The sequence below is a fragment of the Cydia strobilella genome, chromosome 10 (assembly GCF_947568885.1).
Source record: "Cydia strobilella chromosome 10, ilCydStro3.1, whole genome shotgun sequence".
In the NCBI taxonomy this organism is placed as follows: Eukaryota; Metazoa; Arthropoda; class Insecta; order Lepidoptera; family Tortricidae; genus Cydia; species Cydia strobilella.
In genome coordinates, this window is record NC_086050.1 from 4,154,753 (window position 1) to 4,270,137 (window position 115,385).

The window sequence follows — 115,385 nt, forward strand, 5'->3', positions numbered from 1 at the left end:
AAAGATAAAACATTCACAAATAACTAGATGTAACGCCACAGAATAACTAATAGTACTACGTAACGCAACCACAAAGTCCACAAATTTACCGGTGCCATTATCGCAAAACCGAAATTAAAAGCGTGAAAACGGTCGACAAAAATCTTTAATTACCGTCTAATTGGGTGTCTAATTGCATTTCTTCTATGTTTGTCTGAAGTAGTTATTTCTATCGCTAGGCGAGATTTGTCTGAGAGCCAGAATAAAAACGCATTTAACTGATTTGCAAGACCAAAGTGATCCCATAAGTCTTCCGTTTATCAAAACAAAGTTTTGCATGGACACTAAAAATTATCTCGTAATCCTAATGTTATGGTTTATGATATTTAGCTGTAAGTTGCAAATGCAATTTAAATAGGGGCTGCGATCCTAGCTCATCCGGATCCAACAAATCTCCATGGCAATCCTACGGGGCATAGCTGCTAGTGGCATTGGAACTTTTGGGCCGGCTACGACGGTCCCGGGACGCTGGTTAATGCTAATCCGCAAAAGAAATTGTCAATCTTAACCTGTGAGGCTGTAGCTGATATATTCTTGTGTCCACTTGACGAAGTCTGCGTTGCTGATCACGAACTAGAATAGGTTAACGACTTGTTTCTACTTTTTTTTTCATCTGAATAAAATTATTAAAAATAAAAATAAAACCATATAATCGTTAGTAGGCAATTGGCAGCATTTAACCTCATTCAATTATGCGACAGAAATCACAATTTATATACCGAATTGCCTGAAGCGATTGCTCGACAATCGATTTGAACAACATTCGTTTGTCGCTTGCCGGGAGAAAGTCATCGATTATGTTATTTTTCGGTAACATTGCATCGATAGAAAGTGCACCGAGTGATTGACGATTAACGTTATGGTGAATTTTAGATAGCTTATTAAACCGCCCATTCTCATTCTTAATTCGTTACAGTAAGGTACAGATTTGCATAGATTAATTATTAAGTAATTGTGAATCCGTGGAAAGCCGTAGCGGTGTTGCGCTAAAATTATCTTTATATCGATTACATACAGTTTAAAATTGCCTAAATTTGTTGACTAGAATCGTGTATTCACTTGAGACCCATTGTGAACGATTAACGAATCATATCGTTGATCGTATGATCGAACGTGACAGGTGATGAAGTTTTGAATAAATGATTTCTATTCATGTTTTAATAAAAAAATATATTAATGTTTACAACCAAAGCTTTCAAATGTGTGAGACCGGAAGCAGACTACTTTTTACTTTTATTTTGTACGATAATAATGGTGGCAAATAAGTGGACGGGTGACGGGATCTTATGGTAAAAAGAACACGGTGATAATTATACGGACATGCGCGGTTCTGGATTTTTTTCTTAGCGCTTCGTTTTAACTAGGCCTACTTAACAAAACATTAAAGAATATAGGTAATCATCACTATCACTACATAGTATAAAACAAACTCGCTTTCTGCTGTCAGTATGTCTATCCCTATGTATGCTTAGATCTTTAAAACTACGCAACGGATTTTGTTTTTTTTTTTAAATAGAGTGATTCAAGAGGAAGGTTTATATTATATATGTATAATTTGTGAAGGTTTTGTGTAAATTAATTGAACTATAGACTTGGTGCTAATTTCAAAAATATTAAAGAATATTTATGTTACTCCCATAACTACAACGACACAATGACACATACATATATTCTTGAAATCATTAAGGAGATGATATAGCGTTACGCTGTAGCGTACAAATGAGACATTTATAACCAAAAAGTACCACATTGTCGCTTGTCAATAAGGTTGATTTCTAATTGAAGCTATATGGAAATAGCGTCTTATTGACAACCGACCGAATAAGTACCCTTTTGGTTGAGAAAGGCACAAATATACAGACCTACACTCTAAAATATTTACCCTCCGTTCTTCCTTAGCCAAATAAAAACATGACAACAGTAACGCCTCCAAAAGTAATTATTTTAAACCCCACATGATGCCATTAGCAAACTTGCTTAACATAATGCAAATGCATAAACGCCATAAGCCATAACGCCTACAAAAACACTCTTAGCGCCTGCAGAAGGAAAATGTTTGCAATTAATTTTCATCAGGCGCTCTTAAGTATGACCTCCAAGAATGAAGGAACGCTTCCACGGAAAGTGTTGGTTATTATTGCCGGTTTTATACACCTCAGAATTTGTTCATTATAATGAGTCGCCATTTACACGTAAGTACTTAGATTACGCTGAGTATTCATTTAGGTTACAAAGGCTAGACCATTAGGCCAAATTGAAGGCCTTTCGTGCAGAGTTGCGGACGTGAAATGAAACTTTTCTTTCGCGTGTGCTATTAACTTGGATATTGGATAACTTAGTTTAGGTACTATTTCCGTACGTAATTTGAATGGCCTTTGTGGTTAAAAGTCGATTATCGAAATTACCTACCTACTGTATTATACAATTATGTAGGAATCTCTTATGTAAGCAGCGAATAGGTGGTATCTGTAATCACTCCTTTAGAAAATTTCATAATACGATTTACTATACATATATATTTTTTTCGGTCCTTTCTTTAGAATGCAGGTAATCAAATAAATCGAGTTTTTTTTTTTCTTTTACACTACTCTTATAATGAAATTAAGAAGCCCAGGTATGGCCATAAAACAACTAAAATAATCCTTATAGGTAACGAGCGACCCGCCCCGGCTTCGCACGGGTGCTATGCTGATGTATTATACATATAAACCTTTCTCTTGAATGTGAAGCGCTGATTGCAAATGTGTAATGTTGCGTCAAGTTTCGAAAAGTTGGAAAAGTTGTCGGAAACAGGAACTTTTTACATACCTAGTCGTTCAAAAATTTGTTCTACATGCAAAAATGTGTGAACTTAGAAGTTTCCGAATTTTCTCCATGTTGCAAATTGAAAATTTTGGAACCTTTCCGTACAGTCGCCATCAGGTATATCGGAGCGGCCGAGGTGCTCAAAAATATCTGAACAAGCACTCTAACGCCTTGACAATAGAGGCGTGTTCAGGTATTTGTGAGCACCTCGGCCGCTCCGATATATCTGATGGCGACTACATTCAAAGTATGGCTTACTTTAATGAAACTATCATCTTATAGGATCACTATCTACTAAAAAAACCGCATCAAAATCCATTGCGTAGTTTTAAAGGTCTAAGCATAAATAGGGACAGACAGACAGCAGGAAGCGACTTTGTTTTATACTATGTAGTGATACTGGCCTTCTATTAACTGTGTTCTATATTAGATGCAAATAAATTCTTTGAATTTTTGAATCTGAAAACAACAGTGGCTGAGTCGCGGGCGCGGCTATTATTAGGTAGGTACTCTTAAAAGTCTAGGGTACGGCCTGACATGACCTCTAACAAATTGTAAATTACCTAGTTTGCCTCATTATTTTGTTTGTCATTCTGACATAGATTAATGGGTTCTTTAGTGCTCCATATTGTAGAAAGTTACAAATGAGCCTGAGAACAAGGTACAGACCAATACTTACTAGAAGGATCATTAAACATAAGCACATTTTGATATATGCATTGTAAAAATAATAGTAGAATACTTTAAACTCTCGCGTTTTGTACACATACCTAATTAATGTCATAAACGTCGGAAAAAAGGTAAAATAATGAAATTTTATCGCGTTAATTAATAGTAAATTGTTAACAAAGGGATTATAATTAAACCTCACATTTTTATAGAAATATAACGTTTCTAGTACACTTACTCACTTTATCTATTACGTAAAATTCTGCGTAGGGTGTGCCACTAGCGCAAACTGTAAACAAACCACCTTGATGCAACAAATCAATGTCATATTTATTTGTAAGTAACAAATAATCTGTGAAAGAAAACTTGTCAGAAAACTGTTTTAAGTATAAATAAGTTACTCTATGGTTAACGGTTTGTGCTAGTGCTGCCTCTGGCGGCAGAACATTGCAATGTTAGTCCCTGTTGTTTAATAATCAGTTACCCAGGTAACCGGTACCACGTGCTCGCAAACCCGGCACCAAAATGTAGGTGACTTGTCTCACATAACGCGACCTTTGATCAGCCCTCGACACATTTACACAAAACAATAACGTGAAATCACCCGATCTGAACCAAGGCTATATTATCTCTAATAATGCGCAGGAAATTAATTGTTTATTCTCGTTGCGAAATCTGCCAGAAATTTCGGCTTGGCTCGTTAAGAAAAAGACTGTGCGTAAATTAAAAGTTATGCTTTGGTGTTAAGAGTTACGTTACGGTTTGTTGTAAACAACATGCTAGAATGCCTTAAAATACTTGTAATATCTTTGGGACTTCATAGTTCTTCAGGGTTAAGTTCAGGGCTTTTAGACTAACACCGACATTCTACTTTGACTTAATATAGGCTATCTCATAAAACAGGAACTTTTTTGTCAAATAAAAATTATTATCTTAGCCCAATGCTGATTAATTTATTATCCACTTCATACACTTTTGGGATTCTTTGCAGACGTAAGCCGGTTTTTCCAAGATGTTTTTCTTCAACAAAAAGCAACTTGTAACTCGATATCTAATGATTATGATTCCTTAAAGTACGCCAAACTTTGAATGTACGGAAAGGTTCCAAAATTTTCAATTTGCAACATGGAGAAAATTCGGAAACTTTTAAGTTCACACATTTTTGGATGGAGAACAAATTTTTGAACGACTAGTTCCTGAAATTTCCGACAACTTTTCCAACATTTGCACGCATGTAACAAGAAACAAATGGGAAAGAAACAAGATCCGACATGCACATGCAGGTTCTGCCAGGAGTCAGAGGAGACTGCAATGCACATTCTCTGTTCCTGTGGACCACTAATGTCATAAAGAAGTACCTATGCGGTACAGAGCATTACGGCTAAAAGAATCTGGAATTTCCTGAATTCAACGGGCATTAATAATGAACTTTAACTTTAAAGGGCCATCACAATAGATCACTGCTTGAACACCCCCAATAATAATAAATAAGTTAGGTACCCTAGTTTATAAATCTCCTATTCCCTCGTTATTCCTGGAGCTAGACCATTAATCTAGCCACAGGCGTCCCTAGGGCTTCGCTGGAGACTTCTCGAGCATATTATATATACGGCATCTAATTCCCCTGAATCCGTTTTGTGCTAAAAATTCTAGGAAAATAAAGATTCTTTCTGGAAAATAACTAGCAACGACACAATTTTTCGCTGTTTGATAAAATTATCCAGTTAATTGTGTGATATGGACGCAAAAATGGAATTGAATTATACGATAGTTACACACAGACAAAGGTTGACACCGCCTTTTGTCTTTGTCAGCTTAAATAGCAGATAATAATATGTAAGTATAGATGTAGTACTTACAGTCAAATGTAAAAATATGGGTGCAAAACAAAACTGTACTCAAAAACATGTTCCATAGTTCTTAATTCACCGACATATTACGTAAATGATCAGGAATACCTGCCATGAAATACAGGCCAAAAATAGCATGAAAGTAATCAATGACATGGGTCAGCTCGTACCAAATATAACAAGTGAAATAATTATAGAAAGAAAACGGTAAAGGCATATTCTTGAACGCGGTAGACCGTAAACTGCCGGCTACCAATAAGGACCGTCAATTTTGTCGACCATTAGAAACAGTAAAGAGGGATGGCTAAAATCAACTCGAACGACGAAGACACAATGCCAGATTTACATAAGCAAATACCTTCTTCAGTAAATAAACAACGGAGATGGATACCGTTTGATTGGTACTAGGCTCTGACCACGCTAACTTTGAACAAATAAATATAAATATATCCTTAGAATCTCCATACTTGACGTAGCACTTGATATGAAAACTTAGCGTGGTCTGACTCTAATAGTTTGATTTGAGAGCCTTAATAACACAAACATACACTAGACTAGACCATATTAAAGGTCAATAGCACTGTTTAAGTAGACTAGCATAGCTACAGACAAAAATTATACATCTTTAACGAGGCAGACTTTCAAAATGTCTCCATACTTTGGTAATAAAAACAGGTAATATGCAATAATAGGAACTTTTAACTAATACACTAACAGCCAATAATTGATATATTAAGAACGAATACCCCTAAATAGGTTTACAAGGGTTCCATTAACCCAATTCCAGGTGTGGGATGACTGCCACCATGGCTCGGTGGCACTGTGATGGATCGATTTCCCATTAGATAACACGTGAGTAATAAAGGAAATCACCTTAAAATGATTTTAAGGAGGTCTCATAGTAAGTGACACTGGTGATTCGTCTTGCTAACCGTTAAACGATACAATTTTATTTATACATGAATAGTGGTAAATAATCAACTGTTCTAATAGCGAGAATTAAGTTAAAAGCCAAGCATTATATGCGTATGCATGATAGAAGCATTAGCGTCACATACAATCACAGTATGTGTATAAAGTAAAACAATCTTGACCTCATAATAGGCAGATACGATTTCCATCGGCTCAATTCGGAATAATTATTAGGTAACAATTATAGATAGATATAGCATACTCTTTAATTCTCACACCTCAGTAAGAGGTAGACAACAGGCGGTCTTATAGCTGAAGAGCGATCTCTTCCAGACAACCCAATGCTGAGAATTATATTATTGACTTTTAGAGCAACCAAAATATTTACGTCTGAAGCGCTAAATGTTTGAATTGACAGACAATATTTAAAGACGGTTGTTTTTGTTAACTAGGTATATATACAATAGCTTATTTCATTTGTAATGATGAAATTATAGACGACTATTGGACATGGTCATATGGTCATGCATTTAGATTTGTGTGGAATGGGATATTGTGTCACATAGTATTTTTTATTATTAGAATCTTTTGAAGGATGAAATAGAAAATATGAATAAGTATGATTAGTCATCTACTTATTGGCTTAGAAATTATCGAGAAAACGTGTCACCCATAGCGGCGTTTGCGTAAACGAGTCACTGGCTCAATGGACTGGAACGCAAGGTCTCCGCCACCTTATTGTTAAGTACTGTATCGTTCTCATTAACTCCAGTTAAAACAATACCGCAGGAAGGAAACGACCGGACGCGGGCCCAGCCTTCCAAACTATCATACCTTAAACTGAAAAACCATTTCGTTCCACCAAATTCAACCTTACTATAAATAAACCTTGCAATAGCGAAATGGCATCAGTCGGTCAGCGCAATCAACATGTTGACAGTGTTTATCCTTACCCTCGCGTCGGCTACGGCGCACTTCCACAAAGTTGAACTCGCCGATGAGAAGACACCGTACGATTATGTGAAGGAACGCTTGGACTCTCTCGCGACTGACGCGAAGTCAGGGTTGCCGTTATCTAACTCTTACGAAGTGGAAGAAAGTGCGGATTACCCTGAGCTTGAAGGAGCGGCGTCTACCGTTTTGAACACGGTTGGCGGTGTCGGCGGCGTTGGCGTTGGTGGAATCGGATTAGGACAAGGTTTAGGGTACGGCGGAATTGGACAGTTGGGAGTGGGAGGCGTCGGACTCGGACAAGGCTTAGGAATCGGGGTTGGAGGCCTCGGAGGCTTGGGCGGCGTTGGTGTTGGAAATGTTGGGGGCATCGGACTTGGGGGTGTCGGTGTTGGAGGCATCGGCGCTAACGGATTAGTTGGCCAAGGATTGGTTAATCCTGGAATTGGTATTGGGGTAGGCGGACTTGGTCTTGGCGGTGGACTCCTATATCATCACCCTTTGATACAACAACAGCAAGTAGGCGGAGGATACGTCGATAAGAACGCTTATGATGCCGCTCAGAAGAAGGGTGCGGGTGAGAACTTGGAGAAAATAGAGAAGAAAGCTGAAGAGGAAGTGAAACATGGTCAGGAAGGATACCAGCAGGGTGCTGCGGCCGCAAAGGCAGCGAAAGGAGAATCCAGCTTTTACAAAGACGAAGAGGCTAAGAAAAAGGCCGCTGGAGACGAGAAATTCTACGAGGGTGGTCAGAAATTCGACAAGCATGGTAAGAAGATAATAATCACATAAACACAGCACCTATCATTTAGTTCAGTGCATCATTATTATTGGTAACTTATCTTACATAAGCATAACACACGAAGTATAGGTAACCTAAAGTTAGATAAAGATTACCGAGGCACATAATTATAAGTTACTGCTGCTTTCTTCATACTAATTTTGATCAGTGGCTGAAGTTAATAATAAATGAGTAATTATTTTTTAATTAAACCTTATCTGCCAATCATCTCTCAGACTTTTAATTAAATCGGTATCTTCACAATATCTTCCTATCATTAATTAAGGCTAACATTAAGTTATCGCATTTTACTTCTTATCGATTAGTTTCAGATTATTTCGCACTTTTATATCTCATTTTAAATTTAAAAAAATTAAAGTACTATGTTATGTAGCCATGAAATAGCATATTAGTAGGTGCCAGCCTTAAGTCCCCGGCAAGCTCGGCCGAATTTCACCTTCCCATAGAAACGGAGTTTCGTTCTCATTTTAAAACTACGTATATACATGTGAGACATGAGGTATGATGGTGGAGGATGTCTGTAATTAGTTTATATATAGCTCCAGTTTATTAAACAAACGAAACAGAGTAAAAGCAAGTTTTGTATGAAAAACTCAAATTCGCTGTTTTTTTTTACTATTATCTGAAGCTACATAAACTAATTACAGACCTAGATATACCTTACCCTATTGTAAGTACAAAGTTTCAGTGCAATCTAGCGTAGCAATGTAATCTGTGGTAGCGAGTCGTTTTAAAATGAGAGCGTAACTACGTTTGTATGGAGAACCGAGCTTGCCGGGGACTCTTAAGGACACTCTACTTTTACTACTTAGTAGAACTTAGCAAAGGCCTAGTGCACTATTTAAAAGTTAATATTTTGTTACTTTTTAACCAATTATCGTTTTATAAATAAATTCGTTATAACTTTAAAGAAAAAGCATAACATATTTGAATTCACATTCGCGCCTTTCTTTAAGGTCAGGTGGATCAAACATAGTTTATTTTGCTTGGGGCAAGAGAAACTCCTACTTTGCACTAACATGGCAGTTAAGTTTAAAAAAGTAGACATATCCATACATATAAGCTCCATACTTGACGTATCACTTAGCATAAAAAAAATTCGTGGTTTGGCTCTGAGGATTCCTTACTAGTGTTTCACTTGCGCCGGTATATTTCTTTTCACACCTGACCTTATAGTTCAAAACCTCTTTAACCGACTTGTAAATTCAGGTGCCAACGAGGAGCAGCTAAAGAAAGCCAAAAGCCATAAAAAGGGTCACGTGAGCAAGGGCTTCAAGACCTCCAGCAGCAAAAACGAGGAAGAGAAGACCGAGACCTTCTACGACGAGGCTCATGATGAAGCTGATCATAAGGTACGTTTCATCATCATCATATCAGACTTTTATTGCCCACTGCTGAGCATAGGCCTCTCTTCGAGTACGCCACTTATTCCGATCCTGAACCAATCTCATCCAAAAGTGACCCGCATTCGTCCGAATATCGTCCACCCAACGAGTTAACGGACGCCAGGCACTCCTTTCGTCTGAAAGCAGCCACCATTCGGTTAACATTTTGAGGTACGATTACTCCACTATTACTTTACTTTGTGCGCCCTTACGTGGCTCGCGTACATACCCTATCTTCCACACCAGAGAGTGGAACATCCTAATAACGCGAATTATTAAATGCCTACTCCCGACTCCAGAGCACACAGTCGCTATGACCGAAATCGGTCAGGAGTATCATCATCACTTAATAAGCGGTTGATAGTAAAGTTATTAGAGCCACCCCACACTACCGTCTTTTGAGCGTCTACTCAACTCTATGGCTGCTGCTCGACGCAACGTTGGCGCAACTGCGCAGCGACGCCATTTTCCATAGCGCTGCCTAGATGCCGACGCTCAAAAGACGCTAGTGTGGGGTTTATAGGTAACTACGGACCGGTTGTAGGCTTGGCTGCGTGCGGCTTATTTTTATTATGTTGAAGAAAGTAAATTTAACTTAACCAACTGCTTAAACCAGATTTAGTCTTATGCCTAAGCTACCTCCCGTACTGCTAGAACTACCGCGTAACTACTACAATTAGTCTCAAACATCACGACTGATGTTGATCGAGTTCATCATGATTTAAATCATCGTATTTATTAGTTCTTCTTCTTCTTTTGGTACCATGCCCATTTAATGGGCGTCGGCGTGCAGCACGGCATTCAGCTTTCTGGTCTTTGCTAATCTCTTGAGGGTAGCTGCGTCTTTTGTAAGTGTCCAGTCCTTAATGTTATCTATCCATTTATATCTAGGTCTACCTCTCCCTCTTCTTCCCTCGTATTTATTAGTTAAGTCGTATTTATAATGATGACATAGATATATATGGATGTTGATTTCAAAAACTTTGTAGTTAGGCACCCAACGGAATATATTCCAAAATGAAAATCCATAGTTGAAGAATTACACTAGTGTTATTATGACATGTTGTGACATAAATTCTTTTGTTCAGGTCGCTGGCCAGAACGCCGGTTCCTTCGGCGAACAGTCACAGCAAGGCTTCAAGGGAGCTCATGAGGAGAAGATCTTGGACGCCAACGCGGCAGGCAAGGAGGGCCACCACATCTCCGAGCAGAAGATCGACGACTCAAAGGCTAACAAGGTAAGACTATTTCCCTATCAGGCTTACAGGAGAGCACACCACTTTACTCTGTCCAGAGCGGAATCACGCCAGCTTTAGCCGACGCCGAGCTCACGCAGATCTGCCTCCACTCTATCCGCTCAACGATATTTAGGATGACTACCAGGACGGCGTCCAGTTGGTCGACCCAAGTTTGGCTGCCCGATCTTCACCCATCCTTTCGAGGTGGCCAAGCCAGCGGAGACGATGCGCTTTGGTCTCACCTATTATATTCGGCTTGGCTATATTAGCCTTTAGCTGCTCTTCCTTTAATATTCAAAACGGAAGGGTAAATTACTTATAACCATAGTACATATTAAACATAAAACTGTGTACTTTTCCCGCAAAGACTTGCTAATGAGACACAATCTGCCCAAATTCATGAGTTAAATCCATCCTAAATATTGCTTCTAAAAACAGCCGGTATATACAGAGCTTTTATGAAATTGCCGTTCAACCTCGTTTGGAGTTTTAGAACAACAAACACGCCAAACCTTTAGGACCTATAACAATAACACATAGGAAGTCAGAAGTAGTCAGAACTGATACCATATAGCATTGGCCAATAAAATGATTTAAATAAATACATCAGGCCTAGAATGGTCATCGTGATCGCTGTACAAGATAAAACATGAATTAGCCTATAGGTACAATATCTGTCAATAGTGAGAGACAGATGCTTATCCTGTCGTTATTACATGACAAAGGCAACCTCAGTGCTTTTCAGCTTCCCACTCGATTCCCTCTCAGCAGGGGGTGCGCCCCACCAGGCTAGCAGGAGCTCTGTCCTTAATGCTTTCAGTGCCAAGTGCCCCATTTCTAATTTTTGGCAGTGAATGTGTTAAATAATAACATGAAAGGACTCTTATGTCCTCAAAAAAATAATCAAAGATCCACTTTGATGTCATAATAAAAGTGTAAACTTAATCCACAAAGTTACAGCAATGTCTTTGACAGAGGTGTTAAAATAATCCCTCTAGAAAATGCCCACTTTACTTTGTGTCGTGTATTCTTTTATAATGGGAATTGCAAGAAAGGAGCACTTTGAGGTAAAGTAAAGTAGAATGGAGGCGCTCTATGCATTAATAAAGTGTATTTAATTAAGCTCGCTAGTCTCAAAGGACAGTCTAAGAACTGAAAAGGCAGAGGAATGGGCACGCTCAAAGAAATAACTAGATTATATACCTAATTAAAACCTGCTTCCATTAAAACTTAGAGGCTTTATCAAAGTCTGTGGTAAGAATTATACTTAGGTAACAGTAAAACGCTTTTCGACTTGGAAAATGCTGGTACTTATCTGGTATCTTTGAGTAAAGAGATTAATATTTAATTATATGTTTGATAATGGTTGGAAAATGAACTTACCAACTGAAAACTTCTTTGACGGTCGCGCTGTAGATTAATTTTACCACACCACACACAACGGAGATCACATTGTTTTATTTGTTATTGCGTAGTTTTTCATATTAAACTATGTTTATTTTATTAGCTCCGAGTTATTTTCGTTGTTAAAAATGGAAAGCTGCTGCCTTAGCGCTAGAAAACGAGTTAAACTTAAAGAATAGTGCTTGATTTTTGGGCGACAATGTTATCTCGCAGTGAAAGTGTGCACATGAGTATTAAAAACTTAAATAAACCCGGAGTGATACGGAGGCAGAAGAAGTGCAGAGGAACATAACACGGAGTTTTTATTTACGCAAATCAACACCAGGACTGCGGTGCTGGAACTTTAAGTAGTGTTGTGGTGTACAAAAAGGTTTAAAGTTACAATTTATTGGTTGAAGTGATTTGTGCTATTTTGTTTTATCTTGTTATTTTTGAGGGTGAACTTAAACGTGGGTCGTGACGGCAAACGGGCAACGTCTTTGAGCTGTAGTAATAAGACTCTTAAATTCGCAGTTCTTATATCGGTCCGTTTGGTCTAGTGGCATACGCCACTCCTTTTGGCTGTGAAAGCATCAGCGTCCCGAGTTCGATCCCCAGCAACGATGAACTTTTTGGATTTATTTACTGTACGAATGTAGAAGTTAGTTGTCGTCGACGGAGCTATTGTTATGTATGCTGCATGACGAACGTGTTACGTTGGTAGTGTGTCGAGAGAGGGCGCCGGCAAGCTGTTTCCTAGTAGCATGCGCGTCAACTTCAAGCAGCCTGTTTATGAACTTTCATTGAGACATTTTGTATTTTTAAGTGCTGTTGCATGGGGATAGTTATCAAATTTTTTACAATAATGACATTCACCAACTTTTAATCTTAATTGTGTTTTTATACATATATTGTGTTGTGTTTAAGGTGCCTATATTAGGTTGTCTTATTTTATTATTAGTGATTTAATTTTGTTTTAAGGTAAATTTTTGTAGTAGTGCGTTAAAGTTTGACATTTCTTATTGTATTAATATTTTTTTATTATTAATTGTTTAGTGCTTTCACTACGAATTTGAATAGACTTAAAGTCGATTGAATTTGTTTGTAGGTTTTGACAAAATAGAATTTATTTTTTGTAATTTATTGGGTTGACGTCTGTTTCCTTCTCTCTCTGTGTTGTGTTGGAATAATAACGATAAATTTTATAACTTTATGTATGAATGTAATTCGTTAATTGTAAGTTTTGGATGATAGTATAAGTTATATAGATTGTATATATTGATTGTAGTTGTATAGATTAGTTTAGTGTTTTTAAGGGTTGGCGTGTTATTTGGGTTTATTGTGGGATGACATTTACAGTTTTAATTTGATAGCGTATTTTGTTGTAATTATTTTCTGTTTTATTTTTGACATGTTTAAATCGGTTTTTGTTTTAATTTATTTATTATTTTAATTTTTAATCAGAATTAGGTATAAGCGCCTTTGTTAATTGTAATAGCCTTTTTTGAGCTTTATGCATTTTTATTTGGTAGTCTAGTATTTTTGTTGACAATGTCTCTGCTTGCAACTGATGCCGTCGATGGCGTCGCTCTTTCTGCGTCGTTGGACAGTAACGTGCGCTGCCCACAATGCCCCCAAACCCGGTTTTTCAGAGGTACCAGGGGTCTCAACGTGCATATTACGAAGGTGCATAGACCGCACATCCCATGTTCGGTTCCTGATGTTTCTGACCCCGGGCCTACTCGTAGTGTACAACTACAACCACAGGTTCCTGGCCCTCCTTTTTGGCAATTTATTAGTGGCCTTAAAGATACCCTTCCCGTTCTTAAGCGTATCCCGAGGGGCGCTCGTGTCGCAGTTTCAAAATGTTTGGCAGGGACCATTGGGGCGGTCGTGTCTGAGAATTCGTTTCATGCCTGGGAGCAACTTTTAACTTTCGCCTTCAGAGTGTTGCATGTTCATTCCAAGGATCAGGGACGAAGTTCGCTTACGAGTAAAGTTAAGGCAAACTGCCTTAATGGTTCTTTAGCTCGACCTCTTCCACATCGGGATCGTAGATTAAATACGGCCAAATTAGTGGAAAGTAAGGTGTGTGATGGTGACATTAAGGGAGCAGCTCGCTTGTTGTTTTCCAATGATGTCGTGGCTTCAGTTAGTCCTGAGACCCTTGCGGCACTGAGAGAGAAACATCCTCCTCCGGCGGCTGACTTTTCTCTCCCGGACCCCCCGCAAGCCAGTGATGAGGCGCTTCAAGTAACGGCACAAGACGTTTTGGGGGCTGTCATGTCCTTCCCAAATGGCTCTGCGGGGGGTTTGGACGGTCTTACCCCGCAGCACCTCAAGGACCTTTTGAGTAGTGATTGTAATGGTACTCGTGACGATCTTTTGAAGAACTTGACGGCCCTCGTAAATAAAATGCTTGCGGGTGGGGTGCCAACCAGTATCACGGACATCTTGTATGGTGCCAATCTATGCGCTCTTCTAAAAAAGGACGGTGGTATACGGCCCATTGCTGTTGGGACCACTTTTCGTCGCCTAGCTGCAAAAATTGCCTGTCGCTATAACTTGGAGAGGCTGGGTAAGGAATTCAGTCCCATTCAGGTGGGTTTCGGATCGAAAAGTGGCTGTGAGGCCGCTGTCCACGCAGTTCGAACGTATTTGGGGCGTTTGGGTGGGGAAGTGCTGTTAAAGGTGGATGTTGCGAATGCTTTTAACGCCGTTGACAGAGGTACCCTCCTGACACAGGTCCGGGAGAAAATTCCGGAATCGTACAATTTTGTTTGGCAATGTTACAGCTCTCCATCTAAACTGTTATTTAAGTCAAATCTTTTAGCCTCGTCTGTTGGCTGCCAACAGGGTGATCCCTTGGGTCCAGCAATTTTTAGTCTTGCCATCCATCCCATTATAAAAGAACTCAAATCTAAATTGAATGTTTGGTACTTGGATGACGGCACTCTTGGGGGTGACGTGGATACTGTTTTGGGTGACTTACAGAGGTTGACGTCAGATTTTGGTTCCATTGGCCTTTCTCTGAATTTCTCGAAGTGTGAACTTTTCATTTCCAGCACTAACCTGGAAAAGGAAAGTATAGTCGACAAGTTTAGAGAGGTTGCTCCTGGAATAAAAATTGTGGATGAGAGCACGCTTAACCTCCTTGGGTCTCCCGTTTTGGATCAATCTTTTGATAATTATGTTGAGGACAAAATTCAGAATTTCAAGTCAGTTTCGGACCGCCTATTGGAGATTAACGTTCACACGGCTTACACCATCATTCGACATTGCCTTTTTGTACCTAAGTTTACATACGTTCTTCGTTGTAGTCACTTCTGGAAATTCCCTAATCTTCTTTCGAAGCTAGACGAGTTGGTAAAGGATTCCCTGGCGTCAATTCTTAACATTTCTTTTGATTCAAGGTGCTGGAGCCAGGCTACTCTGCCTATTAGGTTCGGTGGCTTGGGAATCCGTAATATTTCCAGTGTGGCGTTGCCTGCTTTTTTGGCTTCGGTGCATAGCGCGCAGGGATTGATAGGGGGTATTTTAGTTTCTTCATTTGGGGATCTAGAGCCGGCGTACTGCGCCGAGGCTAAGAATGTGTGGTCAGTGTCTTGCCCGAACGTCGACCTACCTGCCAACCTTTGCTCGCAGAGGCAGTGGGACGAGCCGCTCTGTCAGCTAGTACGGAATAATCTTTTTGATACGTCAACTAGCTTGGCAGAGCGTGCTCGTCTTCTTGCTGCTGCGGAATGGGAGTCTGGCCAGTGGTTACTAGCCCTACCTTCTCCGTTGATAGGTACGCTCCTAGATAATGTCACTTTTCGTCTGGCTGCCAGTTTGCGGGTAGGGGCAGTGACTAATGTCCCGCATCGCTGTCAATGTGGTTCCATGGTAGACAGCCTGGGTCATCATGGCCTCTCCTGTAGCAGGAGTGCTGGTCGGATTCCTCGTCATGCCAGTTTAAACGATGTCATCCGAAGGGCTCTTGTCAGCGTAAAGGTGCCGGCTATACTGGAGCCTGTTGGTTTGGCGAGGGATGACGGCAAGAGGCCCGACGGCATGACGCTGGTGCCCTGGAGTATGGGGCGGCCTCTGGTTTGGGACGCTACGTGCGTAGACACTTTTGCCACGTCCCACTTACCGGGCACCAGCACTGGGGCTGGGCATGCGGCCTCAACAGCCGAGGATAACAAACGGCGCAAGTACAGCACGCTCGGCAGTGGCTACATATTTGAGCCTTTTGGGGTCGAAACGTTAGGGCCGTGGGGACCCAGCGCCCGGCGCTTATATAAGGGTTTGGCGTCGCGTTTGGTGGATGCCACGGGCGACCAAAGGGCTGGCCAGTATTTTGCCCAGAGAATTAGCATCGCTATTCAACGGGGAAATGCAGCCAGCCTGTTGGGCACACTGCCTGCTGGCGGCGAGTTAGAGGGGGTGTTTTGTTTGTAGGGTTTTTTTAATGTACATAATTTTAGAGTAAGTAAGTTGACGAAGCCTGTTGCGGATAGTGAGTTTGTGTTCACCTGACGAAGCCTGCGTTGCGGATATAAAATTATGGTCCCTGAATAAATAATTTTATTAGGACACACCACTTTTTTTACGACATTGATATTGACTTTAGAAACTTCTTTTTAGTTTTGCGCCGCTTGACAGCCATACCTTACCTGTCAATTGTAGTTTGAGTGTCAATAATGCCTTATTTTTAACTAACTTCCAAAAAGTACAAGAATTAAGCCAGCCAGTTTTTCAAACGTATTCTAAAATCTAAATCACTTCATTTTAAATTCCAACAAACTTTAAAAGCCAACATTTATAAAGACTTACCACACCGTTACCCAAATCGCAGGCACATTTTTACAACTTTTTCGCCCTACATGTTGTAGCATATTTCATATATACAACATTTTCCGGCAAAAGCGTACTTTAATTTATATTTAAATAAGCACTATGGGCTTTAATGTCAAGTCCTCACAGTTTGCCCACCAAATTAGCATGAAATGGGTTAACACAATTTATGATAATACGGGTGTTAGTTTACCTTTTAATTCGGAAATGTCGGCCGCTACGCCCAGTATTATTTATTACTTCAATATGCCGCACGATATACGTATTTAGTATATACGACCTGACGTTAAAGAATAGAATTTACTTTCGGAAAATGATTTTCTGATGATACAAATTGCATACGCACTTGGAACTTTAAAACATTAAACATTTATTCAGCAAATAGGCCACAGGGGCACTTTTACATGTCAATTTTTACAACCAATAAAATTAACCCAAAATTACAAAACCTTATTTCTTTAAAATATAGTGGGTATATCATTTTATTAGTAAAGCAGCAACTATTCAGCAAGAAGCCATTGCTTACAGTAAAACATTAGGTACTTACTTAACCAATTTTACCACCACACATTAGGCAGCTTTTCCTATAAAACTTGTTAATTGCATAAACGTATACCTAGTGGTTAATTGGTTAGTTATTAACTAGCTTTTGTATAACAGATCGACATTTTAGTGGAAGTAAGTATTTCACTTACAAATTCAATTTAGTTTGCCTTCGTATAACTGGACTTTCAGTCGAACAGCATTTTCAGTCACAAGTTTGGATAACTAGAAGCTCAAACTACTACGATTAATATCGTTGAATATCATTTCCCACATTTTGGCAAACGAAGAAAGCTCTATAATTCCTCCCAAACATTGCAAAATTTGCAAACTTTCGTTGCCTGTGGTTAGGAAATAAACACATGATAATTGATACTATTCACTTGGCATCCGCCCAATGTTCCTTTTCCCACAGATTTTCGGGCTCCCATTGTTTGTCGTAATGTGTTGGGATAATGTATCGTATTGTCTACGAAATTGCTCGTCTTCATGTTCAGAAGCTGTTTTGACAATAAATAAATAATTTATCACCTACATATGTAGGTAGGTAGGTGGTAGGCTACGTCCAATATTAATGATGTCTTTACCTTACCGAATAGCACAAAAACTAATAGCCGTGGCGTATTAATTACTCATATATTATATATTATCTAAGTAATTGCAAGATCTCTAAAAATGCCATCTTCGTAGGATCGTGACGGTCAACAACTATTTTACCTAACACGGTATACATTGACCGATGTCCTTTATTCATGTTAGACCGGAAAAACTTTTGACACGCCATTTTTCACGTCGTAAATCTACACGTGCCAGAGTGACTTAAGCCAAGCACCAATTCATAAGCTACGGTCTTTCCTTTTAATTAAATTTTACAGCGTATCTATTTGATACAGGAATTTTCTTATTAATAATACCTGTTACTTTGCTCCCTAGGGTGAATTCCTGCAAAAGGGCTACAAGGGCGAAGCCGAACAGCTGGAGAAGTTCAACAACCTCGGCGCGCACTCCATCCACGGGCACCAGGAGGCCAGCGGCGGGTTCCAGCAGAGCAAGGGAGGCAGCATCTTGCCCATACACCGTTAGAACGTACCGACCAATATATGACCTGTTTGAATGTTGAGCAGAGTAGTTTTATTTTCCATTGTATTGGAAAACTAAGTGATCATAATACTAACTGAGCTTAGCCCTACATGCCATATGCCTCGTTGCCATATACCATATGCCCGGCACAAAAAGAGGTGTAGAGGTGTTATAAATTTAGTCACTGTGTGAGTGTATGTCTGTATGTATCTAGTGTCATCTTACATGAGTGAACAGAGTGGGATACGGAAAACCGAAAAATGTAGCGGTGGTTCTTAGACTTCATAGACATGAGTTCGTATCAAGCGTCGAAAATCGACTACATTCAAGATCGACTACATTCACGACAATATTAAATAATCGGTGCTTTTGGGTGTTTTCTTTTATGCCCTCCTCCTCCCTAACAGCATTTATACGTCATTATGTCGTCAGCGACGTCATTATTATCTTAAACCTCTTACATGAACTCAGTAATTGGCGGGCAGGATAAGTCCTCAGGAATCAATAGCTTTTAAAGTCATGCCTATTAGGTATTCTTGAATAGAAAATCTCATACCTAAGGCAGCTGTTTCGTTTTTAAGGTACACGTTGCAATTATTTTTAAATGTTATTTCAGCAAGATAAGCTCGCATACAAGTATATGCTTGGTACATAGGTCAATCATTTCAGCTGTCCATTCACGTCAATTTAACTAGTTGTTTCGTAAAACCTCGAATCGTTTCCTATTTCCCCCGAGGGCAGTGTCGTCGTGATTGCGACGGCTCTGGACATGTCCCCGCCTGTATTCGTTAGACGAACACGCCTTTAATCAAGCTAGCTACAAAAACATCCCTGCGGTATCATCGTTCACACTGTTATCTGACAATTCGTAAATCTTATAGGAAAGATATTTCGTTAAGCTAGGGAGGGACACACAGCCCACGTACGCAACGAAATGAACTTTGTACCCTGTATATGTACCTACTTGTGCTTAGAAACATACTTGTCATACACGCAACGCAACGCATTGATCGTTTGTATAAATCTGTCATTTTGACTTACCTATATTACCTGCGCGTGCAATATAATAATGCGTTTAGGATACTGATGGGTCTGCCTCGGCACTGCAGTGCGTCGGGGATGTTCGCCGATGCCCGTACGGATGACTTTTACGCTATTATACGTAAAAGAGCGGCATCCCTATTGCATAGATTGCAGGGTAGCACCAACGGTCTCCTAAACGCATTTGTCGTCAGGGTGGACTGCCCACTGATGAGGCGTTGGAACCAATTACATGAGCCCAGCGCATCATCGAAATAATTAGTTTTAATTAGTTTTTAGGTATTTATTGTTTTACTACATAGTGTACAGACTAACATAGATATAGGTAGCATATTATAATTTTTGTACTAACACTATATGGGTTCTGTTCTGTGCCTGAAATAAATATTTTCAATTTCAATTTCAATATATTTGTAAGAAAAGGACATGCTTGCATTTAATAAATAAGGGGAATATAGTATAGTCTACCTATGGTATATTACGTACATAAAGAGTGATACGCTTGTACTAAGTTATCAATCCTAGTTAAGTAGGTACTCCTACTGAAATGTATTAGCAACGTTAGCTTACTGTGCGAAGGCGAGGAAAATATCCTCTTTTGTAGAGTAATTTCAGTTAATCCAGTTGAGTTTCTCGAGTAATTAGATAAAATTACCAAATACCACAATTACAAATAAGAACAGTAAGTATCAAAACTTTCCTCACTTTATAGCATCAACAAACCTCAATCATCATGCATTTTTTCAGTTCCAGAATAGATCCCTTATTGGGAGATATGGAGAACCCTTTTAAACATTTACTAAAGCCTCCATATTTAAATATTTACAACATCACTCACGTTATTTAGGTATCAGGTAGATAAAGACAGGTCAGGCTACGACAGGCGAATCTTTTGTATTGTACAATTCTCGAATATTATCGTAATCATGGTCCGATTTAAATATTTATCATGATTGAGTCTTACGACAGCCTGGTCTCCGTAATAGAACAGAATATAAATCTAATTTTACCTAAAAACATTTTGCTTTGTCTCGACAGAAATACATTATTCATACAATTCCCGAATTCAAGGACAGGAGGCTAACCCTGCCCTGCCCTGTTCAGGATTTGCTGAATAAAATATAAATTGAAAAACGGTTTTATTCAAATATATTTTAATGAGGAACATGCATTTGGACATCATGCTAATTATTTAGAAAACAACGACTGAATCACGTTAAACAATTGAGAAACACACTTAATACCTAATAAAATAATAGTCTAGAATAGTAATAGCTACGCAATACAATGAGGTCGTTAGAAATATAAGCCTAGCTGTCATCCAGCAAATCCCAATATTTTTATTGTAGTATGCAAGATACAGATAATGAAAGATTGTTACAAATGTAGTGCATAATTGTTTTCCATCGTATTTTCTCGGAAACGTTCGTATTTGTTATGCTACTTCAGTCAATGTCAATACTTTTTTCAAGCAAGACACGTTCGTACGTTTCCGTGAAAATACGATTGGAAAATAATTATGCACTATATCTTTAAATTATAAATTTGCTGGGGCTGGCTAACCAGACTATAATTATTGCAACCAGAGTTGAAAGACAGGTACAGGTCGCTAAGACAAAACAATTATTGCATAACACACCGATATTCTCGTATTTACGTGCGACACACACACATTTACACCGAGCGGCGAATGACACATATCCGATCAAATTTATTTATTGAATAATACCTGCGAAATCGGTTTTCAATTAAGTCACATATTGCCTCAAGCGCGCTCCTATTTCTGCCTATCTGTCAACACTGGCTGTAGAAGAAATAAGAATAACCATGCAATAAGTACGTAGCGAAATAATATGTAATTATCTAATATTTCGTAATCTTCATTCCATTTTTGAATGAACAGTTTTTTCCTGTTCCGCTGCAGTACAGGGCGCCCGGTGACAACTCGTATGGAGAATTCGTCGAATAGCCAGACTCCGGACTTAGGTTATTTAATACCCTAGAAATGTATCATTTTAAGTCGAAACATGAAAAATTAAACCAACTTTTGAAGATCTGTGTTATTTTTATAACGTCTTAGTTAACGAGTTTTTAAGATTGATTAAAAAATAATCTGATAAAGTTAGAATAAAGATTCTCAATCTCTGAAAACTCAGAAAATAATGCCTAATTATTTTTTAATTGTCCCTCCAGTTGGGAACACGATTAGCATTTGGTACGAACGATTTAACTAAAATTAGTAAGCGGCTGTAAAAAAAAATTGTTTTTCAAATAGAACTCTCTCGAAGTTCTCGAAGATGCGTTCACAGATACAGTTATTAGAGATTCTTTAAAAATGCGCTGTACCCTGCCGATTCGGGGGTGGGCGGAGTATACACCGTTGAAGTTATCTTGTTCGACGTGTTTGACCTCTGAAAATCAAAAAATAATATGATATAGATAAATGTTGTATAATAATAGTAATAATAGCATAAAATATTAACGTTGGGATTTCAATGTAATTTTTTTCCTGCCCTTAATGGTTAGTTAAATCTTGTTGATGTAACCTGTTATTAGAATTTTTGACAATTCGGGAATTTGGGAAATTCATCATTTATAATTAACGAGCATAAGGCCTTTTTATTCAAGAGTAGGTATAATATTTATACATTTGTATAATATGGGAGTTTAATATGTATTTAAAGATTAAAGTGAGACTAGACAATTGTAGACGAATATGGGTGAATTTTATATACAAAGCATCTCTATTGATTGTTCTACCGTTAATTCCAATCTTAAGAAAATTATTCAATAAATTACTTCACAAATTCGTCAAAGAAAATTCAAAATTAATCACAAGTAAACTTCATCTTTCTCTTAGTGTAACTTACTCGTAATTAAGATCCACTCAGAACAAATCAAGATAATGACTACAAAGAAATTCGAAGTAGTTAGTACTAGAGATAAGCGAAGCGTGTCGCCTTCGCTTTAATGAGACTGAAGTGGCTCTGTTGGCGACTAAAATATTATTTAATGAATATAATTAATGAAGTTTCATTGAAAGATATAGCTGTACCTCAGGGCGGACACGCTATACATCAAAAATCACTTGCGTCTCTATGTGTGAACAGCACGTCTGTACGATTCCGGTTCGTTACAGCCAAATATCATAATGCCCTTTTACATATTTTACTAAATCTCAAATTGTCTTAGTTCCAAAATGCCTAAATTCCCAAATTGATTTATTTTCAATACAATAAAATGTCATAATAACATTTACACATTACACTGTCTCATAATACCTAAAATGCTCGATTCTCGATTGGACAGAATAAAAATTGAGATGCCGTTCATAATTAATTTAATTACTCATTGCTTAAAAACTGTAACTTCAACATAATTTTAAATATTTTCCATAGGGTACTGAGTTTTAGATATTTTGACAATGTGACATTTTGGGAAATGGTATAATTGAAAATTTATCAAAACATGATCAAGTCAAGTTTTAGACATTTTGGGAAATGTAAAATTGAAAATTTATCAAAACGCGATAGAGTCTAAATGAATTATAGTCATATTGAGAATACGGGAATAGAATTCGAATCTGGGCAGGGCGGTGCGTGGCCGCTCTGTATGACTGTGGCTGTACTATTCTAATATCGAGTCGACAGTATTAGTAGATTTCTACATATATTAATTAGAGACTGGTGTAAATGTAAGATCAGTTACAAGTATGTAAACACATACTTACCTCGCGAGTTCGCGGTTATTTAATTATTGGTTTAAATAGCCAAACGCATCATTTACGTGGAAGTCGTTAAAAAATTTAAAGCTATTTTCACCATAAATTATATAAAAGATTTCTAATAGGAACGTAGGTAGGCAATATTTGAATATGTGTTTAAAAAAATCCTATCTTAGGTGTATGATGTGTTAAATCTATCAATATCTATGTAACTATCTGTAACGTATCTGAAAGAGATGCAAGAAACGCAACTTTACAACAAACCACGAAGAGCGGTATTAAAATAATACACCATCAAATATAGTGTGCTTACTCTTACAAATATTATTTTTGTGATATATACTCGTAAATCAGAAATATGAGACAAAAAAAAAATGTAGGTACCACAACTAATTATTAACAAAATAAAAATCATAAGTATCATAACACATAATAGGTTAATTCACCTGACTCGTAGCGCTGTAGCAAGCTGGCCGCTGCTTACTTATCCGGGAGGGGGTCACCAGGTTAGATTGACAATACGCCTGCAAACATATCTTGTGTTTACTATTATTTCATACCAATCTGATAAGAGTATACAACAATAATAATTCGTAGAAATCAAGCAATATTAGACCTTTTATATATGCCCTCATGGGTTAGGAACTCAGATGTTTGTGAAGATAACAGGAAACTATCTTGGAGGAAAATTGATGAGAAAAATATTAGATTGTAAAATAATATCGTTGAAAAATATTAGATTAAAAAAAAATAGTATTGTAAAAAAAGATAATGATCATTAGACATTAATTAAGAGTTAGACATCTATAGTCTATAGTTCAAAATAGAAAGTATACCTAGGTCTATAATACCTACAGTAAATTGTTAACGTGTAATGGTAAATACAGTGAAAATAGCTAGTTATGGCGTTATTCATAAACGAGTTACTGGCCCGAATTAACTATGAATCCGTCATTGTGACTTGTGTATTTGTAAGAAAGGGATAAAACATAATTTAACTAAATCAGGCCCGTAAAGTTTTAAGAATAAGGGGATAAGTAGTTACGCAAATTAAACAGTAACATTTTGGTGATCTTCTGTATATTTGCTAGTGTTTGATAGGTACTCATTTTCGGAATTAGTCACACTAGTTTTTCTTTTTCATTGTCCCATGTAGGTAGGTATACATGCTCCCGAAAATTAGTTGAAACACCAGAATGTCCTTCGATCAATGCTATTAATGTATTTTTTTGTTATTTGTATAAAATAACAAGGCTTTGGGTTAAGCATAACCTTTAAACTACATTAACTATCATACAAATCATAAGAGCAACCTGAAAAACTTAAGTCATATATTAATGTACTCACAGAATACGGCGTGCTCTTAGCAGGGCGCTTGCAGGCCGGGGCCTGTATGAAAGCCGGGGACAGATTAGTGCCCGGGGAGATCGGGATGCTGAATGGAGACTGCCCTGAAATATTACAACGCAACGTCAGGCCGTTGACCGCGCGAGTCAGATTAGATTAGATATATTTATTTCTTAAAGAAAAGGCACAGTATTTTACAAAAAGGGATAAAACAAAGGCTTTTAAGATTAGAACAGAAATCAAATAATAGAATATAAAATTAATAAATAAAACAAATGTGACAAAAAAGAGATGTCAATGTATACATAGCTAGGGCCAAACTAGGTATTGTCGAATGTCAAGAACACAAAAAAAAACAACAAAAAACAAAAATATTTACAAAAAAAATACTAAGTTATAAAATAACTTCATCATCATTCATTTATATCAAAACTAAAATAAAAATATATTAAATGTCAACGATCTTAATAGCTAGAATATTAATGGCAATGTCAATTCATATCAAACTAAATTAAATGTCACAATAATAAAATAGGTATAAAATCAATATAAAATTATAACATAATAAATTATTTCTGGCTATATTCTTTAACTGAATATAGCGACTTATGGGGATCACTTAAGTACTAAAAACTCTTGCTAATATCTGATAATATGCTTCGTCTATGTCAAGGTTTCTTAAAGTGGGGTCCACGGACCACAGGTACCATAGCATGTTTATCAGGGGTGTGAAAATTTCAACTCCCTTAGCTATCACGGTACCATGAGATACAGCCTGGTGACATACAGAATACAGACGGACAGAGAAGTCTTAGTAATAAGGGTCCCGTTTTTAACAAAGGTACGGAACCCTAAAAACCGTAAAAATATAACATTAAATCATCATTCCATTCACAAATTAGGCACGTAAGTATAAAAAAAACTTCTCGCATAGGGAAAAATGCATTTGTTTGCGCTGCTGAAGTGTAAGTTATTTAGCTACTACATGCTTCAGTTTCAATAAAACTTTCTACGGATTATTAGCAAAGTGAGGAAACCTCGCCAAGTTGCACCCGTTTGCCAAATTGTTACTACATTTTTAACTTACAGCCAATGCTGTAACAACAATTTGTTCACAACGCTTTTCGACCTCATCGCCTAAGATATGTGTTGTGTGTTACCAAGTTAGATTGACCAAATAATTGATCACCTCAAAACAAAACACATCCTCCCTAATAATGATTTGTGTTGGCAGATCGAACATCAAAGTCAAAGTCAAGTCAAAGTCATATATTCTTTATTCAAATAGGCCCAGCAAGCAACAAGCACTTTTAAATTGTCAAGTTTTACAAATATTACCTGAATCTAGATATCAGAGCAATTTATTGATGCAGTTTTTATGGTTCTTAAAAACATTGAATTCATCTGTGGTATCAAATGTATCAATCTGTCAATACGATGTTAATAGTAGGTAGGTAGCTCTCGGGTTCGCCTTAGTAAAGTAGGGACGCTAAGTAAGAATAATTTAGTGTATCGACCCGCCATTTTCTATCTCTATCGCACGGGTCTCTATTGCTTCCCATATAGTTTTAAGTCATAATGTATTGTTTGTCCACATTTTAGTTGGTCATAATTTGGTTTTTCTCAGAAACGCGTAACTTTTCAGGATTGCCATAAAACAAACCTAACCTCCTATCCTATCCTCTCAGGTTATCCTACATATAGGATAACCCAAGGAAAATCCTGATTAACGGTTTCAGAATTATGACTAATGATAATATGACAATCATTACATTATGACTTTCAATAATTATGTCAAACAAAGGGACCCCCTATCGCACACGTATAATTATTGTGTTGTACCCATGACAGTTCGACAGCATCTAGGAAAATTACTTACTTTAGTTTGCCATGCCAGTACTTTTTATGATGACCACGGAATTGTTCATGAGTTGATGAATTTAATGTTGAGCATGTGGCATTAAGTCTGCCTTTTGTAATTGTATATCTTTAAAGGTCAATGAAGTTTAAATAAATAGATAGATTCTATTACTACTACAATGTACTATTTATTCACGGATCTTGAGGTCACTCTACACTGGCGCTCCTTGTCCGTGCTCGCGTCGCGTACCCAATAATAATAACACTGCCTTATTGAGGCGAATGCTCCGTGAGCATTGAGAATGAGTTTAACATTTTACGAGTGAATTCACTTACTCTTAGAGTTTTGAATGATTCACGGTTAGTTTCACTAGATTTATATTGACCGGGATATAGAATCAAACACGCGTAGTGACACCGTGAGTGTAGTGTGTTTGGACAGAACAACGAGTGTGAACGCGACCGGACCAACAAGTGTGAATGCGACCGTTGGTAACGTTGAAAGTGAACGCAGCCGACGCGCAAGAATAAGGGTAGACAGAGCGCTGTCTACACAACTTTGACACCCACCCGCTATCTTCAGTCAACCGTGAACATGATGCATGTAACTGCGTCGAAATATCGGGAGCTCACAAATAATACAAAAGGTAATCACGGTCTATATCCCGGTCAATATAAATCACTTACTCTTGTTAGCGCTGGCGAGCTGTGTCTCCAAGTTCTTAATAGTTTTCTGGCACTCTTTCAGTTGTTTGTGCTGTTTTTGGCATATTTCAGTCATGCGCTTTAGCTCTGTGCGGGCCAAGTAGAACTTTTTAGTCTGTTGACAATATAACGCATTATTTTGAGCTTGAAATATAAAATGGAAATGAGATGTTTTGATTTTAAACTGTATTTTAGCATGCATTTGATTTATGCTACAGTATGATCTATATCAAGTTAAATGCATAGAGCAGTACAGTAAACCCGATTACTTCTAAAACAACAGTGCACAACAGTGTCCGGAACATGTTCCGCGTGAATCACATTATGTGAAGATTAAGCTGGTACTTGGTACCTAATACAGTAACAATATCTAAATTATAAGCACTAAAAACCATAATAACATCTAAGCTAATTACCTTAATGTATGGCTAAGTGTGTGACAGTAGAGCGTCCGGGCTGGCTCCTCTACACGATGGCCCAGCGCTGGACCAGCAACACGGCCATCGCCATGCGATGGTTGAGCGCACGCACTATGGAATGGGCCACGTGTGTGATGGGCTTACGCACCATCGCTGGCCCACTACCTTTGGCGTGCGAACGAAAAACCGTCACCATGGCCATCCCATCGCCATCCCGCCATGTCATAAGCCATCCGACACGCCCTCTCTACACGCTGGCCCATCTTAGTGGACTAGTGGCTCATCGTGTAGAGGAGCCATTATGGCGCGGCCACACACTCGATGGGATATATGGGATGGGATGGCACAGCAACACGGCCATCGCCATGCGATGGTATGGGAAGTAGTGAGGATGCAGGACAGTATGGCGGCCGATGACGAGTAACGCGGCCACACTACTTCTCTGCCTACTTCCCTCGCTACTTCCCATACCACTCGTCGAGTGTGTGGCCGCGCAATTAGTTCTCCCACCATACACTTCGCAATAACCTATAGGTCATTAGTCTACAATGCCTAAAACGTTGCTAGTTACGTTATAAACATAGGGTCATTGTGATAGTTTTCGTCCACTTGAGAAAAGTTGAATATTAACCTACATTGCTGCACAAATTTGGACTTATTGCAGTCCTTAATGTCTGAAAAATATATATATCTATATAAAAATTATATTTCGCAAGTAAAAAATGAAATAAATTATTTACTAATCCGTCAAGTTGACGAAAATTAAAGCATGGAAGGAAACTAGCGCAATGACCACATATGATAATTTATATTGCTCCACTACATCTAAAACTACTCTAAATAAAATAAAAAACTACTAGCTACTACAACTACTACACTACTGTACTATTATAGGTACTAGCTATTTAATATAAGATACAATTATTATTCTAAGTATTTTAAACGATGTATATCTAATTGTTAAATAAGTCACTTCAATATAAAATCAACTTATTGATATCGACCCTTGCAGAAGGAAATATAAAACTAATAACATTATGATAAAATGAAAAAGTAACTTAATAACTTACGGACTGTAAAAGATAAGACAATAGACGTCTTCTATGCTGTCTCTGGAATTGTAACACTTCACTGCATTTCTTTATAAACTCTTCAGGCTCTGTGAAATAATCTTGGACTTCGGGTTTCATCTAAAAATATATTATGTAAATTTGACGCAACAAATGAAAACAAATTACAATTAAGAGTTTTGATGAATAGTGATATCTAATTATGACTCAGAAACATTCTTATTAAATCTCACAACTCACAGCATTGTTCCATTTGTTCCACGCGTAGAAATTTATCTATACAATAGATATTAACTGTATTTTATAGGTACTTACATCCGGTACTAATTTCATAATAGAACATGGCAAGCGGCATACTAAACATGTCACATTCTCTTTTCCTTTTGTTACTGAAGAAAAAATGATAAGGTATATTAAACACTGAACTAAAATAAAATATTTCAAAGAAAAATATTTAACAAACCATTGTCCAAGCATTTATTGCAAAACATATGACCACATGATGTTAAATGTAACGATATTCCCGGTTCTAATTGAGAGAAACACTTGTTGCAGTGGATCCAATCCATTTTGATGATAGAACAGATCTGTAAATATTTAATTTGTTTAAAAATAAGTTAAAACTTGATACGTGAAACTTTTGAAAACTGCTGTCATCTCGTCTACCGCGCCACCGCGGTGACCGCGCCATTTTTTAGGTTGTTTAAAATGCGGCTTTTACTAACAAAATTACGAGTAACTCAATATAAAGCAAATTGTTAAACATATGTTGCAAAAAAATCTAAGCGATATCGAACAATATAACGAGCTTTAATACCAATAACTCCTGTAAAGTAAATTTGACCTCTTATTAAATCGTTTTATTTATAGTTTTATTATAGCTGCTTCCACAGATTACTACCTGATAAAACACTTAATCGACTTTTTTTTAATGATATTGAAAGACGCGCGACAACGGCATTAAATTTTTACTTGATAAACAGCCAAGTAGTAATAATATATATATATATATATATATTGATTTGTGTTTTTTTAAGTAGTCACACTACTATAATATATAAATTATAAACTGTAATAGATGTCATATTTGTATTAAAGAAAAAAAACGGTTCGAATCCGGCCTTCACTGCTGGAGGGCTTCGTCACTTTTTTCTTTAATATATGACATCTATTACAGTTTATAATATGTGTCGTTTTCAACAAAAGGTACCACATTGTCGCTTGCTCATAAGGTTGACTTAATTCTAATTGAAGCTATATGGAAATAGCGCCTTACTGACAAGCGACAATAAGTACCCTTTTGGTGTGAAATGGCACATATATATTATAGTTAAATATAGTTGGTCAAACCAATTTGTCAGTCAGTAACAAGCAGGAAAATTATACTCATCCCTTTCTTTTGGGCGCTAGTGTAAGACAAAGATAGTATGATTCTCTCTGTCTATGTTTGAAATGAGACAGTCCTTTGAAAAACTTTATGTATGGTCAAGCAAATCTTGTCAGTAAATAAGGACAAAGAAAACTATACTCATCCTTTTCTATTAGGTGCTAGTACTAGTGTAAGACAAAGATAGTATGATTCTCTCAGTCTATGTTTGAAATGAGACAGTCCTTTGACAAACTATAAGTACCTATATTATAATTATTTTTGTTTTTTTTTAATCAAATACTTTTTTCTCACGCCCATAAAAGTTAATCAAAGTGTATACCTACGTTTTATCTCAGTAAACGTGCAGCGACACTCAATACTCAATCCTCTTGTAATTTGTGCATGGGATGAATAATAATGAGATTTGTTTGACATAAGGGGAATAATTTAAGTAAGTAGGTACCTATACATGCAAAATCTCTGTTTTTAAATTCGATTTAAAACCTGTTGGTCAAACCAAATTGTCAGTAAATAAGAACAAAAAAAAACTATACTCATCCTTTTCATTTGGGTGCTAGTACTAGTGTAAGACAAAGATAGTATGATTCTCTCTGTCTATGTTTGAAATAAGACAGTCCTTTGACAAACTGTATCTTTTTTCATATGTAATAAGAAAACCTTTTAAAACGTGTTCGAGAATCCGTACAATAAAAAAACCAGCCAAGTGCAAGTCGGACTCGCGCACGTAGGGTTCCGTACCAATACGGCAAAAAAACGACAAAAAATCACGTTTGTTGTATTTTAGTATTTGTTGTTATAGCGGCAACAGAAATACATCATCTAAAAAATTCAACTGTCTAGCTATCACGATTCATGAAATACAGCCTGGTGACAGACGGACAGGTAGACAGACAGACGGACAGTCAAGTCTTAGTAATAGGGCCCCGTTTTTATCCTCTGGGTACGGAACCCTAAAAAACAGTAGGTACAACTGGAATAAATACACATTTAAAAACTGCCAAACGCTCAATATCTATTTCATAAAATGACACACGCACGCACCGCGTCTTCAAAACTTGTCTTAAACCACCATTAGCATACAAGTATCATCGCAGATCCACCCACAAAGTTTGTGACACAGTACAAATGGAATACAGCCACACATCTGGCTGAATATAAAAGAAAATATCAGTCTTGTAGTCGGTAGTGTGTTCTCGCGGCCGGGTCGATCGGCTGGATTGACCATGACATTGAAATATCTAGTAGTTCTGTTGGCCCTGACCGGCGTCCACTGCAAAACAGCATGTACGTTTGTTTTATTTTTTGCATGTTTTTATTTTTTTGCATATTTTAACCCAGTTTCCGATTACATTACCTGTTTTTCACTGCCTACCTATTTAAAAAGAAAAGGTAAAGGTTTGGTCAAACCAAATTGTTAGTAAATAAGAACAAAAAAACTACATTAATTCATCCTTTACTTTTGGGTGCTAGTACTAGTGTAAGACGAAGATAGTATGATTCTCTCTGTCTTTGTTTGAAATGAGACAGTCGTTTGACAAACTACACCTATACCTACATTGATGCTAGCCGCTGGGGTTTAAATATTTGTCTTTTTAACCGACTTCAAGATTTCAAAAAGAGGAGGTTCTCAATTCGGTTGTATGTTTTTTTAAATCTAATTAAGTAAACAAATCATAGGAAGGTTGTTTGAAAAAAAAAAAATATTGGTAAATTTACCTATAATATTTTGTTAAATCTTTTTAATACAGATTATGAATTACAAAGAGGTTCTTTTTATATTTTATTGTGCCAAAATATGAGTAGTTTTCGATGGTTGTGCTTTTTTGTCGTTACTGTGATTTGGGCTCCAGTATCCAAAAATATAAAGTTTTATTCATTCTGACATTTCATCACAGCATATTTTTGAGCACAAGATATTCATATAATTAAAGATTTATTAATTTTATTATAGTGTAGTTTTAATTTTAATTATTAGCTTATTAAATTTGTTTGTTATTTAAGTTGTATGTTGTTATTATACAAATACATACGGTTTAGGTCAAAACACAACGTAATGAACGTACTTAGATAAAAAAAATTGCCACAACCGAATACAGAACCTCCTTCTTCTATCAAATTGAAATTGGTTAAAAATATGCAGGTTCGATTGCTGATAACAGTGTTTACAAACAACTTGTTGCATATCGCACTCTTTTATTATGGACATAAATCAAATTAAACACTGAAATTAAGTACCGCTTTCAGTTCGTTAACTTGTTAATTTCGTTATAGCAGGTTAAGTAGGTATTAGCAAAGAGAATATATAGGATAGAGGGGTACTGTCATAGTTTTTGTAGTCACAGTTTTACTGCCATCTATCGACACTTAAAGTAAAAAGTAAAAATATCAAAAAATGAATATATGTATGGATAAATGTTTTTTTTTTTGTATTTATTATTTTTATATGATTTTGACCCACGTTCTTTCACTGATATGTGTTAAAATTATTAAATAACAAACGAAACCGTCAACGCCATCTCAACGAGAATAGGCCAGAAGTTGGTATTGGTAGTAGCGCAATCTGTGCGAGAATCAAGTTTTCTTGATTTCCGTAGCACGTTTTTTCCTTAGACTTTATTCATCTTATACGGAGTTATATATGTCTTTGGTACTAATATAAACAGTGACTCACGTCTAATGTATTAACGATAGGCATGTTTTTTAATTTACTAAAATAATTGGTAGGTAAGGTTAGACAAAGAAAGGTCTGCAACGATTTTGATAGCGTTCGTTGTTACGTCATAATTATGATAATATATTTCGTATTACTTGTTTTTTTAGGGTTCCGTACCCAAAGGGTAAAAACGGGACCCTATTACTAAGACTCCGTTGTCCGTCTGTCCGTCTGTCACCAGGCTGTATCTCATGAACCGTGGTAGCTAGACAGTTGAAATTTTCACAGATGATGTATTTCTGTTGCCGCTATAACAACAAATACTAAAAAGTACGGAACCCTCGGTGCGCGAGTCCGACTCGCACTTGGCCGGTTTTTTTAAATTATTTTTATTAGATAAATAAATCCGCAAAACATGACGCAAATTTGCAACATTAATAAAAATAAGCAAATTTAGCTTGTAATGCCTTCTGAGCTTAGTTTTCCTCATTTGTATCCTCATTAATAAAGTTTTACTATACAGGCTTCGCCGTAAACAACAAAATGTCTTGTAAATGTCGGCAAATTTTAAAAGGCTGTCTTTTTTGACACCCTGCCTCCTACCTGCCTCCATCCTGCCCCACTCCCGGATACATTCGGATACTATTTCCTTCACTGTCACTAACCGGGGCTGGGAACTTTTCCGGAGCCGATGACAGAGCGATCTCCAGGGTGCGGGTCAATGTCCGGAACTCCCGGTAGTGTCCGGAATTCCGTGTCCCGGTGGACGCAACCCCGTTCCGAACAATCCGAACGGAACTTATAAAATGCTGCAACTGACGGATGTGTCCCGCGGGGTGAATCGTGGCTGATCAATAGGACTATGGTTGGAATTTATTTGAATTCTCTTCCACAATTTTCCCACTTGCATGAAAGCATATATACACGCGCGCGAAATTCAAATTTTCTATGGGACGACATCCCATCGCGCCTAATTTTTTAAATTTGCCGCTCTTTTCTACGGACGGAAATTGCTAGACTTAATAACTCGAACACACCCAACTTGTCAGTAGACAAAAGTCGCGAATTTCAAATTTTCTATGGGAGTTCAACCATTTTAAACAGTTTAAATACCTATCATTTGATATTTCGCTTTTCGGTGAAGGAAAACATCGTGAGGAAACCGGACTAATCCCGATAAGGCCTAGTTTACCCTTTGGGTTGGAAGGTCAGAGAGAACATTTTAAACACCTAATAAATCGATAACTTATAAAATGTGACATGCCTTTAGTTTGACATTTAACATTTTTAGGGTTTCGTACCCAAAGGGTAAAAACGGGACCCTATTACTAAGACTCCGCTGTCCGTCTGTCCGTCTGTCTGTCTGTCTGTCACCAGGCTGTATCTCATGAACCGTGATAGCTAGACAGTTGAAATTTTCACAGATGATGTATTTCTGTTGCCGCTATAACAAGAAATACTAAAAACAGAATAATATAAATATTTAAATGGGGCTCCCATACAACAAACGTGATTTTTTTGCTGTTTTTTTCGTAATGATACGGAACCCTTCGTGCGCGAGTCCGACTCACACTTGGCCGGTTTTATTTTGAAATCACGCATAAACCTAACCTAACCTAACAGGTGAAACTAGGAATTTTTCGCTTCACCAAAAGTACAATTTATTACCGAGACCGAGCCAAACCCAGCACATTATTATGTTGGTCATACCAAATTGGCTGTAAAAAAGAACAAAAAAAACTATACTCATCCTTTTCTTTTGGGTGCTATAACTACTAGTGTAAGACAAAGATAGTATGATTATCTCTGTCTATGTTTGAAATGAGACAGTCCTTTGACAAACTACAAGTAGACATGAGTAATTTACAGTTGTATTTTTTTTATTCGTCCACAGATAAAATATGCGTTCCCGTACAGCACCTCAAGGCTTGCCAGGACATGCTGGAAGTCCCGACTAAGAGCAAAGCGACCTTGGAATGTGTGGCGGCCAGAGACAGGTAAATTAATACATAATAAGTCAACACTAATATATAAACAGACATCAAGACATTGCTGCATTGTCAATAGACAATATGTAGGCAATCTGGCCAATCAAGAAGTTTCGTCAATAACATTTACACATAATGGTCAAAAACTATACTCATCCCTCTTTTTGAGGTTAAAACTAAATAATAGCATAAGAAAAATAACTTTAATAAAGGGTAAAAACGGGACCCTGTTACTAAGACTCCGCTGTCCGTCTGTCTGTCACCAGGCTGTATCTCATGAACCGTCGTGATAGCTAGACAGTTGAAATTTTCACAGATGATGTATTTCTGTTGCCACTATAACAATAAATACTAAAAAGTACGAAACCCTCGGTAAGCGAGTTCGACTCGCACTTGTCCGGTTTCTTTTAATTAATGTATTGCATATATAAAAATATAGTCAAGTCAAGTCAATATATTTTTTATTCAAATAGGCCTAGCAACAAGCACTTTTAAATTGTCAAGTTTTAAATATTACCTTAATCTAAATATCGGAGCAATTTATTGATGCAGTTATTATTATTCATAAAAACATTGAATTATTATCGATATGTCAAACTTAATAATAAGAATTCACAAAAGGATCGTCAAACACCAAAATTGTATAAAAAATACTAGTCTAGAAACTTTCTAGAATAAAAATCTAAATGTCAAAAAATACGGATTACCTAATATAGGTATTCATTGAATTATCAATTTCATCATTATTAACACAATAATAAATAATTAATTATTTTCAATCACAATCCCACGGTGTTTCATCATTCATGTAGTCTTGTGTGCTATAATTATCATAACAGTTTTAATTAGCCGAATTGGATAGCCATTGCCAATTCAAAATAACATAGGTACCTAGTTATTCCACAAGATCGTCGAAGATTGACTAAGTTTGATTCAAACTAGTTGTAACTATGTGTATAAATTTATCTTACCAATTTTTTCTCGGAACTTGAACAAAAACTTACAAAATCGCGAACACAAATGCCTTTTTAATATTCCTTCTCGGCCGGATACGTGCCAAGACTTAGTTAGTTTATCAATAAACATTACGTCTAGTGTATTTACGTGATGTTTCTTGAGAGTAATGTCAGTGGACTCATACCTATTCAGTTGTTGTAATAGTTAATATCCGTAGCCTCTTAGTCACTTATTTCTTTGCTACATTGTATCTTACATCCTAACGCATAAACTTAAGCAACGAGGAACAATGTCAGTAACAAGTAACTATTATTTTATTTATTTATTTAATAAAATACAGAGAATTCCTACTATAATCATAGCCCTGCAAAACTCAATAAAGAATTTGACTGTGGGGTCATCAGTCTAGTTACATATGTACTTAACTTATTTAACTTAATTATTTTAGTAGTGCAATTACTACAAAATATTGAAGTTAGTTTTTTAACATAAATTTAAATTCAGACTTCTTATTTTCACATCTTATGGCTTGGCACTAGTCATGATGCAAAAGCAAATATCGCTAAATAGGGACTTTTTAGGTACATACGGTATATATTTTTGGAACGGTGCCTTGTAAAGACGTTTTGTGAACTCGACCGTATTACCTAGTCAGTATAACGCATGCGCACGCTCAGACACAATGGCCACGCGCTCAGACACAATGGCCGGCCGCTCACAAAAAATAAACAATGGCTTTTGTTTAACAGATTTGGGTCTTAGGCGTAAAAATCATTTGAGAAGATTTATACTATACCTACCTGCTGACTTAAACAAGTTTTTTACGGAGGAAAGTTAAGTACAGCGCACGCAACCATAAAATGTTCTAAAGCGAAGTTCAGTTGTCTACAGAAAAATCAAAAATATTTCGACTGTCTAGGTAAAAAGCTAGTTTTTTAGAAATTTTGACGAGACGAATGTTTTTGTTTCACTTAGCTACTATTAAAACGGTAAAACGGACAGCCCCCTGCCCCATGTGCAGAGCGTGTATGGAAGAAGAAGAAACAACAAAACATATTCTCCTGGACTGTAAAGAGATAGAAGTACACAGGAGCAAATACCTAGGGAATCCGTGCACACTGAAGGAAGCAGTTAGCAACCTGAAGACCCAGTGCCGGCCCGAGTCCTTGATCAGGGTAGAGCGAAATGGGGTTTTGGCGCCCTTCTTTAAAGCTTTTTACACTTTTTTTTTCTCATTTGCCATTTTGGCGCCCCCTTGCCATCCGGCGCCTAGAGCGGCCGCTCCACTCGCTCTACCCTAGATCCGGCCCTGTGAAGACCTTCCTAGGTTTCATGGACGAGCTGGGGTGGTTAGAAATTTAGAATAGGCCTACCTCGTATTCACGCAAAATAGGCACATTGGATGTCGACTTGTGGAAAATGCCCAGTAAAACTAACTAGCTACCATTATTTTATCTTTGTCTCTAGGGTAGAATGCATTTACCAAGTGCAGCAGCGGCAAGCGGACTTCGTGCCCGTGGATCCCGAGGACATGTACGTGGCCACCAACATACCCAACCAGGACTTTGTGCTGTTCCAGGAATACAGGACTGATGATGAGCCTGATGGTAAGTTACCTGTTTGATACAGTCGTACTATATTATACGTACGTATGCGCACGCGCAGGCGCCGGTCGCGCGCGCGCACGCGTTGCTCAACTCCCTGCTCGAGGCGCAGCCACAGTGCGATTTGTGTGTGAGTGCGATGGGGCGAGTGATAATGGAATGCAAGAGGATATTAGAAAGAGAGATGCCTGAGAGTACCATATCATAATTTATACCTGTGTCTTAGTTGTATGTTATGTGTTATTGACTATGTTCTACTTGCTTTATGTTGTTAATGTATTTCAATTTGTGCCGCTTTGGCATTAGCTGTAAGGTGCAATTTGTTATTTGAAATAATAAATAAATAAATATTACGCCGCTCAGTGATAGATGTCACTACCTGCATTTTAGATGGCGCTATCAAGTTTTCCGGAACTTCATGACTCATTAAGGAGGGGGGGGGGGGGGGTATAAGAAGACCTCATGTGTATTTTTCTACAGTGAATGAAACTAAGAAAAAATATCTTATACATGAGTCTAAAATAGAAAAATAAGCCAAAAAAACCTCGCGTGATTTGTGCACAACCCCTTTGTAGAAATAGGATTCGTCAATTTACTTACAATTTCAGATTTCAGCAAATTCCACCTCGCCGAGCTAATTCTATTGAAACCGCCTAATTTATAATTTTTCAGCTGACATCGTTTAATTGAACGTTGCGATTAACATTATTAACACCAAACTCCTTTCAAAAGTTTGTTAACGCGTTCAACCTAAGCTTTTATTGGATAACCTACACTATGCTTGAAGTTTGAAAACAAGTTGATTTCGTCATATGATTCGAATTTTCCTTTACGTAAAGGTAGTTAACAGTAGAACTGCTTTTAGTGGAGACAAATCGTTGTAAGGGGCCCGCTGACTATCAGTCCGCTGGACGATATCGGCCTGTCAGTTGTTCGGAACTGTCAAATTTTTGTTTTAACTGACAGGCCGATATCGTCCGGCGGACAGATAGTCAGTGGGCCCCTTTACACTTACGCGTGCATGTCGGAATACGCACTCTAACGCCTTGACAATAGAGGCGTGTGCAGATATTTGTGATAACCTTGGCCGCTCCGATATATCTGATGGCGACTGTACTCGTGCCCCGCACTGTAACTGTTCGTATTTTAAATTTAACAATGACGGTTTTCAGTCTATTGTCAACTAATTTTCAATGGGCCTCTCGTTAAGTCCGTTCTCGCTCAGTCATGCCAGTTGTTGTAATTTTAATTTCCCAAAAAATACATTTAATGTATGTTTTGTTCAATATCCGTTATTCTTTGACAATCTTGACTGCTACAATTCATTTCAACGAACGCAACAGAAAAATATTCGCATAATAAGATTGTTTCGAACCAACAAGATACCAATGTGATAATCGAACTGAATTATTTCCGGGGCATTGTGTAACTTTCTCCATTCAAATGTCTGTATACACCCACCACCCACCTAAAATCGAAACACAAATCCAACGTTTGTGTCGTGCCAGTTCATTGTTATTTTATTTTGATTTAATTGCTATTTGATTTTACTAACTTTGAAAATTCAGAAATCGCGAAGCGTCTGGTTGACGTAAATGGTGACCGAAGAGCTGGCGGCTTCCTCCCACAACGTATCAGCATTGCGATACAGCGAGGAAATGCCGCCAGCATCCTTGGTTCAATGCCTCAAGGACCTATTTTAGATTTAAGCTAGTTATTAATTTCGTTTACGTAGCACCAATGTATATATCTTGTATGTAAATACTTTGAATATTTTCATCTTTTGCACTGTATCTTGGTTGACGTGATCTAGTCCTGGTAGAATATCAGTGCCTCTTCCATAGGGTGAAGGGTGAAGCGTAATACTGAGCCAGAACCCTTTAGTTTTGCTGCGACGCACACAGCATTTTTATTTTTTTATATGTATCGGTATTTCAATGTATTTTTTTCTTTCTAATTCAATTTTCTAATTTGTGTTTCTCTTGACTGATTTTGTATTAAGCTTCTGCTTCTTTTTGTCATTTTATTACTTGTATTTTCTGTGTGTATTGTGGCAAACAAATAAACGGATTATCTATCTTAAGCTGAAATTTCACATGCATACCTATGTAAGTTGGGTGACAATGTGGTGGTACCATAGAGCTGATCTGATGATGCACACAAGAGGTGGCCAAGACGTGGCACAAGAGGAACCCTGTGATAAAACAACATAACCTAATTGTGTTTATCGAATATTAGTTGCCTGTTGAAAGAAAAATACAGAGCGATAAAAACTTGAATCAAAATTTAAATTTTATTTACAATTTCTATTGAACTTCATTTTACTAGGTCCATGTTAGTTATTCTGTGGTCCATTTGTATTTTCTTATTGGATAGCCCGGACTTTTATTTATCTATTGATTTATTCTCAGCATCCGTTTTGTCAACGTTGAATGCAATACGCTGTTAGCGGCGGAACGAGTTTCCATCCATAACGAATGCCAACGGTGCGCGACACCTGCATTCTATGGCTTTCTTTTGTTGCTATTGGTTTTTCGATTACTATGGTTATTGCTTTGTTGGTGATAGATAGAAATGGTTGGTTAATAAAACGATGGGTTGGAGTAAAATATCTAGTAGCTAGAAAGAGCTAGCTTATAAGACTTATAGGCAGGTATGTAGAACATTTTCTACTTTATTACAAGATACTCAAGCATGCGTTGATAAGATACCTAACTTTATTTAATTTGAGTCGTATTTTTTATCACAACACAAAACCACAGTTTATAAGTTATGGCACCTAGTAAACATGAACAAAACAATAAACTCGTGGTAACGATTGCAATAAAAAGGCAAAGTGCCATCTGTTCGTATCATTGACAGCTTTGTCTCTTTGGAGCAATTTTTTACAATTGTAGTAGGTATGCGTCAATATGCATATAGACTGTCCCTAATAATGTGTAATTTTTAACCTGTCTGGTGTAGAAAAGAAGGTATTTTTTAGCACGTTTGTTGACACTTAGCTATCCCATCCTATGTACTAAAGTAAAGAATGTGATGATCTATACAATTATTTATCTCGTACCACGCGTACAGTGTATATACATCATCATACTCTACAAAATTAATGTCAGATATACATTTTACCTCGCGGTTTTCGTAGGTGCTTCATAAAGCCGACGATGGGGTTGGCAAGTTCTGTCAAAGCTTTTCATACATCATTACCTGTCTAGTTTTATTCAATAAGATTTGGCTAAATTAAATTCAAGAAAAAAAATATTATTTGACACTATTCATAGGAGTAACAGATAAAACCTATGCTAGCACCATCTGTAAAATATTTCGACAGGGCAACCCCATCTCACATTCTACAACTACAACCATTCCAAATGTTGTTTAACCTTCATTGCACCCAGTCACGTCAGTCGAATCCAATGTAGCTTCAGTAGCAAGAGACCAATTTGGAAATGGCTCGAAAGCACCCAATGCCATGCAAATACAGAATGACAACTCGTAAAAGATTACGTGATCCAGCAAAGTCCAATGGTCATTAACATGTATACCTTATATCTTCGGAATAAGGTATGAATTTGTACACATATTAATGGCTGACTTCTCGTTTGGCTTGACGCGTCCACACAATGGACAAAGGCTTTTTAGAGATTGTTTTCGTAATGAGAGCCTTAATCATTCGAGTAATGACTAGGTAACGTTCTGTTGCCGGAAATATTGCGGAAATATAGTCTCACAGTAAACCCAAGTTACATTAGCCCTAATGACCCATATATTCTTCATTTATCAAATTCTATTTTATTAGACCAATAAAATCCTTAAAACACAATTAGTTATGTAAACGTTGGGTGTTCTTTAAGAGTTTTTTTGTTTGTATAAATCTATGAAAGGCATTTTTCAAGCGAAGAGTTTTATCCTCTAACTTGATCAACTTTGTTAAGTATCAATATTATTGTTGTCTGTCACGTGACCGCTGGTCTATCTAGATAAGCAAATGTAAGTTTCTATTAGTTTTTTGCATGCAACACCTACTTTGCCAAGTTTGCCATAAACCCACATTAATGGTTTTAGCGAAAAGACACCACGGATCCATCTATATCGTCACATATCGTCTCGATGACCGATACTCGAGTGTTACCAATAACGTAAATACTGTAATTTCATGGGATTAACGTTAGAAAATGTTACTAATAGACGTACGCCGATGGTAATCTTTTCTTGAAAACTTATTTGAGAATAGGTACTATCCGGAGGCAAGAATTAAAACGGCGTTGCCGTTGGCACATTCACTAGTCTCGTAAACAAGACAGCAAAGCAAGCTTAGTGAAAATTTTAACGGGACTTCTTATTGGTCGGATATTTAAGGAGTTTCATTAAGGAAATGAGGGCCTCGTTAGAATGTCCGCGGATCTCAATGTTATACATTAAAATGATTAAAAGATCTCATTATTAATATAAATTGTGCCGAAGGTTTTCGACTCCCGAAGGATAAGAGATGAGATTTTGCTAATCTATTTTTAACGACATTAAAACGCTTTCTGGCCTAATTAAATATGGCCGTTTTTTAGGTTGTGACGTTTATTCTCCAACTTTATTTTTAATGACGTCATAAAATATAAGATTACCATTTAACCAATGCTTGATGCTTGATGGCTTGATGGCTTGATGTGCGCGTCGGCTTGTAATAAGTAATACAGATTCTTATGAGATACACCGCTTCAACCGCTTGCGTGACATGTCCATGCACGGCGCCAACATTTTAGCGCACGCGCACGTGCCCGTGCCGTTCTCTGGCCTTAGCACCCATAACACACTACCGCACCGCACCGCGACCTTGGTGCGGTGTGTTACGGCTTTAAGAGGAAAGAGGACTGCTGCTTCTCCATACTAATTTAGTCCCCATTATTTTTGCATAATTTGATGTAGGCTAATTTTTTGATTATTGTAGATATTATGAAATCAATAAATCTATAGGAGCTTAGCTATCACTATAGTTTATAAATAAAACCACAAGAGTCCAAACAAGCGATGTAATGACGGAAGAAGTTTACAATAGAGAGAAAACGAAGTAGTCCGAAGAATGAGCGATAGAAGATAGGAAAGTTAAGATTGAAATCACAAGCGTTCTCGTATGCGACTATGCGTGCGCGCGCGGGCAAAGCGACGTGCGTCGTGCTCGGAGTAGGGATCGGCACTGTCAGGCGCGGGCGCCGCTCGACTGGGAGCCGGTGCGCAGCCGCGCCGTCCCCTGCGTCTCGCCGTCCCCTGCGTCTCGCCGTCCCCGCGGTGGCCCTCGCGTAGATGAGTGGGAGTGCATAGGTGCGCACCTCACCACCCCCCTGGGAGAATCTGCGTCCTGCCGAGAAATAATCAGGAAATTTTACATGTCTGCCTGATCGAGTGGTTCTTATCGGCAGAAGAGAAGGTAAATTAAGATCGGTAGGAGAGGTGTCAGCCAAAGTGAAGGCAGGTTTCACACGATCAATAGATACAGTTACCGGTCCTCTGGGAAGTTCTACGGTGACTGTCTTCTCTGTCCTTTTAAGTACATGATATGGGCCAGTATATGGCGGTTCTAATGCTCCTCGGAGAGCGTCTGTACGTAAATAAATATGAGTGCATGTCTTCAGATCTTTGTGAACAAATACTGGTTTGGATGCATGACTACTAGCAGGTACTGGTCTGATCTTCGAGATATGTTCTTTTAATTGCTTAACGAATTCTATCGGCTGCAGCGTGTTAGAGTTATTAGAGTGCAAGAACTCACCCGGGATCCTTAAAGGCTCACCATACACCATCTCTGCAGCCGAGCACTGCAGGTAGTCCTTCCATGCGCTTCGCAGACCGAGTAGGACGATGGGAAGAACGTCAGACCAGCGGGTGCCGTTATGGGCCATGATCGCTCCTTTAAGCGTCCGGTGCAGCCGTTCGACCATTCCATTGGCCGCCGGGTGATATGCAGTAGTTCGGCTCAGTCTGGCACCGCAAAGATCTGTAACGGCGTTAAAAAGGCGTGAGGTAAACTGTCGACCTTGATCACGTCGGGGTCACCAGCTATAGGAGCTTAGCTATCACTATAGTTTATAAATAAAACCACAAGAGTCCAAACAAGCGATGTAATGACGGAAGAAGTTTACAATAGAGAGAAAACGAAGTAGTCCGAAGAATGAGCGATAGAAGATAGGAAAGTTAAGATTGAAATCACAAGCGTTCTCGTATGCGACTATGCGTGCGCGCGCGGGCAAAGCGACGTGCGTCGTGCTCGGAGCTCGGAGTAGGGATCGGCACTGTCAGGCGCGGGCGCCGCTCGACTGGGAGCCGGTGCGCAGCCGCGCCGTCCCCTGCGTCTCGCCGTCCCCGCGGTGGCCCTCGCGTAGATGAGTGGGAGGGTGCGCACCTCAAATCTAAATCTATTAGGAGCGGAAAATAGATTTCATACAATCTTCAAATGCTCCTAACTTATAATAATAAAAAAATTGAAAAAAAATCCAACGTAGGGGCATAGCTGTGGCATATTGCTCACAGCTGTGTACTGGTACTCCTAAACTTTCGAAGCGCCCGAGCCCCGTAAGCAATTGGAATCACATCTCTGCATATCTTTCACCCCGTTTGTTCATGGTAATGGTCTGAAATTGCCATTTTGAAACTTCAACTTTATTACGACGCTTTAAAGTAGTAAATTACTCAGCAAGATAGCCTGATGAACGTTGCAGTCTAAACCTACTTAATTCACGTCGGGCTAAATTTTCATTCATGAATGTTCTATTCCGTTTCGGAACGTATGGCCCGGGCAGATACGGTAAATATTACCATAAGCTTGGTAAATCATACCTGAGGTCTATTTGGACTTAATCAATCATAATCAATGTCAATTTTATTTCGTTTTGATATCACACACATTGCATCACATTGGTGAGCCGCGTGAGTATTGATATTGACTATTGAGTAAATAGGTAATCTAACGCAGCTAACAACACGCGAACGCGAAGCGAAGCGATGCGGCGCGGGGTGAATCAATCCTTTGATACCTATAGAACTGTCGTAAGTGGGCGATCTCGTTGCGAACGCGAACGCCGTGGGCCCGGCCCGCCGCGCGCCGCGCCGCACCGCTTCGCTTCGCGTTCACGAGTTTTCGTTTACGTGAGACGCAGGCGACGCAGCTAAACTCAGCATCAAAAGTAGCTTGCGCCAAAAATATCTACGGAAACTGTCAGTGCGGAAAGAGCTCTACCTGAAAATTATTTCATTTCCCTAAGAGGGTGAAAATGGGGTAGAAAGTTTTCGACTACTGAGCGAAGCGCGAGCTGAGGCTAACCAAACTAACTTTGCATGGCATTTGCAATGATAAAGTTTGGCAATGTCATCATTCATGTCATATTTCTATGAAAATATGACGTTCATAATGAGACTCCCTGACTGTTCTGTTCAATTAAAAATTAAAAAACCTCTACGCACAAAAATGCCTTTAGAACATAATTTTGGAAAAGAGCTGGATCGATTTTAATATTTTTAATCAAACTCAAGGAAACTCGCTTTCACTTTTAAAAAAACGCATCAAAATCGGTCCATCGTTCTGAGAGCTACGATGCCACAGACAGACAGGCAGACATTGACGTCAAACTTATAACACCCTTTTTTGCTTGGGGATTAATAGTACATTACGACACAAGTGTGAAAAATAGGAAACTCGCAACGAGTGGCGATAAATTAAAACATTAAAACACAACACGACAGTGTTATCGCACTCGTACTGTAAATATTAATATTAAATAGTGGTTATTACTTACTACTTACTTACTTGGCAGGCGCCAAAAATGAGTTTTGGCCTCCAACACAAGAGCACTCGGTCCAGAGGGCCTACCACGAACCCCGTTCGATGTGTTACCTCTCTGTCGCACTTATAAATTCATACTTAAGTGTGACAGGGAGGCAACACGTCGAACGTGATTCGCGGTAGGCCCTCAGACTAGAGCGGTGTCACGCCAGCTTTCGCCGACGCCGAGCTCACGGAGATCCGGCCTGTCCTGTTGTGTTCTGTTGGTCATCCTCACTATCGTTGGGCAAGTAGAGTGGAAATAGTATTTATTAACCATTGCTTATTTTTGCAGCGGAGTTCCGTTACCAAGCCGTCATCGTTGTCCACAAAGACTTGCCCATCAACAACCTCGACCAGTTGAAGGGGCTGAAATCTTGCCATACGGGGGTCAACAGGAATGTCGGTTACAAGGTAAGATATAGAGAATAGAATAGAATAGTTTTTATTCGTAAGCAAACAGATAATAGACATACATTAAAAGAACATATTGAAAATAAAGTATCACGAAATGGCCCCAGCTCAGCATGCTGCTGGCGACTTCCAGCGCTGATCTTCCGGTAAGACCATCAAGGGCATCAAGTGAGAATCACGGAAGGTAACAGACAAAAGAAACATAAAGGAAATAATACAAAAAAGAGATACAACATGAGGACATAAAGTACATAACACTAAGTTAAAATAGAATTGCACGGATCAACCGATCGAACATGGATATAAGTAGGTGCTATTAGATAAGATTTCCTGTCTTAAAATTGTCTAACGCAGCGTACTACGTATAGGCGAACAACTCGCGAACGCGATCTCGTTGCGAATGCGAACGCCGTGGGCCCGCCTCGCCGCGCCGCTTCGCTTCGCGTTCGCGAGTTGTTCGCTTACGTAACACGCTGCGAAAAGAAAAAACACTGAGCTACGTAACAATAATATGTTACTCTGGTTACTCTTCGAAGGCCGCAATAATATCTGACACGATCTTATTTGTGGAGCCATAAGAGCGTGTCACATATTTTTGCGGCCTTCGTTGTGTAACATATTATTGCAGGCGACTGTACAACAAATAATTAATTATTATTACCTACCAATAATGTTCTTAATTTAATAATGGGGAGGGATCATTCTATTAATTGATAAATCGTAGCTGAGAAGTGATATATATTACAACTGTAGAAACCTTTTAAGGTTCCGTATTTAGAACTGTGAATGCAAAAGTATGTCAACAAGTATTCAAACAAATACCAACACTACAATAGGTATCAATTCCTCAGCAAATAACTGGCGTCAGAAACGCAGCACGAAAAGCATGAATCTAGTATGCTAAGCAATAAAGTGTTTCGTTTCACGAAGAAAAATGCTTTATCCTCGCTGATTGCAATTCAATCAACGATGGAACGGCACTGACAGCCGAAGGCAAGTCGTATTAACGGAATAGAACGCTTTGTCGGGGTTCAAAAACCATTTGTCATTCGGTTTATTGCAAATGTGCTGACTGGGTGATGTAATCGACGCTTTTGTAACAAATTGAAGCAATAGATCGAATAAAAAAGGAATGAAATTTATTTATTTTATTTTATTTTATTTTATTTTATTTTATTTATTTTCCACACTTACAACTATTTTTACAGGTAAACCTAAGACAATAGTGTAACTATTAATAACACATATCTAGAGTATGGCATCACGTCTATAACATAATATATACAATGCTGATTTTGTGAATTCATTCAGAGAACATGAGAATATGTCAATATTTTCCGCCGTTATGTTGAGGGTCCGCACAGCGCGCGTCAACGGCGCCAGACCGAGCAAGTTGGTGCGCCCGCGCGGCTCGGCCAGTAGTCGCGGCCGAAGCCGGCGCCACACATACCTGTCGGGCACATAGACACTCACATAACTCAACACCTGACTGTTGTACAATTTGCCCCTGAGTAGCTTAAAAATATATGTTACCAGGCATAGTTCCCTGCGCACCCGCAGCTCGTTGTATCCCACCATACCAAGCACATATAAAGTTGGATACATTAAGGGGTAGAAAGGGTATACACCATATTTCCGCCAGTACAAAAAACGTACAAACTTGTTCTGGATACGCTCCACCATTAAGCTATATTTCGTTTCATGGGGTGCCCAGATCACTGCTTTGCATTCAAGGCTGCTACGGACTAGTGCATTGTACAAGGCGATAATAGCGCCAATATTTGTAAAGCCATGGGACCGCCGAAGCACAAAACCCAGCATTCTATAGGCTTTTTTACAGATATTGACGATATGATCCCTAAACCTTAGATCAGCTGTGAATTTAACTCCCAAGTCTTTAACTTCTGTCACTCTATTTAAAATCTCCGCGTTAACTTGGTAGTCATGTGCAATGGGGTCTCGCGCTCGAGTGAAACTAATAGTCACGCACTTGGACGTATTAAAATACAACTTATTTGCTTTACTCCATGAAACCACCCTATCTATGTCACACTGTAATTTAGCACAATCCGAAGTATTTTTAATGGGTAAATATATCTTTAGATCGTCAGCAAAAAGCAGGCAAGCCGAATTTTTGATAACCTGAGGCAAGTCATTGACCATTACTATAAATTCCAGCGGACCAAGGTTACTTCCTTGACTTACGCCAGATCTCACGAAATAAGACTCAGACCTGAATCCCGCGTACTCAACATACTGACGTCTGTCGCTCATGTAGCTTGCAAAAAAATATAGTAAATGGGGGGTAAAGCCGACGCCAGCTAATTTGCTTAGCAGAATATCATTATCAACGACATCAAACGCTTTACGAAAATCAAAATAAGCGGCGTCAACCTGCCCCCCACTGTCCACTTCCGGTGTAATTTGGGCCACGTAACTGAGCAAGTTGCTAGTTGTACTACAACCCGGCCGAAAACCGTGCTGCGCGTCGGTTATGTTTATGTTTATGCTTGGTGATCCAATCGGATTCTATTGATTTTCGTGAAAAAGATCTTCCCACACCTACAGAGCTAATTGAGTTGTGTGAAAAATTATGCGGTTAAATGTAAGGCCGCGGAGCTGAAGAATGATGAATCTTGCTCTAGCCGCACGCGTCGCACGCCGCACTGGTCGCCCAGTTCGAGCATCCACTCAGTTTGCACACTAATACACAATCATATTCGTATCACTAAAGCCGTGGCCAGACGAGACAATTTTTCGCCAATCTGATTAAATTGTCCGATCAAATCAGGCCGTGCGGACGCGACGCACATGCCAATTTGGCTCGCCGATTTCGACCGGCGATAATGAACGATATTACCGATAAAATGGAGGTATGGACGCAAGAATATCAAAACGCGCAAAATAGTGTCACACTAGTATTTTATTTTCGTTTGGTGGCATTTTTTTTAATTTAGAGCGCTCAAATATCCCCATAAATCTAAAATTGGTGATAAATTTGAGATTGTCGTAAATTTCATTTCTGATCAAATCGGACGATTTGATCATCCCGTCTGGACTCCACTTAACAGATGTCTTTCCATATGCAGATTCCACTAACCATGCTGATGAAGCGCAGCGTCTTCCCCAAGATGAACGACGTGAATTTCTCCCCTAAAGAGAATGAGCTACGCGCCTTTTCCAGCTTCTTCACCAAGTCCTGTATCGTCGGGAAGTGGTCACCGGATCAAAAAACCAATTCTGCTTGGAGTAAGTAGTGTCCAATGTTACATGCTCAAATCAGTGCCAGCCAACATATCGCACGACGTAAAAATCTCCCCTAAAGAGAATGAGCTACGCGCCTTCTCCAGCTTCTTCACCAAGTCCTGTATCGTCGGGAAGTGGTCACCGGATCAAAAAACCAATTCTGCTTGGAGTAAGTAGTGTCCATGTTATGTGCTCAAATTAGTGCCAGCCAACATATCGCACGACGTAAAAACTTCTCCCCTAAAGAGAATGAGCTACGAGCCTTCTCCAGCTTCTTCACCAAGTCCTGTATCGTCGGGAAGTGGTCACCGGATCAAAAAACCAATTCTGCTTGGAGTAAGTAGTGTCCATGTTATGTGCTCAAATTAGTGCCAGCCAATGTATCGCACGACGTGAGAGAATGAGTTTCGCGGCTTCTCCAGCTTCTTCACCAAGTCCTGCATCGTAAGGAAATGGCCGCCGGATCAGAAGACTAAAGGTGGTATTTTCTATAAAAAGGGACCTTATTGTCGATGGCGCTTACGCGATTATTAACGATGCTATCCGATATAAATACAATTCCGCGCAACGCTGTGCGGCGTAAGCGCCATCGACAATAAGGTCCCTTTTCATAGAAAATGCCCCAAAGGATGACTCACGCTAGACCGGGCCGTGCTCGGGCCGAGGCGTCCGACATGTCATTTTCTATGACGGCTGATCGGTGATCACGTGACTCACGTGGTACTTTCCATAGAAAACGGAGCGCTGGAAGCTCCGGCCCGGCCCTGCCCGGTCTAGCGTGTGTCATCCTTAACTCTGCTTGGTGTAAGTTAAGGCGGTTCCCTGAGCCAGAAGGCGAAAAATCTCCTTATATGATCATGTTTTTCTAAGAGGCGTTGATATTCGTAGACGTGGAAAAAATATATGTAGTTCTTGACTATATTATCTTTAATATCATAGCTTCCGATACACGAATTATAACACTTCGCTCGATACAATTAATTACCAAAGTAACCTCTAACTCGGACTTTTAATCCAACTTAACTCGGTTATTTATTATGTGATACTATAAACAATAAAATAAGAAAAAACAATCTTAACTTAAATAGTAATTTCATAGCTTTCGAATTTCGATATTGTAGAGTAACGTTTTTAAAATAACTAAAAATCGACAAAATTCGATCAAAATTGACACTTGGCGCGAATGATCTTTCCCGTTCTTTCTTGCGAAATGTGACAGAGACAGCGGCAAACCGATGGAACGGCCTTAATGGAATATCCAAAGTCAAAACGTGAACGTCACACCTAAAGGCGATTGCTTGCACCTCTACTAACTTAACCGCTTTTTCTTTCCTATGGGCATTCTCGAAGTCCACTTTTATACCGACCTTATTTTAGTACCATACTTATATTTAGATCCTCTTTGAGAGATGTTCATTACCTCTACTAATAACCAAAAATATCATGAAAAACAACTTTGATAAAACTCGTTACTAGAAAATAAACTGAATGATTGTAGTTCACTTTGAAAGCCCCACTTAGTTTATAAAAATAGTAGAGATTAGATGTCGTTTGTACTTACCAAGTACATTTTAACACTGACGATATAGGCCCCAGGCGGATAATCAGCGTTCTACAAGTACAGCTATAACCACACTCTTGTAATACGCAACTTAAGCCTGTCCTGAAAATAGCGGCAGGTAATCCGGTCGTATATCCCGGAATTCCCGGAATAAACTTTATGAGTGTCTGGGGCATGATTCTGCGTAGCCTCGTCACGGTGTGATCTCGCTAGGCACATACTGAATTAACCTTTAATACAGGATGTTTTTCAACCTTTAGCGAAATGATAATGTAGGTAGGTCATATTAAACGATGTCATTTGAAAGGCCATCAACAATTGTTTGTCATAGGTACTTCCCGATGTGCGGCTGGAAAGTTACCAAAATTGCGAAATTTCTACAAGGCTTTTGGAATCTTATAAGGAGATAGAAACGTTCCGTTTCCAAATAAAAATCACGAAATTTTCCACAACCTGCACATGTTGTCTCAATTTAAGATCAAATTGATAATAATGTATGAAACTGCATTTTTACGGGAAAGTTCTGATTATAAAATTAGTTTAGTATGAACTATAATAATATATTCCTCAAGAACTATGGCTGAGGGTTAAAAAATAACACCTTGTAAATGGGAAATATACTACGTGACCAACCATGAGCCTATGACTCCTGTCATGACAGCTTCAAGCCTATATACCTCTATTTCTCAAATACCCATTAACTATATTTCTGAGGGCGAGTGATAATTCTGTCGCTATTTCTACTTTGCAACCACAACTACTAACTGATATCTTACTTACTTATAATCTGTAGGAAAATACCTCTTATAAAAACGAAAGTCCCAAGGCTTAGTGTAAGGCCTGAGTGGACACTCAAAGCGGAGCTACGCTGCACAAATCACTTGTGAGGCCGACGCCACGCTGCACGCCTCGCCAAACGCACCGCTTTGAGCGTCCACTTAGGCCTTACATTTACACTTACACTTAGACTTTGCTAAGTATCCATATTGTTACAGAGGCCCAATACAGCCAACTATGTGCGTTATGTGAACACCCAGAAATCTGCGACTATCCTGACAACTTCAGTGGATATGAGGGAGCTTTACGGTGCTTGGCACACAATGGTGGACAGGTTGCTTTTACCAAGGTCATCTACGTGAGGAAATTCTTCGGGGTAAGTGAACTGAACACGCTTCATTTGTAAGATTAGCAAACAGTAGGTACGGTTAAGCGTGGGTTAAGCACAAAGACCCTAACTAAAAGATGTTTACTTGGGGACGTAAAACTTTCTCACAACGACCGATCGTGTGTCGCCCATCAGACAATTTATCTACGAGCTTGACCAAATTCTCTTGCTGCAATTTTTGGTTCGCTGTCGCCACTTAGAATTAGAAACTGCCCCAGCGCGTGCAGCGGCCATCAGTTTTATTTGCTTTATGCGAAAACCAAGAAGTCCACACTTTGAGGTGGAGAAGTCAAAACAACACGCTTCCATCGGGAGCTTACCAAACAATAGTACCTACCTATACAGTGTAACTTTACATCTCACCAGAAAGCCGCCTACTTTGTCGTCTACATGTGGCGATAGTCCTCTCCCAAACTATGAGAGGCGCACGCTAGTTAATCTCCGTCGACGACGACGTTTTTGTCTCTCTTATTCTCTCCTGATATTCGTTTTAAAACATGGACCAAGATTTCAATAAAAACCCCGTTTTATCCTCAGTTACCTGTAGGAACCATTCCAGCCAGCCAGTCCTCCGAGAACCCCGACGAGTTCGCGTACCTCTGCCCGGACGGGTCCAAGGTTCCCATCCGGGAAAAAGCCTGCTCATGGGCGGCGAGGCCTTGGCAAGGCCTGCTGGGGCATAACGACGTGACCGCCAGTCTGACGCCGCTGAGGGAGAAGATAAAGCAACTTGCTGCTGCTGGTATGTACGAGAATCATTATAAACATGACAAAACAGTCTAAAATGGGATTAAAATTCTTGAAGGCTGCATTAAAGGTAAGCTGCCTGGTAAAAGGGCATATATGTGATGCAGAGAGCTGAAAGTTATACGACAAACGGGATATTATATTAAGTATGATGTGGAGAGGCAGTAAGACATCATGTAATCTAAACAAGAATTCGGAACGAAACGACATTCGGAAGACTGCGGGTCACTTCTGGATGAGATTGGCTCAGGACAGGGACAAAGGGGCGTACTCGAAGAGAGGCCTATGCTCAGCAGTGGGCGATAAAAGGCTGATATGATGATAAAACAAGAATTAGATGAACTATGGGGATTATGAGGAATCATATGAATAGGAAAAAAATATATTAGATATCTACCTGAAGGCTAGGATTTGAATTATTTCTCATTTTGATAGAGGTGTTTTATAACCAAAGGCCTTGCTGCAATTATAAAGGTTTCTCTTTTTATTCAGATTCGGATTTAAGGGGTTTCGCTTTCACTATATTTACTTATACCCAAACCACAGAAAACCGTGTGTGTGTGACCCAAATACAATTACTTCAGCTGGAGAGTGCTGTCATATTTTACAATCAAGAGACAAAATAAACATTTGTGTAAGTGGCATGACGAAATAAACAAAGTAAATAGGTTCATGTACCTGTGGATATCTGGTTTAACTTATTTGTCTGGTCTGGTGCAGCAATACTCCATTCAACCCGGACGATTTTTTGTGGTCATTTCAAACAAAACATTTTATTTGATATCGACATGCAAACCCATTGACTGATTTTTGTTCCACCTGTGACAAAATAAAAAATATGATGATGTTACGATTTACACCGGCCGGGCCTAAACGCAGCGGCAGGGCGTTCACCGTTTCGGCTTGGAACGGCCCGGGACCGGGTGACAAGATGCGTTTTCGGCGGGGATCGTACGTACCGTCAAGTTGGTTAACTGGGGACAGATGGGGTAGCTTTAGGTAGTATTTTTTAATTATGAACTAACACATTATGGACTTTGTTCGAAATTAATGATTTGTAATTTGATTTGACTAATCTAAAAATGTCGAAATACCTGTCTGCCACTTTCATATAATTGGAGAATATTTCCTTTATCTAATATTAGCCCTCCTGTCCCCAGTTATCCCACTTGACCGTATTATTATTAAGGCCGTTCCATCGGTTTGCCGCTGTCAATGTCACATTTCGCAAGAAAGAACGCGAAAGATCATGCGCGCCAAGTGTCAATTTGGATCAAATTTTGTAGATTTTTATTTATTTTAAAAACGTTACACACGTTATTTATCTCCACGGGACTTAATCGCGTAAAATAGTTTTAAATTTACCTCCGACGTTTCGAGGACGGCGTTGTCAACTTTAGCCAGTCTTCTCCGAGACCACGGGGACAACGCCGTCCTCGAAACGTCGGAGGTAAATTTAAAACTATTTTACGCGATTAAGTCCCGTGGAGATAAATAATAATGAGTAAAAATCGTGAAAGTTTAAATCAGTGTTACACACGTTACCTTACAATATCGAAATTCGAAAGCTATGAAATTACTATTGAAGTTAAGATTGTTTTTTCTTCTTTTTTTGTTTATAGTATCACATAATAAATAACCGAGTAAAGTTTGATTAAAAGTCCGAGTTTTTACGAACGCCGAATGTTTTTACGTTTGTGGTTTTGCCTTCCTTTTACTCAAGTGTTTCTAATATGACCAATGGAAATGATGCATATCTACTCGTATTACGCGTACTTACATATATACTTCCCCAAATGAAATGAATCATTAAGTATTTACAATATCTATTGACTTGACTAAAAGCGAAACCTGCATGCAAGGTCGTCTGGTTTGCAGATGCCCAAGTATTGATATTGATCCTCTGCCCTCTTGAATATTCGTACAAGGTACTTATAAAAAAAATACATACGATTTTGAATTTTATTCGGCAGACTTAAGGTGAAATTCTGTACCAACCAGTTTTGGCCTTAAGTCTGCGGAATAAAATTCAACGCGACCTATATAATTATAAGCATAGGTAATTCTACCATAAGTCCATAAAGCAATTGATATCCTCCCATACCTATAATACTTCTGTAAATTGCATTAAAATAAACATAATCCAAACAAAGGATGGATGGAAGTAGTGTAGACATGTAAAAAATACTGGCTATTTTTAGGTTAAGCTCTTGTGATTTCGTCGGCATGCAAAACAAACGACAAAGTTAAATATATGTTATTTAAGTATTTATTTATGTTCGCCTCTCGCGAATCCAGATATTCCATGAGTTTAAAGTAAACCTTCACTGTGTTACAAGCACATTTTCACTTCATTTCAATGCTGCTAAAGTTTAGAAGATTGATTACACATGTTAAATCTGTAGAAAAGCAAATAACACTACAATCTTGGTGTCGAATTGGTATTTCACGTAAAACTTGGCGACAAACAGCGCGAACTGACTCTAAAAACTTTTATTACAAAATCCTCTTTTTTTACCAGGAGCCGCTACAAAACCCCTGCCAGACTGGTTCGCTAACGTGCTCGGCTTATCGGAGAAGATACACCATGTAGCCGACAACATTCCCATTGCGCCGGCAACGTACCTGAAGAAAGCCAACTACACCGAAGTCATCGAGAGAGGACATGGCCCACCGGAGCCAGTAGTCAGGTACCTATATATTTCTTCTTCTTAGTCGTTCTCCATCTCTCCCTCTTTCTCTTTCTCTCTTCCTCTCTCATGAAATTGTCCGGTTCTTTGATACAGAACACCTGACAGAGAACATTTAACGGACCTCTTCAGTGGCGTAGCTGGGCGTGGACGAATGGGACCCTCGCCCGCGGCCTCGCACTTAGGGGGGCCTCGCAAAGCCAACCTTTTTATTACCTTGGGAAAACACATTGAAAAGGGCCTCGCAGATGTGGTTTTTGCCCACTGCTAGATTGGTTCACGCTACGCCACTGGACCTCTTGATTGTGTCATATAAGCGCACTGCTTGTAAGCAGTCTGTAGACTCAGAAGAATAGTCAATAGTGTGATTCTCCAGACCAGCCATTCTTAAAGTGTACTCCGCGGAGCGCTAGGGCTCCGCAGTCTCTATGGGGGCTACGCGAGAATACTTGTAATAATAAGAAAAAAACACAGCTCTTCTATAGGTATGTCTGCCAATGTCTGATCCACAGTGACAAACGATTTTTTTTCCGTCCATTTCAAAAAGGTTCCGTCCCAAAAAAAATTGAGAACCGCTGCTCCATACACACGTAGGTGGGCAAATTCTTTTTTAACTAACCCTAGAACCCTATCCTATAAGCATCATACATAAGTAAAATAAATAACAACACGCAGCTATATAATTATGTAGGTTCGTTGATTTTTGACCTTAAACGGGAACAACGGCGTAAGATTTTTCACAAGTAAACACCCCTAAATAATGAACTCTTATCATAAATAGATAAAGTTCTAAATGCGGTAACTAATAATTTCCATCACATTTTAAACGGACACTTACTTCACTTAACACTGTACTTGCCCAAAGTCTCAAACAACGTCAAACTCGTTCATAACTTGAAGTTTCACAAGCGCCCCTAGCTTGTCCAACTTCAAGATCTAAAGCTTCGCATTAACCTTTTAACCTTTCGCCCTATTAACATACTCGAGGTATTTCCTAGCAGTCATCAAATCCAATTTGAAATTTAATAACATACACATAAGGTTCAAATTACCTAGGACTCGTTTTAACAGTCGAAGGCGTATTCCATATGCGTATCGTGAACGGGACGGATCGGCTGAAAAGATGTTTTTATCGTCCCTTTTCAATGTCGGAACAAATAGCTGCTATATTTATTGAGTATTGGCCATTGGGACTAAATAAATAACTATACTAGGTGAGGTAATTAAAAGCTACGCTAGAATCTAGTAGCCATTTTTTACGGTATTTGTTTCAACGTTTAAAATGTTAATTAAAAATTTGCAGCTATTTAAAAACAGGACTTAGTGACAAATTTCTACTAATAATATTAGTCCCTAATTAATATATACCTATACCTATTTAGAAAAAGATAAAGATACTGTCGCGGCGCTCCTGTGCTAACACTGCTAACCCATGGCTGGTGGGCCATAAGATGGGATAGGATACTATACTTACACCACAATAATGAAATATCAGAATTGCTTCTTAATATGGGCATTGTGACAAAGACACTCATTTTCATTGTGGAGTAATGTACGCGACAGCCCGTAACTTTTCAGCCTAGTTTGGAAAAGAGCGAAGATTTATAGGAGTTTCAGTTCACTCGGACCAGTTAAGTTACAAGTTGCAGTCCCCGTTTAAGAAGAAAGGGGGAAAGTGGCATGAAGAAGACAGGTTTTGTAGGAGCCACTTGCATTATTTCGGTAGATTCGGTACACATATTGTACGAGCTTTTATTTTGATAAGTAAGAACACCTATTTCCCGTCACCTACGACTTTTTTTGACTCACAGATACCCATACGACATTCGACTGAGCATTGAATTAAACATGTAGCCGACGATTTTAGTCATTGTAGTAGACCACACGTACAGTGAGGTTCGAAATAGCATGACCATTCATAAATTCTCCAACCTAAAGAAACCTAACGAAAGGTTAATCTTTAATCCTTGTTTCAGACTGTGTGTGACATCAAATGTGGCGCTCGCCAAATGCCGTACCATGTCGACGTTTGCGTTCAGCCGCGACATCCGTCCCAGGCTCGATTGTACGCAAGAGGCCACTGAAGCGGACTGTCTTAAAAGCGTATGTAAACATACAAAGCAAACTTTTAATATGTACCTACGCACCAAGTACGCACACGCATACAGTAGTCACATGAGATCAGTTTAATCAGTAGGATGTCTTACGCTACACCGGCTCCTAAATTGCTGGGAACTAAAACCAAGTGATAGTGGACTTGAGTATCAACATCATTCAGCATTTGTCAGAGCAGTGAACTATGAAACTTAATTCACATTCAACAAAGTTTTAAAAACGGTGACAGACAGTTTAGTGTAACCGACCCTTATATAATCAATCAAATATATCTAACGAACTCGACCAATATATTCCATTAAAACGAGGTTTCCAATACAAATGTAGTGCATAATTGTTTTGCATCGTATTATCGGAAACGTTCGTATTTGTCATGCTACTTCAGTCAACCTTAGTACTTATTGTACCGAGACTGACTGAAATAGCAAGATACGTTCGTACGTTTCGGTGAAAATACGAAAAATTATGCACTACATCTGTACCTAGCTACCTACTATTGATGAGAGCATACTTATAGATAATTTCAATGACACAGGTCCAAGAAAACGGCTCCGATCTCGCCGCCGTCGATGACATGAAGGTGGCACATGCTGCGAAGAAATACACCCTTCATCCAGTCTTTCATGAGGTGTATGGAGAGGATAAGAAACCGAAATACGCTGTGGCTGTTGTGAAGAAGAGTTCGTCGTTCCAGAAGATGGAGGACTTGAGGGGAAAGAGGTACTTACTTACTTGGCTGACGCGATGACTCAAAATGAGTCTTTGGCCTCCAACACAAGAGCTTGCTTAGTCCAGAGCGGTATCACGCCAGCTTTCGTCGACGTCGAGCTCACGGAGATCTGCGGGGGTAGCATGGTCGCATTTTTATAGCTTGTCACCATGCCTGTCACGTTCTAACAAGTATGTAAGTGCGAAAGTGACGGCCATAGTGACAGGCGATAAAAATAGAACCATGCTGCGCCCGCTGCCTCCACTACACTCTATCTGCCCAACGATATTTAGGATGACCAACATGACGGCGTAAGTAAAGAGTTAAGTTTAGCTGACGTCAATTGGGGTACTTAATAGGTTCGATAGGAGGAGCAGCAATAGGTAAAGTGGAGAATAAAGAAAATAGTGAGTAAATTGCGATGTGTACTCACACTCAAAAATAATTCTTTAAAGTGTATAGGGCGGACATAAAACTAAATTAGGCCGTGGCTGTTGTCATGACCTCGGCCTCATCGTATCCGAAGATGGAGGACTTGAGAGAAAAAAAGGTAACTAACTAGCGTCTACTAAGGAACGCAAATTTGGCAGCTGAAGTAGTTGGCGTTCTAGGTACTACCAGCCACTTACATTATCCGCTAACTAAGTACTTCGCGCTACGTTTGTCATTTTTTCTACAAAACTTATGGCACCGTTCGACAACATCTCCTTCAGCTGCATAAATTAAAGCTACTTCACGTGCCTTTATGTATTAGCTTTCTCTACAGCAAGTACTAAACTAAACTAACTTTCAGGTCATGCCACGATCCTTACGGAAGCTTCAGCGGCCTCGACGCGCCGCTTTACTACCTTATCAACAAAGGGCTTATCACACCTGACGACGTAAGTACAATATTAAACCTTAAATTAAATCAGTAAGCATCAAAGTTACTTAACCAAGATGGGTCGGCAAAGTTACGTGTCAGATCGAACCAAAATTTTATATTCCTGATGTTTGATGTTTTTCCGACACCCGATCGCGTAAGTACGATATTAAACCTTAAAATAAAGCGCAAAGTACAAAGTTCCTTGGCTAAGAGAGTTTAGTAACCGTTAATAAAAATGGGATGGCACCGAACGTGGTACTGCGAAGATAACTTTTTTATTCGAGACCAAGGAATTTACCGGTTGTACAAGGACCTTTTATTCATGCTGGATATTCCTTTTAAGCAATTTTGTTGAGGCGTGAGACCTTGAATTAAGTCACGTTAGAGTTGCCATCTCTTAGCAGATTCTCTTGAAAGTAGCTGTGACGTATTCCCTTAAAAGTTGCTGTTGTGGACTACCAAATAGCCTGGACGGAACATCCAGATGTACCAAAACATCCTTGCATTTCTCTGAGATCTCATCTCATAAATTGTTTACTGTTACGGTTGCAGTTTCCTTAATCCACCTGTAAAAGTTATGTCCGGTAAAACTTGCTCTGAGATACTCCTTTTTGGTTCCACTTTTTATTGTTGTTTCGTGCAATCGCTGCTTGCAGTCGTAAAAATGCTACTATTGCCATTTGAACAACTTTTATATTTGATCTATTTATAACTATTTTTAATCGACCGAAGGAAGGAAGGAAGTTCTGTAGGTTTTGGCTATTTTGTTTTTTATATGTTCACCGATTATTCCAAGCCCGAGAGATTTGAGTAATTCTTTTTTTTTGAAAGGGGGTCCAACATTAATTTGGTTTTGATCTGATGATGGAATCCATGAGGAATTGAAAGAACTTAATTTTTAAAGGCCATTTGGGTGTTTTCTTAAACAAATAATTTCATCTCGAAAACCACCAATTTGATGGAGTGAACCTGATGAAGACCACCAATGTACACCCAATACACAATGCATTATTGTTATAGAAATAAACGAAAAGAAATTATATTTGGTTTGTAGGTACCTAATTAGTGAAAATAACTAACGAGACAGAGGAGAGGGGGAGGTACCTGAAGGCAGAGTTGGTGTAGAGCATTTCACCAACAACCCTTACCTTATTTCAGGAGCATAAGTTGTTTACCTATTTTTTCAGGAAACAAGAGGTTGGAGAAATTAGTAGGTTCTCACGATTTTATTCACAAATAAGTAAACTTTGTAAATTTAAAAGTGGAAAAATGTACTCTACTGTCTTGGGCGAGACTTGTACTTACGACCACTGGACCACTAGCTGCTCTGGCATCTGAGCTAGCAAGACCTCCTTAAAAGGCACATATGGTGGAAATACTTGCTGCCTATGGATGAGGTCTTGGTAGCTCAGATGGCAGAGCACTGGGCTAGTGATTCAGTGGTCGTGAGTTGAGCATCGTTCGCAGACGTTTCTACTTAATACAGGCGCCATCAGATATATCTGAGCGGACAACGTGTTCACAATACCTGAACACGCACTCTAACGCCCTGACAATAGAGGCGTGTTCAGATATTGTGAGCGCCTCGGCCGCTCCGATATATCTGATGGCGACTGTACAAAATTATTTAATACAGTTTTTTTTCCGCAGTGTGTAAAGAAAGTCGGCAACTTCTTCTCTGGAGGATCGTGCTTGCCCGGTGTCGACAAAATCGAAAACAATCCGAAAGGTTCCATTTACAAATTAATATTTATTTCTCATATTGCTAAATCACTTAATTTCATCGCTAGTAATTGGCAAATTATATTGAGCTTTTACTATGGATACCAATATTGCATTTGAATCTTTCGATCCCGATATCATTTGTACCAAATATATCGGATCATGTCCTTATTTCTATGGTAACCAGCAAGGTGTGTTGGGATATGTTTGGCCATTTTGGCCGTTACTATTTGATACTGACTGTAGGTACTATTTAAACACCTACTAATTTATGTTAATACTATTAAGGCCGTTCCATCGGTTTGCCGCTGTCACTGTCACATTTCGCAAGAAAGAACGGGAAAGATCATGCGCGCCAAGTGTCAATTTTGTTCGAATTTTGTCGATTTTTATTTATTTTAAAAACGTTACCTTACAATATCGAAATTCGAAAGCTATGAAGTTACTATTTAACTTAAGATTGTTTTTTGATCTTTTTTTGTTTATCGTATTACATAATATATAAACCGAGTAAAGTTGGATTAAAAGTCCGAGTTAGAGGTTACTTTGGGAATTAATTGTATCGAGCGAAGTGTCATAATTCGTGTATCGGAAGCTATGATATTAAAGATAATATAGTCAAGAACTAAATATATTTTTTCCACGTCTACGAATATCAACGCCTCTTAGAAAAACATGATCATATAAGGAGATTTTTCGCCTTCTGGCTCAGGGAACCGCCTTAAAGATTCATTGATATTACTTAGAATAATAATAATATAATAATAATAATATATTTATTGCTTTCACATTGGTAAAATTACAGATGTTCTTAATCGATAATGTATCACAACATGACACCCTGTAAGGGTATTGCAATTTTATCTATCTACTCTAAACTAATACATATGTAAATTAAACACAGAGATAACATTACACAAAAGTTATACCTACCTAAGCTATGTATTACTTATATGTCTATTTATTACAATCAAAATATTCTTGTATAGAATAAAAACAATTACTCGTTAAATAATTTTTCAAGCAGTTAACAAATTTATCATATTTTTGCTCTCCCGCTATTTCCTTTGGGAGACTATTGAAAATTCTTATTGACATATTATAGGGGCTCTTATTACTTATTTGTAAGTTACTGGCGGGAAGGGCTATTTTATTTTGGTGTCTTAAATTTAAGGTACAAGTATTATGACGATCTTTAGCTTTTAAATATAGGTCAGGATGTTTTCTTACAAATTTACATGTTTCTAATATATAGAGGGATGGTAGAGTTTAGAGTTTTTTATATTACTTAATATTCTAATACACCTTTTTTGTAATATGAATAAATCTGCACTATTTGTGCTATTACCCCACAAATTGATCCCGTATTGGAGCCATGTCTGGGTAAATGCATGATAAGCACTAAGAGCCGTTTTTAACCCTGTGGTTTTTTTAATATTTCTGAGGGCATAAGCAAAGCATGATATTTTCAAGCTAATTTTATCTATATGCATTTTCCAATTGATATTCTCGTCAATGACTATGCCGAGGAGAGAGAGGAGAGGAGAGAACGGTCGAAGTAAAAAGTGACTTAGTAGTTACCTTTTGTTTCAGGCGATGACGTAACGCTTCTGAAAAAGCAATGTCCAGCTGACAAAGGTCCTCTTACTTGTCTTAAAGACGATCTTGGGGATGTCGCCTTTGTATCAAGTAAGTATCGATTATTTCATAATAAAACCTTGTTTTCTCTCACTATGTAACTTTTTGTAGTACTACCTAAGTAGATAGTAGAGGTAGAGTAGTAGAGTGATTCTAGTTGCCTTACCTATGTAGGTAGGTAGGTAAATTAAAACCAGTAATATATATTAGGATCATTGTCAAGAGGGCGCTGTTATTTTCATGTATTAGGGTGACAGTTCAGTAAGTATGAAAATATTAGTTACAGTAAGATTCCGCAACATGGCGCGTGATCATATATTCCTGGTCAGGCTTTAGGTGACCTTACCACAAGAACTATTGTATAATAAAAAATAATGAATAGTGAATTTTCGTGGTAAACTTCAACTCCTACCTATTTTATAAATTCCTATAGTTTTAGTTATACTTTTGTATGTAATTTTAGTTTTAAGTTTATCACGAATAAAACATTTGATTCTTGATTCTTCTTGATTCTCGAATCAATTTTTCACCTTACGTACATGTGACGGTAGCGAAACAGCCAAGCCACATAGTTTGACTATGGTGTAGAGTTTGTGAAGTTAGGGCTTGTAGTTAGAAGCTTGGCTCTACAAGAGATCTAATAACTTTTTGACACTGCGAGCCTTATGGTTTCGTCTTGGCAACATTTTACATGAAAATGTTTTTGGGATACAATTTCAGTAATTAAGGACAAATAACCTTATCCTAGCTACACAAGTGCTTGCCTACGTTAACTGTGCTAGCTCCTATACATTCCCTCTCAGAGATAACATGACAATTAAAACTTTATTATGAATTTCCCCTCAGGCACCGACTTAAGCAACTACGACGCCTCCCAATACGAGCTTCTCTGCCTAAACCGGGACAGCGGACGCGATTCACTCACCAACTACGCGACCTGCAACGTCGCTATGATGCCATCACGCACCTGGGTGTCGGCCAAAGACTTTTTGTCTGATGTGTCCATTGCTCATACACCGCTTAGTTTAGCTGAGTTGTTGGATAAAAGGACAGATCTGTTCAATATCTATGGAGAGTATTTGAAGAATAATAACGTCATTTTCAATGTAAGTACACTAAAGAATTTTCCACATTGACATATAAAAACTCCTAAGTTTCCTCAGTTGCAAAAAACTTGTTAGCGTATAAAGGGCGGTTTTTTTCCCTTATTCATAAAACTTAGCAACATCTTACAAATTTCTGTTAAATTTTGTCTCTTTCTAACAAACAGAAATGTCAAATGACGGGTAGGGACAAACGATTATCAACAATTTGTCATGATTTGATCAACTTTTATGCATAACGCCATTCATTTGTGAATAACTTCAAGAATAGATTTTTCACTGCTTAATTTTAATTTAAGTAATCAAATTCTGGCAAGAGTGAGATGAAGTTAATGCTAAAATAACTCCTTTTTTTCCAGAATGCTGCGACCGGACTTGCAACCACAGAAAAACTCGATTTTGAAAAGTTCAAAGCAATCCATGATGTCATGTCAAATTGTGGAATCGCTTAAGTGCCATGTAGATTTACTGTTTTACTCATTTTTATTTACTATTAGTATGACCCAACCTACTAACATTTAAGTACCTATAATCATAGAAATTAAAAAAAGTCTGATTTAAATAATTTTATTGCATTTTTCTTACATGGAAAATAAATAGAACACCAAAATGTAATGATGTTTTACTCTAATGAGACTGTATATTTATAGACAAGCGAGGAGAACAGTAAAAGCCGTTGCCGTAACCAACATAGCATAGCCGGTTGCGTAGACTTCCTTAATAGACAAGCCCTTCGCAGTGTCCCAGTATAGATGCCTCAGTCCATTGGCAAAATGATATCCGAAAGGTGCAGCAAGGATGAATTTTGCTAGGAAGATAGTAGCCGGAGACAGGTTGAGGCCTTCAATCATGGTAACATAGTGGGAGACGTCATTAGGCAGGGCTAACGCTCCTACACCTAATACTGTAGCATAGCCTGACAGCATCATACCTAAAAGAGAATATTTTGTTTAATACTTTGCCCATTGAGGCCTTTAAACTTTAGATAAACGCAATGATTAGTGTTGTTGTTGTATTCCTGCCCGTGAGTAAAGTTGCCAGAGCTTAATGAGGGTGTGGAGTGTTAGGGTCGGCAACGCACATGTAACACCTCTGGAGTTGCAGGCGTCCATAGGCTTCTGCTTCCCATCAGGCAGGCCGTATGCTTGTTTGCCACCAACATAGTATAAAAAAGACTATCAGTATGGTATTTGACATGGAAATTTTCCCTTAAACCTTTAGCTCTGCAGAACTGTTTATGGTATGGTATCAATAGTCAATTTGAATCCTGCCAGCTTTATAGATATTCTTAAATCAAAAAATTTACCAGGTTAAGTAAAAAAAACTTAGCAGATTGTAAAGACAGATCTTAAAAAACTATATGTTGAATTAGATTATTGAGCACTCATATGAAAAGCTGGAATGTGGATCCGGACAAGGAAATTATTTGAAAAAAAAAATGTAGCACATGAGAGGTTAATATACAAGTCAATTATGTTTGGGTTGCAAAAAAAATGTGACATCTGAATAATCATCCAATCGCCGATCAGTTTATAATAATAAAAAAAAAAAAAACATAAATTCACATTTGAACGTTTTCGACCAAAAGGTACTACATTGTAAATATTAATCAGTTTTACTGTATATTACGTTAGATTAAGAAAATAAACAGTTAATATATTGCACAAGCCAATCATTTCTTAATTGCCAATTATCAATGTTATTAAAATATATAGGTACCTTTGAATATAGATAAATATAATGAGAAAGTTCCATCAATATTTTCCGCAGTCAATTATCACAAAACATGGATTTTAATAGTCAATGTTGAGCATTTATAAGATGCAAATGAAATAATTACATTGCTTGTTATCTCTTTTCAATCCAAAACAGAAAAAAAATCGGATGACTTGAAATATCAAAGAAAATAATAGCTAAACAAATAAGTAATTACAGATTCAAAACAACTTACCCGCAATTCTATGGGTAATAGACAGCATGCTGGTCAGCTGAGGAGCATAGATCGTGAGATGCGGCGACATTGGGCGGTGCAGACGCTCATTCGTAATATCATAGGGTTCAATCTTCTCCGGCTCGAACTTTTTAAAAGTAATCTTAGGCACCCCCGCCGCCTGGGCGTACTGAGCGGTCCCCAGCAAATTTGGCAACCTGCTGACGTTGCCAAGCACAGACCTAGCACCCAATCTGTAAACAAGTCACAGTTTTAGCAATCACAAAAACAACCTAACCCTATTACATAATAATTTATTTCCACTGACCTGCCGCAACAATAGAAAGCCATTGTTTATTGTATTTGAGACACTGCAAGTCGTCGTAGCCTTTCTGTAATATACACCACGAGTTAGGATAATGGAGATATTGCAATTATTATTTCACACAAACAATCTTTTGCACTCACCACCGAGTCTGACGAACTGGCACTGTCAGTGTCAAAATTAAAACGTTCCGTTCTACGTGGTGCTTTCCGTTTTCTAACGCTTTTACTACTTAATGATCCTTTTGTAACGTTTATTATTTATTATAGTTGGTCAAACCAAATTGTCAGTAAAGAAGAAATAAACTATACTCATCCTTATCTTTTGGGTGCTAGTACTAGTGAAAGACAAAGATAGTATGATTCACTCTGTCTATGTTTGAAATGAGACAGTCCTTTGACAAGCTATAACAAAAACATTGCTTTGATTCATACATTTAGGCTTTATTTAGGCCCCATAAGCACGAGAGCTTAAAAAGCGTTGCGTGTGCGACGTGCGAGGCACCCATAAGTAAGAGCGAGAAAGCGATATCTCTTTCTCGCTTGCATGCAATTTTCATTACATTGCAGTATCTGATAAACATTTTGAATGCAGTTTAGCTTAGTAGTCAGCAATGTAACGTAAATAACATGCAAGTACTTGCTGGTCTCCTCGCATGCTCCTCGCTTTTAAGCACACATTTTAGGTCTGTGCTTTTAAGACTGCTAAAGTGACACTTGTCAGTGTAACGTGGTCAATGTCAATAAAACAAAAACATTTATTTTTTTAAATAGATTTCTTTACTAACAATATCGTGATAACATAACAAAACAATGTATTTTAGTAAATAATATTTTAAAGGGCCCTCCACACTCGTGCGCCAATGAAGCCGCGAACGCGAGTGTGGAGTCTAGTTCGTTAATCAGCGAAATCGACTCCACACTCGCGTTCGCGTCTTCGCGTCGCGTAGTCTGGAGCGACTTAACACGTTTCCTGTGCAAAAGTGCAAATTTTACTCTTCAAGTCCACTGTAATATTTATTTTATACTAAAACAAGCAACACACCCAACTTGTCAGTAGAAAAACCGGCCAAGTGCGTGTCGGACTCGCGCACCGAGGGTTCCGTACATTACATAATCTTAACAATGTATTTTTTATGTGAAACGTGAGTGAAAGGTAAATTGCGGTTTACGATTTATGACGTATTAAAAACCACTTACCAGATCTCGTTCAAACCAATTTTCGGTGGAAGTTTGCATGGTAATGTACATCATATATTTCATCACACACACACACACACACACACACACACACACACACACACACACACACACACACACACATTTTGCCACTTTGGAAGTGTCTCTCGCGCAAACTAATTAGTTTAGAAAAAAAAATGATATTAGAAACCTCAATATCATTTTTGAAGACCTATCCATAGATACCCCACACGTATGGATTTGATGAAAAAAAAATGTTTGTTTCAGTTCCAAGTATGGGGAGCCCCCAAAAATGTATTGTTTATTTTTATTTTTGTGTGAAAATCTTAATGCGGTTCACAGAATACATCTTCTTACCAAGTTTCAACAGTATAGTTCTTATAGTTTCAGAGAAAAGTGGCTGTGACATACGGACGGACAGACAGACAGACAGACATGACGAATCTATAAGGGTTCCGTTTTTTGCCATTTGGCTACGGAACCCTAAAAAGGCGCGAAATTTAAATTTCCTATAGAAGATCAACCCTTCGCGCCTACATTTTTGAAATTTGCCGGCTTTTTCTACTCACAAAGTAACTGTGCCAGACCTAAGCCGTATAAATGTATCTATTGGACTCCAGAGAAATTCAGTGGATATCGACAGAGAACGTGTTAGATGCGACCAGAGGGCCTACCGCCAACATAAAAAAAAAACCGCTATTTCGCGATTTTCTCGGTTACCCTATGACCTGCTAGCATGAGTTGTGTTCTCGCACTCGACTTCGACTTTATGCATCTAGCGCGACTTCAAGTATGGACTCGCGCACGAGAACGCAACTCATGCTAGACTGCCAGGATGTTGAGTCAAACTCGACAAGTTTACGGGATGCAGTTATGCGTGAGAGAGAGCTATGTAGCAACCGTTATTTCGATGACGATCCAGAGGATTCATCCTCTTCCATATTCGCGAGGCAGATATCGAAATTTAGATTTTCCTTTTCCACGGTAGGTGCATAGTTGCATCCTGTAGACTTACTGAGATAAGCTTAACACGTAATTCTTTTAGTAAGTTAACATGTCTGAATACAAGTTAGCGCAAAGCAAACAACACCGCCAATACGCCTCCAGCTATAATGGCCTGATGTGCAGACTTGTACACCGATGCTTTATCCATAAACTTGCCCATGTTAAACAAACAAAAACGAATGCCACAGAAATAATGGTAAGCGAACGGCAGACCTACAAAAATCTTAAGAATAAATATGAAAAAGCTGTTTAAGTTCAGGCTTTGTATCATCGATACGATGCTGTCGATACCATTGGACAGGAACAGTGCACCACCAGACAGTATTATGGTGTAAAACGATACGATTGCACCTGAAATCAAACCAAAATCTAATCTAAAGCTTGTATACGGTGCTTTTGGTCTTGCTGCAAGGAGATCCAACCCCGCTTTTTACCCTTTTTTTCTCATTTGCCATTTTGGCGCCCCCCTTGCCATCCGGCGCCTAGAGCGGCCGCTTCACTCGCTCTACCCTAGATCCGACCTTGTACGTAGGTCTAAAAATAATGAGACTACTTCATCTATATTTTAAGCAAAGTTAAATAAGCTCTACTAGGTACCAGTTATACGTTGCGATATTGAAGTCATAGCAGGCAAGGTCGGCGCATAAATGGTCAAATGTGGTGACATGGGCCTGTTGAGCCGCATATTCTTGTGGTCGTGGTCGTCGTGACACGGCGCCTGGTAAGGCTTGTACGCGTAATCTCGGCAGCCCACTTGACTTGTGTGGATTGCTTTCAGTAGCATGAAAGGCGCTTTCGTACTGCAGATAGGTTCATATTGGTAGGAAATGCTGAAAAATATTTTATAGTTTGGATTTTTGACATTATTGAGAATTTGAGGAAAGTCTTTCTATATAAAATTCAGATAAAAATGCACACACATGCCAACATCATTAACACAAAATATATACATAGTATAGGTACTCCAGATTGTTGCGATTTATTAAAACAACGCAACGAAATCAATAAAAGAATATGCTGGAAGTAGGACTTGGAATGATACATAACATTATCAAACGAGTAAATAGAAGGCACGATAACTGAAGGTGCCTTCAAGGGTTCTCGGCGTTCTCCTTCTTCTTTTTCTTTGCCTTGTCCCATCTACTTGGGGTCGGATCTCCTTGATCGGGTGCGCCAGACATTCTGTTCTGGGTTGTCGTTTCTTGAAGTGCTGCGGTTTCCGGCGGTTTCGGTTCTCGGCGTTCTAAGGGTTAAATTAATGCATAGTATAAACATACCTCTTTCTTAAAGTGTGCCGCATTAAACTTTCAATTTTCATGAAGTTCATAGGTTTACAAAACATTTCGGAGTAGGTATGAAATACTAGATTATAATATAATAAAGTTTATATTATAAATAACTACAATAAATGCAAAAATGATCTGACTGATGTGCGACACCTGTCAAAACTTTTTTTTAAATACATACGGCATCTTTTTCATTTTTTACTGTGATTTATTTTTATAATTGGTCAAGCAAATCTTGTCAGTAGAAAAAGGCGCGAAATTAGAATTTTCTATGGGACGATCCCTTCGCGCCTACATTTTTTAAATTTGCCGTGTTTTTATACTGACAAGATTTGCTTGACCAACTATATTTACAAAAACATTTTACGGATGCTTTCCGAACGTACACGCTTCTGAGATTTTGAATTTTTGACATGACAGTCTGACAGTGACACTACAGTCATAAAGTGACATTAAATGGTTTCGATTTTACCGTTTTGCGGCTTTTTATCCCAATCGCGCGGCTCAAAATTAATATTGAAAGTCACTGAAACTGTTCTGAATCTGGCTATTTAATGTATCTTCGTGTGTTGCTTTTAACGAGTGCTGTGAGCCTTTTGAGATCTCATAGCACAACTGCAGCTGCGGCCATGGCCCTCAAATCGTCGGATTTCGAAGTTTTTGGTCGGGTTCAAGGAGTATTTTTCCGAAAGGTAAGAAAACATATTTTATTAATTCTACTGAATATATTTTAGAAATTCTAGTAAATAACCATTATTACTCAGGTTTTCATTTGGTGTGAACGGATCTAGGATTTTATTGGTACTTCCTTCAATGGAATGAGATAGATTTAGACTTGCCTTCAGTCTGCTCATAGGCCAATTACAATAAAACTCATAATTAGTTTCTCGTTCAAATTATGCACTAGGCCGTAATAAAACAATGTTTTTGGTTTGGTCTTTATTTATTTATAGGGAGTTTTTAACAAATTTCCCCCTTACAGTGGATTTTAAAGACTGAACATTTTATGTATAATATATGTATAAAGAAGACCAAATTTTAAAATGACATGTTTAACGATTTCAGATTCTGGAAAAAAAACTAACCACTTTATAAATTACATCTTGAAACGAAAAATGAAAAAAGAAAACTTGTTTGGTGTTAACAATAATGTGCACAGAATGACTTTCGTAATTATGGTTTGTTTCATTAGTACACAAAGGAGCAAGCAGACAAACTGGGGCTTCGAGGTTGGTGCAAGAATACTTCCCAAGGAACAGTGCTCGGACACATGCAGGGACCTCCGGATAAAGTTGATTTTATGTAAGTTTATTATTAAAAAATCACTATATATTTTTTTTATTATCTTTGTGGCTTCACTAAAATTTTATAGGCTCTTTTATTTAATTATCATGTAACATAAGACTGGTAGTCAGTTTTAAAAAACATATTGTCATTGTTTCCAATAAGAATAAATATTCACCCTTTTCTCTAAGCTTTAAAATATTCATAGAGATTTGTTTAGTAATTGCGATTAAAATTAACAAAAAGTATACTTAGTAATTTGATTAGTAATTGCGATTAAAATTAACAAACAATATTCATAGAAAATTGATTAAAATTAACAAGCATTGCCTCAATTTTTTTACCTATAATAGTAGTTCCGTTCACGGCATAATAGTCGCATTTATAAGGGGTGCGCGGAGTCGAAGCGAACACATAAAACCTCTTTCAGAACATGGACTGACTACTCCTTAACTGCTCGTTCCATGCTGCCCTGTACTGACTGATTGTACCGGTGAAGTGAAGAACAGTTGAATGGTACACGGTTAGTTTCACTAGACTTATATTCTCAACATCTGAGAAAGAATGTGTTTAATAGAAATGTAATAGGCTTTCCGTTGTCAGCTGTTCTGTTCTACAGGTCGCATTTCTTAACTCATTCTCGTGAAATTCTGTAAGCAGGTCAATAATTACATTATGTAATTAGGGTTTTGTACCCAAAGGGTAAAAACGGGACCCTATTACCAAGACTCCGCTGTCCGTTTGTCCGTCTGTCTGTCTGTCACCAGGCTGTATCTCATGAATATGATAGCTAGACAGTTGAAATTTTCACAGATGATGTATTTCTGTTGCCGCTACAACAACAAATACTAAAAAGTACGGAACCCTCGGTGCGCGAGTCCGACTCGCACTTGGCCGGTTTTTTTTGTTTAGTTTTTGGAAACTTCCAAATGGCGTGGCGTATAGTTCTGAGGGCCTAGCCAAGATGCCAATCATTTGCGCCGTAGCGAACGAAACGCTAATGTCTATGTCGCACTTACGTGAAAGAGAGAGAGACATTACCGATTCGTTCGCTACGGCGCTAACGATTGGCAATTAGCCTCATGCATGAAGTTTATATTTGAACGAAATATTTTTTATTCGGATGTTTGTTACCGTTATATCATGTTACAGCAGCATTTCCGTCATTAAATTATCATTTAATTGCTTAGAATAATAAAAAACAAGTACAAAAATTTGCCCGCGAAAAGCTAGTGAGCAAAAGACGCGAAACGTCACGTGACGTCACGCGTTCGACAAAATCAAAATCAAAATCAAAATTTATTTATTTGTAAACATAGGTTAAATATAGTTCTTATACAATAATTTATGTTTCACTATGTTTTGCCATTTGGCATACAAATATAAACAAGAAGCGATGGAGCATGCACTAATTATAACAGATGTCAAACGAAAGTAATATGTTAAATGTCAAACAAAATAAGAGTGTACTAAATTGAAAATTAAATTAATTGAATTATAAACTAAGAGTGTACTTAAAACTAAAACAACTTAAATTCAAAATATGTCGAGTAAATATTCCATTATCGAATAGTATGCTTTTTGTACCAAAAAGTCATACAGGCATTTCTTAAATTCAGTTACATTATCTATTGCAATAATATGTTTTGGCAACTTATTGTATATTTTGGGTGCCATCCCAAAGATACTTTTAGCAAGCAAAGCCGAGTTCACGGATTGGATGTAAATTTTTTCGCATCTGCGAGCACTTTTAAACATTGAAAATTGATCGATGTTGTTTTTAATGTAAACCGCAGTTTCAAAAATGTATAGACATGGCAGGGTTAGTATATTGAACCTAATGAAATGTGGTTTACAGGTTTCCATTAATTGTAATCTACAAACTGATCTTAAACATTTTTTTTGCGCCTTAAAAGCAGCCTCGCGATCAGTGGAATTTCCCCAGAACATGACGCCATATCTCAGTGTTGATGTTACGTATGCATGGTAGGCAGTCAGTAAAGCAGACTCGTTGACTCTTTTACTTAGATTATACAATGCATAAGAAAATCTGCTAAGCTTATTGCATACAATTTCAATTTGATTTTTCCACGTCAACTTATGGTCTACACTTAATCCTAAAAATTTTGTAATGTCCGTTGCATCAATAATGTTCTCTTTATATGTCACAGTTAGATCGAGCAATTTGTCTAGTCTTTGTTTAAAATTCATAATTTTTGTTTTAGTCAAATTAATGCGTAAATTGTTTCTGTTTAGCCATTCTATTACTGTTTCAAGTGTCTTGTTTATGTCAATTTGTAATGCATGTGGGTCTGAATCTGAGAATACAATTGTACAGTCATCTGCAAAGAGGACCATGGGGTGATCTATAGCTAGTGGCAAGTCATTGATATAGATAATAAAAAGCAATGGGCCAAGTACACTGCCTTGAGGCACGCCAAATTTAATTTCTTTGAAATCAGATGACACGAGCTAATTGTTACTATCTGCCTACGTCCAGTTAAATACGATTTTAGAAGTTCATTGACATTGCCGCGTACGCCATAATTATATAACTTATTTAACAAGATATTGGGATCGACAAAATCGAACGCTTTTGACATGTCCATGTACAGAGCGCAAACCGGTTTCTTTTTATCCATGTCAGTCATAATTCCATGTAGTAAGCTGTAAATCGCCATATTTATAGACTTGTTTTTCCGAAATCCATATTGTTCTATTGCAAACAATTTATAAGTTTCAAAATATTGATATAGACTATTATAAATAACCTTTTCTATGATTTTGGAAAAAATTGACAGAAGTGCTATTGGTCTATAATTGTCCATACATTCTTTGTCACCCTTTTTAAAAAGCGGTCGTACTACTGCAATCTTTAGCATTTCCGGGAATTTGCCGTATTCAATGCATAGATTTGTGATGTAGCAAATAAGTGGTGATATTATATGAGCAACTTTTTTTACGACTTTACAAGATACTCCATCGTGGCCAGTGCTATTCGTGTTTTTTAAAGAATTAATAATTGTGTAAATGTCATGGGGGTCAGTGGGTCTCATAAAAATAGAATTAGGATATGTATATGTCAAGGTATTATTATTAGGTATAGTTACTGGATCTAAATTATTATTTGGCGTCACGTGATCTACAAAATGTGAATTGAAATTTTGTGCAATGTCTTTTGTGTCATTTATTCGTCTACCGTCACACTGAATGTGTGTAATGTTCTCTCTTAAGCAAGGAGATTTTGATTTTTTTATGACATTCCAAGTAGCTTTGGATTTATTTACAGAATTTTTAATGTAGTAGTCATTCTGTGATTTTTGGGTAAGTAGTATAATTTTTTTAAGTCTATTGGAATACGTTTTTAAATAAGTTTTGTTACATGTGTTAGGCGATAATCTATATTTCCAAAGTAATTCCCTTTTTTTCCTGCAGCATTTCCTTATTCCATTCGTTATCCACCTAGGTTTTCTGGCTGTTGATATCTTGATTCTGACATACGGAAAGCAAAGATTATAAAATAACTGAAAATGATTCATAAAGTGATTATAAGCTTCGTTGGGGTCATTAGTCATGTATACGTCATTGAAGTTTAGGTTTTCTAGACATTCAACAAATTTTGCAACGTTTTCTGTACTATAATCCCTTTTCCTTATAAACCAGAATGGTAAGACATAGGTTTTTTTGACTGGACATTTTAAAATCTGGGCTGAGTGATCAGAGATCGCCAAATCAATAACTTTGGTTTTCCCACCTCGTATATTATGTAGGATGTTATCGATACAAGTATTACTTTGTAGCCGAGTCGGTTCTGATATCCCTTGTTTAAGATTATAGCTCATTATTAAATTCCTAAAATCTAAAGAGTGAGTAGTTTTTGTGAGCATGTCAATATTAAAATCGCCACATACAACAACTTTCTTATTACCATTAAGACATATCTTAGATAAAATATAGTTTAATGTGTTAAAAAATATGTTTATAGTATATTTATCGTATTTTGGAATTCTGTATATGCAAATTATGACAATACGATGTTCCGTTAGTTCTATAGCCGAACATTCAACGACATTCGAAATGGAAGAAGACAGAATTTCATGTAAAACTGCGTACTTATGATTATTTTTAACTAGAATACACGATCCGCCATTTCTGTTATCTCTTGAGTAAAGTGTAGCTAAGTTATAGTTCGTAATAGATAGTTGGTCTTCGTCGCCTGGCTTCATATTATGTTCTGTTATGCATATAACATCAATTTGTTCGTCCGAGTTCTTAGACAGATTAGTAAGTGTCATTAGAAGCAAACGTCAGTTGGACCGTCCAACGTGTGACGTCATCACGCTCTGTCGAATTCGCGCCAAAAATTATGAGCGTTTCAACCGCTCAAGAAATTTTCAACATTATAAATATTTTTTTATAAAATAATGTGAAGGTTTACAAAAGTATTTTTATTTTTTCCGGTGTTCGAACGATATAAATTATGATTACTAAAATTTAGAAAAAATCATGCATGGAGCTAATTGTCATCTAGCCTAGCCCTCAGGTCTATGAGGGTGAGGATCTAGGTCTACAGCTTATAGTTTAAATTTGATAAACTGATAATTAAATTAAAAGTCTGCAAACGATGCCACAATGCAATCAATGCATCCTCCCTCCTCCCTAAGGCGCATATGAAGGATTTGGTGGAAATATGGGGCATTTTCCTTATTATAGAAAATACCACATATTCGGGTAAGTCTAGGTTGCTCATTTGGTTGAGCGGCGGGCTGGTATCCCACAGTCGCGACTTCGAGTCTCGCCCGAGACAGTAAGATTACTCACTTTTCCTTTATTTCTACTTAGAAAAACCGGCCAAGTGCGAGTCGGATTCGCGCACAAAGGGTTCCGTACCATTACGCAGAAAACGGCAAAAAAAAACACGTTTGTTGTATGGGAGCCCCACTTAAATATTTATTTTATTAGGGTTCCGTACCCAAAGGGTAAAAACGGGACCCTATTACTAAGACTCCGCTGTCCGTCTGTCTGTCACCAGGCTGTATTTCTGTTGCCGCTGTAACAACAAATACTAAAAAGTACGGAACCCTCGGTGCGCGAGTCCGACTCGCTCTTTGCCGGTTTTTTATGTTTTTAGTATTTGTTGTCATAGCGTGTAGCGGTAACAGAAATACATTATCTGTGAAAATTTCAACTGTCTAGCTATCACGGTTCATGAGATACAGCCTGGTGACAGACGGACAGACAAACAGACGGACGGACAGCGGAGTCTTAGTAATTTGGTTACGGAGCCCTAAAAAGTATGGGTTTATCTACTTACATAAACCCATAGCCATTATTTGACTTGCAGGATTTAATAAAAATATAGGTATGTGGTTAAATTTAAATAAAAGCTTATAAAAATGTGGATTTAAATTTGATAGTTTAATTTGCCTCGACCCGTATGGCGGCTCGTGGTTTACTTCATACGTTGAATTTCATAAAATTGTTTTTGCAATTGCAGTGCACTTCTAAAGGGTTCAGTCGCAGTTGTTTTTTTAAAATAACTATAGATTCGGACCAAGCTAGCTCTGTAATCTCTGCATGGCATCTGTAATGACAAAGTGTGGGAATGTAATCACAAATGACAAATTTCTTTGAAAAAATGACGTCTATAATGATTACACACTTTGTTATAGGTATCAAAGTTGGTGCAGACTTAGCTTTGACGGACTCGTTTAAAGGGGTCACTATTGGGTGTTGGGTGGCATTTCCCGCAAAACTAAGGTCTCCGTCTTCTTAAAATGGCAAATTTCATAGTTCACTGCTGATTGAACGTTGATCGGTCTGTCAATAAATTACTTCAATAGTCAATAGTCAGTGTTTATTTGTAAAACATAGGTAAAACTGTTACAGTTGTGTATAAAATTATAAATTTGGTATCACTTTGTTTTGTCTTTCGGCGTACAAAAACATGCTCTTAAAATAATTTATATAATAAAATAACTAACAAGATAAATAGTAAATCTGTCAATTATTGGTGCAATTGGCCCTTAAGGCTCATTCTTTTGAATGTGCAAGGAAGTTGTATAATGTAAATGGGCATTTAGTCTACCCACAGAACGGTGTTGACATTGAAAAACCGAAAAAGACGCCTATACAGGACCCGACAGAGATATGCAAATTGGCCGTAGTGGGAATTACGGCCGGAATAAATTTATATGTTTGCTTTCAAGCCTATTAAAACTGGATTGCGTTATAGTTTCAACTTTTTTAAATTTAACTTTTTTAAACTAATTTTATGGTTTAAATCACGCATTTAGTCAAAACCAAATTTGTTCGACCTGTTGATATTTAAGTCATGTTTACACTTTCACAAGCATACTAAACTTTGTTTCCAACTTTCCACATTACCTAAAACTAAGTCGCAGTTGTTTACAGCTTTCCATCGATCTTAGAGGCGTATTAACTATTATTCTAATGCAGCGATTTGTAGTCTAAATAGTTGTATTAAATCCACACTATTACCTCACATCACTATGCCATATTTTAACCAAGCATACGCATAGGCATAGTACGCACAAGTAAAATAGATATTTTTAGTTTGTAAAGTGCAAATGTGAATCTGCGGGCTTAGCATGGTAGCGTGACAAGGCCGTGATAGGGCGAAATCGTGATAGTTATCCACATCTGACAGCGGTAGATGACAGAATGACAGCGGTAGATGACAGAATGACAGCGGTAGACGACAGAATGACAGCGGTAGACGACAGAATGACAGCGGTAGATGACAGAATGACAGCGGTAGATGACAGAATGACAGCGGTAGATGACAGGAGCTTGACAGACGACAATTTGCATAACATAGTCGTTGCCGTCGTTGATAATTTGACACATTGTCCCATTTTGACAGTTCAACTTCGTTAATTCTATCTACGTGCTTCTTAGGTGACGATAAGCCTTGTCGTGAAAGCAAAATTATTGAATAAACCAATTTTAAGGTATAAATTACGGGTAAATATCAGTTTTTCTATGATATTGAGTTATTAGTTACAATGTTCCGCTGTATATATATATTGTCAATTTTTTCTTTGCAGGAAAGTCAAATTTTATTATTCCTACTCGCGGATGCTGTTAAAGAAAAAGAGCGTCTAAAAATCTCGTGCATAGCTTTATCAAGACACTCTTACAACCCGTCTGATATGCCAGACGAAGAATTTCGGGCATTTCGCATATTTACAGTTATGTGCCGAACTTAACGCCGAGCCTCAAAAGTCAAAACGGTGATGGATTACTAAAACACCTAAAGGTAAAGCTATAAAATTGCAGTGTTTCTCGTAAAGTTTACATGTCTGTCAAACAAACCTCTCGATAACAATGCTCCTAAACTCTTAAATACTACCTCACATTATAAATGTAAAAGTTAGTATGATAAGATATCTGTTGCACAATCTCTTACTTATGCTATTAACCTAGGTTAGGTTACATTACTAAGCTACTTTTTACCTCAACATTCAAATCCTAACCTAAGGGGGAAAATCTACTTGAAAAACTTACATCTAGGTAGATACTTTTTTGTTTTAGGTTCTAACAGGTGTAATAACACCTGCTAGCTGATGGCAACTAGTCCATTGGTCAGACTACTGTGAGCCAGTAGCTATTGAAGCAATTTGTAATAGCTGTAAATAGAAGGTAGGTTCTTTTGAGTACCGAATTAAGTACTAGACATAAAAAAAACTGTAACGCTCCACTAGGTCTGTCTTAGTAGGTAACTTTTACTCTTTTGAATAAGTATGAGTGTGGCTGTATTGTGCAATGAGATAGGTACCTATTATTTGATAGTTAGGTACCTCTGAGATACATAATCTGGGAATGCAATATTAGGTTTAAATAAGGCACCCAGTTCTAATCTAATCTGCGCCTTGTTTACAGACATAAAGACAAATGATTGTTCCCGGCGATTAGTTAGTATATCTTGGGTGCAAATATACTGTTCTCATGTGAAAATATTTCCTCCGTTGCTGCCACATGAACCTACTTTTACTTATTTCCTTCTATTTCTTCCAGAAAACTTCTCTTGGATCAAGGGAGAAATTAAGGAAGGCGCTCCTCAAGGACTTCCTAAGCATCATGCACAAAACCGGCTGTTACTAAGAGTGTGCGCTTGCGAGTTGCTAGCGAGCTTAATAAATACATACTTATGTCGCCTATGTTTTACTATCACACGAATACCTACCTAAACTATTTACCTATGTTTCTATACAAGTAGAGACTAGTAAACATTCAAGACGGACAATCTTCATACAAAACAGCATTCCCCGCAACTTTAATGGACTCGACATAGGTGAATAGGTTTCGCTTATTCCTATTTTTTATTTTAGCTTTATACGTAATAAATCTGTCACTGTTAGGTACTTAGTACCTCTATTATAGCTGACTCATAGCGCGGTCCCGATACTTTAGCACTGAATTATCTCTGTTAGTGCTGAGACAAAACAAGCCTCTATAACTGAAATAACCTCAAGTCTCATCTCTATAAATGGAACCCTCTGTAAATGAGACAGAAATTTACTTATACCTGGCTGAGACCCTGGGTAGGTGGAATAATAATAATAAAATTCTTTATTGTGCACTACAAAGAAAAATACATGTTACAAACAAAGACAGGACATAATGTTTTAATGTTTATTTGGGCACAAACGGTACATGTTTCTTATAACTAGTTTCTTATAAGTGAGAAATATTGCCCCCCCTTGATGAGATGAGTATAGGCTAAAGGTGTGGCGCCATCTATTCGAGTATAACTTTTTCTTGCTTTCCGAGGCACATTTTTTCCTTATACTATTTATCTTGCTTATACGGAGTTACATAATTATGTCTTTGCTATAAGTAACTTAAATTCCATTTACAACAATGACAATTCTCGCGGCGTTGTCAGTCTTCTATGTTTACTAATGTAAACTCTGATACAGATATGTAACAATGTCGGATTGTCGGCTCTGTGCTGCTGGAGAGAATATTATAAATGAGTAAATAATACAACCATTGCCAAGAAAATAAACGAAGTTTATTTACACAAACCTATTAAGTAAATGTAGATAGATAGACAAATCATTTATTCTTTTGCCACAATACACACATATAAAAGAAACAAAAGAAAAATATAAAAACAAAACAAAAAAACCCGTAGGATTGCTGTGTGCGTTGCAGCAAAACAAAATTGCTGTGCCCTTACAGGGTCTGTATTCTTGTAATTTGTAATACTATGAGCAATAAATATGTTTGAGTTTGAAAAGGGTTCCAAATTATTGTTATAATTATTAGCTTCTTGACATATTATAAAAATGTTAAATTAAATTAGATATGCAGGCATTATAATTGGTACAAGCAATAGATTATAATATAAGTATAAGTAGGTAACAAAGATAGATATAACTCCGTAATAGATGAATACAGTCTAAGGAAAAAAAGTGCTTCGAAAATCAAGAAAATTTGATTCTCGTTCAGAGGGCGCTACTAGCTTTGGCCTACTGTCGTATAGATGGCGTTGACGGTTTCGTTTGTCATTAAAACAATTTTAACGCATATCAGTAAAAGAACATGGGTCAAAATCATAATAATAATTAATGCAAATAAAAAAACTCATTTATCCATATTTAAATACATTTTATCGTATTTTTATAAATCTTCATTTTTAGTTTTAAAGTGTGTCGATAGATGGCAGTGAATTTACTGTGGTTACAAGATTTACTATGACAGTACCGCTCTAGTGTAGGTAATGAGGGCTACCGCGTTTAATTCCGCCGCTAGGGGCGCGAGTGTAGATGGAGGTCTTTCAAAATGTCCAATGCAAAGAAGTTTTAGGAGCTTCAAGCTTTTTTATCGGGAAATTACTTAACTCCTTCCTTATTCATAATTGTGGTAAATGTTTGTTCGTCTTTGATTAATCATGGTAAACATGATATAGCTCAATAAATGTTAGTGGTTTATAAAAACTGCCAACTAAAATATATGCAAAATTAAACAAGTTGAAAAAATGGCACATTTAGACGTTAAAATACCTTTGTGTATATTAGAACGTATTGATTTTATAAAAATAAGCATAGAAGAATTTACATCTACAGTGGCGCCAACTGGTGAGCACAAAAACTTTAGCCCTCTGTAGGTACCTCATAAGTACTAACATTATGTGCCCTACCCGGGTGTCAATGTACTGACTACATTTTACTAACATCTTCTGTAATGCACATGACTTTTAATGTTAAATAAATGAAATGAAATAAGGATTTTGTTCAAACTGATATTTTTGATACAAGTTTTTATTGCCGATTCTTTTAACAGGCAAGGAGGACTATCGTTTTTTTGCTCACCAGTTGGCGCCTCTGTTCTTCTTCTTCTTTTAAAATTATGGCTTCAGCCCAGTGGGACTATTTCGCCAGTATCAAGGTATTAAGAGGTTTAAAAACGACAAAAATTGTACGGTTGTACAAGACAGTGTACGGTGATTTGTTAGCTCTTGTAAATCGATAGCTAGACTTTACAAGAAGCACGTGGACTACCGGCCGTTGACTCCAAGATGGTGGTTAAACCATTTACTGCACACTACCACATTAGTTTACTGTATAATAAGCTATCGATATTACACTTTAAACAATATTAATGAGCAAAAAACAAAGTAATTAATCACGATGCTAACTATCAAGATGGCGCTCGAACCGGAAGTCCGGCGCCTCTGTTGATGGTGGTCCAAAACACTAAAGAACAGCTGTCAGTCATTGAAGTGACATTTGACATTTCGAACTATGGAAAAGACCACCATCTACACTAGCGCCCCTAGCGGCGAATTCATACGCGTTAGCCCTCACTAATACTTATCAAGACAATTCTAACAAATCCAGACACAAATTAGGTTGCGTTATTTTATCTCCTTCTATGACCTCCTATATGACCACTTCCTGCGTCCATCATCAGATATTCGATGGTACTGCAGGGAAAAGGTACCCCACGTTCATGCAAATTTAAATTTGTATGCAGGGGGTGCCTTTTCTCTGCAGCTGACTGTACCATAATATTGCGTTATCACCCAACTCATATAATGTATTATGTTATCACCCAACTTAAAGAGTGTATGTGAAGTTTTAGCTCAATCGAATACAGGGAAGTGTGGTCTAATTTATCTTGCAGGACTTGATACATACATTGCAACGTTGCAACTTAAGTTTGTAAAAAAAAATCCTTTACACTGTAATAGATTCACCTACATATGTTTTACAAATAAACACTGACTATTGACTATTCGAAATGCATGGACATGCCACTTGCTGAGAGGTTTGTTTCAGGCGGAATGTAAGAACTTTTCTTCTTTCGTTCGATAGCTAAATTTTATGACTATCCCTTTTCTAAATAAGTCTTCCATGTCCTCGATAATTTGAGTGTCCTCTAATATGTTATGACTGAAACAGAAACAAAATAGATTAGATGAGGTCATGAGTTGTATAGGTATAGTGGTGCAGGCTAGTATGGCGGTTCATTGGCAAATTATGAGAAAATAATGTCACTTTTAGAAAGCTCTCGTTTTTAAGTCAGGGGGATTTTTTTGTTTCTCAGTATTCAGCAACATCTACCTGTAAGAAATGATCTTAACACACACACACACACACACACACACACACGCACGCACGCACGCACGCACGCACGCACGCACGCACGCACGCACGCACGCACGCACGCACGCACGCACGCACGCACGCACGCACGCACGCACGCACGCACGCACGCACGCACGCACGCACGCACGCACGCACGCACGCACGCACGCACGCACGCACGCACGCACGCACGCACGCACGCACGCACGCACGCACGCACGCACGCACGCACGCACGCACGCACGCACGCACGCACGCACACACACACACACACACACACACACACACACACACACACACACACACACACACACCACACCTGCGACCATTGGAACATCGGTCCAATCGCTTCTGCCAACTGAGCCACGGAGCCCTACATAATTTATGGCACAAAGTGTGGTGGTCTTTTTTGTCAATAAACTTGGATTCTTGCATACAAAACCAGGTTCTAGAATATAGGTACAGACAGGGTAAGAAAAAAATGTTTTTGAAGTTTTGAGTGAGGTCGACGGGTTTCAAAGTTTTTAATATTTGTTAGAATCCTTATGCACTTTTTCTATAGTGTGAGTAAATGTATGAATAATTACGTAGTTTTTAACAAGCAGAAACGTCTGCGATCGATGCTATTAAGCTTAGAATAAATTTAAAAGTGGAAAAATTACTGCCTTGGGTGAGACTTGAACTCACGGCCTCTGGATCTATACTCCAGCGCTCTGCCAATTGAGCCACCAAGACCTCATCCATAGTCAGCAAATCTTCCCACTATATGGGTCTAGGGGACCCTAGCGATATCTACCGTAAGAGTGTTACACTTCTTAAACGGCCACCGGAGTTCCAAGTAATATTGGAAGTTCACGTTCAGTTAGTGATAGTTTAACAAACTTACATACATACATATAATCACGCCTATTTCCCGGAGGGGTAGGCAGAGACCACGGATTTCCACTTGTTACGATCCTGACATACCTCTTTCGCTACCTTCACTTTCATAACGTTCCTCATACACGCTCGCCGGTTTAGGGTGCTCTACCTGGTCTTTCTTCAGGATTTCCCCGATCTGATCAGAAAAAGTCCGCCGAGGTCTGCCCCTTCCCAACTCCCGTTTCTACCTCTCCCTTATACACTCTCTTTGTTAGCCTTTTTCCACTCATTCTTTCCACGTGTCTAAACAGGGAGTATATATATATATTTCGCTAGCATTTTCTTCTGCGCCTAAGCATCGTCATCGACTGAAAAACAAATTCATGATAAAGTCAGTTATTGATTATTGGTCAAACAATCTACACGAACTATAACTTTTTCTATAAATAAATTATTGTTCTTTAGAGAAACTTACATTATCGGTGGCATTTTCTTTAGTTTTCACATCAAATCAGTATATATTTTTTTCTAGTCAGTTGTCTTCTTCTTCTTCTTCTTCTTTTAAAATTATGGCTTCAGCCCAGTGGGACTATTTCGCCAGTATCAAGGTATTGAGAGGTTTACAAACGACAAAAATTGTACGGTTGTACAAGACAGTGTACGGTGATTTGTTAGCTCTTGTAAATCGATAGCTAGTCTTTACAAGAAGCACGTGGACTACCGGCCGTTGACTCCAAGATGGTGGTTAAACGCGCTTCAAAATTAATTCTCCATTCACTGCACACTACCACATTAGTTTACTGTATAATAAGCTATCGATATTACACTTTAAACAATATTAATAAGCAAAAAAAAAAGTAATTAATCACGATGCTAACTATCAAGATGGCGCTCGAAGTATTTTCTTCAGACGCGCACGCGTGCTTGTCAATGTCAATATTGTCAATTGTCAAAACGTTAAGCCCGCTACAGACTACGCGGTGCGAAGCCGCGAACGCGAGCGTGAGTCGATTTCGCTTTAGATTAACTTGCGTTCGCGGCTTCGCGCCGCGATTCGCGCTCGAGTGTGCTTTAAGTTGAGAGAACACAATTATCCGTGCATGTTAGGCCCCACCCATTCGCACGAGAGCTTATAGAAAGAGATATCGCTTTCTCGCTCTTACTTATGGGTGCGTCCCACACGCAACGCTTTTTAAGCTCTCGTGCGTATGGGGCCTTATAGTTGGTCAAGCAAATCTTATCAGTAAATAAGAACAAAAAAAACTATACTCATCCTTTTCTTTTGGGTGCTAGTACTAGTGTAAGACAAAGATAGTATGATTCTCTCTCTTGTTTGAAATGTCTATGTTTGAAATGAGACGGTCCTTTAGCCCCATAGACCTACGACTCTACGAGTAGCATTACATAGATGCGGGCTACCGCGTGCGCCCGTAAGGGATAGACATAGATGACGTCATAAACGTGGGGGTACCATATTGGTAAAAATTACGTTGGGGCGATTACCCTGGAGGCAAAGTTTGACGGTATTAAAATTGTTGAATAAATGTCAATGGGCCGTTCTATTTAGGCGTATGAACAATGAAATACCTCCTATAATTCCCGCAGGTGGTACAAAACTAAACATGTTTAGTAAATAAAACGTAAAATAAAATGTATTATGAGTTAAAATTTTATGAAATCACAAATCACAATCACATTATTCACACCAATTAATGTACACCACATTTAATCTTCACAACATTTGTTTATTTTATTTTTTAGAATTAGAAATACGAAAAACTTAAGTCAAAATTACCCATAAAATGATGATATCTTCATCTGGTATCCCTAACATGATTGTTATGCAGCTAAATTAAGAAGAAGATTAAAAACGGCTGACTTCAGACTCGTCTGAGTAGCTGACAGATTACCACAAACAACCTACGTACTTTGGGCGGATAATTTTACAAATAATGTTTTGTTAATTTGCGTAAATAATTGTGATATTTTTATTGAAATCGTTTGATTCTACATTGCTTTGAGTGTCACGTAATTTTACGATGTTATTCTCACATATTGCGTTAAGAGGAAGGTGTAAAATACCGTACTTACGTGTGAAAGGTTATGTTCTCATATTTTTGCTCAGAGCGGCTATGACAGCCAATTACAGAACAATTCACCATTATTTTATCAATTCAAAACGCTAACCATCACTATGTTTTATAAGAGAAAGCACAATTTCATAGAAAACAACAATAATTAAACAAGCAACGAAGCATGACATGTCACGTACTTATTTGTTTGCCACAATTTCGGTTGTGGCAGCGGTGGAAAAGTGAAACTATGACAAAGACAAAAAGTAATATATTGCTCTCTGTCACTACTACTTAAAGATACATAAGACTATCCCGTTCGGTCATTTCGCCCCACCCCTCATGACCGATCCATGTTATACTAGATTCATGTTTAGCCCGCTCCAGACTACGCGGCGCGAAGCCGCGAACGCAAGTGTGGATTCGATTTCGCTGATTAGCGAACTAGACTCCAAACTCGCGTTCGCGGCTTCGCGCCGCGATTCGCGCATGAGTGGGGAGGGCCCTTTTGACAAACTATATAATGCAAGTCAATTTGTATAAAGCTGTCACTCAACTGTCACTCATTTAAACTCTTTTCAATTTGGAAGTGTAGTAATAAAACTAACTATTCGTGTTCAATCTTTGTCCGACACACGTCCGAAATTTAAATAAGGCCAGCCATTGACATACACTCTAGGCATAGATAATCGTGGTCACTTTCGAATGATTGTCGATAACTTTTTTCATTACCGACGTGATATTGTTATCGTAGTCATGTATGAATGAATGAATGTTTTTCATGGAAATATGGGACACTTGGCAACACTGGCGCACGTGTGCGGCAGTCTGTAAGGTTCGCACCGTTTTGACGTATTTGCCTTTACAGGTCGTAACACACCGTCGCACCGCACCAAGGTCATTGTGCGACGCATCCATAAGTAAGAGCGAGAAAGCGATATCTCTTTCTCGCTCTTACTTATGGGGGCGTCGCACAATGACCTTGGTGCAGTTCTAGGAATAGGTAGTACTGGCGTGGGCTTCCATACTATCGCACCGAACCGTCAAAACGGTGCGATCCTACCTTACAGACTGCCGCACACGTGCGCCAGTGTTGCCAAGTGTCCCATATTTCCATGAAAAAAAAAGAAAAACATGGAAATATGGGACACTGTTTGTGTCCCTATTCCTAAGGGCCCTCCACACTCGTGCGCGAATCGCGGCGCGAAGCCGCGAACGCGAATGTGGAGTCGATTTCGCTGAATAGCGAACTAGACTCCACACTCGCGTTCGCGGCTTCGCGCCGTGATTCGCGCATGAGCGTAAAGGACCCTCTAGAATTGCTCCAAGGTCACGGTGCGGTACGATGGTGTGTTATGGCCTATAATTTCGAAGTGTAATAATAAATCTAGCTATTCGCGTTCAAACTTCATCAGACACATGTCCGACAATTGAATAAGGCCACCTATTGAATGGATCTTTCAAAAACTCTAGGCATAGACAATCGTGGTCACTAACGAATGATTGTCGATTAGAGATTTCCGGTTCTAACGCCATCTTGATAGTAGCCTCGTGATTAATTCCTTTGTTTTTTGCTCATTAATATTGTTTAAAGTGTAATATCGATAGCTTTATTATACAATAATCTAATGTGGTAGTGTGCAGTGAATGGAGAATTAATCTCAAAGCGTGTTTAACCACCATTTTGGAGTCAACGGCCGGTAGTCCACGTGCTTCTCGTAAAATCCAGCTATCGGTTTTACGAGACAACTACAACAACCACCGAACAGCGTCGTGCTCTAAGAGCATTTCTTTGTTCCTACCCTTTTACGTGACATTGGCTACGGGCAACACCGCCCTCAAGTCCATCAAGAAAAGGAAAAAAAAAAGATTGTCGATTACTTGCATTATCGACGGGATATTGTTATCGTAGCCCGGTACCATGCTCGCAAAATGACAGTTTTTTACGATAACGTTAGAAGACAGCAGTCCTATCACGCGCAATATGATAATAACCATTTCACGCGCAATATGACAATAACCGTGCTAAGCCCGCTGCTTAGCTTTGACATCAATTTACTTAGGTGTGTGTTCTTTCCAGTTCATTGTAGAGTCTATGGTAATACCAAGCAACGGAAAGGTATATAGGCGTTCTAATTGGTGACTTCAAGAGAGTATTCTATATTTAAGGCCGTTTTGAGTTGGGCTTAAAGAAGACTTGATAAAGGACTCGACTCGGAAGTTTTTTTAGCGCAGTCTCGTAACAACGAGTCGAATTCTTCAAATTTAGACTCAAAAAGACTCGAGTTACTACCAACACCCTCGCTTCGCTGAAGGAAAAGCAGCACTTTGCTGTATTGCGAGATTGCATGCCACTGGGATAGAATAGACTATCTATTCCGGACGTTGGGTTTAACCACATTTATACCAGAAACTATGTGGTGCGATTTTATTGTTGTGGATTTTTTATTTGTTAGGATGAAATAAAATTTAGTGCGTAAAGCTTTCTAACTATGTATTATTATTAATATAATAATCCAAAATCTCCCAAAAAAGGCCCAAAACTAACTCAACATCTTTTAGGTGTATGATGTGAAAAATGTAGTTTTAAGGCTAAATCCATACTAATATTATAAATGCGAAAGTGCGTCTGTCTGTCTGATGTTGTTACCTCTTCACACTTAAACCGCTGAACCGATTTAGTTGAAATTTGATATAGAGATAGTTTGAGTCCCGGGGTAGGACATAGGCTAGTTTTCCCAGAAATCATTCTTTAAGGGGGTAAAAAGGGGATGAAGTTTGTTTGGGAAATCGATAAAAAGCAGATTGGATAAAAAATAAGCTACCCAAATTACTAACTCTACGCAGACGAAGTTGCGGACAAAAGCTAGTATTTTTATAAACGAGAGAGCAACCCTAAAGAAAATGAATAAGAATGATGCTTTCTATTTCTAACTAGTTACGTATTGAACTTACGGTACGTACGGCGGACAGTACACAGTTGACTGCAAGCCAAATGAAAACAAGTTGCCACCAACTTCGCCGAATGAGAACTCTCCCTGAATAAACCTTAGTAAAGAGAACTCCCATAAAAGCCATTGGAAATAAAACTTGCCGTATTCACTGTTTACTGTAACGAAGGGCACGAACATGACACATTGTTATGTTTAGCGCCATAAAAGCGTCTATTATTTTTTCACATCACCTATTCGGAAAAGAGCTTTTTCTTCCCTGCTAGGAAGGATCAAAGTGGCACTTTTATGTTCTAGGACACTATTTTTAGACTTTTTTGCATACTATATTTTGTAAATTTGAAACATAATCATTTCCTCATAGGTGATTTGAAAAGCAATATGTTTCACATGGTATCAAAATTATTTTCACCTTGGGCATATTAAATTTATTCTTGGGGATGATAATTGTTAAATTGATTGATGAGCCCAGTGAGGACTGGGCTCAGGATTCTATCACTACGTTCGGGATTCAATTATAGATCCTTCGCTTCGTTCAGTATTCAATGTATGTACGCCCACGCTGTAAATTATATAATTTTGCTTCCTTGTGACACAATCTACTATTGCGAGCTCTGTTGCTCTAGATATTAGGCCAGGATTACACTTGTAAGTTTTACTTACGTAAGTAGGGTAGGGACACAGCTATACTACAGAATGAGATATGAATATCGTTATCTCATTCTAGCAAATAGCTTTGTCCCTACTTACGTAAGTAAAACTTACAAGTGTAATCCTGGCCTTAGGGCTAATCAACTTTTAGACCGACATTATTCTGCCCACGACATGAACTTCAATCGAAAATTTCGTTTATTAATAACATATTACTTTTATATTATTTATGTTACACGTTAAAACAAGCAATTTAGACAAATATTAAATTGGAAATGTCATTTTGGTAACTCCAGAGACATTTTTTGTAACGCCAGAGACGCCAAAAGTGCAATCTTAAAGTTGATTCGCCCATTGGCAGGTGACTGTACAGTCGCCATCAGATATATCGGAGCGCCCGAGGTGCTCACAAATATCTGAACACGCCTATATTGTCAAGGCGTTAGAGTGCGTGTTCAGATATTTTGAGCACCTCGGCCGCTCTGATATATCTGATGGCGATTATACAAAGCCGCAAAACCTTTCTAACGTCAATTTCTTTCACAGGATGCACTGGTTGAAAACCGTCGGCAGCCCGAGCAGCCAAATTGACAAAGCGGAGTTCAGAAACCCACAGGACATTGACCAATACACGTTCGACAACTTCACCATCAGAAAGGACTGAAAAGGTATTTTATTAGACAAACAAATTTAGAGTATCATTGCTGGAAAACGATGTAATCTCGTGTGATCCCTTGTGTATAAATTGCTAAATGTATGATTTATATATGTTCAGTATTTGTATTGTTATCAAGCAACAGGTACCGTTTTCAATGATAGACAATTAAAAGGCGTTGTTGAGAACATAGATTCTTTTTATTTTCCTGTTAATAAACGCTTTTGTTTGAAGAAACTTCTTTTACAGTACATATGGTGCTACTTTTCTGCACTAGTGCGTAAATTAGCACATTTCGTAACTATGTCAAAAATTTAAACTGCCATATGTACTGTAAAACGTTGTACGATACACGTGCGAATAGGTAATTCGCAACTCGTGTCGATTTAAAACACTCCCTTCGGTCGTGTTTTAATTTATCGCCACTCGTTTCGAATTTCCTCTTTTTCGCACTTGTATCGTAAATAACTATTACGTACGTCTGTCACGTCAGTTCGTTACCATTACTTGTTACGATCCTCTATTAAAGTTCAATTACGCCCGCCCTTCGTCAACCTTCGTCTCTTATTAAAATTATTTTAAAACGGGTCACTCACGTATTGTTAAGTCGAATAGCTCGACATGTTCCAATTTACGAGGATCCTCTTCACGGAGCAACGACACGTCTTCACTGGTCGAGGGCGCGCCGTGTATTGTCACGTCAGTGAGTGACCCGTTTTAAAATATATCATTTTAATACTATGTTTGAGTTTCACGGGAGTTTTATAGTTAAATTAAAACCTTCATCTCGTTCATAAAGGTGCACTGTACCCGAAACGTATTTCCCACGACGCACATAAAAACTCCTGTAATGAGTAAAAAATTCAGCACACGCAGAATCCCATTACGCAGCGTATAGTACTTACCTAAACAATTATCTCACGTGGCCGCATAACGTCAGCGAGTCAGCGTTATTTAAAAGTTTCATTACCTATAGCAGGGGTCGGCAACAGGCGGCCCGCGAGCCTCCCTGTGGCTATTTTGTATGTAATTTTGACAAACGACAATACCTGATAAAGTCATAAATATTAGCAAAGTGCGGCCCGCCTCAATTTCATTAACTGCTATGTGGCCCTTGGCTGCTAAAAGGTTGCCGACCCCTGACCTATACTATAAAAGTTTTACAACATAAAAATAAAAGTGGTGAGTGTAGCGGTCGTCGCGGAACACTCGGTTGGAACGAATTCAAGAAAGGCTGGTGACGAGTTTATGCTCATGCTCAAGTTGTTTTGTTCTGTTCTGTTCTTGCATATGTCGCACTAGTATGACTTGTGACGCCAATATTTGACATTTGCATCTATCGCACTAGTATGGTTTGTGACGCCAATATCAAACATTTGCATCCATCGCATTATAGACCGCGGGTCAGGAGCATAATATCGTCAGTCATCGCCTCCCGGCTGATACTTTGTCAGATGATCGTTTAGATGCTATCATGAATTAAAAAAATAGTCAGCCGGTTGGATCGCAGTAGAAAGACCGTCAGTTGATGACATGAACATGTAAAAAATGTTTTTTTCAGTCATCGCCTTCCGATTGATATTGTGTGAAATGATAGTTTAGATGCTATTTTAAATTTAAAAAAACCGGCAACCGGTTGTATCGCGGTGGAAAAACCGTCAGCTGTCCACATGAACATGTAAAAAATACGCACCATACCATTTTATATCCGCAAAGTATGCGTAATGCGTAATCCGTTTAATGAAACCCTGATGAAATGCTACGAGCAAAGTTTCATGAGTGACTATTATAAAAAGGTAAAGCGCTTATTTCTTACATGTTCAGGCCACCAGACGTTCTTTCCACCGCGATACAACCGGTTGAGGTTTTTTTTTATTCACAATAGCATCTACACTATCTTCTGACAAAGTATCACACGGGAGGCGATGACAAAAATTTTTTTTACGTGTTTCGGTGGCGGCCATTCCTCAACCCACCAACGGAGCGGCAGCTGACGTCCACGAGGGTTCATCATACATAGCCGTTAACCACTAAACGAGTTATCGCCCGGGAGGCGATTAGTCATGGAAATCTGTTCCTGGCTCGCGGTCTACTATCTTTTACTTTTTTTCGACTAGCCCCGCAAACCGTCCGATAAGGAACTTCGTTCCAAAAATGTACAAGTCGTGCGCCGCGAGCGAGTACACAGTACCGGCGTACCCACCCGGCGCGGCGCAATAAGCATTCGTCTGAATCGCGGTAATAATAAACCATCTGTTAGCTAACAATAAGCGACGACCTTGAAGGGTTTTACGGAGAAGTTTTCCCTCGAAAGGGTGGGAAATAATTACGTTCGAGTCAATAACCCGAGCGTGCGTTATTGATGGGCTCGCGAGACGCGCGGTAAGTGGGTCAGGGAGGGAGCGAGGGGCGCGCAGCCGCCGCGCCACTGCGCCCTCGACCCCCGACCATGGCGGACGCTCCGCTCGACGTGCTCGAGCTCAACGTGGGCGGCGTGCACTACGCCACCACGCGCGAGACTATACTCCGCGAACCCGACTCTCTCCCGGCCACCGCGCTCGCTGACCCGGAGCATCCTCGCGACGCTCGCGGTCGTATTTTCTTCGACCGCGACGGAGTTCTCTTCCGCTATGTTTTGGATTACCTCCGTGACGGCGGCCTCGTGCTGCCGGAGTGCTTCCGCGAGCACAAGCGTCTAGCGCGGGAAGCGAAACACTACAAGCTTCCAGGCTTAGAAAACGCTGTCCGAGAAGCGGATCCTCGTCCTCCTAACCGTGAAAAAGGATGCATCACGGTAGGCTACAGAGGAAGCTTCGCTTTTGGCCGTGACGGCCTGGCTGATGTGAAATTCCGCAAGTTATCTCGTATCCTCGTCTGTGGAAAAGTGACGCTGTGTCGCGATGTCTTTGGAGAAACGCTGAACGAGTCCCGCGACCCAGACCATGGGTTAGCGGACCGGTACACGTCCCGGTTCTTCCTGAAACATTCCTTCATCGAGCAAGCTTTCGATAACCTCCAGGAGAACGGGTTCAAGCTGACGGCCAGCTGCGGCAGCGGCACCGCCGGCGGTGCTGCAGAGCTTAAGCCAGGAGTTGATTCAGAAGAGAACCGCTGGAACCACTACAACGAATTCGTATTCGTACGTGAGTAAGCCAAGCTTGAACGGTTCCACGACAACTTTAAACACGCTGATATTACTAAATTCAATTCCAGATGAAACGCGCGTGTTTACGTGAACATCTGAGCCCCGTATTATGGAATTGAATTTAGGTTAGTTTTAATATTGGCTCATGTACCGGTCATGTGAAGTGTTGGTTGATTCCATCTCGACTGTTTAAGTGCGTCTGTTATTTTAGATGCTACTGTACGTATCATTTTAATTGAATTCGCAATATTTGCGAAATAAATTGTGATTGAAGCTTGAAATATCATCTATAGAGAGCAAAGATTCTACAATATAATTGAAACGTTACTTTGCTCTTAATAATTCTGGCAAATTAATGTTTGCTTATGTAGATAAACGAAATAAAACCTTAAATATAATCATGTATGTAATAAATAGAGATTATGATTATTGTAAGATATAAATTAGAGTAGTAATACTAAACGTTATCTCCTTTTAGGACTTTCTTGTGTACTGTGAAATACTTACTTATTAACGAATTTTCAAATTATTTTTGAACTACTTTTGAACAATTATGTATTTTGAGAACAAAAAACGTGGGCCATCTTTTTTGATATAAAATATGCCAAATTATATTATACCAAGTCAGATGCTGGCTTTAGTTTCAATTTCTTATTAACAACTATTTGTAATTGATTGTATAAGTGTATGATACCTTTTTTACTAGGTGAACTTGACTCTACATTGCCTGCAGTGATGTGTTGTGATCCATACATTTTATTGTACTAGTCCTTTGAATAGGAACCTACGTAATGTAGTTATATTATACAAGTATTTTAAGATTAAAAGATTATTTAAAAGTTCTATTCATTATTTATGGCGAAGCGCGTAAAAACTGTACCTAATAAAATAAATGAATAATAAACAATAGGCAGTAGATAATAGTGTTCATTTCGTGCTTGTTTTATTCTCGACAGATCAGTGAAAACTGAAAACAAAAGAGTTGGTGCCGAAGTTTTTAAATGGCGAGAAGTTGACGTCGCGGAAATACCCTAGTGAACAAAAATACCCCGGCAATGAAATTCGGCAGTCTTTTTAATTTTACCACAGGTACAACTGTCTAAATAAATTTAAATGTGTATTTTTTTTTGATAGCGTGACGTGACGTACGCGTTTGCGTTAAGTGTCATTTTGTATGGGATTCTGAGTTTACAAAAAGACCCGCTTGGCGCGCTGTTCAAAATCCCATCAAAATTAGACATAACATAACGCAAACGAGAACGAACGTCACGCTATAAAATGAAATTTGCACTAGGGATTCTGGTCGGGAGCTTCGGTTTAAGTCACAAAAATCTGTTATGAGTAAAATGTTGCACATTACAGTTTAACTTTCAATTTGTAATTATTTAAACAGTTTTGCTCGTGATAGATATTTGCTGGATGGGGACAAACCCTTCTGGACGATTTTACGAACTAATTTAACAATATCAGCACTAACAATACCTAAGTAAAAACTGTAATAGATGTCATATATTAAAGAAAAAGTGACGAAGCCCTCCAGTGGTGAAGGCCGGATCAAAATATTTAATAAAATAATTTGATTTGTTCCCAAACTTGTTAATACCTAAGTAGTTATTTTCTCATCACACCAAAGTAAAAATTGTATAGGTACGTTTCTGGATGCTAAGTGATCAACTGAACTAAACGTTGGCAATATTTAAAAAAAGGAAAAAATGGAAAATTCACTGTTCTGTGTCAGTTGTGTGTGTTATAGTTAATTGTGTGGTTGTAAGCTGACTTAATGCAACATTAATTTTTGACTTAAAAGTCTTTTGGTTTTATATTTTTGATTTATTATCGACAATCTCTTTTTCAACATGTATAGAGTATGTATGTTATTAAATGGCCTTTTAATATCGCCTCTCATTTCTGAATTACTAGACAAAATGCGGGATTTACTAAATATGAACTATCATATACTATCTAGTAAAGTCAAATAGAATGAACTAGAGACGAATCTTTGAGGAGAATAACGTGACTTTTCCCAGAAAAACTTGTTATCAGCTCTCGTTTCTTTAACTCTTCTCCGTCCCAAAAGCTAAAACTAATTCCATTTCGCAGCTGAATGACGCTCACGCCTGGCTAACCTTCCATCTAAATTAATGCCGAAATGTACGTTTTAAACACGTTTTTGTCTAAAATTGCTTACTGCGAGAGACATGTAAAGTTTAAAACGGGGTAACAAAAGTTTTGTATTGAATTCAAAAGTGTAAATTGTATCTTTTGACTTTAGTCAAATTTAAATTTGGACGTCATGATATTCGACTAGCGAAGAGTGGATTTTGGTTTAGAGTAGTATTTGTACAATCGCAATCATATATATCGGAGCGGCCATGGTGTTCACAAATATATCTTGATAATACAAAGCTTCTATTATCAAGATTTTAAAATGTATGTTCAGTTATTTTTAAACATCTTTACCGCTCCGATATTTCTGATGACGGGGTCCCTTTGATTAACATAATGATTAAAGTCATAATGTAATGATTGTCAGATTATCATTAGTCATAATTCTGAAACCGTGAACTTTTCAGGATTTTCGTAAGGGTATCCTATAGGTTAGGTTTGTTTTATGACAGTCCTGAAAAGTTACGCGTTTCTGAGAAATACCAAATTATGACTAACGAAAATTCGGACAAACAATACATTATGACTTAAAACTTTATGGGAAACAATAGACCCATCTGATGACAAGTAGAGCCTACTAAATATTTTCTACTTATTTAGCACGCACTACGAGTTCGAGCAGCTTGTTGGCTTCTGGTGTGACAAAAACGTTAAATTAGTCCCAGTTGGGAGATCGATAAAGGCGAGTCATATAATGTCTACGCCTACTATTTATTTTACTTGAGAAAGATGTTTATTACGCAAGGGCAGTTCTTGAATTTTTTCTAAGCAAGTTGAATCTAAACTAGCACTTGGGTTTTGGAACCGATTTAATTAAGCGCAACAATAGTTTTTTTTTAGCATCCATGCTTGTGGACGTTATAGGATGGGCTTGGCCCATATTAAAGGGGCCCACCCATTACCAGAAAAGGAAAAAAACCGCCGGACGATATCGGCCTGTCAGTTGTTCGGAATTGTCAAATTTTTGTTCTGACAGGCCGATATCGTCCGGCGGACTGGTAATGAGTGGGCCCCTTTAGACGGATTTTAGCTGACACAATGATAATCATAATTTTTTTATCTATCCCGGGCACAATAATATCTTCTATAAACTTTTCAAACTTACAATGGAGGTCTTCCTTTGAACTCTTAAAGTCCAAACGAACCTTATTTATATGAAAATGATTGATAGATTTTGTCTAATTTACTTTTAAGGTAGATTTCTTTATGATATGCGTATTTATCACGGAACTCCGAAGAAATACGAATCAGAATATAAACATAAATAAGTTTACCTATACAGATACACGGTGGCTAATAAATAAGGTGCATTCCCGTTGCCAGGGAGGTTTTAGGTTTATACTGAGCAACTTTTACTATGGGACCAACCACGAAATCGCAAAAATATTTGGCTACTTCATACATTTTGGCTGGTCCAATTTCTATGGGAGGGTAAATTTTTTTTCGCGATTTCGTGGTTGGTCCCATAGTAAAAGTTGCTCAGTATACTTAATCCCAAAACCTCCCTGACAACGGGAATGCACTTATTTGTTAGCCATCCTGTATATTGATAAACGATTCAATTCACTGAATTATTTTGACCAAAATGTTAATCAATCTAGGCAATTAAATAAAATCAATATTAAAACACGGCAGCTCTCTTGTGACTTATTAATTACCTAAAATTGTATATACCTAAGTACTAAAATGGACTCTATTTCGAACTTAATAAACGGAGTTGATGTTTTATGTCCATTAATAGCTATAAAAATATGCTTCTACTTTTCACTGTCCGTAAAAGTGTTTTGATTTTTTTAAACACAAATTCGCTTTATTTCTTGTGTAAAACAGAATATTGTGACTAGAAATTTCAATTTCAACTGATTTAACTTATAAAATTGTCTGCACTTCGCTGTTTTGCAGTGCAACCGTAATACTTTTACGAAAAATGCAAAGTGAGTCCGTATTTACATAAATTACCGCTGTGGGTACTAGGGAAATGTGACGTTTTCAACCAAAAGGTACCACATTGTCACTTATTGATAAGGTTGATTTCTAATTGAAGCTATATGGAAATAGCGTCTTACTGACAAGCGACAATAAGTACCCTTTTGGTTGAAAATGGCACAAATAGATAGGAAAGCTGCAAGTCGTTTGGTATGTAATCTTGAGACTAAAATAAATTATATTAACGATTTCGTGACGATACTTTTTATATGCAAAAGTATACAGGGTGGTTCCGAATATTTTCAATAACTTTCAACTTTGCATCTCTTGTAAATAAAATTCAACTTTCTCATCAGTTTTTGAAGAATAAAGAGAGCCTTTACGAGCTGATGTTTTACTAGTTAGGTGACTAGGTTACTTGGAGTTGAGCCCTACACAGTACTTCTCTGAATTATAGGTATACGTGGGTTTTTGTGGAAGCACAGAAGCACAGAACATTACGGAATAATTTTCTAAATACCTATAGGTACCTACACCTTTCTGCCTAGACATCAAAACGTCATTATCGAATCATTTGTGATGTTTTATTGTAGTATATCTAATGAAAACACAGTGTTGAAACTGAAAATACTACTGTAGAGTTACTAAAAGTATAGTTTTGGGAATAAATTTAGTTACAAAAACTACACTGTGTTTCAATTGATCGAACCTGACCTTCGATGTTTTTTTTTAATATAGAAACAAGTATTTTGAATAGATTATAGAGTGTACATATATTACAGTGGAATCCGTTTATTATGACATTTATGACTCCCCTTTTACTGACCAACCGTTTACTATGACGCAATCACTGTGCAAAGCTTGGTTTTCATATAAAATTCTTTGCGACGAAGTCGGATAAGATGACTTCGCTTATAGTAACAAATCGCTTACTATGACGTATTTCACGAAATTATGTCCGGATAAACTGACATATTCGCTGGTTTGTGATTCGTCTACTCTTTTGCCTCCTATGTCATAAAAAAAGGTATTTTTGAAGACCTTGCCTGCTCCGACAAGTCTGGTTGCAACAAATGTTGTTAGATCAGGTGTTTTAGCTTCTAATTAAGTCTATATACAATTTTTGCTGGGCACAGTTTGATTCCAATTTAACAATTTGTTATGGTTTTGATACGACCTTGACGATCGTTTTGGTTATTAGCGCACGATTCTCACTTCATTTCGCATGCAACAATCAGTTGTCTTGTTTTTGACCACTCTGTCACGCTTGTATTTCCGTCTTCTATCAAATAAAAAAAAAGTCGTGCTATCGAATGTTTCTAGCTGTAGATTAAATTATATTTTACATGAGAAAAAATAAAAACTAAATTTCATCTCATACAAAAAGCTACACTCCGTCACATTTTTTCGGGACAAAAAACAAAGAGTTTTGACCCTCGTATCAAATAAGTATGATATTTTTTACACACGCACGCCTTACCGGTTAGTTTTTAAATTTTAATGAAGTTAAAGAAATCATTAAAGCAAAATGAATATGTTTTATATGCTACCCCCCAGTAAGCTTCACATTTTCACATACCTTTTAATTGAAAATTTCTCAAACGAGCAGGAAGTATCTCGTTAGTCATGTTAAACCTTTTAAAGCTCAGATGCAATTACTAGCAACCGCTGCCGTAACGCAACCAAGTTCACGTTGCTTGAATAACTACTGAGCAAGGAAAACGGAAAACCGATGTAAGGTGATCTCTAATAAACTATTTTACTGTGACGTACGATATCGTACCAGTCGCTGTGAAAACTTGAAGCTTTTTAGGGAGTCGGGTAGGCGTTTACGAGAGAATGGTAATGTAATGATCCCCGCGCTGGCTCTTAGCTGGTGAAACAAATTTCCACCGCCATACAGCATGGGAACGCTGAAAATATGGCAATCCTGAAAACTTACGCGTTTCTGAGAAAAACCAAATTATAACTAACGAAAATGCAGACAAACAATACATTATGACTTAAAACTTTATGGGAAACAATGGAGACCTTACATACAGTTTTATTCTACAATTTCTACAACGAATAATTGTTTGGTACGAGCATGTCGAGGTCACATTTTCACTGGTTTTTCCTGTCAGCGCTCGCTTGTTCTTGGTAAATAAGCACTGGGGCTTTAGGTAATTATTATCGTTCAAGGCCCCAAGTCTAACGAGACTCCAGTTTCTGCGGGGGGTCTTTCAGTAAATCACTATTTAAGACTTTCATGCGATAATCGCGTGCGCGTTTACCGGTTGAAGGGCGGTACGAGGCAGTACGTAAGAACTATTATATAATCTGTGGCAGTACTTATAAGCGTTGTAAGGCCGAAACATTTTTTGAACATTTTTAGTACCTTTTACCATTGTTTAGTTGGATACTCGTACCTAAGGTAAAATGTAAGGTAGGTCACTTGAAAAAGATTTTCGCTGTTCTCCGATAATAAGGTATTATGTATATAGATATATGCAGCTATTTATTAGAAAATCACTGTTTTTTAAGCCTTATAACCCCACTTGTTTTTTTAATCCCATTGAACCCATTGAATAGATTTAGTTTATTGCGTGTTCATACATTTGCTGCTACTTTAAAAATGATGCACCCAATCGTGTTTGGAGTCGTTAGTTGGGTCTCAGCTCAATAGGCAGAAATCGTTACAAAAGACTTAAACCGTTATTTTGTCTCATATTCTACTGTAAGTAGCTACCTCTAGTCAGTGGCGGATTTGCAGTCTTAACCGCCCTAGGCCCCAGTAACTAATACTAGCCGTCCCTTTTTCAGCACCCATCATATAGACTGCCGCCTTGCTGCCTCCCCTAATGTCTTGCGCCCTAGGCCCGGGCCGTAGGGCAAATCCGCCACTGCCTCTAGTGTAGGTAAACTGTTTCAATTATTTCTAGACCACTTCTAGACTCTAGAGAGAGCGAAAAATGTTATTCATACTCATCAATCATCAGTACATCACGCTAGGGAGAAGACTTTATATTAAGAAAGTTAGAAAAAATATAAACTTATTTTGTGGAATTCAATTATGACCGCTCCGATAAAAACCGAGAACAAATTTATCCGTCGTAGGTACTTTCCGAATTTTTACGCAAGTAATTTTCTTGGTAAAACTCTATTATCGAAATTCACTGAGCAAGTTTACCACGCTCTAGTTTGTTAAGTTTCATTTTAAGTTTTAGATCAGGTAGTCTCAATTTGTGCCATTTTCAACCAAAAGGGTGCTTATTGTCGCTTGTCAGTAAGGCGCTATTTCCATATAGCTTCATTTAGAAATCAACTTTATCGACAACCGACAATGTGGTACCTTTTGGTTGAAAACGTCACATTTATTCTTCAAACTTGCTGCAACTGTTAAGTGTGACGTAAACTGATAGGTTGAATGCTGAATAAATTAGAGTAGAACCTTGGTTCTTAGGGTTGTTTCGACTTTTTTTTGCATAACAGCTTTGTGCATGCTGCGTGACAAGTTTCATGCCGCTTTCTGCCGCTGTACGATATTTTTAAACGTAGTAAGGAGTAAACAATTCGAACAACTGTTGTCACATTGTGGACACCTTTTCGTGAGATAAAAAATTTCAGCTTTTATGTTAGAGCACATCTATTTGATAGCTAGTCTTACTATTTGATATCTACTGCACCAAAGAGGAATCGTTCGCTCCGGCTTATCGCCAGCAATCTACACAGATTACTATAGATAGGTAAGCCTCCGAGTGCCTCCGATTTGAGGATGTAGTATCCAATCGCGCGCGATTTTCAAGCGATTTCTCAGGGAAAAACTTGAATAGTAGTGTCAGGTGAGCTTCAAAATCTTTGAATATTTAAGGGGCCCACTGACTATCAGTCCGCCGGACGATATCGGCCTGTCAGTTGTTCGGAACTGTCAAATTTTTGTTCTAACTGACAGGCCGATGTCGTCCGGCGGACTGATAGTCAGTGGGCCCCTTTAGGATGCGCCGAGAATTCTACGTACGAAAAATTATAAGTCTTATTATATTTTTATTGAAAAACGAAAGAAAGGCAGAAAGTCTTTACTTTTCTTTACCGGGGCAAGAGAAACACTTGTAGGGGATCCTCATATTGTTTCTCAAGAGAAAGGCAAAATAAACTATGTTTTCTTAACCCAGTAAACCTTATAGAAAAATCTCGAATTCCTCGCCGATAGTATCGGATCGAACCGCAACATATTTAAGACGGCTGCCGTTGATTGATTGATTGATTGATCATTTATTTGTCAATATGGGTTACAGAGGTCTTAAAACTATTTACAATATGTAATTACATAGGATCTCCACATTGTGCCTACAAACTGGCATACAAATTAGATTAAACTAGCCTAAGTCCATGCATATTATATTAACTTAACTATTAAGGAACTCGCCCACACTGTAGAAACATTTCCCACACAGCCAAGCTTTCATCATTTTCTTAAATGTTGTATTCTTTTCCCCTTTAAATTCATCCGGTAACTTATTATAAATTGTAATGCACATGATGTATGAATTTTTAGATGCTAATTCTAGTTTTGTAGCTGGTTTGTGTAATTTATGTTTATATTGTTGTCTAACATTACGAGAGCTCATCTGTTGTGCTTCTATGAATTCATCTTTATATTTATGAACAAACATACAGACCTCAGCTATATACACGCAAGCAACAGTTAGAATATTGTGCTGTATGAAGAAAGGCCGACACGATGCACTTCGGTCGGTTCGGTTTAAAACCGAAAGAAGAAAGTCTTGTCCATAGATCTGTTTGTTTCCTTAGACAAGACAATTTTCGAACTTTGATGTGGCTAAGTGGCTATACCCCCGGGCCAGATTTTAACCGAGAAGTTCTAAGCAGGTGAGTTTTAAAGCCTTCGGCTACTTTGAAACTCCGAACACGCTTAGTATTCTCCACTGCTTAATACAATAGGTATGATTTTCTAGAAGATACGTGCCTTGGATATTATACCGCGATAAGTAGTTTATACGATACGTCTAGCAAGTCCCATATAAGCCGGGTTTCGTTGTGGTCGGATTATTGCTGGGCTGAAATAACATTCCGACTGTTTATTTGTTCTGACCACGTAAATATTTATTTTCAACATAAAGGCCGCATCTTGACAAGAAAATCTTAGGAAATATTTCATCTTTGCCCGATTGCGATAAAGTCAGAAGAACTGGTTATGCTTTTGATTTATTTTCAGCATTCTGTATATGTCGTATGTGAGTAGGTATATACAGTCGCCATCAGATATATCAAAGCGGCCAAGGTGCTGACAAATATCGGTGCTGATAAGCCTCTATTCTCAAGGCGGTAGAGTGCGTGTTCAGATGTTTTTGAGCACCCCGTCAGCTCCGATATATCTGATAGCGTCTGTACGTGTGTACGTATGAAAATTTTGATGAATCATGTGTCAATTGACAATTTTTTCATGGCCTCGGTGGGTGGCAATGGACTGGCTTCGCGAAATAAGATACTGAAACCTAATTCAAGTGGTGATTTATTTTATTTATCCCAATCGCTCTCGACGAATTTTTGACTTTTGACCGTACCCGTACCATGACCATGAGTCGCTGGCAGGTCAAAACTGACATATACGCTATACGTCTACGTAATTTACTTTCGCATTTATATATGCGAGTACGAGCGAGATGCATATCAGCTGCAATCAATCAAGTCAATGGTGCTTAACTCAAGCACCTGTTGAGCCAACGTAGGCGTAGGTAAGTGTTGGACGACAATAGGTTGCCGTACTTGCCGTGTATTAAAACCAGGGATGTTGCGAATATTCGCATCCGCAACCGCGGAACATCCGCATTATTTTCAACATCCGCATTCGCATAAAATCGATGCGGAGCTTAATGCGGATGTGGAACAGGTAGGCACAGGAACGTCTTAGCGGTGGCGTATAAGTGCTAGTTAATTTAGTCATTAACCAATAGGAATCTCGATCGTTTCGTTTTTGTGATTCGTCGATCGAGCATCGACGGACATCGACAAGAAGTGAAAAGTTTGTTTTATTTGGACTTTAGTATAGTAATGCGATTGTGGGGCACCTATATTCTTGTTCAAATCTAAGTTTCGTTTTTTTTTTAAATAAAAATTACTAAAGTGTAATATTTGACGTTTTTAACGTGCCTAATCTCGACATCCGCATCCGCGGATGTGAGCCTTTAAAAATCCACATCTGCATCCGCATCCGCGGATGTCAAAAGATCGGCATCCGCAACATCCCTGATTAAAACGACGACGGCGACGAGTGTGAATGACAGCTCTGAGCGCAAATTTATTGATCGGCTATCATCTCATTATTATTTACTACAATGGGACTTAATCGCGTAAAATTAAGTTTTAAATTTACCTCCGACGTTACGAGGACGGCGTTGTCCCGTGGTCACGGCTATATCTGTTAATTAAAGTCAATGTGGAGGAGACCAGCATATAAAGTTTTTGGTTGGGAAGACCGTCGACATAGGACAAGAACTTTCGTATTTGTATAGGTACGTTACATATACGTGCTCAGACACAAAAGACACAGAAAAGAAGAGTTTCGCTCCTTCTGCTCTATAGACCTTCTGTAAGTGGAGTTTGTGTACAAACGCTAGTTCACTACATTCACCTTATCAGTCACCTTATGTAAAATATTGCTATATAGTTGCTATATTCGAATCTGACAAATAAATCGGATATTATTGAAAGCCATACATAATACATATAATGCCGAAATCATATTTATAAACGTTTCTAATAACGTTGTTTATTCTTTAATCTTCTTGATTACGGCTCTAGGATTTTATTTGTTTTTAGGTAGGTGGTAGGTATGTAGCGAAAATGTTTCGTAGAGGCAAAACGACAGTGTGTCTTCACTAGCGCTGAATGGGCCAATAATTGTAATTGCATTGAAAATTGTAGGTGACACATTTTCATCACAGGTTTTTCTTTTTTGGTCATCATCAAAGGTCATCTCCAGTCTAAAAAGAATTTATTTTGCTTTTCGTATTTTATTAAGACCGATCCTGTGCCGCTCGCAACCACCGAATTCCCGCGACTTTCACCAGGTCGTCGCTCCATCTCGTTGAAGGCCTACCGGCAGTTCGTCTTCCGGTACGCGGACGCCACGCAGGACGCAGGATCGGTCGGAGTGGCGAGCCTTGGGGGAGGCCTATGTCCAGCAGTGGACGTCTATCGGCTGACATGATGATGATGATGATGATGATTTTATTAAGGCAAGCAATTTGTTGCCACAGAAACGTAACAATTGTTGCAGTTTACATTTCCTATTTCGCCTGTATTTCTTCACACAATCGCACAGGAAAAGCAACTTTATTTAAGCTGTATAAAGTTCAAAGTAAACTCAAAAAGGAACACGAGGTTAAAGTCTAGGTATTCGCTGTTATTTGCCCCGGGATTTCCCTCATTTTATTATTTCGCACAAAATACCGAGTGTTATTCCTATTGCTATTACTAAACACACAAAGTCCACGAATGGCCAATAAAAATGTTTCTGTTAGTATTCCGCTTACCTACATTATACCTCATCTTTCTCTTTTACTCCAATCAAGGCGTAATTAACAGAGAAAGATGCCCGCAATTTGCGAATTTCAGTGTTTGCGGTTTTAGGCCCTCAGGCCTGACCGACGAGGTGTGAAGGCTTGCGGAGACACCGGCACAGCACAACATGCTACAGCTGCAGAAGAACGGACTATATCGAATCGAACGACACCAATGATCAATACCCATGTGTATGGATGTTATAGAAAGGATGCCAATCTCTTATGGCAGAATTGTTGCAAAAGTGACCGCTTTCAGCTTTAAATATTGTTCCTAATCTCTCCGGTGGCGCTAGTTAGGCTCTGGGACATGAGTATAACATGAACCATATAAGGCAACAAATAACCCGACCAAATAACGTAGGTTGTTTTTGGTAGTATTTCGGTGTATGGTGGCGCCGCCTAATTACTGTTTTTTGATGGACACTTTTTATACATTTGGCTCCTTTATATAGTCTCCATCCCCATGTGTTTAATGGTGAACTATCTGGAGTAGAATATATCAGACATGACGGCTACCACGGAATTCAAAGAACGTCTATGGACGTAGAGACGAGGACGTATCTCAGTCGTTCTTGCATTATTATAGGAACCTTTTTCGTTTTCTAAGTAGTTACCGCTCGAATTATGCAAGAGCGATAGAGGCTTTAATAGTTTTCGATGTTCGTATATAGACCGGTACCATTTTCTAACTACAGGAACTCAAACTATTTTTTTATTTCGCTGGTTCCTGGTTCTTACCATAGATTAGTATATGTTATTACTGTAATAGATAAGAAACTCTCGGACATTTCACGTTCACGTCTCTACTAGTGCTGCCCCTAGTGGTCCTGCTCTCAACTAATGAGACTGTATATGCAGTAAACACGCACACATGTACACACACACACACACACACACACGTACTTATGGGTTCTTTACCTACATGTAACGCTTTAATATTGGAAACTGATTTATGTAGTAATCTTTGTCGTACCAATTTCCATTTGCTTAGAAAACTACATAAATCAGTTTTTCAGAATAAATAAATGAAAACTTATGTTGAATCAAGTACAATATATTATTTATAAGTACCTACTTATTTACATACGTTCCATTCCAAGTAACTAAGACACATGCAAATACAGCGACGCTTTAAGCGCACTTCCGTGAAAATAACTTAACAGCAAGTATGTAACAATTTATTTCCTGACTATGTTTTAAACAATAATTAGAGGCAACCTAATTCATTTCTTCTTCTTGATCCCAAAATAACTTGGAAAGCTTCAATAGTTTGATCCAACTTTTTTTGATTTAATTTAGATCCATTTTTGTCGCATATTTCATAGTTTTGAGAACATTCAAGCTTTTTATCCACAATTTGTGGTGCGGTGATCTGGGTGTTACAGCGCATTAGATTAGGTAGATTTTCCTTTTTTAGGTTCACTGAAATTGCCATTGACAACATCGAAAAACTTATCGAAGAAAAGCACGATACCTGCCGTGTCGCAACTTTATTCTGAAAGCTTTTTAATACCTGAAAATATATTAACAGTTAAGATGTTATCAAAAGTATAAAAAGGTTATTTTACAGCGAAACAGGACAAGTGTTGAGCATGCATTTTAAGGGTGTGCTATTGTCACATTTAATGTTAGGTAACAAGAAATCAGTGAATCGGGATATTATTCATGTAAAATGTCGACAAAGGTAACGTATTGTGGTTGGATTTTATCAGTAGATGTATGTCTTTCTAATTTTGGCAGGTTGTAGTTGATTTATCAGATTAAGACCTAGGCACGGAAAATAGTATCTTAATTATGATAATCAGAGCAACGTGTATGACGGGCCTTACGGGCACTAAGAATGGTGCTAGTTCAACGGCTGTTATTTGAAATGTTACAATGTTCCATGTTCCATCGCCAACATTTCATAAATATGCTTTACCCGAAGCCTCTATCAAAGCTTTTGATAAAGATGAAATAATAAATAAATGTTCAGGAGGTATATATATATTATAAACTCGAAAATTTACTTACCTTGCCCTTATACCGATGTACATACAAGAAGGTACACAGATTCGGCGCGGCCCGGCCGGCATTGCTTTTCATCTTGCCTGCGTTGGTTTGGTTGAATGAGTAAGAGCACAACTCAACACAACTTACAAGGTTGGTTGTGATATAAAGAAACGCTGTTTGTTAATATCTTAACATAAATCTGACCAAAAATATGTTTAAACGGAATTTATATTAAAAAACAACTTAGAAATAATTTCAAAATTTCCCGTCAAACCAAACGTCATTTGGTTTTTTTATTCGTCTAAATACGTCAGTCTGTCATTGTACGGTGTTTGCACTACATATTAAAAAAACTACTTTTACGTTTCAAATTTATTTTGTTTCCTAGTTCATTTGCAACGTAAGGTTAGTAACACTATCAAAACATTTTTTATTAAAATATATTCTTCTAGATTTAATTAAATACGATTAAGTTACCTGCTTAAATATTTGTTTTGGTATATTTTGTTTTCTACTATCTACACACAAGAATGATATCTAGCCACACTCAGCCCTCCTTATGCTAAAGGCGGTATCTCAAAAACGAATGAACTGGAAATGGAACGTTATGATTCAAATTTAAGGTACTTATTTGCATGCAATCTTCAATTGAGATACCGCTTTTTAGCTCAGCAGGGCACCACGGCTGAGGAATATATGTCCAGCATAACCCAGAGATGGCATTATTATCAGCATTACATTACTCCTCTTCAGAGATACTATACCATGGTTCTTACAGTGACTCTTTAGACAGGCACTTGGAATCATACAACCAGGTAATCGGCACGGAACCACTTTCGTTGACGTGACGTGACGGCGAGACCGGACGTGATGATACGCCACTCTTAACAATCCGTAACACGTCAACATTTTGCATAAAGTTAACATAGTGCCAAGCTTGACATGGAGGAGATTATGGCACTTGCCCTGATCATATGTTAAAAATCACGAAAACATGGGCCAGGTGGTCTCGCCATAAACGTACGTAATGTATCGTTATTGGAAATTGTATAATGAATCCATTTAAAACTCAATTACGTACTTTGAAAGTCGAATCTCTAGTGCAGAAACGTATCAAATTCTGCACACTTTTTAGAACAACACTGACCCACTTTCAGAGCATGAGAAATGAAAAATTCATAATGTAGTATGTATCTGGTAGGACTGTAGTTATTATAGATCCTGACTACAAAACAACTATAACGGAAATGAATCTGTAATCCTCAACATCCAGTGCAAATACAAACACAACGGAACCGAATAGCCATGTTTGCTGCTGCAATCTAAATGAACACGGCAACATTTGATGTTCGTTTGTTTACAATTACCAAACATTGTGGTGGGGAATTATTAAAGCTTCTATTTCGAATGCATTCTTGATGTTTGTCTTAGGGCCGGTACAGGCGGACTGCAACCCGACTGCAACTTGTATGGGAACTGCCGACGTTGCAGTTGGAGTGCAGTCGACTTGCAGTTTCTATACAAATTGCAGTCGGGTTGCAGTTTCTATACAAATTGCAGTCGGGTTGCAGTTCGTCTGTATCGGCCCTCAGGGCCCATTTTTTAAATTTAATTTATTGACCCCTGTGGGCCATAAAAGAAGAGCCGTGAATGATCTGATATATTTTTTTATCTTTTGCTATCTAACCTTTGACAGAGGTTACAGCTACACCCTCAGCACACCCTCCCCCTCCAGGACTTTTATAGTATGTTTATCTGGATACCACAAGGTATAACTATACCAATTTTCAAAACTATACGAATTACAGTCTGGCAAAAAAATATAGAAATTAAAAAGTGGCAACACTGTAGTGTCGTCCCTTTCAAATCAATCTAAGAAAAACGGGACGACACTAGAGTGTTGCCATTTTTTAATTTCTACTCTTTTTTGCTAGACTGTATTTCCGCTGATTTTTAAAATTTTCTTGAGCTATGAGGGCTCTATAATATTCTTATAGCAAATCTCATACAATTTAAATGTTTACGTCGTTCATGTAACTATTCTCGTATTCGGCTATTTTTATATCGAGTACCATTTTATCCAGCCCTCTAATATAAATAAACACGGCATCAACTCCACGGCTGCGGTATTACTTTGGTTTACGTTTATTTAATATCGATATCGGCATAAGATAGAGCGGTTATGATTATTGGCATCGTATAAAATGAGATCCGTGATGGCAGATATATTCTTGAAGGAAGGTAGGTACTTGGTACTTACTTTGAGCAGAGAATGAGGGGTAATAAACAGCGCTTTGCTTTTGATAATGTAGAGATAATAATAAATTAATAATTTATTGACTAAAATTATATTTGTATAATATATATATTTTCTCTATTGAAAATTTTCTTACTCAAAAGAGTTACTAACAGGGCTTCCAAATACCGGACTTCTTAGAATTGTATCGAAACTATTTTTACAGAGTACTTTTGAACTCTATGAATGATTTGACAACAAATTGTAGAATTATTTTTTAACAAGCAGAAAAGTCTGCGCTGGGTGAGACTTGGTTTTTTCCACTTTTAAATTTATTCTAAGCTTAATTGTAGAATGTCGTTCACTGCACATAACATCCTACAAAACCTGGGCCGTGTTGCATAATAAACAACAACTAATAGTACAAGCGGAACTCCTTTTCTAATAAGTGGAATTAGAAAAGGAGAAATGATAGAAAATTAGATGGCTTACTAATTCAATGGCATATCGCACCCTTTCATCCAGTCGTATTCTTAGGTCCATTGTGAGATCTGCCAATAGTGAAACTGGGTCATTTTTCACCGACAGTGGCGACAGTCCCTATAAGTAGTATAAGTAGGCACAAAAACGTGGAAGCATAAACAGATATCTTTACTTACATTCAGCAAAATGGGACTTTTAGTAATGTAAGGTGTAAGAAACTGGTACCAATTTAACCTATATGTAAACTACACGCTTTTATTTAGCTACACTCCGTATATTAAGTAGGGTTCCGTAGCCAAGAGGTAAAAACGGAACCAATATAGTTTCGTCCTGCCCGTCTAGTCTGTCCGTCCGTTTATCGGTATGCCACTCCATACAATACAAGGGAGAAGCCACACACTGCCAGTAATCAAAGTGTGTATCAAAAACATAATTTGTTATATTTAAGATGCTAAAATGGCAGCTCAATTGCCCAATGTACCCGAGCTGCCCAACTGATCGGCCCTTTTAGTACTTACAAAAATTTATAAAATGCACGATTTAAATTAAAGTTTGTTTATTGTTAACGCTTAGCTGAAGAGAGTTAAATTAAATTATCGATGCTTTTCCCTAATACTTGTGATCGCCCCCAGCTTCGTTCGTATATCTTGATCACTTGATCTGTATCACATCGGAAGATCAGCGCTGGAAGCCACCAGCAATATGCTGAGATGAGGCCATTTCGTGGCACTTTAATCTTATTCTATGTTTTATTTTTATATTATGTAGTTTGTCTGTGCTTACGAATAAAATTTTATTCTATTTTATCCTGTTCTTATTATATATTATTTGTAAGTATTCTTTCGTGTCGATGATCAAATTGATATTAAAGTTTACACGAAGCATATTTTATGTGATCGATATAGGTTAGAAAAAATGATGATGTGAAGTTTCAAAAATGCCCTTTAAAATAAAGAAGGGAATTTAATTATTCTTTTGTTTCATGTTTAATACTTTCAATAAAATTATATTTTTACAAACAAAACTCGGAGCGATCACTAGTATAGGTATGAGAGAAGCATCGATAACCCTTGAAGTGGTAGAAACCGCCTCGCGGATAATTTACGTCATTTAAATTTGGAATTTGATCAATTGAATTAAAATCGAAATTCCTTCAGCTCTAAAAGACGTATGCCACTTGAAAGCATAATTGAGTTTATCCCCTACCCTACCTCAATCAATAAATTACACCCCCTAGATTCCGATGTCTGCCTATTAGACTACCCTCGTAAAAGTCAGTTACACGTTACCCTACATTACTGATAAACGACCCATCTATCAACGGTTAAAAGGTTAGAACTACAGATTGAGCCAACCCTACTTCGCACAGATTTAAATCTAAGCCTCGATAGCTCGGAGTGAAATTCACTGACCAAGAAACGCTCATTGATTTTCTATATTCCTTTGATCGTTGGGGACCTCTAGTTTAAAGGACAGGATGGTAGATTAAGTGAACATATTTATTTTTACATCAAAGAGAATTCATAATTCCATTTTAGGTATACTGCTGTGTAAAGAGGGACGAGTACTGGGGTTTGTCCATCTAATTCTTCGTCCCTTTCGCTGTGGACGTGGAGATGTCTCACATACGTATATTTGAGCAATCTAGGCAGCCAAAAGTCAAATTATTAAAAATCAACATGCTGATGATAAGCCCTTAATTATCTAGTAGAACTAGAGACACATCCCCCACTCCTTTTACCTCATTTGATAACGTTACTGCCGATCAACAGGTAATCGAAATTAGGTCTTCACTCAGCGTACGTGAATCAGTTCTCAGCGCCCGTCTGTTGCCCGTAGAGGCAGCTCAGGCAGCACCCGCCAGGGTGTAAGGACTATTGAATTTCAGTTGATGGAATCTAAAATGAACTAGGTTATTGGGTGTAAGCGATGGACTATTATTTTTTTGTTATTACCACACCCGCGCAGTAAGGCTCTCTTTTTATTTTTTTGTGGAGCAACACTGCGACAGTAAAGTAACTAGGTAAGTTGCCTAATGTTACCGTGTTGATCGACAAAAGTTAACTGCGGTGTGGAGTGGACGCACCTTATGTCTGTGACAGGTTAATACTCTTTATTCATTTAATACTCTCTGTTACCAACACAATAATAGCTAGGCCTCGTTAGACAGGCGAGGCGCCCGGCGCTAACTGCGTAGGTTTTTGGTCGTTTTTTCCTAATGACGCCTAGCCCGCGGAACATTTAATGTATATACAGTCCCCATCAGATATATCACTCACTCTAACGCCTTGACAATAGATATGCGTAAGCGTAAGTGTTCAGATATTTGTGAATGAAGACTGTAGTTTACTAACTGCAACACTAGGTACTGACAATCGATGGTTCTTATATATAAACACCCAAAAATGATATATTGGATATTTCCTACCTCTCCGTGATCCGGTAATACTAGCTCGATACATAGCTCAGAGCGGCCGGCTGGTGTCCCTGAGTCTTAAGACTCGCGAGTTCAGCGCAGTGATGCTGGTAAACCGAGCTTTGACTTCAATGAGTCTCACTCGAAGCGGTCCTTTTTTCCTTTATTTAAAAATAAATTAGTTCTTTAAATCAAAATTACTATTACTTAGATGCACGTGCCGACTAAAATCAAAAAGATAAGCAACGGAAACCATCTGACATAACATGAAATCACGCTAACTTTCCCCACAAAGGATAAAAGAGTAAGCGAGCGACTTCACCCCGACCGGAACCGTTATTTATTTCCTTTGTTGGAAAAGGAGATACTTTTTGATTCCAATATTTTCCATAAGGAAAATACTGAGGACACTGAGGACAATTTCATTAAACGGAAAGGAAAATTGAAAAGAATAAGCGTAGAGTGTAGGTACTTTGCTCTTTAAGTACCTACTTTTGCGGAGGTGCCCCAGAGTAATTAATAGGTTAACAGTGCCGGCCCAAGTCCTTGATCAGGGTAGAGCGAAATGGGGTTTTGGCGCCCTTCGTTAAAGCTTTTTACCCTTTCTTTTTCCCCCCTTGCCATCCGGCGCCTAGAGAGGCCGCTCCACTCGCTCTACCCTAGATCCGGCCCTGGGTTAAGGATTTTTTACTGCAATAGTTGCAAATGAGAATACGTGTTTGCCTGTTGGTAATAAGTGAACATTAGGTCTGTTAAAAATAAACTTTAATTGTCTATTCTCTACATCGGATATGTACATGACAACACTAAATGTCATATTTCTTCTTCTTGTCTATGGCTTGATGCCGATCGCCTGCCTTTTACTTGTGCCGTCCCATTTTATTTTTACTTTAATTCGTTTTACACTTTTTACACTATATTAACAATAATTATTAATAATATTGTCTTCGGTTACCGCGATAGTTACTCATGAAATAAAACTATGAAAACGGATTATATCGCGTATATTGAATTTATAATACATCCCATGAATTTTTTATCGCGTATATATATATATCTTTACTTGAAAAATAATTATAGTGTATAACTAGCCTTATGAACCGATTTTGCATGTACAACCAGCCTTAAAGTTTGTAGTCTATGATTGTTCATTATTTTAGTATGTGGGTATTTTTGCATTTTGTAATTTTTCCTCAGTCACCCGTTGACCACGAACGCTGTAAAGAGTTCGAAACGTCGGGATGTATTATAAATTCAATATACGCGATATAATCCGTTTTCATAGTTTTATTTAATAATTATTAATGTCTAGAAAGGCCTGTAAGTGATAGTAAAATAAAACTCAATCAATACAGTCGCCCAGCTTTTATTTGAAGATCTCTCCAATCACGTGGTAACCCGCTGCCAGTCTGTCCAACAGGTTATGGGCCCAGATATATTGGAAGAGTCGCATTTGAAGCTGCAAACGAAATTGTGAGTACGAATTAATTGCAAGAATGGCTCAAAATCTGGCAAAAACGGCCAGTGCGGGCGGCACCGTTAACATAACCTCAATAGAGAGATTGACTGGTATAGAAACGTATATTTCTTGGAAGTTTGCGGTAAGGATGGTGTTAACTTTGGAAGGGCTTTGGAAATGTGTCGAAGGCACTGACACCGATGCGGAGCGCGACGGGAAGGCGCTTGCGCGTATTTGCTTGTCGCTTCAGCCAGCTTTATATCAGCATGTAAGAAACTGCCAGACGGCTAAAGAGGCTTGGGTGAAGCTGGCTGACTGCTATGAAGATAAAGGGCTATACAGGCGTGTGCTACTTCTGCGCCAACTACATCGGGTCGAATACAGAAACTTTGCTTCTATGTCAGAATACATTGATAACGTCATGTGCTTGGTGCAACAACTGGAGGACATTGGTAAGAAGGTGGACGACGCTGAGGTGGCGGAGATCCTTTTGTCAGGGCTGCCACAAGAATACGACGTAGTTGTCTCAAGCCTGGAAACCGCATGCCTAACCAATAATCTCAGCTCGGACACAGTCCGAATGAGACTTTTGCAAGAAGACCACCGGCGCAATACTGAAGAAACTTCTTCAGCTTATACTGCAAACACCCTTAAAAAGAAGAATATAGTTTGCACATTTTGCAATAAAAGAGGACATGTGGCGAAGCGATGTTTTAGAAGAAAAAGAGAGCAGGCTGGTCGACGGGAAGCTGAGGGGCACACCATGCTTGCCACTGCGTTCTCCGCGACTGCGGCTCCTGACTTCATCGTGGACAGTGGTGCTTCGTGTCACATGGTGAATGATGAGAACCTCGCGTTGGACATAAAGAAACAGTCTTGCAACATTTCAGTGGCCAACGGCCAACAAATCCATAGTGATTCTATTGGTAAGGTTCCCATCTCTTCAAATGTCACTTTGCAAAATGTAATTATAATTCCCAGTCTTTCAAATAATCTAATGTCAGTTGCTCAATTGACTCAAAAAGGTTATGTTGTTGTTTTTTCCAAAGATGATTGTAATGTGTACTCAGATGGTAAAACTACAGGCAACCCAATTTTCTCAGCCAAAAGGCTTAATGGTCTATATAGGTTAAAAGCTCAACAAGATAGGTTCCTACCCCTGGCAGACTCCAAGCCCCTTCATACTAGGCAGGGGACAGTGAGCGCCTTAAAAGCTGGACACTTGCCCTTGGATCTCTTTCATAAGAGAATGGGCCATCTTGGAATTGCAGGTATGCGCATGCTCGGTGATGGTGATCAGTGTTCTGGTGTCGTATTTCAGGGCAAAGAAGAGTGCCTACGCAGCTGCGTTCCTTGTCTGGCAGGCAAGATGCATGATGCATCTTATCCTGTGGCAAGTGCAAGACGTGCTGCATCACCGCTGGAGCTGATCCATTCCGATGTCGCTGGCCCAATGCAAGACAGCACATGGGGCGGCGCCCGTTACTTGTTGACATTTACTGACGACTACAGTAGGAAGACCTTTGGCTACTTGATGAAGTCTAAAAATGAGGTGAGTTCCCATTTTATTAACTTCAAAAATATGGTTGAGAAGCAAACGGGTTTGCATATTAAAGTCCTTCGTTCGGATAATGGTAGAGAATACTGTAATAATGATCTTACCAGTTTCCTTGAGAAGGAAGGTATTATACATCAGACAACAGTGCCTTACAGTCCAAATCAGAATGGCGTCTCTGAGAGAATTAACAGGACTTTATTTGAGAAAGCACGTGCTATGCTGCAGGAATCGGGTTTGTCGAATCGCTACTGGGGGGAAGCTGTCATGACGGCAATATATCTAAAAAATAGGAGCCCTACTAGTGCGCTATTGAACAAAATTCCTGAGTGTGTATGGACTGGATCACCAATAGATCTTAGCCATTTGCGCGTGTTTGGCTGCGTGGCTTATTCTCACATTCCTAAACAAAAACGTCGTAAGCTAGATGCCAAGGCTAAGCCATACATTTTTGTAGGTTATGGTGAGACTTGTAAGGGCTATAGGCTGAGTGACCCATCTGACCCTCGCGTTGTCATTTATTCAAGGAGTGTTTCCTTTATTGAAACCGAGTTTTATGGAAAAACCAAGCAGGCTGAATCAGGCGAGGCCAATAATAATAATTTTATTTATTTAGACAATGGAGCTTTTCATCAGAATAATTGTACTAATAAATAATAAAAATAATAGTTAATGATAAAATTTTCAATAATGAAATTCCAAGTGATAAAATTAACTGTGATATTAGGAATAAGTCTAGTAATAACTCCAATAATAATTCTAATGCTAGCTCTTCTGATGTTTCAGATGCGGAAATAACGCCACCTCCATGGTCTCCGCTGTCTGACCAGTACAGTACTGTACTGGCGAAGACCGCTCCTCTGATGAAGGTGATGTAAATCCAACTCTGCCGGAGCCGGAGGGTGCAAGTCAAGGACGAGGGCTGATTACATCATCAGCTGATGATGCATCTTACCCTCAACGCCCCGTACGTAGTACAAGAGGTAAAATGCCGCAGAAATTGGACGACTACGACTTATCCACGATGCTAGCAGAGGCTAGTTCCAGTTCATTAGACGATCCTATTTCCTATGAAGAAGCCATGAGTTCACCCGACAAAGAAGAATGGTGCAAGGCAATAAAATGTGAGTATGATGCTCTTCTTAGAAACGGTGTATGGGAATTAGTTGACCGTCCAAAGCAAGCTAACGTCATTAAATGTAAATGGGTCTTTAAACGTAAATATGATGCCGCTGGTAAATTTAACAAGTATAAAGCAAGATTGGTTGCCCGTGGTTTTACCCAAAAACAGGGAATAGATTACTCAGATACTTTCTCACCTGTTGTTAGACACTCAACCTTGAGAATTCTCTTTTCTCTAGCTACAGAGCTTGATTTGCAATGTAATCATATAGACGTTACAACAGCTTTTTTAAATAGTGAACTGGATGAAACTATTTTCATGGAGCAGCCTAAAGGCTTTAGTACTGAAAATAAGATATGTTTGTTAAAGAAAAGCATATACGGCTTGAAACAAGCAAGCCGTATGTGGAATTCTAAAATTCATAATGTTTTATGTAATAATGGATA

At 38.3% G+C, this 115,385-nt stretch overlaps 7 protein-coding genes, 1 long non-coding RNA gene and 1 other non-coding gene across 9 annotated transcripts; 5 read left to right on the forward strand and 4 right to left on the reverse strand.

The window, feature by feature from the left end:
* The first annotated feature begins 6,863 nt into the window (after window positions 1-6,863).
* Window positions 6,864-18,536, forward strand: LOC134744866 (uncharacterized). Its single transcript, XM_063678800.1, has 4 exons — window positions 6,864-7,995; window positions 9,238-9,380; window positions 10,502-10,651; window positions 18,350-18,536. The coding sequence occupies exons 1-4, from the start codon at window positions 7,206-7,208 to the stop codon at window positions 18,497-18,499; spliced, it is 1,233 nt and encodes a 410-aa protein (XP_063534870.1). The 5' UTR covers window positions 6,864-7,205; the 3' UTR covers window positions 18,500-18,536.
* Window positions 18,537-21,400: 2,864 nt separating this feature from the next.
* Window positions 21,401-29,353, reverse strand: LOC134744911 (zip homologous protein 2-like). Its single transcript, XM_063678859.1, is given in 8 exon segments — window positions 21,401-21,536; window positions 21,851-21,948; window positions 23,708-23,785; window positions 24,609-24,712; window positions 27,156-27,288; window positions 28,663-28,782; window positions 28,978-29,051; window positions 29,126-29,353. Coding segments are annotated over 8 exon segments (849 nt in total). The 5' UTR covers window positions 29,232-29,353.
* Window positions 29,354-31,199: 1,846 nt separating this feature from the next.
* LOC134744725 (transferrin) lies at window positions 31,200-63,555 on the forward strand. Its single transcript, XM_063678645.1, has 15 exons — window positions 31,200-31,336; window positions 34,600-34,702; window positions 37,118-37,257; window positions 45,354-45,472; window positions 48,562-48,721; window positions 51,275-51,432; window positions 51,982-52,186; window positions 54,713-54,881; window positions 56,858-56,984; window positions 57,532-57,716; window positions 58,499-58,586; window positions 60,221-60,299; window positions 61,886-61,981; window positions 62,777-63,036; window positions 63,393-63,555. Exons 1-15 carry the CDS (start codon window positions 31,276-31,278, stop codon window positions 63,483-63,485), a joined length of 2,043 nt encoding a protein of 680 aa, XP_063534715.1. The 5' UTR covers window positions 31,200-31,275; the 3' UTR covers window positions 63,486-63,555.
* A 29-nt stretch (window positions 63,556-63,584) lies between these two features.
* Window positions 63,585-65,453, reverse strand: LOC134744693 (succinate dehydrogenase cytochrome b560 subunit, mitochondrial-like). The gene is made up of 3 exons (XM_063678602.1): window positions 65,292-65,453; window positions 64,985-65,217; window positions 63,585-63,964 (listed from the first exon to the last, which is right to left on the reverse strand). Exons 1-3 carry the CDS (start codon window positions 65,312-65,314, stop codon window positions 63,678-63,680), a joined length of 543 nt encoding a protein of 180 aa, XP_063534672.1. The 5' UTR covers window positions 65,315-65,453; the 3' UTR covers window positions 63,585-63,677.
* Window positions 65,454-67,519: 2,066 nt separating this feature from the next.
* LOC134744689 (succinate dehydrogenase cytochrome b560 subunit, mitochondrial-like) lies at window positions 67,520-68,846 on the reverse strand. Its single transcript, XM_063678598.1, has 3 exons — window positions 68,770-68,846; window positions 68,090-68,322; window positions 67,520-67,843 (listed from the first exon to the last, which is right to left on the reverse strand). Exons 1-3 carry the CDS (start codon window positions 68,832-68,834, stop codon window positions 67,557-67,559), a joined length of 585 nt encoding a protein of 194 aa, XP_063534668.1. The 5' UTR covers window positions 68,835-68,846; the 3' UTR covers window positions 67,520-67,556.
* A 416-nt stretch (window positions 68,847-69,262) lies between these two features.
* Window positions 69,263-88,883, forward strand: LOC134744705 (acylphosphatase-2-like). Its single transcript, XM_063678621.1, has 3 exons — window positions 69,263-69,470; window positions 69,971-70,080; window positions 88,765-88,883. The coding sequence occupies exons 1-3, from the start codon at window positions 69,333-69,335 to the stop codon at window positions 88,880-88,882; spliced, it is 366 nt and encodes a 121-aa protein (XP_063534691.1). The 5' UTR covers window positions 69,263-69,332; the 3' UTR covers window position 88,883.
* LOC134744749 (uncharacterized) lies at window positions 76,778-78,230 on the forward strand. Its single transcript, XR_010128112.1, has 3 exons — window positions 76,778-77,344; window positions 77,620-77,727; window positions 78,103-78,230. It is a non-coding gene; the product is annotated as an uncharacterized LOC134744749 (long non-coding RNA).
* On the reverse strand, window positions 82,346-82,418 carry Trnay-aua (transfer RNA tyrosine (anticodon AUA)). The gene has a single exon. It is a non-coding gene; the product is annotated as a tRNA-Tyr (tRNA).
* Window positions 88,884-91,076: 2,193 nt separating the features above from the next.
* LOC134744867 (BTB/POZ domain-containing protein KCTD12) lies at window positions 91,077-92,951 on the forward strand. The gene has a single exon (XM_063678801.1). It carries the CDS (start codon window positions 91,323-91,325, stop codon window positions 92,022-92,024), a length of 702 nt encoding a protein of 233 aa, XP_063534871.1. The 5' UTR covers window positions 91,077-91,322; the 3' UTR covers window positions 92,025-92,951.
* The last annotated feature ends 22,434 nt before the right edge of the window (window positions 92,952-115,385 follow it).

Excerpts from the sequence above, each read along its gene's own strand:
- LOC134744705 (XM_063678621.1), top strand. The coding sequence starts at position 69,333 with ATGTATCTTCGTGTGTTGCTTTTAACGAGTGCTGTGAGCCTTTTGAGA. Across the intron at positions 69,471-69,970 it reads AAGGAGTATTTTTCCGAAAG|TACACAAAGGAGCAAGCAGA; the intron begins GTAAGAAAACAT and ends TTGTTTCATTAG. Across the intron at positions 70,081-88,764 it reads CCGGATAAAGTTGATTTTAT|GATGCACTGGTTGAAAACCG; the intron begins GTAAGTTTATTA and ends TTTCTTTCACAG.
- LOC134744693 (XM_063678602.1), bottom strand. The coding sequence starts at position 65,314 with ATGGCTTTCTATTGTTGCGGCAG. Across the intron at positions 65,218-65,291 it reads GCTTTCTATTGTTGCGGCAG|ATTGGGTGCTAGGTCTGTGC; the intron begins GTCAGTGGAAAT and ends ACTTGTTTACAG. Across the intron at positions 63,965-64,984 it reads TATTACCCATAGAATTGCGG|GTATGATGCTGTCAGGCTAT; the intron begins GTAAGTTGTTTT and ends ATTCTCTTTTAG.
- LOC134744867 (XM_063678801.1), top strand. The coding sequence starts at position 91,323 with ATGGCGGACGCTCCGCTCGACGTGCTCGAGCTCAACGTGGGCGGCGTG.
- LOC134744866 (XM_063678800.1), top strand. The coding sequence starts at position 7,206 with ATGTTGACAGTGTTTATCCTTACCCTCGCGTCGGCTACGGCGCACTTC. Across the intron at positions 7,996-9,237 it reads TCAGAAATTCGACAAGCATG|GTGCCAACGAGGAGCAGCTA; the intron begins GTAAGAAGATAA and ends TTGTAAATTCAG. Across the intron at positions 9,381-10,501 it reads ATGATGAAGCTGATCATAAG|GTCGCTGGCCAGAACGCCGG; the intron begins GTACGTTTCATC and ends TCTTTTGTTCAG.
- LOC134744689 (XM_063678598.1), bottom strand. The coding sequence starts at position 68,834 with ATGTTTTGTAAACCTATGAACTTCATGAAAATTGAAAGTTTAATGCGG. Across the intron at positions 68,323-68,769 it reads CGGCACACTTTAAGAAAGAG|CATTTCCTACCAATATGAAC; the intron begins GTATGTTTATAC and ends AATATTTTTCAG. Across the intron at positions 67,844-68,089 it reads AATATCGCAACGTATAACTG|GTGCAATCGTATCGTTTTAC; the intron begins GTACCTAGTAGA and ends GTTTGATTTCAG.
- LOC134744725 (XM_063678645.1), top strand. The coding sequence starts at position 31,276 with ATGACATTGAAATATCTAGTAGTTCTGTTGGCCCTGACCGGCGTCCAC. Across the intron at positions 31,337-34,599 it reads CGTCCACTGCAAAACAGCAT|ATAAAATATGCGTTCCCGTA; the intron begins GTACGTTTGTTT and ends ATTCGTCCACAG. Across the intron at positions 56,985-57,531 it reads AAGCGGACTGTCTTAAAAGC|GTCCAAGAAAACGGCTCCGA; the intron begins GTATGTAAACAT and ends TCAATGACACAG.